The sequence below is a fragment of the Podarcis muralis genome, chromosome 18 (assembly GCF_964188315.1).
Source record: "Podarcis muralis chromosome 18, rPodMur119.hap1.1, whole genome shotgun sequence".
NCBI lineage: Eukaryota > Metazoa > Chordata > Lepidosauria > Squamata > Lacertidae > Podarcis > Podarcis muralis.
The window spans coordinates 13,328,586-13,460,378 of NC_135672.1; the positions used below are offsets into that span (position 1 = coordinate 13,328,586).

Here is a 131,793-nt window from a genome sequence, read left to right on the forward strand (position 1 = left end):
TCATACTTCCAGGAAAAGTTTTTGGGTTAATTTGAAGCCATTTGCTGATAGATATGAAACAATGAAAGACATTTACGTCCTTATTTAATTTTTATCTAATATAAAATTATATATAAAGTGACTATGATTGATACTTTGTATGCATAAAATAATGAATATATATGTCAATGAAGTTTTATATGCACAATGTTTCTATACAATTTGTTTTGCTATATATATAATAAATAAATCAAAAGCAATTCCTCTCTGTAAGAAATAATAGGTGTAAAAATAAATTAATTCCTCTAAGCAGATATGGATTAACAAATAAACAGGGGCGTGAATGTATTTGGAACTCGATCAGTTATTATTATTAATAATATTCTGTACTTCCTATATAACGTCCTGAAATCACCGATGTGTCTTTATTTAATTTTTATCTAATATAAAATTATATATAAAGTGACTATGATTGATACTTTGTATGTATAAAATAATGAATATACTGTATTCGTGAATGAAATGTTATGCATGTGTTTTAGATGTACAATGTTTCTATACAATTTGTTTTGCTTTATAATATATGTATAGTAAATAAATCAAAAGGAATTCCTCTCTATAAGAAATAATAGGTGTAAAAATAAATTAGTTCCTCTAAGCAGATATGAATTAACAAATAAACAGGGGTGTGAATATATTTGGAACTCGATCAATTATTATTAATACTTTTATATATATATATGGTGAAAATTTTCACCTATGATCTATTTCTTATACTTCTTTATTTTTTCTTTGTCCTTTTCCCCTTTTTTCTGATATCTTTCATTTCATTCCTTTATTGTGAACAGCATTTTATAGAGGTATAAATAACTGTAAATATGAAAAGAGAGAAAATATTCTCTATTTCCCCTCCCCCCTGGTTATATGTATTTTCTTCTTTTTTATATTTTCTTTTGTTGTAAATATGTATGTTTTCTAATTTGTACTTAATAAAAAAACAATTATTATTATTAATAATAATATTCTGTACTTCCTATTTTGAAATCGCCGATATTTTGGGGGTTTTTTGTTGTTAATTCTATTGCTTTGAACGCCTATTTTATATTTGCCATTTTCTGCAAGGTTGCATTGGAGGCTTGCAAACCAACTTTGGGAATATAACCCCCTTAAAATATAAAGGGGCACAGAAATAAAATGAAAATTAAGCGAATTGCCTCTTAATTGCATTTTTTTTCCAAACTCAGAAATTCCAAAATTTTTTTCCAAACTTCCAGGGGTCCGAAATATCATTTTGCATCATTTCTCCAAAATCTTCGCCGGGTGCCTCGGGTGCGAATCACCCCCTCCCCTTCCTCCCACCCCGCAAAAATTGCATTTTTTGGGGGGTGTTTTCACAACTCAGACCCCCATTTCATATCCTTCCCCCCAATCCATCTCGGAATAAAAAAAGACACCCATTTCTTCTGGTTCCATTCATAACTTACTTTATTTTCCTTCCCAAAAACGGGCTTCCAGAGACCGTTTTCCGTACAGCAAACCGAGGAGGGGGTTCCCCACCCCCAAATTCCCAAATCCGAAAAACCGTGTGCAAGAGCTGAGCAGCCCCCAAACTTTCTGCTGCCACCATAAAAAAAATTTGCTAAGTTCCTCAAGGGTTAAATTCAGGGGAGCCCATTTCGCAGATGGGAAAGTTGAGGACACCATAAGTAACCAGGGCAAAGTTAAACGGGGAAGCAGTTTGGGGAACCCGGATATATATCTATACCTTGGGGGGGCTTGTGGGGAAGGAGTCTGGGGTTCCCGGGAAAGGGGGGCAGCACCCCTCAAACGCAGCGTTGCCCCAGATCGGGAAAGCGAGCCAAGCTGCCTCTATTAAGGAGGCTCTTGCTTCCAGAAATCTCCCTGCATGTGCGAATCCGCGCAAGATCCAGGGTTTTCTCGCTTCCAGGCCCCCAATTAAATTGCTTTTTTGCAGGAAGCAAATCCGGCCGACGAGGACTAGAAACTTGACATTTTGGGATTAAACGGGCAGAGAAGGTCCCCCAAAAGACCCCTGCCTGCCAGGGTAGAGCTCAATGGGTTCCCTCTCCTCCAGGAGGTCTAGAAACTTTATTAGTAACAGAGGGGCTGCGGCGCAGGGGGGAAATATCAGTTCTTCCTGCAGAAGGTCCCGGGTTCAGTTCTTACCACTGGCATCTCCAGCTGGGAGATTGGTTGAGCGAAATCCTGCAGAGATGCTGCCGGCCAGGGTTAGGAATATTAGGGTAGAGCCAGATGCCAGCATGGCTTAACAGTCAGGAAAATTGGGGTCCAACATCAGGAAATGACCCTGTTTGGGGCTGCTGCCCCTCGCGACGGGCACAGCGGACCCCCTCTTCTTTGGGTAATGCTCCCGGGGTCCCCCTTCTAACCACAGAGTGAACCCCAATTGCTGGGAACTGACCCACACATCTCCCCATAGGCTCGTGACCCGATTCGGGGCATTCCTTGCGGACTCCTCCCTTTCTCCCCCCAAGTTCGCCACCTGCTCTCATGCTGGGGTTGACCCCCGGGGGGCTGAAAAACTCGGCTCTAGGTGTGGGGACCGGGTGCGAATCCTGGACCCCGACGGGACTCCCAGGGTCTCAATGCAGGAATCGCAGCAGCGTTCTGGCGCCAGGGGCCAGGCAACGAGGGTGGGGGTCCCCTGGCATCGGGGCGGGGTCTGGGGCCCGGACCGGAGGTGGCGGCGCAGGGGCGCACAGAAATCTTGGGGACCCGACTCCTGCGTTGGCGCGGGTTGGGCTGGATGACCTCCCGGTGTCCCAAAGCTGGGATTCTGTAACTGAAGGGCTGGCAATCTCAAGGACAGAGCCCCAGATGTTTCCCCACTCCGGGGAGAAAATGCTTCTTTTTAAATAGAGGAATGTGCCCATTTTTGTGCCCCTTCTGCATTGGGGGCTCTGCCCCCCCAGATGTTTCGGGCGCCAGCCCCCCTCTGGCCCCAGATGTTATCCCCCCAAATATCGCCACCCAAAACCCCCATTAAAATAGGCATGCCCTGTTATCTAGATGCCCATAACTGGCTCGCCGCTGCCCCCATGCCCAACTGCCCCCCAAAACACCCTGGGGGAATTTGAGGTCCCCCCCAGGCAGGATTCCTGGGTGCCATCGTGTGGGTCAAACAGCGGGCACCCTTCAGGGCAGGGAAAGGGGCACCTCCTTCCCTGCCCCCGGAAGTTCACTGGTCTTCCTCGACGCCCCTCTGCCCGGGCGCAGAGTCCTCTTCCTGGTCTACAGCGGGCAGCCAGGCTCCGGAGGGCCTCTCGGGGGTGCCCAGCGCCCCCCACAACTGCCTCCTGGGGGGACTGGGCGCTCTGCCACTTGTCCTGCGCCCGGGGGGCGAGACGCTGGCGAACTCCACCGCCGTGGTGCCGTCTTCCTGCTCGATGTAGACGCGGGCTTCCAGCCGGGCCGGGTAGGACCCCTGGCACTCCCACTCGGGGTCCCCCTGCACCGCGATGTGGGGCACCGGCGGGCGCCAGGGGGCACCCTCCGCATCGGGCTCGTCAAAGCTGACCTCCTGCACTGCCTCCTGCTTCTTGAACGAGTCCCGGCGTTCGGAGAGGTTCAGGTGGCGCATAACCACCACTTCGGAGTCGGTGCCAGGGCGGGCATGGGGGCGCCGGGCGCCGGGATCTCCAGCGCCCGGCTCGCCCGTCGCCGCCACCGCCTTCTGCCTGCCCTTCTCGGGGATTTTCTCGGCCGACTGGACCCTCTGGAGCAGGGGCGAGCGGGTGCCGTCGGGGGCACGGGTGCCCGCGGGCGGCGAGAGCGCCTTGCCCGCCTTGGAGGGTGGCAGCGGCGAGGGGGACCTCTGCGGGGAGGGCGGGGCGGCGCAGGCCAGGGGCGAAGGCGGGATGCTGCTGGTGGACTTGCGGCGCCCGACTTTGTAGCGCCCGGCGGTGCCCAGTTTGGGCGCCAGGCCGTGGAGGGAGCTGGGGCGGATGTGGCCGGCCGGGGAGGGTGGCGTGCTGGGCGAGGGGGAGGTGGTCTGCGGGGAGGCGGGATCTGGCGAGGGAGAGAGAGAGAGAGAGAGAGAGAGAGAGAGAGAGAGAAAGGGTGAGCAGGATTTAATCCATGGGGCTAATATAATATAATATAATATAATATAATATAATATAATATAAGGGTCATAATATAGATAGCAATAGGGATATGAAATTTACAGAGAAAATTCCAGCCGGAACCCTATCTCTATCATCTATTTATACAGCCATCTATCTATCTATCTATCTATCTATCTATCTATCTATCTATCTATCATCTATCTATCTATCTATCTATCTATCATCTATCTATCTATCTATCTATCTATCTAATCAAAATAAAAGCCACCTACGAAAATGCTATATGAATGATATAAGCAAGTAAACCCCTCAATAATATGTTGGGCCATCGATAATATATTCCATGTCATAATCTAGACACAGAAGCATGGGAATGATTGTGGAAGAGGGATCTGAAATTTACAGAGAAAATTCCAGCCGAAAGCTAGGAATCCAGGTAGACTGCCTCTGCAGCTGGAGGCTCCATTATTATTATTATTATTATTATTATTATTATTATTATTATACTGCCCTATGCCCAGAGGCCTCAGGGCGGTACGCAGAACAGATCAACGTTAAAAACCACCAGCTATCTATCTATCTATCTATCTATCTATCTATCTATCTATCTATCTATCATCTATCTATCTATCTATCTATCTATCTATCATCTATCTATATCTATCTATCTATCTATCTATCTATCTATCTATCTATCTATCTATCTATCTATCATTCATTTATTTATTCATTTATTATATTTATCTTATCTATCTATCTATCTATCTATCTATCTATCTATCTATCTATCATCTTCTATCATCTATCTATCTATCTATCTATCTATCTATCTATCTATCTATCTATCTATCTATCTATCGATATAGATATAAAATCAAAATAAAAACCACATATGAAAATGATATATTAATGGTATGAGCACGTAAAACGGGAAAAGAGCTCAAATTTAGTGCTTCCGGCTGCGGAACCCTCTTTCTGCATCTACCCTGTGGCGGTGAGTTCCACAGGCTAACCGGCCGCCGGATTCCCACCTCAGTCTGCCCCGAACCTCCCAGCCGGGATATAGAGCCCAGCTGTGTAGAGGGACCCCTCTCACCTGTTGGGGCGTCCGGGGCGGGGCTGCGGCAGGGGGTGGGGGGTCCCGGGGAGAGGCTGTGGGTGGGCGAGGCGGGCAGGCTGTCCCCGGAGGAGAGGGAGTGGTGGAGACCCGAAGAAAAGCTGCGGCTGGGATGGAGGGCTGAGGTCTGCTTGGAGATCTTCTTGAAGAGCGATTTCCGCCTGCGGGGAAAGAGACAGCGCGGCACAATGGTCAGGAAATTATTCAGGAAATGATCAGAATAGCCGTCACTCGAACTCGCTCCCAGGTAGACTCGGCCTGTCTGTGGAGGCTCAGTCTAGGACTTCTAAGAAACTAAGAAGGGACTGGCCCCACAGCAGGCTATGGGGTGCCCCATAGGCAAGAAAAACCCCCAGCAGGACCCGAGAGCAGTATAGAAATTCAGGAAATAATCGTAATAATAAATAGCCATCGCTCGAACTCGCTCCCAGGTAGACTGGGCCTGTCTGTGGAGGCTCAGTCTAGGACCCCTAAGAAGCTAAGAAGGGACTGGGCCCACAGCAGGCTATAGGGTGCCCCATAGGCAAGAAAAGCTCCCCAAGGGCGGGAGCCGGGTTCGAGTCTCGCCCACCTGTCCTGGCTCTCCCTCCGGCGGCTCTTCTTGCTCCTCCTGGCCATCCGGGTCCTGGAGCTGTTTTTCCGCGCGGGGCCCACCTTGATGCTCGTGTTTTCCAGCGCCGTGGTGCGCAGCGCCACCTTGTTCCCGCTCTGCAAGGATGGAGGAACAGAGAGGGTTTGGGTGGGTGAGCTGCTGCCGGCCCGGGTAGGCAGTATGTGGCCCCCCAGCCCACCTACCTTCAGCAGAAGCTCGACCACGTCCATGTGGACCAGACCCAGGACCGACTCTCCGTTGACATGCGTGATGAGGTCTCCGGCCCGCAAACCCGCCTCCTGAGCGGGGCTGCTGTCCTCAACGCTCTGCAACCCAAAGCAGGCAATGTTTAGAGCCGGGTGGGACCCCCAGTGGTCATCCATCCCAACCCCGCTCTTCGTCCGGAACCCGCTTCCGGGTTCTAAGCTCCTAAACCTCTGTTCCTTTGAAATCTCATTTATTAAACTTGTATTTGGGCATTGGAAAGATGGGATAAAACCGCATTTTCCTCCTGGGAAAGGAGCCTGCACCTCCCGATTCCTTTTTCTGAATCTCGGGTAGCCAATGCTGCCAGCCCGTGTCTGCACTAGTGGGTCAGATGGAGCGAATAAAAGGCAAGCCTTGAGGACTGGGAGCTTGGTTTGTTTGAAAGGCAATTAAAGGATACTCTCCCCCCGGATAGGGCTGGGAAAGAAAGACCCCAAGGCTGAAATCTTGGAGAGTTGCTGCTGCCAGCCCGTGTAGGCAGTATGGGGCCAAATAGAGCATCCTGGCAACTTGCGTTGATTTGCCCCTATTTCGATCCACTTGGAGGGAGGAGGACCAAAAAACAGGGGCTGGTGGAGGAAGCAGAGGTTCTGGCACGGATGCTGCCAGCCAGTGCAGGCAAAACCAGTCGGGCCAATGGCCTGACTCTGTACAAAGCCGGTTCCTGTTTAAAACAAGCCTTGAAAGAATTCTCAGTCTGAATGCCTTTATCTTTAAAGGAAGGGCTGCCGGCCAGTGCAGGCAACACTAAAAGATCCTAAATCTGGATGCCTTTCTTTCTAATGGAAAGGCTGTAATTTCCGCATCTTGAGGACTAGCGCCTTGGTGTTATTTTCAACCCTCTGTTTCTCACCCAGACCATGTGATGCACGGCGTAGACGTCGCTGTCGCCCATGTAGACCCGGATGGCGCGCAGGGTGAAGCCGTACTTCTTGCCCGAGCTGTGGATGACGATGGGGGGCCGCAGGCCAGAGCCCCCCAGCAGTGGGTCGCGGCTGGGGGACGAGTCCCGGGAGGAGGGGTTGGAGGAGAGGGAGCGGGGAGAGATGGGGCTCACCAGGGCAGTGCCCCCAAAGTCATCTGAAAAAGAGGAGAGGTAGTTAGGGGGTGCCCCACTTTTTGGGGGGGTTAAGGGCTGGGAAATGGCCCCATGAGAGCCCCATAAGTAAGGAGCCCCCTAAACAGGGGCCGAGAGCAGTATAGAAATTCAGGAAATGATCGGAATAGCCGTCGCTCGAACTCGCTCCCAGGTAGAGTGGGCCTGTCTGTGGAGGCTCAATCTAAGACTCCTAAGAAACTAAGAAGGGCCTGGCCCCACAGCAGGCTATAGGGTGCCCCATAGGCAAGAAAAAAACCCCTAAGCAGGACCCGAGAGCAGCAACCGTCGCCCGAACTCGCTCCCAGGTAGACTGCCCCTGTCCCTGGAGGCTCCGCCGAGGAGCCCTAAGAAACTGAGGAGGGCCAAAGAGGGGCCCCCATCTAAGCCCAGCTTCCCCAGGTCTCTGCCCCATAGGCAAGAAGCCCCCCATGCAAAACCCAGCCTTGCTCTCAGGTAGACTGGCTCCGTCTAGGGAGGCTTTGCTTGTGCATTGCAAAATTAATAATAATAATAATAATTAATAATAATAATAATAAAGTGGTCTGGGTCCAGCCCCCCACTGACCTGCCCCGATGATGAGCGAGAGGGCGGAGACGGAGGCCGACTTGGGCACCCTGCTGCCCCCCGAGGGGGTCCTCTGCTTCCCAGGCGTTTCCTTGTGGCTGCCAACCCGGCGCCCCCCACCGGCGTCCCCGTCCAGTGGCAGCGAGTTCTTGGTGCCCGTGCTGTTGCTCCGCAGGCGGATCCGGCTCAGGCTGGACAGGTCAGCTACAAGGAGAGGATTTATTTGGGGTGGAAGGAATACAGTTTGACCCCCCAAGAAACAAAAAAACCGCCCCATTGCAGAAACCCACGGCGGCCGCCTTTTTCCTCTGCCCTCCCATCAACCTTTCCTCTGCTGTGGCGACAGCAGGACTGGAAGCTACTTGGGGCAGAGACCTGTATCCCTGGAAAACGCTCTGTGGAAGCACATACTCTGTCACTGGTTATCTCTATGGCACAATCTCCCAAACTTGTACTTGATACAGTGTATGTGGAGAGATGATTTCCAGAGCCCATGGGTAAAAAATTTACAGCTGAAAATAACGGCAATGGGAATCTCCCCATCCAAATTACTAGAGCAGGACATAGTCCCAGCTAAAAGAACAGTAACCTGTAAGCTAGAGGAGATGGACTGGCAGCAGAAAATGGTCTTGGGCAATGGTACTTGCTCACCTCTAAACCTTGGTTTATTACCCCTCTTAAGGCTCCCAAACTATTTGAATTCCTTAACTTCTTCGGCTCATAGATATGCCTTTGTAAAGGCAAGATTCAACACCTTCCCATCGAACGTGCTGAGAAATAGATTCTCCAATGGACAGATATCGCTCTTATGTGCGTTGCATCACATAATTCTTGATTGTGCTTTTCACTTATCGGCCAGGAGCAAGTTCCTTGCTCAATATCTAAAGGGAATTGCCGATGATACGAATGAAGCCAAACTGAGATATCTATTAAATGATGATGACCCCCTAAGATCACTCACGGTTGCCAGATTCTTGATCAGCGTCCTATCCCTAAAGAAGAGAAACGGACTCCTGTGCGGCTCGGATAACCCTTTTAATCCATGATCTATGTTTTAGGATGTAACTAGGTGATATCACCACTGATGTCTTCTATTAATTTATGAGCAGAGGGTGATGTTTATGTTACAAATTTATTGTAATGTATGATGTTGGCCTTTTGTTTTTGTTCTGCTTTGGTTCTTGTCTGTTTTTTGTAAGTTTTGGCGGTTTTAAATTTGGAGGTTCAAGTACATTATGTTGGTTGGTATGGGAAACTGTCGTGTGACGGGCCAATGGCCGTAATAAAGATCCAAAGATAAAGATCAATCCAATCAGCCCCTGCTTTTATTTTATTTCCAAGCCATGAGGACTAGAACCTTGGCTGCTTTTTAAGCAGCCCAGTGCCAGGTTGTTTTCACCCACCTACCTGCCAGCCCAGAGGCTTTCGCGGGGGTCTTGGCCGGCCCCTCAGGGTCGCCCCCCACCACGAAGACGGGGCGCTCCCTCTTGGGGGGCGCCCGGCAGGGGCTCTCGTCCTCGGAGGAGAAGGCGAACCTGGGCATGGCCTCCAGGCTGCAGGTGGCGCTCAGGGCAGGGGGGCCCCCGCGGGCACCGCACTCCTGGCGGAAGGAGAGGGCCGTCGAGCCGCAGGAGGTCCAGGCGCGGAGTCTGGGGGGAGAGGAGGGAGAAGGGGGTCAATATGGGGCGGGTGAAGCGCCAACCCTGCAGGGAAGGGAGAAGCCCCCCCCCCAGGTGCCAACCTTGGTGCCCTGGGCGTTGCGTTTAGGTGGCACCCATCTGTCTTGAGGGACAATGGAGAATTCTCCCAAGGGTGCTGCCTTAGGGTGACCGTACTTTGAAAATCCGGTCATGGAAGTTGCAAATGACACAAAAAACCGGGCACCAAAGTTGCAAATAATACAAAAAACCGGGCATGGAAGTTGCAAATAACACAAAAAACCGGGCACCAAAGTTGCAAATAATATAAAAACCTGGGCACCAAAGTTGCAAATAAGTTTCGGAGCTGCTTTTAAGGAACGTATGGCAACCCGATTTTAGCGGCGCCAAAGTGCCCTCTCTCCCCAGGGCGCCCCCAGCCCCGTGCCTGGCTGTGCCCCCCCCCGGTGCCCACCTGGTCTCGGGGGCCGGCAGGTGGCCCTTCTCCTCGTCCCAGCGCTCCCCGCGGTCCTCTTTCTCGGTGCGGCTTTGCTCCTGAGACGGCGAGGCACCCAGGGAGGAAGAGGCGTTGGCCAGGTGTTCGGAGCTGCTGTACACCTGCGAGGGGCAGAGATGAAAATGGGCACCTGCGTGCAGTGGCGTAGCGTGGGTTGTCAGCACCCGGGGCAAGGCAAGTAATTTGTGCCCCCTAACCCGTGGATTTGCGCCCCCAACCCATGGATTTGCGCCCCCTAACCCTAACCCCCAGATGTTGCGGCCGGTGCGGCCGGCCCCCCCTGCACCCCTCACGCTACGCCACTGCCTGCGTGGGCACCGTCCGGGAAATAAAAAAACCCACAGCACCCTCTGGCGCTCTCAGGTAGACTGCCTTGGTCCATGGGGCCTCGAGAGGAAAGCCCCCCAAGCGGGGTGCTGAGCCAAAGTCTCCTCCTGCTCTGGGTTTTTTAAAAATATATAATTTTTATTACATTTATTTCATTTCATTTATTTTATTTTATTTTATTACATTTATTTTATTTTATTTTATTACATTTTTATTTTATTTTATTTTATTACATTTATTTTATTTTATTTTATTACATTTATTTTATTACATGTTCCATACTTAAGCCAGTGTCAGAAAGAGAGAGAGACCTCCGGCTTTTTGGCAAGACCCCAGTTCGAATCGCGCAGGGTTTCGGGCGACGGAACGGTTCTTTTCCTTTCTGTAATTTTTATTTTTCTGTTTAATCATTTATCCATCATTAAGCTATCAAACAGAGGGCTGCCAGAAAAAGAGAGACCCCCGACTTTTCGGCAGGACCCTGGTTCGAATTGCGCACGGTTTCAGGAGACGGAACAGTGCTTTTCCTTTCTATATTTCTTATTAGATTTTCTGCTTTACGTTGCAGAATATACATTTCAACCACCTTAAATTATCAAGGACTTCTCTTTCTGTGGTTCGTTTCGCGTCTCAAAAATCCCTGCATATTTTACAAAAATCTATTCCCTTCCTACATCCGCCGAAGATTATTTGCACTGCTGAATTGATCTTAATACTGCCAGCAATTATTTCCCATATATTCAATATATTCCAATTTTCTCTATTCTATATTTTAAGTCTGCAAGCTGCGCGCATTCTCCCAAGTTAAATTGCCATTTTCCGCTCCTTTTTTGCATTTGGGGGCAAAGAAACCCGCGCCGCGTATGTAAATCCTTCCAAGGTAGACCTGCTCTGCCTCTGGAGGCTCTACCAAGAAACCATAACTAAGATGGTGGATTTTTCGGAACTAGCCGACCTAACCGGAAGGAGGAGGAGTATGTGGAAGAGTGGAATAAATTTAATAGTTATCTAGTTAAACTTGTCCTGTTAAATTAAATGGAAACAGCTTGCAGATACTTGACGGGCTTAGGATTTTATTGATGTTAAATGATGAATTAATATGCTTAATTCCATAAGGTGAAGATTTAAGGATGTTCATGTCGAAGTTAAATTTCATAAGAATTGGGATTTGGAAAACCCTTCAAAGGGCATGCAATGAAATTCAACCGAGGGGAAGCGAGGAAGTCGCTGAACAACGTTAATAAGTGTAATTTGCAATAATTTATGTTTGTTTGGTGTGTTTGTTTGTTTATAATATTGTGAAAACCAATTAAAAATTTTTTTGGGGGGGAAAAAGAAACCGTAACCAAATCTGCGAAATTTGCAGACCTTGCTGAACCGGTGTGAGCAAGAGGAGAACTGCCGGATCTCCAGGGACGACTCCTCGTCGTTGGTCTCCTCGTCTTCCGACCCCAGGTGGCGATAGCGCTCCGAGCGAGCTGGGGGGGTGGGTGGGGAGAGCAGGAAATGACGTCAGGGTTGGGGGGGACAAGAGGCCGGGGGTCCCGTCCCCCCCCATGAAAAAGAAGGGTGCACCTGCCCTGCAAAACCAACACCCAGCCGGAGGCATATGGAGAAGCGTCAAATTGTGGGTCGGAAAGGGATCCGTGGGTCATCCAAACCAACCCGGAATCTCTCTCCACCCCCCCACCCGATAATTTGTATTAATTTTCCAAATTGAAGGCCATTTCTGACATTTGCGACGCGGCTTGCGCCTCAAAGCAGCCGCCTGGCTTTCTTGCTCCGCCCGCTAGGCCTTACTGTCGAAGTAGCTGGTGTCGTCCTCGGCTTCCAGCTGGGGGATGAACTCGGCCTTCTGCCGCAGGAGCCCGTTCCAGTCCAGGGTGCGGAAAAAGGGGTTCTGCTTCACCTCGTGCGCCCCTCCTGGCGGGGGGGAAGGAAGGAGGGCGTCAGGATCGGGGCCCCAAGTGGCCCCCTCTTAAGTCCAGGGGGCCACCAATGAGAAGCACCCAAGAGAAGCCCCCTCTCCCAGCGCTTTTCCAGACACTGGGCTAAGGTAGATTGCGCCTGTCCGTGGAGGTTCTCTTTTTGAGAAGCAGAAGAGTCCTGAAACGGTTGGATCAGGCCCTGTCTAGTCCCGCCTCCTCGCCTTCCGGTGACCAACCAGACGCTGAGCACGACAGCAGCGACGCTCAGCGGTTGGAGTTATTCACAGGCATTTCCTGCCTCCAGTGGAAGGCAGTTCCACAGGTTAACCGGGCGCTAATCAAAGGAGGAGGCCTTTTTTCGCCTGCCCCGAATCTCCCAACCTCCGCCCCCTCCATTGTTTTCCTGTAAGTAAATTTATGCCCCTCTCCCCATCTATCGAGAGGCGGCGTGGCCTAATGGTTAGAGCGCTGTCCCAGGACCCGGGTTCCAATCCTTGCTGGGGGGGGGCAGGAAGATAAAATCCTTTACCTGTGCCCAGGCGTTCCAGAGGGCAGTGCTTCAAGAGTTGGGTGATGAGGTCCTGGGCGTCGGGAGGGAGAGCCTCGTCCCCCTCCGGCCAAATAATTTCGTCTGGAACGAAGAAAGCGGAAGAAAAACTGCGTATGAGCGGTTTTTTTGCCCCCTGGGCACCACCCCAAATCAAAACAGGGTTGGGTTGCGAGTCAGTCGGGACCCCCAGGGGTCATCCATCCCAACCCAATCGCAGCTGAAACCCTCTTCTCCTCCGAACCATACACTCCTGAAAGCCGTGGGGCGCGAGACCTGGGTTCGAATCCTTTTCTACTGGGTTGCCCCAGTAAAACAGGCCTAGACAGCATCTTTAGAAGTAGAGACTTGCCAACAAAGGTCTGTATACTTCAAGCTCTGGTTTTCCCAGTAGTGATGTATGGAAGTGAGAGCTGGACCATCAAGAAGGCTGATCGCCGAAGAATTGATGCTTTTGAATTCTGGTGCTGGAGGAGACTCTTGAGAGTCCCATGGACTGCAAGAAGATCCAACCTCTCCATTCGGAAGGAAACCAGCCCTGAGTGCTCACTGGAAGGACAGATCCTGAAGCTGAGGCTCCAAGACTTTGGCCACCTCAGGAGAAGAGAAGACTCCCTGGAAAAGACCCTGATGTTGGGAAAGATGGAGGGCGCAAGGAGAAGGGGACGACAGAGGACGAGATGGTGGGACAGTGTTCTCGAAGCGACCAGCATGAGTCTGACCAAATTGAGGGGGGCAGTGGAAGACAGGAGGGCCTGGCGTGCTCTAGTCCAGGGGGTCACCAAGAGGCGGACACGACTAAATGACTAAACAACAACAAATATAAGAGAGAGAGATGGATGAGCTTTGGGTGTCCCTCCCTTCTAGGATCCTGCGGAAGTTCAGATGACGCAAAGCTTCCTCTCTCTCCCGGCAGTTTCCCGAAGCTTGGGGGGGCGAGAAAAAGTGGGCAGAGAACAGACCCCATAATTGAGCTTCTCCCCCCCTTGGTGGCGTCACACGCCGAGGGTCAGAAGGGGAGCTTTTGTCTCGCCCTGAAAGGACCTTTTGTTCGGGTGGCGCAGAAGAGGCAGCGCTCTGGCCGGCAGCTGCGGCGGCCGTTGACCCCGATTCCCCCAGAGATGGGGGGCTCCGCTCTGCGTTCGGATGCAGAAAAGCTCAGAGCTCATCCTAAACCCCCTCCGAAAATTAAAAAAGCACCGCTAGGTGAATGCAGATAGACTGTCACTGGAGCTGGAGGAGAAAAACTTCGCACAAACTGATGGAATAGGCCAAAATGGCAAATTTAACTGAAAGGCTTAAGAGACAAAGACATGAGAGATTTTTTTTTTAAAGACTGGGAACCATTTATGTTGTATTTAAGGAGCTAGTGAAAAGAAATGGACTTCACTTTTATTGTGAAATTAATGTTATTTTGTCTTTTCTTTTCCTCTTTTGATTTTTTGGCGGAGGACCAGAAGGATACGCTCAGCTTCTGAAAAGGCGGAGCGTGAGACTCGAACTCGAGCGAATTAGGAATCGGCCCGAAGGAAAATGTCAAAAGGAGTGGAACAAATTTATTTATTGCTTGAAAGAAAATTGTATTCATTTAAAAACGTTTGTAGCATTAAGGTGAAACGTTTGGTAATGTGAAGTTATGACGATGATTTATAAATAAGAATGTGATTTTTAAGGTGATTATAAGATAAAGAAGTGATTACAGGAATGCGAAAGACATGTTATGGGCTATAGGGATGTCAGAAAGAGAGGTAGAAGGAAGTCAAAGCTCACGTTGAGCAAATAAGTTGTTGTGAATATGTGCATTGAATTAAAATGAAATATGTAAAAACTCAATAAAAATTATGTTAAAAAAAAGAGAGACTCGAACTCAGTGCTGTGGCTTCGAGCCCCATTTGGGCCCCAAAAATGCCTGTCTTGCAGTGGGGCTGGTTGACCCTTGGGGTCCCAACTATATTTCAAACAGCTCACTTGGTAGAGCCTTTTGGGGGTTGGCGGAGGACCGGAGGGATATGCCCAGCTTCTGAATAAGCGGAGCATGAGACTCGAACTCAGGGCTGTGGCTTTGAGTCCCCCTTTTGGGCCGAAAAGATGGGGGTGGGCTGGATGACCTTTGGGGGTCCCCCTTCCCGAATTCTCCCCTTTGGGGCCAAAAAGACGCCTGCCTCGCAGGAGAGGGTTGGGATGGATGACCTTTGGGGTCCCACCTATATTACAAATAGCTCACTTGATAGAGTTTCATGGGCCCGGCGGAGGACCGGAGAGATATGCTCAGCTTCTCAACAGGCGGAGCGTGAGACTCGAACTCAGGGCCGCGACTTTGAGCCCCCCTTTGGGGCCGAAAAGGTGGGGTTGCATTAGATGACCTTTGGGGAGCTCCCTTCCCCGAATTCTCCGCCCCGGGGGGAGAAGCACCTACCGCTGATCACCTGTCCGAAGAGCTCTTCCGGGGTGTCTCCGAAAAAGGGGACGCAGCCCACCAGGAACTCGTAGAGGACGATGCCCATGGCCCACCAGTCGACCGGCTTCCCGTAGCCCTGGTTCAGGATCACCTCTGGGGCGATGTACTCGGGGGTCCCGCACACCTGGAAGGGGGAAATTCGGGGGGCGGTCAGGGTGCCCCCCATGGGGAGCTGACCCCTATCCTGCCGACAAGGGAAGGGGGCGCATCTCCCCTCGCGGGGCAGACCCGACTCTGCCTCTCCCCCCTCAGAGACCCGCCCCCCCAAATTTGGGTCCTGGCGCCCCCCTAAGCCCTCCCCGGAGACCCTACTCCTCCTGGCAAAGGACCCCCCCAAATTTGGGTCCTGGGACCCCCACAAGCCCTCCCCGGAGACCCTCCTCCTCCTGGCAAATGACCCCCAAATGTGGGTCCCGGCGCCCCCCAAGCCCTCCCCGGAGACCCTCCTCCTCCTGGCAAACAACCCCTAAATGTGGGTCCCAGCGCCCCCCTAAGCCCTCCCCGGAGACCCTCCTCCTCCTGGCAAACGACCCCAATATGTGGGTCCCGGCGCCCCCACATGCCCTCCCCGGAGACCCTCCTCCTCCTGGCAAATGACCCCCAAATGTGGGTCCCAGCGCCCCCACATGCCCTCCCCGGAGACCCTCCTCCTCCTGGCAAAGGACCCCCAAATGTGAGTCCCGGCGCCCCCCTAAGCCCTCACCTGCTTGTCGACGAATTCCCGGGTGTCCTTTTCTATGTGTCCCTCGTACAAGTTGGTGGCCATGTTCATCAACCCGATTTTGGAGAGTCCGAAATCCGTCAGCTTGATGTGCCCCATGGAGGTGATGAGGAGGCTATGGGGTGAGGTGGGGGGCAGAGGGGGGGAAGACAGGTCTCAGTTAGGGGGGGAGAGGGACCCCGGACAAAGGGGACCCTGGAAGGGCTGGGAAATAAAATCCATTTCGCGTCCCAAACCGTGATACACCGTATTTTTCTGTGGATAAGACGCCCCCTATTTTTTGAGCCCCAAATTAAGAAATAAATAATTGTGTGTATAAGACGACCCCCAGTTTTAAATTTAGGGGGGGAAATATAGTCTTACACACGGGAAAATACAGTATCAGTACGTTGTCCAAAACTGGTTGGAAGTCCGTATTGTGACAGATATTGGTTTCGTGATACCTGGCGATATATTGTGAATCGCGATTTGTGCAAGAAATTCACAACGTGGGGAAACCCGCCAATGTCTTCCCGTAGCTCCACCCTTATTTCAGATATTGTGATATAACAGTATATTGTGATAGTTAGCTGGGGATAGATCGCAATGTTGAAAAACAGCTCCATCCTTATTCCAGACATGATATATCAGTATACCGTGATGTTTAGCTGGTGATACATCATGAAGTTGAAAACTATTTCTGTCCTTATTCCAGACATCGTGATATATCAGCATATTGCAATATTTAAAGGTAAAGGGACCCCTGACCCTTAGGTCCAGTCATGGCCGACTCTGGGGTTGTGGCGCTCATCTCGCTTTACTGGCCGAGGGAGCCGGCGTACAGCTTCCGGGTCATGTGGCCAGCAGGACTAAGCCACTTCTGGCGAACCAGAGCAGCGCACGGAAACGCCGTTTACCTTCCCGTCAGAGCAGTACCTATTTATCTACTTGCACCTTGACGTGCTTTTGAACTGCTAGGTGGGCAGGAGCAGGGACCGAGCAACGGGAGCTCACCCCGTCATTGCGGGGATTCGAACCGCCGACCTTCTGATCGGCAAGTCCTAGGCTCTGTGGTTTAACCCACAGCGCCACCCGCATCCCTGGAAATATTTAGCTAGTGATATATTGCGATGTCGGAAAAACAGCTCCGTCCTTATTCCAGGCGCCGCGATATTTCGACATGTTGCGATATTTCAGCCTGGCGATATGTCAAAACCTTCGACCAGGCATGGCCAAACTCGGCCTTCCAGCTGTTTGGGGACTACATTTCCCATCATCCCTGGCCGCTGGCCCTGTTAGCTAGGGCTGATGGGAGTTGTAGTCCCAAACCATCAGGAGAGCTGAATTTGAAGGTTCTTGGCATAGGCAAATATGGCCCTCCAGCTGTTTTTGGACTACAGTTCCCATCATCCTGACCCCTGGTCCCATTAGCTAGGGCTAAGATGATGGGAGTTGCAGTCCCCAAACAGCCTTAGACAGACCCATGTGCAGAGGGGTGCCGGAAGCCCCCCTGTCGGCCGACCCTTACTTGTCCGGCTTGAGGTCGCGGTGGACGATGCCGTAGTTGTGCAGATACTCCAATGCCAGGACCGTCTCAGCAAAATACATTCTGGCCATGTCCACCGGAAGGGGACCCATGTTCTTCAAGAGGGTGGCGCAGTCCCCACCTAAGGGAGACAGAGGGGCGGTGAGAGACCCCCGGTCCGGGAACGGGGGGCAGATCCCTCCCCAATCCTGCCAGTCCCATCCCGGGTGCTTGAAGCCTCGCCGTCGGTCCCAGGATCCCAGGATCTCAAGCTAACAGGACCAGCGGTCAGGGATGATGGGAACTGTAGTCCCTAAACATCTAGAGGGCCAAGTCTGGCCGCCACTGCTCAAGATCAGGCAGAGCTAAACTCAGCCCTCCAGATGTTTTTGGACTACAACTCCCATCATGCCTAGCTAACAGGACCGGCGGCCAGGGATGATGGGAGTTGTAGTCCCAGAACATCTGGCCTAAACCTTGCAGAATAACCTCGGGAGAGGAGAAGGAGTTTAACCCCAAGGCGGCTGGACCGCACGCGGTATGACTCTTCTTCCGGCGGCCCAGCGGGTGCCGGACGTACTACGCCACCTTTTCCGGGCCGGCGCCTGGCGCTACGACTCCCTCACCTTCGACGTACTCCATGACCATGCAGAGGTGGCGCCGGGTCTCGAAGGAGCAGAACATGCTGACCACAAAGGGGTTTTCGGCAAAGGTGAGGATGTCCCGCTCCACGAAGACCTGCTGGATCTGGTTGCGGAGGACCAGGTTTTGCTTGTTGATCTTCTTGATGGCAAAGCGCTGGCGGGTCTCCTTGTGGCGCACGAGGTAGACGGCCCTAGTGGGCGGAGCAGAGAGAGAGAGAGAGAGATGGGAGGAGGAGGAAGAACGGACGGCGAAATCGGCATTTAAGGGGGTGGATTCACTGAATCAGTGCTTTTTTTCTTTAAAAAAAGGAAAAATATTTAGGGGTGCTCTCGTTTTGACGTCACGAAACCACCGTTTTATCGATCAAATCGGGGGAAATAAATACAGTAAGTGGACAAAAGGAGGAAGGTTCACATCAGGCGAGCAAAAAACAGATCGTAGAAATTTAATTTATATAAGATTATTAGTACACGATGGTTTTCATCTTGGTCTATTGTGTATGTTACTTCTGAATTTCAATAAAGTATTTAAACTGGACAGGGGGGTTGTTTAGGCAAGACAAAACAGGGGTGGGAAGCGAAAAACAACCCTATGAGGTAGGCCAGGTGGGGAGAGAAAGGGACTAGATCCGAAGGCGAGTGGGGAATTGGAGCCGTTCTACGACACCCCTGCAAGGCAGTCCAGCCCGAGGCAGAGCGAGTGGCCAGAGCCGAGATTCGAACCCGGACCACGGCTCTTGCTGCGGCTTCCCCACCCAGATGACCCAGAAAAATGTCTCCAGCAATATCCCATTATAGACACCCGATTGCAAAACGGAAAACATTAAGGGGAAATAATTAAAAAAAAAACCCTCACCCGTAGGCTCCGTTGCTGATCAGCTTGACGGTTTCGAAATCGCTCTCGCACGGGTTCCTTCGAGGAACGGAGGAAGGAGGGCGGCTCTGAGAGGAAGGAGAAGAGGAGGGCAAGACATTAGGATTCATTTGACTGCCTTTATACATTTAAAAATGTGTGTGTGCGTATATACAGTGGGGGCTGCGTGACGACAGCCTTACCTTTCCATGTATATAGTAGAGATACATATATCTCCCCTATATAAAGGGAAACGTAAGGTTGTCGTCACGCAGCCCCCATTGTAGTGACGCATCACCATTGTCTGAGTTTTCAGACAAATACACAGCCCTTTTTCTTTTCAACAAATATTCTTGTGTGTACGATAAAAAGATATTTATTTTATTCTTTTTATTCTTTTTATTTTATTCTTTCAGCCCTAAACCCACAAGTCTCGGTTCACAACATAACATTAATATCTCTCTTATTTCCTGTACCCAACTCTGGAACCGGGTCAAGGCTGCCCACCCACCTCCAAACCCGTTTAAGAGAGGCTCTTCATCTCAAGGTCTTGGGTTCGAGTTCCGCCTTGGGCAAAAGATCGCAGGGGGTTGGAATGGATGACCCTCGGGGTCCCTCCCGATATTGTAGAATCCTACGGTTCTACGATATCAGTAGGGGGAGAGGGCTGGTCTCACCTCGGAGAAGTCGCCCGGGTGCTCTGATCCCGACAGAGAGCCGCAATCTACTTGATCGAGCTGAACAATTTCTGGAGGGGAAGAGAGAAAGAAACAGGAATGAACCCTCTGTCCCCTCCCTTAAATAAATTTCAGGGACTCTGCGAAGCGGACAGTTCCTCGGGTAAAGCACGGGATCCTCAATCGCAGGGTGGCGGGTTCGAGTTCCGCCTTGGGCCTTGGCAGCGGGTTGGACTGGATGACCCCCAGTGCCCCTTACGAATGAGGAGAGAAATTAGAAAAGGAGGAGCGAAAAACTGCTCCAGCTAAGGAGAAGATACTAAGGCAAACAAGAGGGAAAGGAAGCAGCTGATCGGCAAGCGATCAGGAGAGAGATAAGGGAGGCTAGCGATAAAGGAGGCTGCCTGGAAGAAGGAGGTAAAAGCCCCTGGATCCTCAGGATTTTTGCACTGGGTCACCCCAAATTCACCATCAGATCACACAGCATGTCCATGGCTACAGCCTGCACCAAAAAAACCACACACCCACTGTTTCGTGGGGCCGCAATGGCGCAAAAACGTGGTTGCAAAGCATGGATCCACATGGATCCTTAGGATTTTTGCATCGGGCTATCCCAAACTCACATGTCTGTGGCCACAGCATGAACCACAAAAATCCTACATCCACTGTTTCATTCAGAATAATTATTTTCCTTGTTTTCTTCCTCTAAAAACTAGGTGCGTCTTATGGAGCAAAAAATACGGTACATATTTTGCTGTGTGCCAATGGCTTGAGATACCTATTCGGTCCATAAATGACTATATAGCATATATTCTAGTGATGTATGGAAGTGAGAGCTGGACCATCAAGAAGGCTGATGGCCGAAGAATGGATGCTTTTGAATTCTGGTGCTGGAGGAGACTCTGGAGAGTCCCACGGACTGCAAGAAGATCAAACCTATCCATCCTTAAGGAAATCAGCCCTGAGTGCTCCCTGGAAGGACAGATCCTGAAGCTGAGGCTCCAAGACTTTGGCCATGAGAAGAGAAGACTCCCTGGAAAAGACCCTGATGTTGGGAAAGATGGAGGGCACAAGGAGAAGGGGACGACAGAGGACGAGATGGTGGGACAGTGTTCTTGAAGCGACCAGCATGAGTTTGACCAAACTGTGGGAGGCAGTGGAAGACAGGAGGGCCTGGCGTGCTCTGGTCCAGGGGGTCACCAAGAGGCGGACACCACTAAACGACTAAACAAAAGCATATATTCAACACAAAAAACCCCAGCGGCAATTGGTTGCTGGCAAAGGGCCCCATTATCTTGAGGAGCTGAGGGCCGCATCAAAGTGAAATCCGGCCCTGGAGAGTTCCCACCTCACCCCCCGCCTTCCATTTGAAAATTGGGGTCCCCGTCCGCCCCAGTTGCTCACCCTCCAGGGGGTCTTTGGCGAGACCCAGCTGGCTGATGATGTATCTTGGAATATCGGTCTTGATCCCCTGCCCGACTTTGGCGTGTCCTTCGGCGGCTTCCAAGAGATGGTAGAACTCTTCTGGGTCGAATTCCTGTGAAAAAAGGAGGAAAAGAAGGGAACAAAGAAGGGAGAGAAAGAAGGAGAAGCAGGGTTTGCTTCCAGTTAAAGGTGCATTTTCGGCTGCAATTCCTTGCACACCCGAGAGTCAAGCATAGCTGTCAACGTTTCCCTTTTCTTGCGAGGAATCCTATTCGGAATAAGGGGATTTCCCTTAAAAACGGGAAATGTTGGCAGCTATGGAGTCGAGATCCTCCAAACGCGACGGGTTTGCAAAGATAATAATAATAATAATTATAATAATTTCTATACCACGCTTCATCCGAGGTTCACAGGGCGGTTTACAATATACATAAATACACCCTCAGTTGGGAGAGTCTGGTACTCATCATCTCAAGGTTGTGAGTTCGAGTCCTGCTTGGGGGGAATTGTTGGGGGCTGGGTTCCCACCCGACTCTGTGATTTCCCCATAATCCTTCGCATCATCATCAATAATAATAATAATAATAATAATAATAATAAATGTTATTTGTATCCCGCTCTCCCCAGCCAAAGCCAGGCTCAGAGCGGCTAACATCATATAAATAAGACAATATGCATAATACGATATACAATATGCAAATAAAATAACATTCAACATTCATTAAAGCAACATAGAACAATATTAAATATCAGCATTTCAAAATGAAACAGAAATCCACTCACAATAAGTAATTTCTAAACTCCAGTCAATCAAACCACAGCAAACCACAGCGCACAACATAATACAATACAAAATCCGACGCGTTTTCCCCTTTGACCTCCCCCATCTATGCAAAATGCGCGCCACACGCAAGGGAGAAGCGAGGAGGAGGGAGGAGGAAAAAAAGCGCCAGCCCTTCGATTAACGGCCGGCTGGCCGCGGGTTCGAGAGGCGACTCTCCTTACCAGGCATTCCAGGAGCCGAGCCGGACGGGAGATGATGATGAGGAATTTCCGGACCAGCTGTTCCACAAAGCGCAGCTCTTCGCTCTCGGAGCGCTCCTGGGCCTGGAGGAGGAGGACCAGAGGGAGAACCGGGCCTCAGCAGCCGCCATTTTTAAAATCACATTTACCCCCCCCCCAAAAAACACCCCACGGTTCCGTTTATTTTGGCCCCTCGCCGCTTCTAATTTCCCTGAGTCGATTTCCCAATAAACCTTGCCAAACTCTCGCTTTGTCCTGCTCCGTGACGAGTTATTCGTTTCATTTATTTATGCTGTTTCTACCCAAACTTTCCCCTCCAAGGACTGGGTCGTTATTATTATTAATAATAATATTAATAATAATAAATTTGCAGGCAGCCCTCTGTCAGTAGATCTCGGGGCGGCTTGCAGTGTAGAAACCCAAGATTTTGGGGGTCCCTTTCAACTCTTCTAGGTTTGTTTTAATAATAATAATAATAATAATAATAATAATAATAATAATAATAATACATTTTTATTTATACCGCGCCCTTCTCGGTTCAAAAACCAGGCTCACAACAAATTTAAAACAGTTAATTATAAAAGCAGTATAAAAACATGAATAACAATACAATTCAAAATTCAAAAATCAAATTAGGGGAAATAAGCATTAGAATTTTGAATTAACTTTGTAATGAATGACCTTAGAATTTTGTACTATTTTATTGTTGTTAGCCGCCCTGAGCCCGGCTTCGGCTGGGGAGGGCGAGATATAAATAATAATAATAATAATTATTATTATTAGAGAGGTTTGGGGAGGGGGTTCCCTCCGCCAGCGATTCCTGCCCTTCCAGCGGGTTGGGATGGATGACCTCTGAGGGTCCCACTCACGTCTCGCAGCATCTTCTCCAGCTTCTCCTGCAGCTCGGCGAAGTAGCGGGAGGTGACGAGGGCCCCCCGCGACTTGGAGAGGCAGTCGCGCGCCAGCTCAATGATCTGGTGGTGGATGAAGCCCAGGACGCCGTCGGCCAGCGGCAAAGTGTTGCTGGGCGATAAGTTGGCAATCGTCTCCGCCAGACGCTCCTCCATCTGCGCCGTGGCCTGGGGTGGGGCGGGAGAACAGGACAAGGTGGGTGGGACACCCTCCGAAACAGAGGGGGGCCAGGAAGAGAGAGACCTACCCCACTTTCCCAGCCGAGACCCGAGTTCGAATGGCGCCGGATTATGGGACGGCGCTTTTACTGACCTTCGGGAACCGCTCCTTGTAGACGTGGTTCATCATCACTATCTCGTTGTCGAACGTCCCGCTCGTCCGGCCGGGGCTGCGGAGAACGGGGGGAGAAAGGGGGCTGAAAAATTGGCCAAAAAAAACCCCCAACCGCACCAGAAATCTCGGGCGCAAACTCTCCAGCCTTCTCTTTCGCAAAATTCTTTTTTATTCCCTTTTCCAAATGAGTTCAATACAATTTATCGCAATTGGGTTTCCCGCCCCCTCGCGGAGAACGGAACGTCATGAATAAAAACCATCGTAATAAAATCATTAATAACTCAGAATGACTCAAAACTAATAAGAAAACACGGATTATTTGGAAAGTATTTGCGATGACCAGACGACGTTTGTAGGTTTGCAAGAAGCTCCGCCAGGAATAATGTTAGAAATATTGCAAAAATGAAGAAGGAGATGGGATAGGTTAAAAACATAAAGGCAGTATTAAGTTAGGAAATGCGTAAGAAGTGAATAAGACGGAGGATGATCAGAGGTGCTGATGGAAGTCCAATAAGAATGTATTTGTGATAAGTTGTGTGGTATGTTTTATAATTTTGTATTTTAAAACCTATATATATATATATATATATATATATATATATATATATATGTGAAAAACTAATAAGAAAACATGCAGATCAAATTGCTTCCCATTGTTTTCGCTGCTGGCGCTTTCGCCACGGAACGGCTTCGTGAGAAGCGGCTGGTAGACAGGAGCAAAGGAAGGAAGAAGCACAAAAGGAAAAGGGATGCGGCTGGAGGAGGAAAAGCAGCCGCCGCTCGTTTTTAGCTACAGATCTGGGATAATTTCAGGAAGAGAACAGCAATGATGATGATGATGATAAAAGACGATAAAGTAACAAAGGGCTCAGACTCTTGCACGGCCTCTGAACTTGCGTCTCCTCCCCTATAGCCCTTCACCGCTCACTCCATTCCTATATACACACACACACAATTTATTAATTTTATAATAACCCCCCCCAAAAAAATCAAAAAATCACCTTCAAAAATTTAAAGCATAAATCTTGATTGACTTCCCTCCCCTTCTATTATTTTACACTTAATTCACGCATGTCCTTAATCTCTTATATTCTCAACCTTGGCCCTCCAGATGTTTTTAGACTACAATTCCCATCCTCCCTGACTGCTGGCCCTGCTAGCAAGGGATCATGGAAGTCGTAGGCCAAAAGGGCCGAAGGTCGAGGAAGCCTGTTCTTAACAGCCAACGTTGCAAACCTTACACCGCTCACTCCATTCCGGCCGCCCCCCAAAAATCGGAGCCCGCGGTTCGGAAGCGTCTCCTACCTGAGGCTCCGGGATCGGGGCCGGAAGTAGGGCGATCGGCGCCCGTCCTCGGCCGCCACGCTCTCGGTGCTGCGGAAGTGTTTGGAGAGGAAATGGAGTTCGTCGGGAGTGGGCTGGTAAGGGAGTTGGTGGAGGCGCTCCTGCGAGGAGGAGGAGGAGGACTAGAGAGAGAGAGAGAGAGAGAGAGAGAAAGAGAAGGCCAAGCGTCAGGAGGAGGAGGCGGGCGATGAGATCAGGGGCACCCTTGGGTGCTCAGCCACCCAGCACCCACACGGAAAATCTGAATGGCCGTCCTCGGGACGGAGGAGCGAGCGGAAAGACTGAGAACGGGGAGGGCAGAGGAAAAAACAGAAGCCGGGATGCGATAGGAGTTACACAAAACAAGTGAAATACAGTATCTTTTTATATGCGACAGCAAGAGTTTTGATCGCAGCAAAATGGAAGAGTAATGAAATCCCCTCTATACAAGATTGGATCCAAAAGCTGACAGAATATGCCGAATTAGATGGTTTATCAGAAAGAATAGAGGATAAACCTAAACAGGAATTTGTTTCAAAATGGGAGGTTTTCAAAGAACATCTGAAAAATAAATACAGTAGTTTAAATTCTGTTGCAGCATTCGAGGAACTTCAGTAATAGTTGCAAGGTAGATATAAGAAATTAGATTTATGGAAAATAAGTTTAATTATGAAAAAGATGTGTATTGGCAATAAGTAATATGAATTTAAAATATGGAATAGACTTGGGTCTTTAGTGTTAAGACCAATAGATGTTTTATTGTTTGCTAAGAAAATTATGTGTCTATGGTTATTTGTGTAATTTGTGTGTAATTTGGTATTTGACGTTTTATTGATTTAATACGCTGTAAACCGCTTTGAGGTTTCTTCTTAAAAATATAAAGCGGTATAGAAATTAGAAAAGTAAATAAATAAACAGGGGTGCCTTCCAATTCTGCCGTTTTGGGTCTCGGCTGCGTGTCTAACCCCACCCAAAAAGCAAATGGGCACACGGATCCTGGCAGTGCTGTGGGCTGACACCTGCGGAACTCCCCGCTGCAGGAGGAAAAGACCCACTTACCGAGACGGTGGAGCTGGGGGTGTTGGTGCCATAGCCGGAGGAGGGCAAGGATGCCAGAGACCACCTTCGGCCGTCAGCCCTGGAAAGGGAAGAAGGAGAGCAGTCGAGCGAGTGGTTTCAGTAAATCTTTTTCATGCAACGAGAAGAGAAACCGATCCGAATAAAAGCAAAGGGGGGGGGGGACAAAACTGGGAAACGAAAAAAGCAGAAGAAGCAAACAGAGAAAAATAAAGGACTTTTCTGCCTTTCTGTTACATAAAAGAAACATTCGCTCAACAACAACAACAATAATTTTATGATTTCCCCAGCCACTCCGACCTGATCCTAACTGATCTACTTGGTTAGGAAATCCCGAAATAGACCAATTCGTTTTCCCTTCTATGCAAAAAGCGCAAGAGGGGTTCTCTTGTTTTCAGTTTTTCTCTAATCCAGAGTATCCTCTCCAGTAACTCCAGCCACCGTTCCTCCATGATTAAATGATAGGAACTCCTTCCACCTTTGAGGCGCGGGATCTATAAAGTTCCATTTCCGGAGTGGCTGGCGACGAAACCAAAGGGCGAATAAAGTGGTTTTGGAAGCGCCAATCACCTGTCGGTCCGAGGAGCATGGCTGGGCCAGGAATTGGTGGCGCGGCGTCCGGAAAAAGAGAAATTTGTGGAGAGGAAGACAGAGAGAAAGAGAGAGGGGCGGCCAAGAGGCAAAAGGTGAGACTTCAAAATGGAAGCAAGGTACCTTTCTTCCAAGATCCTCCCTCCCCAAATTCGGGATACGCCTTTGCATTTAGAAGCAGGGATTTGCCGAGTCACGAGGGACCCCCAAAGGCCATCCATCCCAACCCGGCGAAAGAACCGATGAAGGCGACGCCCGGAAAGTTTGGCATCTCCCCAAGTTTGGCATCTCCCAACGCGTGAAAAGAGTGGCAGAAAGGGGAAAGGGAGAGAGAGAGAGAGAGCAAAGGCGCTGCTCTGGGAAGGATGGTTCAGTGGTTAGAGCAGCTGAAAGACCCCCAGGCTCAGGCTCCGGATAGGACTGGGGAAAGGCTCCCCCCTCCCCGGTCGGGTTCCCCTCCTTCCCAAACCCACTTGTTCCGCAGCCTGCCGCCCTGCAGACTCGCTTCGGCCCACGCCACCCCTGGCGGGCGGGACTCCTACCTGCGGGCAAAGGGGAAGCTGGCCGACGTGCCGGAGGAGAAGTTGCGGGGGCTGTCGAGGGGGCTGCTGCTGCTGGCTGCAGAGAGGGGGGGAAACAAACTGTCCTTAGCTGCGCTTGCTCGGGGTTGGGATAGATGACCAGGGGGGTTCCCTTCCAGCTCTAAAACTCCTCATAAGGTGGTAGAGGCTCCTGGGTGTTTTAAACAGAGGCCTGCTCTCAGGAATCGATTTTTCTGCCATTTTTTAATTTATACTTTTAAAATTGGGACGTCCTATTCCACACCCTTAAACATTCCTCTCCGGTTTTCTTTGTAAGAGATGCATTGTGTTTCTTTTGCTCCGTTTTGTCTTGTTTAAAACTTTCGCTGCGTTTTGATTTTCAATCCAGAAAGATCAATTTTTTTAAAAATGATGTGTGAAGCATAAGGCGATTAAATTCGGTGCTCCTGCGACAGGGATAATGTTGCTGATGGATTGGATTAATAAACAGAATACTTTTTTGGGGGGTGGGCTAGAAGGAGACCTAGGGTGCCCCCGCTTTCTGCACCCAGCTTACCTGTCGTCACCGAAAGCGGGGAGAGGGGGCGGGAGAGGGTGGGCGATGGGGTCCCCACCACCAAACTTTTCCGGTTGCTCCGTCGGCAGCTGGAAGCAAAGACAGACATGCGAGGGTTAATTGCAAGGGTTATTTCAGGGGGGGAGACCCCACGCCCCAGAGAGGCAGCTGTCAGCACCCTTCACAGATATAATAATAATAATAATAATAATAATAATAATAATAATAATGGAACCTCCAGCTGCACAGGCAGTCTACTAGCTTTCGGCCGGAATTTGTACATTTCAAATACAAATTTCAAATACAAATTCCTAGCTTTCGGCCGGAATTTGTACATTTCAAATACAAATTTCAAATACAAATTCCTAGCTTTCGGCCGGAATTTGTACATTTCAAACCTCTATTCCATTGCCCGTAAGTCGCAGGGTGGTTCTCAGCAAACTTCCAATATAAAATCACAAGTTAACATTTTAGTCATTATTCAAAAGGGCGTTTTATTTGGAGCTGTCAAGGTATCCAAGCACATCTGTGTCCAAGCCACATGAAATAATTAAAGCAACTGGCAATTGATTAAATGTGTGAACCTCCCTATGCCTGTAAGTCCCGGGGTCTTTCACACCCGAGAACATCTGCGTCCGAGATAATGAAAATAATCCAAACAACGGGCAGTGCTAATGTCTGCAAACTCGTGGAAAAATACACTCCCCGACTAAAGACCCTGCCTGCAAATATAAAAATCAAAATTAACACCTAATGTTGAAAAGCAATTCGTGACGGCAGCTTTCAACAGTCCAACAGTGGAAGCCTGGAGCTACGACTGACATTAGAATTGATGTCTCCCTGCTGAGAATTACGTTGCCTGTAAATAATTCTGTGGGGGTTTCTTTATATACAGTGGTACCTTGGTTCTCAAATGCCTTGGTTCCCAAATGCCTTGGTTCTCAAACGCCAAAAACCGGGTTCCGGTTTCTGAACGTTTTTTGGAAGCTGAAAATCTGACACGGCTGTCGGCTATCATTTCCGGGGCACCTGCGGCAATCAGAAGCTGTGCCTTGGTTTCCGAACATTTCGGAAGTCAAACGGACTACAGTGGTACCTCGGGTTACATACGCTTCAGGGTACAGACTCCGCTAACCCAGAAATAGTGCTTCAGGTTAAGAACTTTGCTTCAGGATGAGAACAGAAATCGTGCTCCGGCGGCGCGGTGGCAGCAGGACGCCCCATTAGCTAAAGTGGTGCTTCAGGTTAAGAATAGTTTCAGGTTAAGAACGGACCTCCAGAACGAATTAAGTACTTAACCTGAGGTACAACTGTAAAAAGGTAAAGGGACCCCTGACCATTAGGTTCAGGCATGACTGACTCTGGGGTTGCGGCGCTCATCTCTCTTTACTGGCCGAGGGAGCCGGCGTCCAGCTTCCGGGTCATGTGGCCAGCAGGACTAAGCCGCTTCTGGCGAACCAGAGCAGCGCACGGAAACGCCGTTTACCTTCCCGCCGGAGCAGTACCTATTGATCTACTTGCACTTTGAGGTGCTTTCGAACTGCGAGGTTGGCAGGAGCAGGGACCGAGCAACGGGAGCTCACCCCGTCATTGCGGGGATTCGAACCGCCGACCTTCTGATTGGCAAGCCCTAGGCTCTGTGGTTTAACCCACAGCTAGACTAGAACAGAACAAACGGACTAGAACCCCGACACCCTAAGTTTCTGCAAGATGCCTGTCTCTGGCGCGATGCCCGGTTACATCACAGGGTGCTGAGGACACCCCAGGCAAGCAGAGCCGGCCGTTGTCCGGTTATGTAACCGCCGGTTGGGAGAAGGGAAGGGGGAAGTCGGGTGCACAGGAAACTGACGGGGCGCAGAAGCTCCCTACGGGTTCCGGCCCTCGCCAGAATTGGCACCCAAGCCCCATTTTGCACCCAAAGCGGTCGCTCCCCGGCCCCTTTTAATAGCAAAGAATTGGAAAGGCGATAACATTCCCACCGAAAGGCGAAAATGACAGGATATTTACAACTCGCAAGGATGACAGGGAGAAGATGAGCGACGTTCAGTCAATAAAGAATGGGCAGTATTTAAGGAACATATTAAAAAATATGTGCGATAGTATCCATCTCCTGGCAGACCTAGAATGAATCTTGAAAGACAGAGAAAGTATACAATAAAATCTTCTTCATAATAAACGGGAAAGGAAGATGATGACAAATTGTGTACAGATCAGCAAAATGTTAAACGACACAATGAGGAGAACCGGAAGTTGGAGTTTGTGGTGTAACTGTGCTGAATAATAATAATAATAGTAATAAAAATAATTTATTATTTATACCCAGCCCATCTGGCTGGGTTTCCAGTGTGTTGAAGTGTGTGTAGCGTGTATTGGTATGCTAAATGTTATATGTAAACTGAAGTTAATTGATGTGCAATAAATATTATTTTAATTTGCATAAACTCTAACCTGATGGTTGCCATTAATTTGATTCTGAATTGATTCTAGAATGGATTTTAATTACTTGACAGTGCGATTTTATGTACGCTGTGCTATTTTTACCCATTGTTAGCCGCTCTGAGCCCGGCTTTGGCCGGGGAGGGCGGGATACAAATAAAAATTTATTATTATTATAAAGAGAAACACACGCTCTAACCACTGAGCCACGCAGCCCCTTCCCGACATTTGGAGGAAGGCAAAAAGAGGGAAGATCAAATTGGCTGCGTTGCACAGAGCACAGCAGCTGCCAGGGCCGTTTTTCGTCAGCCGCACAAACAGGAAACGGAGGCTCTTCCTCTGCGGATCTTGGCCTCTCTCACACACAAGAGGATCCCAGTTGCTTCGGGGGCCAAAGCAGTAGTGGCGCCCTGCCGTTGCCAAACGCACAGGCCGCCCTGGCGCTTCTGCTCCCAAGGGTTGCCAACGTACCGAACCCAGGTTTCCAAACGCAAAGCACGGTTTTGCTATCTCGCACCCCAAGCCCTGCTCCTCGATTGCGTTCATCGGCCGAGGAAATTAAGGGTGTTGGTTCTGCGCCTCCTCGTTCTTAATCCGCACAACCGTCCTGCCAGGTAGGCCAGGCTGAGAAGAGGCAGCGGTTGGCTTCCGAGGGCCGTGTGGGATTCGAACTCGGCTCTTTCCCAGTTCCAAAAAGGATCACTGCCTCCGACCTTGGAGAGCTAGCAGCCCCCGAGAGCAGCCCCCTCCTCGCTCCCAACCGCGGGATTTGCCAATTAATCGATCGCCAATTTATTCCCTTTCGGTTCCATTTATGGACAGCCTCAATTTCACAACAGAGGAATAAAAAAACAGGCTTCGCTTGCTCAAAACGAGAATGGTGATTTACAAAACAAACACTTCCATATAGAACAAAAACCAACCTCACATCTCAAAGCCAACGTTGAGCTGCGCCTTTCAAGAAAAAGAACCCTGGGAATTGTAGTTTATCCCTCGCGCCGCTACAGTTCCCAGCACCCTGAAACTAAAGTTCCCAGGACTTTCTTTTTGGCGGAAGTCGAGTGCTTTAAAAGTATGCTGTGTATGAAGACTTGGCCCAAAAAAGAGGAGGGGAGGGGAGTTTGGCAGTTTAAATTTCTCACAGAGAGGAGTGTAAAAGAAAGAACGAATTAAGGGCAGAGAGGAACAGCCACCTCTTCCGCTCGTGGCGCGGAGACGCTTCGCTTGCGAAAGGATCCGCCGCCGATTCAAAACCAAAAAGGAAGTTCCCAGTCGCTGCAAAACAGAGCCAGACAAGGCTTCCGAGGCTCAGGCCCAAAAGCCTTTGGTTTAACTTATTTTAAAATAATACGACCCGGATCCTAGAACCTTTGACCCAGGTGTAAGTCCCAACAGAATGCCGCTGGGCTTACTTTGGAGGGGAGATGGGAGATGTTTGGGGCAGAGGCTGAACTCAAAGGTGGAAGCAGCGGCCCCAAAACCCCAAGGGGGACAGCAGCAAATTTTTAGGACGCAGCGAGTTTTCTATATGGCAGAGATGGGAAGAGAACAAGTCAAAGGGGTGGTGCTGACCTTGAAAGCCCTAAACGGCCCAGTAGACCTGAAGGAGCGTCTCCACCCCGGACATTTCCAGAAGGCCTTCTGGAGATTCGCTCCCTGCGAGAAGCGAGGTTACAGGGAACCAGGCAGAGGGCCTTCTCGGTGGTGGCACCCGCCCTGTGGAACTCCCTCCCACCAGATGTCAAGGAGATAAAGAACTATATGACTTTTAGAAGACATCTGAAGGCAGCACTCTTTAGGGAAGCTTTTTAATGACTGATGTTATACCGCGTTTTTAATATTCTGTTGGGAACCGCCCAGAGTGGCTGGGGAAACCCAGCCAGATGGGCGGAGTGTAAATAATAAACTTATTATTATTATTACTATTACCTTGATGAAGGTGGGAGTATCTTAAAAGCATTAGAGACTCAGGTAAATGGCTCCTTAAACCAGGGTTCCGGTTGCCAGAACGGAACGCCTCCTTGCCATTTGTGGGCCGGATTTGTGGGTCACTATTTTTCAATACGGTTCCTGAAATCCATTCCGACGGCGCGGATAAAATAGAAGGGATGGAATTCTATAGGACAGGGAGGTGCGAAAATGGTCCAGATCCAAGGACCCCCCCAAAATGGCAGAGATTTCAGGCCACCCGGGGATCTTCACTAAGTTGCAAAGGGCTGACAGCCAGCTGCAAAATGCGCCCGGCGGATTCCGAACACTGATCTACGTCCAAAAGGGTTGGTAGCTCCATGCGGCAAGTGTGACCCCTTTACAGTGGTGCCTCGCAAGACGAAATGAATTCGTTCCGCGAGTTTTGTCGTCTTGCGGTTTTTTTCGTCTTGCGAAGCACGGTTTCGGGAAAGTTTTGGAAAAGCTTCAAAAATCACCAAAGTCTTTAAAAACCTCAAAAAAGGCTACCACACCGCGTTCTATGAGTTGCTCCTCGAAGTCAAGTCGCAACTGTATTAACGGTGTTAAGAAAAAGGAAACAAACTTGCAAGACGTTTCCGTCTTGCGAAGCAAGCCCATAGGGAAAATCATCTTGCGAAGCAGCTCAAAATACAAAAAACCCTTTTGTCTAGCGAGTTTTTTGTCTTGCGAGGCATTCGTCTTGCAAGGTACCACTGTATTTTCCCTCTCCACAAAGGGAAGGTAAGGAGAGTCCCACAGGAGCTGGATCAGGGCATCTAGTCCCAACTCCTGTCCTCACAGTGTCCGCTAAGATGCCCCAAAACGGAAGCCCGAAACCTGGACCTTAGCGCATCATCGTTCAGAGGCATTTCCTGCCTTTAGCAGCGACAACAGAGCCATTGGCCAGTAGCCACAGATCCGCCCTGGATTTGTATAATCTCCTTTTTAGAGTCATCGAAGTTGATGCCCATCGCTAAATCTCGCCCCGTAGTGGAGCTGCTCACGGTGCGCATAGCCTCCTTTTTCCTCTTCTTCTTTTCGAAATGATTTTTACCGGTTTTACAAAACAAACCGCACACATTTAACACAATTAGATTTCAAAAGAGAACAAGGATTCTTCCGAATCTTCAGATTTCCCTCCTCTCCTCTGTGGGTGCTTTAAATATCTAAATCAATTATAGCTCATTCAAATAGTCCTCTCCAATATATCCGAAGTCTCTGTAACATTGCAAGAGTTATTCAAAGCCTGGCCAAGGAGTTTAAGTGTTTACACCTTTCTCTTGGATACAATCTATATTTGCCTCCTTTTTCTGTCGCAAAAGGAAAGCCCTGCAGCAGCTGGATGTGGCCCAAAGGGCCTCATCCGGACCTGTCCTCACAGCACAGGAGGATAGCTCCTAGAGGCCAAAGTCCCTTCGCCTTCCCTCCGATAAAATATTGGAGGGGGCCGAACTCATACCCAAAGTTGATGGACATTGCGCCGCATCTTGCGATCAGTTATGTGGGGCGGGTCTTACCTGCCCCCCCAATAATATTCCTGTTCATGCCCCTGCCTCACAGTGACCGATCAAACCCCCGATCAAACACCCGAAAGTCATTTGGGCCAAGCGCATTTCTGCATCTACTGCCTCGACATGAATGGAGAACACGTTTCTTTACAAGACAACTGTGGCCCGGTGAAAACATGAGCCGGGTTTTAACCACCCTTGTAAAGTAACAAAAGTTATAGACAATTCAGACCGACGGAAAAATCTGGATATGAACTGATATATGTAGTTTTAAACATTGTTATTGAGAGATGTGGGAGGAAGTCTTGAGATTCAGAGTAATCTCATATTATGGATTTTTTATTGATTTTGTTATATGTTTATACGTTTTAAAATCAAATAAAAACATATACTGCATATATATATATATATATATATATATATACACACACACACATACATACACAGTATGTATATATATATATATATATACACACACAGTGGTACTTCAGGTTAAGTACTTAATTCGTTCCGGAGGTCCGTACTTAACCTGAAACTGTTCTTAACCTGAAGCACCACTTTAGCTAATGGGGCCTCTTGCTGCTGCCACGCCGCCGGAGCACGATTTCTGTTCTCATCCTGAAGCAAAGTTCTTAACCCAAGGTACTATTTCTGGGTTAGCGGAGTCTGTAACCTGAAGTGTCTGTAACCCGAGGTACCACTGTATATGAGAATGCAGTCAACGCAGCCACTGAAAACCACTAAACTGATCCAATACCTTTTTTAACCTGCCGGTCAGGACCTATGGGGAACCCCCTGTGGCGGCAGGATCAGGCCCAAAGGTGCGCTTGCCTGGCCCAAAATCCTGTCCTCACCGTGGCCACCCAAAGGGAAACCAGCAAGCGAATGCAAGAGCAAAAAAAAGCCTTGCGTCTCCACCGTCCTAAGGTAGACTGCCTCTGCTCAAAGAGGCTCCACTGAGGAATCCTAAGCAACCGAGAAGAGCTTGGCTGCTGGATCAGGACCCAAGGGGGGGTCCCATCCAGTCAGGTTCCATGTCCTCAGAGTGGCTGACCAGTTCAACCAGCGAAAAGCAGCGACTGGACCTCATTCCTGCCTCCAGCAGCAGAGGGGCCATCCTTGAAAGCCGTCTCCCCCCCCCCCCACATTCCTGGAATTCTGCCCCCCCCCCTCCACATCCTTGGAGCTTGAGTCAGGAACCAGCCTTGCTAGTTCTCACCCGAGAAAAATCGCCCCCCCCCCAATGATCCAGAGTTCATTTTAGGGCACAAATTGGGAGTTTGGGGAAAGAATTTCCCCCTTAAACCTCACATTGCCTTTTTTTGTGGGGTTGGGAAGGGGGAAGGAAGTTGGAGCACCCAAGGAGATCGGTGACCTCGGATGCTCCGGGTCCAAACCAGCCCCCCCCCCTCACAATCTGGCCCAGGGGATTATGTCCTAATCTGTACAAGAGCACACAGATTAACGGGGGGGGGGGAGGAAGAAAGAGAAACAGCCAACCTGTTTCTCAGCGAGAAAGATAAAAACACAAAGGAAGGAGACGAAGAACTTTGGGTGGATAATATATTAATAAAAAAAGTCACAGCCCAGAAATTAGGGTACAAGATAATATATCGGGGGGGGGGCTTCCTGCACAAAAGCCCCCGCCACACACACACAGGCGAGAGAGGAGAGGCGCCTCTGGGTATGTGATTGTTAAACCCTTTTGCAAGCTTTGCGCGCCGGGGAACGTCCCCAAAAAAGCACCCGTGCGGATGGGGGGGGGGCTGTTTGTGCAATGCACACCACCCCCGGGGAGGATGAGAACAAACTCTCCGCAAGCAACACCTCCCCCCCCCCCCCGCATCCCTCCGGCGAGGCGCTTCTTTCCCCTCCCTCCCTCTCCAAAAGAGCAGCTCCGCTCGGTGCGTAATTGCGCCCGGAAGCGTTCCGTTGGCTCCTCGGCTGCGCGCCTCCGCCTTGGTTACCTCTTGGAGCGCTGGCTGAGGGCGCCCAGCGGAGCCCCCCAAGTGCCGGGGTCCGACATCGCCGGCCACCGACGGGTCCTTCTCCTCCTCCTCCTCCTCCCGCGGGGCGCCGTCACCGCCTTCCGAGGGCCGCCGGCCTCCCAGCCCAGGGCGCTCCGCAGCGCCCCCTCCCGAGATTTGCGCAGCGAAGAGAGACACACACACCAATCCCCGCCCGCCCCCGAATTCCTTTCCCACGTGCGCCGGGGAATCGGTTGGAAACGATTCAGATATGGGTCGCCGAAACGACCCCCGGGATGCGGCGACTCCGGGAAAACGCGTAACGTTTGGGGGTTGTTGTTTTTTCCAGTTTAAGAGGCGGCGAGGAAGAGGCGGCGTGAGAGAGGTTTGCAAAAGGATGGCACGACGTGGAGAGAAAAAGGGTTTTTTTCCTCCCTCTCTGCTAGCGCATCCCTGAAGCGAAAGGTTGGAAGATCAGAGAAAATGGTCTTTCGTGTATGCGCATAGTGAAAGCATGCAACGCGCTTCGGCCAACCTGCATGGCTTTCAAAGGGCAGAGGGCCTTCTCGGTGGTGGCGCCCGCCCTGTGGAACGCCCTCCCGTCAGATGTCAAGGAAATAAACAACTACAGTGGTACCTCGGGTTATATACGCTTCAGGTTACATACTCCACTAACCCAGAAATAGTGCTTCAGGTTAAGAACTTTGCTTCAGGGTGAGAACAGAAATCGTGCTCCGGTGGCGCAGCGGCAGCAGGAGGCCCCATTAACTAAAGTGGTGCTTCAGGTTAAGAACAGTTTCAGCTTATGTATGGACCTCCAGAACAAATTAAGTACTTAACCCAAGGTACCACTGTACAGTGGTAAACCTCGGTGTGCAAATTTAATTAGTTCCGGAAGTCCATTCTTAAACCGAAATTGTTCTTAAACCGAGGTGCACTTTCCCTAATGAGGCCTCCTGCCGCCGGTGCCCTGCCACCACTCAGATTCCATTCATAGACCGAGGTAAAGTTTGCAAACCGGGACACTACTTGCGGAGTTGGTAAACTGAATAGTTTGTAAACAGGGCTGTTCTTAAATCGAGGTACCGCTGTATCTGGCTTTTAGAATACATTTGAAGGCAACCCTATGCAGGGAAGGTTTTAATGTTTGATGTCTCGCTGTGTTTTAATTTGTTGGAAGCTGCCCAGAGTGGCTGGGGAAACCCAGTCAGATTGGAAGGTTGGCGGTTCGAATCCCCGCAATGACGGAGTGAGCTCCCGTTGCTCTGTCCTAGCTCCTGCCAACCTAGCAGTTTGAAAGCACGCCAGCGCAAGTAGATAAATAGGTACCACTGCAGCCGTATCTCTTATAAGGGGGTTAGTTTAACCTCTGGGTTTGCTATAGCAAAACTGAATTAATGTGTCGTGAAAGGATGCGTGTCTAAAAAAGCGTGTCAGCGACATGAAAAGTTTGGAAACCTCTGCAGGCCTAAGACTGTAGAGCCCAAGATGCCAGCATCGTTGCGAAAGGAAAACCCATTTGAAACCAAAGCCAAGTAAAATCACTACAGAGCCCATGGTGCAGTTTTGGAGCGATGGGAGAGCTGTGGCCTTAAGAAGCAAAGCGGGTTACTACAGAACCCATGAGCCAGTGCTACTGTGATGAGAAAAACGTGGGAGAGAGAGAGAAAGAGAGAGAGAAAGAAAAAAAGAGAAGGAAGGAAGGAAGGAAGGAAGGAAGGAAGGAAGGAAGGAAGGAAGGAAAGGGAAGGGAGGAAGGAAAGGGAAGGGAGGGAGGAAGGAAGGAAGGAAGGAAGGAAGGAAGGAAGGAAGGAAGGAAGGAAGGAAGGGAAGGGAAGGGAAGGAAGGGCAAGGAGGGAAGGAAGAAAAGATAAGGAAGGAAGGAAGGAAAGGAAGGAAGTAAAGGAGGGAAGGAAGGAGGCTTAAAGCCTTGGAGTTGCAGGGGAAAAGATTCCTGTGAGTTTGAACCCAGGTCTCCCTGACACACATCCATGCAACAATGCCCTCTCTCTCTCCCTGTCCTCTCTCTCTCTCTCTCTCTCTCTCTCTCTCTCTCTCTCTCTCTGTGCAACACATGACAACTGTGGGGGGGGGGGGAGCAGCCGCCAGGCAAGCCGGGTGGCAGAGGGCCAAGGCGACTGCCGACTCTGCCGCCAAGCCAGCAGCGGTTGAAGGCTGTCTCTCCATGGCAACGGTTGTCCAGCTGACCTGCGCGCGGGGGGGGGGGGGATGGCAGAGAGCCGGGCTGCGCATGCAGGCGCATATATATCCCTCCCTCCCTCGTGCGCAGGAAGTCCTGCGGCGCATGCCAGCCCCCCTCCCTGCCCCTGCCGCGCGGCGCATAAAGCTTGCAGATGTGAAACTCTCTTTCCAAAACCGCCATCGCTGTTTGTTCAAAGAGCTGGCGCTCTTGGCAGCAGGAAGTTGGGACTTTGGAGACATTGGCAGGTTGGGGAGGGAACCCCAGTGGTCATCCATCCCAACCCGCTTTGCAATGCAGGAATCTCAGCTAAAGGCCACCATTTTTCGGACAAACAGCTCTCACTGTCAGAAAGTTCTTCCTAATGTTGAGTTGATGCAAAAACTAGGGGAATTGTGTGTGTGTGTCTGTCTGTCTGTCTGTCTGTCTGTCTGTCTCACGCCTCCTTTGCCCCAAGCTCAAGCTTCTGTCCCTCATGAGGCCCAGAGAAGAGGGAAAAAATGAAGGCCAGGGAAGAGGAAAAAGCACTGCCACAATTTGGCCGGCCGTGAGGATTAGGCAGGGGAAAGGATCGATTCCTGAAATCGTTTCATAACCAAAGAGCAGCATTGACTGAGTTCTGGCGGGGGGGGGGGGGGGGAAGGACGCCTCTGGCCGGCTGGCCGCTTTGATTTTACAAAGGCAGAGCCAATTTTTGGAGCTGGGTGCGAATCCAGACCACCCGCTGAGCGGAGGGGGAAGTCTCAAAGCTCTCCAGAGCTACCAGTACAGTTTCCGAGCACAATTCAAAGGGTTGGTGCTGACCTTTAAAGCCCTAAACGGCCCAGTAGACCTGAAGGAGCATCTCCACCCCGGACACCGGGGTCCATCTCCCGAGGGCCTTCTGGCGGTTCCCTCACTGCGAGAAGAGAAGTTACAGGGAAGCAGGCAGAGGGCCTTCTCGGTGGTGGCACCCGCCCTGTGGAACGCCCTCCCACCAGATGTCAAAGAGAATAACAACTACCAGACTTTTAGAAGACATCTGAAGGCAGCCCTGTTGAGGGAAGCTTTTAATGTTTGGTGCATTACTGTATTTTAATATTTTGTCTGAACTGAACAGAAGCTGAGCCAGGCCACGGAGCGGACTATTCTTCCTACACTGGCTGGCAGCGGCTCTCTAGGTTTCAGGTGGGGGCCAAGCAAGGACTGAACCTGAGGCCCTTCTACATGCCAAGCAACTGCCCTAGCCCACTGAGCCATGGGCACGCCAATATTCAAATAAAACACGCAAATATTCAAATAAAAACAAGCAAATATGTTTCCTTTTACCTGCCCAGGGCTGCCAGCTGTTACAGCGCCTCTGTTGACATGAGCCAACAGTGTGACGCGGCAGCTAAAAAAGCCAATGCAATTCTGGGCTGCATCAAGAGGCGTATAGCATCTAGATCAAGGGAAGTAATAGTGCCACTGTATTCTGCTCTGGTCAGACCTCACCTGGAGTACTGTGTCCAGTTCTGGGCACCACAGTTCAAGAGGGACACTGACAAACTGGAACATGTCCAGAGGAGGGCAACCAAAATGGTCAAAGGCCTGGAAACGATGCCTTATGAGGAACGGCTAAGGGAGCTGGGCATGTTTAGCCTGGAGAAGAGGAGGTGAAGGGGTGATATGATAGCCATGTTCAAATATATAAAAGGATGTCACATAGAGGAGGGAGAAAGGTTGTTTTCTGCTGCTCCAGAGAAGCGGACACGGAGCAATGGATCCAAACTACAAGAAAGAAGATTCCACCTCAACATTAGGAAGAACTTCCTGACAGTAAGAGCTGTTTGACAGTGGAATTTGCTGCCAAGGAGTGTGGTGGAGTCTCCTTCTTTGGAGGTCTTTAAGCAGAGGCTTGACAACCATATGTCAGGAGTGCTCTGATGGTGTTTCCTGCTTGGCAGGGGGTTGGACTCGATGGCCCTTCGGGTCTATTCCAACTCTATGATTCTAGGATTCTTCCCTCTTCGCTGCGCCCATCAAAACACAAGCGCTTACGTTCCCTCTCTCTCTCTCTCTCAGACAGGGAGAAATTACCAGGCGCTCACGTTATTCATTAATCCGCCCTGCGAGGCCATCGGAGGAGGTAGCGGCCTTGGCCAAGGAGTCGGAGAGGGACGGGGAGATTGCCTGCCCCACGGCGACCGCTCCTCCCTCGGCCTTGGGAACCTTTGGACCGCCGGGTGCTGCTGAGCTACAACTCCCGCCAGTGCCGGATTCACGTCTAAGCTCAACAAGCTCTAGCTTAGGGCCCCACTCTCTAGGGGGCCCCCAGAAAAATTAAAGGGGAAAAAACCTGGACGTATATTTCCAAAATATAAGATAAAAAACAAACAAAACAGCAACAGTGTTTTGTGTTGTGTAGGCTCCTCTGATGTAAGTCATGGGCCCCGCATGCTCCCTAAAATATCCCTGGTTTGCTCCTTTCTATATATAGGGTGGCAAGACTGGCCCGTACGGGCAGGGGTACCTTTACCTTTACCTTATATATAGGGTGCCGACATTCTGCATGGACTGGTTGCAGGGCAAGATGTGCAAATGGCTTGAGATACCTAAAAGGTAAAGGGACCCCTGACCATTAGGCCCAGTCATGGCCGACTCTGGGGTTGTGGTGTTCGTCTCGCTTTATTGGCTGAGGGAGCCAGCGTACAGCTTCCGGGTCATGTGGCCAGCAGGACTAAGCCGCTTCTGGCAAACCAGAGCAGCGCACGGAAACGCCGTTTACCTTCCTGCCGGAGCGGTACCTCTATATCTACTTGCATTTTGACGTGCTTTCGAACTGCTAGGTTGGCAGGAGCAGGGACCGAGCAACAGGAGCTCACCCCGTCATTGCGGGGATTCGAACCGCCGACCTTCTGATCGGCAGGTCCTAGGCTCTGTGGTTTAACCCACAGCGCCACCCATGTCCCTCTTGAGATACCTATTAGGTCCATCAATGACCATCTAGCACAGGAATCCCCAAACTTGACTCTCCAGATGTTTTGGGACTACAACTCCCATCATCCCTAGCTAAGAGGACCAGTGGTCAGGGATGATGGGAGTTGCAGTCCCAAAACATCTGGAGGGCCAAGTTTATCTATGCCTGATATAGCATCTATTCAACACAAAAATTTGTTGTTGACAAAGGACAGCTGGACATAGAAAGGGCCCCGTTACCTTCAGGAGCGGAGGGCCGCATCAAACCTCAATCTGGCCCTGACTCCCGCTGGCCACAGCAAGAAGCCCCAGCGGCGCTAGCTTACGAGAACACCGCAAGAGCCTGCTGGATTGGGCCCAAAGGGGGGGGCTAAGGCCCCTGCAATCAAGGCCAGGGGAAGAACTGCCTATTTTTCGCCACCAGGTAGACCGGTCCTGTCCATGGAGGCTCTGTTTTTAGGAATCAGAAGCGGCGCAGAAGACGATGCGTTTTGCCTGGCCCCTCTCTGTTTCCTCTGCACAAACAACCCAGGCTGCGTTTGTGGTGTGAGAGAGTGTGCAGGGGATTGAACCGTGGTTCCAACCACTACACCACGCTGCCCTTTTTTGTCAAGAGCGACGGAGCAATCAGGAAAGCGCTTCCTCGGCACCCGCCTCGCAAGACGGACGTGCACCCCATAACAGCACATAATATTCCTCCCCCCCTCCCACTGCACGGAAAGGACACATCTCCCCACTCGTGGTTAGGGTCTCTTACCTCCAGGGGTGCAACGCCAGGGGGCTGAGAGGGCTGAGGGGACTGAGGAGGGTCGGACTCTGGCTCCCGGGCGAGAGGCTGCAGAAGGAAGAGAGCCAAGGAGAACGAGGCGGCGGTGTGAATAGGGGTCAGAGGCGCAACCCCACCCCACAGGAGATGAGTTGGGGGGCAGTGACAGGGACCCAGTCCGTTGCCACCCACCCCCCATCTAGAGACGACAGCTCCTTACACGTCCAGGGATATCCGATCGCAGAGCTACAGTTCCCAAAGCAGGGAACTGTAGCGCTGCCTGGGCACTGTGCCGTTGAAGCCCCAAGCGACACCGGTTGGGGGGCAATGGGGTATTAGGTGGAGAGGGGGAGAGATGAAACTCCTCGCAGGTGAGAAGATCTTGGAAAGCCCCCCCCCGGTTTGTAAGATCTGGGGAGACCGGGGCGGGGAGCACTCTGCCCATGCCCAGAGGGCCTCTTAATATCCCAAGCTCAAAAATGGCGAGGCTGGTTCTTCTCGCACAACAACCCTGAGAGGTAGGTCAGGCTCAGAGAGGCCACGCAGTGATTTTCAGGGGGGAGCGGACTCGAACCCCCGACTGCCAGGCCCCGGGCGCGCTCGCCCCTACCCCAAACGCCTTTTCCTTCCCCGTGGCAGGCGGAGGTTCAACAGGTGGTGTTCTCCCAGCCCCGCATCTGCTGCGTGCGTGTTTTTTAATCGGAATAAAATTACATCAGGGGAAAGCGGAGCCGCGGAGCTCCTCCCAGATAGCTCAGTGGCGCCGCCCGGGCAACCCTCTCGCCAGTGGGGGGTGGGGTGGGACGGGGACCCGCCTGGCAGGTTTGCGGAGGGCGGCACAGCCCCGGGGTGGGCTACATCAGCTCTGCGGGACCCTTCCCGGAGGCGGAGGTGCGCTTTGGAGTGGGAGAAGCCACGGAGAGCCCTTTTCTCATTCTCTCTCTTTGGGGAATCACCGCCGCCCCCTCCCTCCGCAGCCGGTTCCCTGGCAACCAAGCCGTGCGTCATTGGAGACCCCGGGATGGAAGGAGGGGAGAGGGGAGGGAGGAGAGGGATCCCCCGAAGGCAGAAAGAGGGGCCGCGAGAGAGAAAAAGACCCCCAACCCCACAGCCCTGCCCAGCTTTCGGTGCCAAGCCAGCGCTCCGCCGTGCGCGCCTCTCCAAGCGCCCCCGGGTCGCTGCCTGCCGGCGCTGGAACCTCTCCCCCAGTTTCCCCACCTTCTCCCCGAGCGGGGGCGCCCAGGAGCCCCCCCAAACTCACTCCACCAAGGTCAGCGAAGGGATCTTCAGCTTGGCACGGCGCGCCTGCATGGCGACGGCGGTGGCAACGCGCTGCCCCGACGGCGCGTCCGCCGCGCTCTGCTCGCCTGGCGCGGCTTTCCCCGGCGCTCGCTCGCTCGCTCGCCCGCCCACCCAGCCCTCCCCCCCCCCAACCTCGGAGGGAGGGAGGGAGAAGAGGGACTGGGAGGAACAGAAAAGCCCTGGGGTGGGGGTGCTTGGAGCGCGCGCCGCCGCCCCCTAGGAATTAAAAAAGCGCAAGCAACGAGGCGCCAGTTGGCCAGGTTTTTGGAGAAAGGCGCGCGGGGGGACCCGAGCTCTCCAATGGAAAAGGCTCGGGGCGCCGCCGCTCTCAAGAGGGGTGGGCGCATAGGTGCCAACGCCCGGGGGCGCTGTGTGCCTGAGCACCCACCAAATTCCCCACCAAGGGGCCGGGCACCCACAAATTTCAGTGCCAGGGCCGTGAATTGGTCGCGGCGGGGCCGTGGGCGGAGACAAGAGACTTGTACAGTACGGAGGTTCGTCTAGCTCTGTAGTGCGCACACGGGTTGGCAGCGGGTTCCCCCGCGCTCCAACTCTGCGGGGAATGTACGAGCGAGAAAATCACCACCAGAACCAATCTCAAAAGCAATTCCGACGCGGAAACAGGTTGGGAGAAACTATCGCTTAAAAAAGCGCCGCCGCAGGGAGCTGAACTCTGGAACTCCCTGCCACATGAGACGGCAAAGGGGCACCGATGCGCAGGCTCTCGAGGGCGAGGCACCGTCATGCCTCTCGAGTCCCCATTGGCTGGGAAAGGCTCTTCGGACATTCTCGAGGGTCCCCGAACTTTTCTCTGCGGGCCACACTTTCGGAACAGGAATTTGCTTGCACCGATTTATTTTTTATTGCATAGGAAAACAAAACGAAAACAACTGCCAGCAGGGCTTGGTTTGGAACACAGAACACAGCTGCTTTATAATATGATCCTGGGGCGTCCAGAAAATGTATAACAATCATAGAACGGCAGAGCCGAAAGGGCCCACCAGAGCCATCTAGTCCAGCCCTCTCTAATGCTCTTGAAAAGAGGCCTAGATACTGTTTCTGGTTGTATATCCCATTGATTGATTGATTGATTGATTGATTGATAGGGCTGCGCAGTATCTGGTTTTCAACTTTGTGATGTATCACCAGCCAAACTGCGATATATCGATATATCATGATGTCCGAATAAGGATGGAGTAGGTTTTCAACATCACGCTATATCGCCAGCTAAATATCACACTGTCTGGTATAAGGATGGAGCTATTGGGGCTTCACAGTTTCCCCCACATTGCGATTTTTTTCCAGAAAACACAGACACACATATCGTGATTTGCAAATATATCACCAGGTCAAAAAATCATGAAACCGATATCACGATACAGACTCCAGACCGTATCGTGGGGTATAATAAATTATTATTATTATTATTATTGGAATACTCTGGCACCAGGAAACCCCTAAAGTGAGCCAGGCTGGCCAGCTGCTTGTGGGCCCTCCAGAGGCATCTATCTGGGTGCCCGCAGAAGCCCGAGTGACGCGACGCAGAACCCGAAACGCGGGGCAGAGCCCCCCACTCACGTTTTCCCACGGCGAGGCAGGCTCAGCTCCTTCTGCGGAAAAGGAAAGGGGGAAAAGACAGTCAGGATGAGGCCGACGGGACTTTGCAGCCGCCCCTTCAGCCTCGCTCAGACCCCTCGAACCCCAGTGCATGAAAGGATGGGAGAGGCATGCCGTCTTTTGGGGGGCTGTGGCTCAGTGGTTAGAGAATTCGCTCGGCAAGTTCAACTTCATCTTTGGAACTGCCAGCCAGTGCATGCAACACTGGCTTGGAGGCAGCTCCTCGTTTGAACTGGCCTAAGCATGAGGACTGGTGCCTTGAGTTTCTTTCTCTTTCTCCGAATCGGTTTCCCAAATTTTACCCAATCAGCCACAGATTCAGACAGATTTAATACAATTTTCTTTCCAAAAACTGGTTTCCCGCACTCTGCTCTCAATGCCTCTAAGGTTTTTTATTATTATTATTGGTTTTACAAATACGAAGGACAAATAAACCCAAATTAGTATCTGAAGAAGTGTGCATGAACATGAAAGCTTATAGCCAGAACAAACTTAGTTGGTCTCTAAGGTGCTACTGGGGGACATGGGTGGCACCGTGGGTTAAACCACAGAGCCCAGGACTTGACGATCAGAAGGTCGGCGGTTCGAATCCCCGCAATGATGGGGTGAGCTCCCGTTGCTCAGTCCCTGCTCCTGCCAACCTAGCAGTTCGAAAGCACGTCAAAGTGCAAGTAGATCAATAGGTACCACTCCGGCGGGAAGGTAAACGGCGTTTCCGTGCGCTGCTCTGGTTCGCCAGAAGCGGCTTAGTCCTGCTGGCCACATGACCCTGTATGCCGGCCACATGAGCTGTATGCCGGCTCCCTTGGCCAATAAAGCGAGATGAGCACCGCAACCCCAGAGTCGGCCACGACTGGACCTAACGGTCAGGGGTCCCTTTACCTTTACCTTAGTATCTGAAGAAGTGTGCATGCACACGAAAGCTTAAACCCAGAACAAACCTAGTTGGCTTCTAAGGTGCTACTGGACAATTTTTTCACGCAGAATGTGAATTTATGGTGAAGTCTCCCTGCTTGCAAACCTGCAAAGGGCCAGTGCAAACACTGCTGAGCTGCGCGTCTCTCTCGCCCCACCCGGGACCAAAGGCCCTGCCTTCTGCCCCCCCAGCTGCCGCCTCCTGAGCACGTGCAGAGCGACTGTCCCAGGACACAGAGGGCAGGGCGCACTTTCCCTGCAATGCTGCCAGCAGGTGTGGGGCGAAGGTCGTCAAATCGATGATAAGAGCAGGAGGTGTGTTGTCACTTCCAAAGCAGGGTGGATAAAAATCAATGGTTTTAAATATATATATATATCCAAAAATTCAGAATATTATTATCTACTTAAATCGGATTTTTAAAATTTAGATCGGATTTTTTAAAAAAATTAAATCGATTCTTTTATTGCCGGTATAATCTTCATATTTACAACCAGACGAAGGTTTCGTTTTTGGAATGACAAATTTTCAGAGCAGTTTTTACAGTTATATCAAACATTACTGATTTGGTTATACTGCATAGAAATAAATGGTGAGGTTTAATCAGTTAACTGTTTATACTGGGGCAACTTTTCTGCTGTACTTGATTGGAAGGAGAAAAAGAATCATTTCCTTAATAACAATTTAAACAATTCCTTTAACTAAAACAATAGCACTATAGCATATGTATCCATGTTTGCTAACTGATGTGGTTAAACGGTTTTCTAAAAAAAAAAGCTTAGACTGAGTTTTAGCACACATGGAAAACTTAAGGCAAATCCTTATTTCCTGATGAATAGACTTTGGACTATAACATAACTTAAACAGAAAATCTTTAGAAAAATTATTCCTCCAAAAGCATTTTATTTTAAAAATATGATTTAAATTTTTAAAAATCCGATTTAAATTTTAAAAACCCATTTTTTAAAAAAATTAATAATAGAGTTTTATCCACCCTGATTCTATCACGTATTCTCTGTTTAAGAATTGCTACACTCGGAGCTTCTCTTATCGCACGATTACAGGATCAGGACCACTGAAAGGCTTGTTTTGCCTCTGTGATATTGACGGACTCTCTAATTTTGCTCCTACAAAACTGATTTATTTTACCACTTGCATCTCGATCATAGATTCTCTGTTGAAGAACGGTGAAACGATACAGGTTATATATATTTTGTTAGGCCTGTGTTATTGCTTGAAGTGCGACAGACAAAACCCCATCCTCTTCCTCCCTCCCCAAAGGAAGGAGCGAAATTGTCTGAAATGTCAGGAGTGATTTCCTCGCTTTGCCATGTTGGGGTTCGGACAGCTGAGCAGGCTCTGTTCGGCAGCCTGGGGGGGCTGCCAGGGACGATCAGGGTCAAAGGATGTCCTCAGCGTCACCCCCGATTCCTGGTACACACAGACACACAAGGCACCCTTGGGTGCTGGCGGGGGGGGGGCTCTCAAGGAATCGGGGACAAGGGGGTGACTTCGCCACAGCCCCCTCCCCAAATACCCAGACAGCTCAATGAACCGTAGAAGCAGCGCCGGATTTATGTATAAGCTAAACAAGAGGTAGCTTAGGGCCCCACTCTCTTGGGGGTCCCTAAAAAATTGAAAGGGGAAAAATAGCTAGAAGTACATTTCCAAAATATGATCTATCTATCTATCTATCTATCTATCTTTATATCTATTTATGCCAGTGCCAGATTTACGTATAAGCTAAACAGGCTATAGCTTAAGGCCCCACTTTCTTGCAGGCCCCCCAAAGAAATTTAAAGGGGGGGAAATAACTGGAAGTAAATTTCCAAAATATTATCTATCTATCATCTATCTATCTATCTAATTTATCTATCTTGGGAGAAAAGCAATGACAAACCTGGACAGCATCTTAAAAAGCAGAGACATCACCTTGCCAACAAAGGTCCGTATAGTTCAAGCCATGGTTTTCCCAGTAGTGATGTATGGAAGTGAGAGCTGGACCATAAAGAAGGCTGATCGCCCAAGAATGGATGCTTTTGAATTCTGGTGCTGGAGGAGACTCTGGAGAGTCCCATGGACTGCAAGAAGATCCAACCTCTCCATTCTGAAGGAAATCAGCCCTGAGTGCTCACTGGAAGGACAGATCCTGAAGCTGAGGCTCCAAGACTTTGGCCACCTCAGGAGAAGAGAAGACTCCCTGGAAAAGACCCTGATGTTGGGAAAGATGGAGGGTGCAAGGAGAAGGGGACGACGGAGGACGAGATGGTGGGACAGTGTTCTCTAAGCGACCAACATGAGGGAGGCAGTGGAAGACAGGAGGGCCTGGCGTGCTCTGGTCCAGGGGGTCACCAAGAGGCGGACACCACTAAACGACTAAACAACAACATATCTCTCTCTCTCTCTCTTTCTCTATCTATCTATCATCTATCTATCATCTATCTATCATCTATCTGTCTGTCTGTCTATCTATCTATCTATCTATCTATCATTTATTTATTTATGCCAGTGCCGGATTTACGTATAAGCTAAACAGGCTATAGCTTAGGCTCCAGGAGTCAGCAGACTTTTTCAGTAGGGGGCCGGTCCACTCTCCCTCAGACCTTGTGGGGGGCCGGACTGTATTTTGAAATAAATAAATAAATGAACCGATTCCTATGCCCCACAAATAACCCAGAGATGCATTTGAAATAAAAGGACACATTCTACTCATGTAAAAACACGCTGATTCCCGGACCGTCCGTGGGCCGGATTGAGAAGGCGATTGGGCCCCCGGACCTTACATTTGCCTCCCCATGGGCTAGATGACCCTGGCTTCCCTTCCAAGCCTGACAATTCTAGGACTTCGTGAAGTTGGAAAGGGCTCCCCCAGGGTCATCCAGCCCAACCCTCCGCCGTGCAGGAATCTCAACGCCACCCAGTCGGAAACCATACTTTGCCCTGATTAGCTAGTCCTAGTTGGAATCTCCTTTATTGTCGCTTGAAGCCACGGCTTCCATGATTAGTATAATTTTATTTTTTAAATCAGGGCTGGGGAGAATATGGAGAAGACCTTTGCCCAAGGCGGTTCAGTCGCTTGCAAGGTTGTCTGTGTAACACACACAAACAAACACAAACGCAAACACAGCCAAGGGGGGCGGACACAGAAGATGGGGAGGGCAATTGGTACAGCCTGTTTCCTCCGCCGTAGCTCACCAGTGGCCTCTGGTGGCCGGTTTGGGGGAAAGGCCCAGCAGGCTTCTTCTCCCTAACGCCAATTCCCCCACCTTTCCGGACTTGAGATAATATAAAACGGCTTGGAAAAAATGTTTTAAAAATCACATTTGTTACAAAGCCAGGTTTTTTTAAGGAATTGGAGGTGCAGAGACACCGAAGGAAAAGAAAAGACTGTTCCTGTTTTCGCTACAGCAGTTGCAAAGATGCTGGAAAGATGATAAGATACGAGGGCAGACAAAATTATTGGACTATGCAAGAGATGGCAAGGGGAAATCGGGAGGATCAAAACCTCAACAGAGAATGGGACAAATGGGGGCCGGATTGAGGTTCGACGCAGCCCTCAGCTCTTGAAGATAATGGGGCCTTTTATATATCCAGGTGTCCTTTGTCAACAACAAATTATCACTGTTGTGTTTTTTTTGTGTGTGTGTTGAATATATGCTATATGGTCACTGATGGACCGAATAGGTATCTCAAGCTATTTGCACATCACAAAATATGTAATGGTTGAACTGAAATACAATTAAGAAGAGGTATATTAGTAGTGAAATAATGATGAAGGTCTAACTTAAAATGGGTTTTTTATTCGCAACAAACTGAACAATGCAAACACGCTGGCGTTTGGCAAGAACAAAAGTTCCTTTAGAAGCACAATAGACAAAGGCTCGTCATCTAGTCTCTGGAAACTTGCTATAACATGAAATAATCAGAGGTGTAAATATATGATGCAAGCTACTAAGAATGATAAATAGCAGAATGTCGGCACCCTATATATAAAAAGGATCAAACCAGGGATATTTTAGGGAGCAGGCGGGGCCCAGGACTTACACCAGAGGAGCCGACACAACACAAAACACTGTTTTATTTCATTTGTTTTTTTATCTTATATTTTGGAAATGTACATCCAGTTGTTGTTTTTTCCCTTTAATTTTTTTTGGAGAGTGGGGCCCTAAACTAGAGCTTGTTCAGCTTATTCGTAAATCCGGCACTGGGACAAATAGAGATTGTATTTGAAAGAACACTTGAACTCTTTTAGAGGCTTCAAACAGCTCCTGCCACAATACATAAGACTTTGAATTTAACGGAGGACTGTAGACTAGATGGACTTATCATATGGAGTTGGAGAACTTTCTTAATGAATCCACGGAGGGGAGGAGGGATTCGGAAGAATCGAGCGCAAAATGTTAATATTTGCAGGAATATTATTCCTTGTGAAATCAAATAGAAAACTTTTTTTAAAAGGAGCGCTGCCTCTGGATCAGGCCAAAGGTGTGCCGTCCTCGCAATAGAACCTAGAAATCAAGGTAGACTGCCATTGCTCCTGGAGGCTCCATATGGACATAAGGAAGTCCAGGGTGCTGGATCAACCCTAACCCAAATGGAAAGAAGCCCCTCCTTCTAAGCAGGAGGCAAGAGTAGAGCCCTTTCCCACTTTCTAAGGTAGACTGGCTCCACCATGGAGGCTCCATTGAGGAATCCTAAGAACCTAAAAGCACCCAAAGGGTGGCCTATCTAAGTCTTGCCCGATAATGCCAAGGTTGTGGGTTCGATCCCCGTACGAGACAGCTGCATATTCCTGCCTTGCAGCAGGTTGGGCTGGATGACCCCTAGGGGTCCCTTGTGAGTCTATAGTTCTACAATTCCTGGCCAGCCAGACACCCCTTTTGGAAAGTCCGCAGGCAGGAACAGGGTGCGAGAGGCCTCTCTCTTTCTGGGGCTTCTCAGGACGGCATGTATGCAGTTGCAATTGAAATTATCTGAGCCCAGTTGCAAATCCGGTTTACTATCAAAACGTATAGGAGTGTGTGTGTAAAAATAAAAATAAAAATAAAAATAAAATATTTCTACGTCCACAGGGGTGAGCGGCAAGCCTCTGTCTGGAGAGGCTTATTCTGAGCCAGATATTTCCCCTGCCTAGTGATTTTGTCTCTCTCTTTCTGCAAAAATGCACCCTTCGTTCATAAGCGTGAAATTATTATTATTATTATTATTATTATTATTATTATTATTATTATTTATACCCCGCCCATCTGGCTGGGCTTCCTCAGCCACTCTGGGTGGCTTCCAAAAAAAAAAAAAAATTAAAATACTCTAATACATCAAACATTTTTATATGTAATTATTATATAGTTATTATTAAAATTTATTCTATATAAGCATGCACACACAGAGAGATGCTCCCTCAAGGTGGCTTTTTCCTCCGCAAGGCACACCACCCCGTTGCACAAACGCGCACGCACACACAATCCCCTCTCCACGCCTCTTGCCCAAGCGAGCATCCTCGACAATTCGAGGATGCACGCCAGCATTGCCGACCCTGGCCGGCAGCAGCAGCAGCAGCAAGAAGTGCCGCTCTCCAAGGTCTCAGGTCAGAAGCAGCCGCTTCCCAGCGCTGCCCGGGGCGGCTGGGTCGTTCTGCACGCCCAGCAGCTGCTCTGCCAGGGAGCAACGCCCCTTCCCCACGAAGAAAACGCGCCCACGCCCCAAGGAGGATCCTCAGCGGGGAAGCACCTTCTGCATGCCACGCAGCAGGTAGGTGGGCTCAGACGCGACCCCCAGGTGGCTGCGGGGCTGGGGAGGGTCTTGGATCTTTCCTTTCACCCCAGGAAAAGAGGTGGGGGGGGGGCTCCAGACCCTCCCCAGTCTTTTCTGCGCGCCCCGCTTCAGCATCCCGACTCACCTGGAGCCCGCGGCGTCGGAGGATGTTCGGCTCGTCCATTGCGCTCCTGGCTGTTGCGCGTCAAGGAGGGTGCAAAGAGGTTCCCGGCACTTGGAGGGGAGGGGAGAGGTTGGGGGGGGGAGAGAAGGAGGCGGAGGGTCCTCTTGGCTGGCATTGGTTGCCCGGGAATCAGCTGATCCCTCCTTGCAGAAAGGGGGGGGGGGCAGAGAGAGAGAGAGAGTTAGAGAGAGAGAGAGAGAGAGAGAGAGAGAGAGAGAGATTTCCCCAGATCCTGCAATAGCTGCAAGAGAGGGAAATGACAAGCGCTCTATTTTCACGCAGACACGGGATTTTTTGCAGGCACGCAAATGCCCGGACACGCCTTTTGCGCGCGTTCACACGGACACCTTGCAGAAAGGGCGGAGGGCAGAGAGAGAAATATTCCCAGATTGTACAATAGCTCCGAGGGGGGCGGGCGGGAATGACATGCGCTCTTTTTCCACGCAGACACGGGTGTGTTTTTTTTTTTTTTTTTTGCATGCACGCAAATGCCCGGACACGCATCCACACGCATTCACAACCAGAACCGAAACAGGCACGTGCAAAAAGGAGAGGCTGAGGACTCGAACCTTCTCCTGGGATTTGGCCGGCCTCTTAGGACGTGCCGTGGGAACCAAACGCCTAGGGGCAGAGGTCCCTTCGCCACCCCATAATAATAAAAATAAAAAAGAGGGAGCCCCCCCCCCCAAGTTGATGGACACTGACATTCAAATAGTGCTCTGTATCATGTGATTATGTGAGGCGGGGCTTTTCTGCCCACCCACGCACCCCCACCCACCCAATATTTCACAGAGTTGGAAGGGGGCAAAATCAGGGATCTTTTGCCCAACGCAGAACTCGAACCCAGCACCCTGTGAGTCCAATTAAAGAAGAATGAAGCGGCTACAGGAGGAGGAAGGAACAGGCGTATGTTTGTAACAAGAGTGGGGGAAATCTGATTTTTAAAAAAGAAAAGAAATTGTATTACATTTGGGCTGATGGAGTCTTTTGACTGACTGACATTTGGGCTGAATTGTAATACCAATAAAAAAACAGAGAGAGTCTTGAGTCCCTGCAAAAGGCTCCTATTTAAATTTGTTTTTAATTGTTATTATTTTAAAAATAAAAAGCTTCAAGGAAGCAGCTTCCCGGAACCGCAGGTGAGGGGTGAGGGCAAGGTGGGGAGGGGGCGACTAAAGGGGGACAGGCTGCCCCCCCCAGAAGGAGCAGAATGTGGCCCCCACCCCATAAATAGTAAATTAAGGACCCAAGCCAGCCTCAAAACAGGGGTCCTGGCCAAGGAAGGGCTCCTTCTTTCAGGGAGGGAGGCAAAGGGGACCCCCCCAGGCTTGAGGGGTGACATCAGGCCTGGCGAGAGGAGAAAAAAGGCCTCTTTGATCCTCCCGGGTGGGGGCCGGGGACAGGACAAACAGGCCCCCTCCTTGCCCTGCAGAGAGGAACAAAGAGCCCCAGTGATGCTCGAGGCCCCCCCTTCGCCGGGTGGGTGGGTGAGTCACCCGGGAGAGACATTGCCAGGCAGCACCCAGGGAAGAGGCCGGTGGCCGGGGGGGGGGACAGCCCCCGGAAGGAAGGAAGGAAGGGGACAGGGTGTCCCAGCAGAGAGTCGCCACCCCCCCCCGCCTACCAGCACTGGACTCCAACAAGGGGGGAGGGAGGCAGCGGGGGTCCCAGGAAGGGATGGGTGCTGCCAAGCGGGCGAGGGCATCTACAAGACTGGATTTTGCTTGCTTCTTCTCCTTCCTCTTCTTCTTCTTCTTCCTCTTCTCCTTCCTCTTCTTCTTCCTCTTCCTCCTCTTCTTCTCCTTCCTCTTCTTCTTCTTCTTCCTCTTCTCCTTCCTCTTCTTCTTCCTCTTCCTCCTCTTCTTCTTCTTCCTCTTCCTCTTCTTCTTCAATCCCTCATAGCCAAGTAAGATTGTCTTCCACAAACCCGGTTTTAACAGTGAGTCCATGACTGTGGAGGCCAATTCTGGATCCCCACGTCCTTCCACAGTGGGGGCATAGGTTTCTGGGCAGGAGTTGATCCCAGTGAGGGTTTGCCAAGTGTGCCTTCCTCTTAGCACGTTTCTCCCTTGCGTCCTGAGTTCGAGTGTCTTCAAAGCCCACGACATCTTTGGTAAAGGCTGTTCTCCAACTGGAGCCCTCGCAGGCCAGGGTTTCCCAGTCGTCGGTGTTTATACTACATTTTTAAAGACTTGCCTTGAGACAGTCTTTAAACCTCTTTTGTTGACCACCAGCATTACGCTTTCCATTTTGAAGTTTGGAATAGAGGAGTCGCTTTGGAAGACGATCATCAGGCATCCGCACAACATGACCAGTCCAAAGAAGTTGGTGTTGAAGAATCATCGCTTCGACACGGGTGATCTTTGCTTCTTCCAGTACACTGATATTAGTTCGCCTGTCTTCCCAGGTGATGTATAAAAATTTTCAGAGATACCGTTGATGGAATCTTTTGAGGAGTTGGAGGTGGCCTTTATAAGTGGTCCATGTTCCACAAACGTACAGTAATGTTGGTTTAAAGCAGGGGTGCCCAAACTTTTGATGAAGATTTGATGAAGTGAACATGCGTGAGGGCCGACCGAAGTTATTGAACTTTCTTTAGGATTTTACCCCAGGATGTATACATAGACTGCCACGGGGGCCGGATTAAATCGGCCAGTGGGCCGGATTAGGCCCCCCAAAAGGACTTGCCTGCTTTAAAGCAGGGGTAGGCAAACTAAGGCCTGGGGGCCGGATCCGGCCCAATCGCCTTCTCAATCCAGCCCACACACAGTCCGGGAATCAGCGTGTTTTTACATGAGTAGAATGTGCCCTTTTATTTCAAATGCATCTCTGGGTTATTTGTGGGGCATAGGAATTCGTTCATTATTATTTTTTCAAAATATAGTCCGGTCCCCCACAAGGTCTGAGGGACGGTGGACTGGCCCCCTGCTGAAAAAAATTGCTGACCCCTGGTTTAAAGACTCTCTCAAGGCAAATCTTTTAAAATGTAGTATAAACACCGACAACTGGGAAACACTGGCCTGCGAGCGCTCCAGTTGGAGAACAGCCTTGACCAAAGGTGTCCTGGGCTTTGAAGACACTCGAACTCAGGACAAGAGGGAGAAACGTGCTAAGAGGAAGGCATGCTTGGCAAATCCACACCATGATCAACTCCCACCCGGAAACCTATGTCCCCCCTGTGGAAGGAGGTGTGGATCCAGAATTGGCCTCCGCACTCACTTACGGACTCATTGTTAAAACTGTGTTTATGGAAGACAATCTTACTCAGCTATGAAGGATTGCCAAAGAAGATGATGATGGCGGGCGATTCGAACCCTGCTCTCCCAGATCCTCGTCCTGCGCTCTAACCACTGCACGGCACTGTCTCAGGGAGACAGGAGGAGCCGCCCGGAAGAAGCTGAGGCCTGGATGCGACGCAGATAACATTTCAAAGAGGGATGTGGTTTTTGCTCGGCGAGAGTTTGGGCGTCCGGCTTGGAGGAAGTCTCTCTCTTGCTTCGAACGAGAAGGTAGGAGTTGAGTCGATTCCTTTCCTGCGTTCTGTTCTTCGGCTTTCTCGAGAGGAGAGGCGCGCCGGGGGAGAACCCAGGTACCCTCCCCCCCCCAAAAAAAGGGACACAATCCCTTTGCTTTTGTGGAAATACGCTGCCTTTCCCCTTTTTAAAAAAATAAATACTTGGTATAAGTGGCTGTAAGCCCTAGTGGCTCATTCAAGCCTCAAGCTTCAAGCCTAGTCTATCCAGTCTATCCACACCTGGGCTGGAGGAATCACCCAGAGCCGATCTTCTGTTATTAGTATAATTTTATTTTTAAAATCAGGGCCAAGGGAAATACGGCCAGGTATCTGACACCCAAACCTGTATCTCTTCACCCACTATAAAAAGGCTTCTGGTTTTTCCACGAAAGTATTTTTAAACATTTTCTTAGCTCATTATATATACCATTTCCCAGAAAGCCTTTACATCTTTGCAAGCCCACTGCATGTGGTAGAATAAACCTTCCCTTTCTTTACATTTCTAACACTCTCTGCTTCTTGTCTTGTACATTTTGGCCAATTTAGCTGGTGCTCAATACTGTAAAATTTTAACCTGGAAAACCAAACAAATAAGTTGATATATACCGTATTTTTCCGTGTATAGCACACACCTGGTGTATAAGACGGCCCCTATTTCTGGGGACTCAAAATTAAGAAAACGGGGAGGAAATCCCCCAGAATTGTCGAGCTTTATTTGGGCAGGATTGCCTCCTGAAATCGCTCACATGCCACACCGACAACGCCACTTGCAAATGTTGCAAAAGCCTGCTCTCCTAACCCCCAATTTTTGACATGATGTTGTTGTTGTTGTTTAGTCGTTTAGTCGTGTCCGACTCTTCGTGACCCCCTGGACCAGAGCACGCCAGGCCCTCCTGTCTTCCACTGCCTCCCGCAGTTTGGTCAAACTCATGCTGGTAGCTTTGAGAACACTGTCCCACCACCTCGTCCTCTGTCGTCCCCTTCTCCTTGCGCCCTCCATCTTTCCCAACATCAGGGTCTTTTCCAGGGAGTCTTCTCTTCTCATGAGGTGGCCAAAGTCTTGGAGCCTCAGCTTCAGGATCTGTCCTTCCCGTGAGCACTCAGGGCTGATTTCCTTAAGAATGGATGTGTTTGATCTTCTTGCAGTCCATGGGACCCTCCAGAGTCTCCTCCAGCACCAGAACTCAAAAGCATCCATTCTTCGGCGATCAGCCTTCTTTATGGTCCAGCTCTCACTTCCATACATCACTACTGGGAAAACCAGAGCTTGAACTATATGGACCTTTATTGGCAAGGTGATGTCTCTACTTTGTGATGTACTCTACTTTGACATGATAGTTGAATACAAGCACCTAGTCATATACACAGAAAACTATGGTAGATATATATTTTTAAAGCCAGGTTCCCCTCTCCCCTTGAGCTCTAAAATGATCTGTGCTGCCTTCTCAAACGAAAACCACACCGCAGAGCTTTCTTTCATTTTTCGTTTTTATTTTCCCTTGCCCCGCTTGCGGGTTTCCCAGAAACACCTGGGCAGGGCCTTGCGGGAAGAGCTCATTTCTGCGCCGGTTTTGCAGCGTCGGCGCAATCTGGGTGCCAGGAGGGGAAGAGAGAGGGGTGAGATCTGGAAAGGAAAGCGAAACAGAGGAGGGGGGACTCAAAAAAGCAAGGCGTCTCCATCCCTAAAGTGACTTTGGGTTCCCCTTGCAGGAGCGGCTGCCGATCAGAGCCCTGCCTCCGTGTCGGCCCCCCTGGAGAGATGTCACACCCGAGGGCCCTTTGGAGAGGAAAGGGCCCCCCCAGGCAGCCGTGGCTGGTGGCCGTGGCCCTGTGGTTCGCCGTGGCGTGGGGGTCAGGCGGTAAGTTATCATCCCTGCCCAGGAAGACATGATAAGGTGCTTCCTGCCGCAGTTTCTAAATCAGCAATGGCAAGAGAGGAGATTGGGATCGACCGGTAAATCTGTGGCTGGTTTGCCGGAGAGACGGAAATCAGGGTTGCGTTGAACGCGACCGCAATATTTCATCTCTCTGGACCTCTGGAAACGTTGGAGGGGATGGAATAGGATGTCCCTCTTTTCAGGGGAGAAACGTTGGAGGGGAAGGAATAGGACGTCCCTATTTTCAGGGGAGAAACGTCGGAGGGGATGGAATAGGACGTCCCTCTTTTCAGGGGAGAAACGTTGGAGGGGATGGAATAGGACGTCCCTATTTTCAGGGGAGAAACGTTGGAGGGGATGGAAAAGGATGGCCCTATTTTCAGGGGAGAAACGTTGGAGGGGATGGAATAGGACGTCCCTATTTTCAGGGGAGAAACGTTGGAGGGGATGGAATAGGACGTCCCTCTTTTCAGGGGAGAAACGTTGGAGGGGAAGGAATAGGATGTCCCTATTTTCACAGGAGAAACGTTGGAGGGGATGGAATAGGACGTCCCTATTTTCAGGGGAGAAACGTTGGAGGGGAAGGAATAGGACGTCCCTATTTTCAGGGGAGAAACGTTGGAGGGGATGGAATAGGACGTCCCTCTTTTCAGGGGAGAAACGTTGGAGGGGAAGGAATAGGATGTCCCTATTTTCACAGGAGAAACGTTGGAGGGGATGGAATAGGACGTCCCTCTTTTCAGGGGAGAAACATTGGAGGGGATGGAATGGGACGTCCCTATTTTCACAGGAGAAACGTTGGAGGGGATGGAATAGGACGTCCCTATTTTCAGGGGAGAAATGTTGGAGGGGATGGAATAGGACGTCCCTATTTTCACAGGAGATGGTGGGACAGTGTTCTCGAAGGTACCAGCATGAGTTTGACTAAACTGCGGGAGGCAGTGGAGGACAGGAGTGCCTGGCGTGCTCTGGTCCAGGGGGGCACAAAGAGGTGGACACGACTAAAGGACTAAACAACAACGATACATAGGGGTCACGCAAACTCAACAACCTACAACAGCAGGCTGCACAGTCAAGAATCGAAGGGAAATATGGCCTTTGAAGGAAAAGGCTACCCTTAGTCATTAATTTCATCGTTGTAATTATATTTATGAATCACTTCCCATAAAAACATCTCAAATTACTCATTTCGCCCGTAGACACGCCCACGATTCCGCTCGTAAAAATCTGCCAAGACCAAGACCATTCTTGCAACCCATTCTGCTTTTTATTTACCGAGCAAGAATTTAAATGCCGGCGGGTTGTTTAAGAAAAGGGTTGCAACTAACCCCAAATATAAATTCCCTTCCATCTGCTTCATCCGGGGGCCATTATCGGGAGAGCCTAAGTTCTGTAATTTATGCTCTGGAAGCCTCCAGGTTAGACTACTGCAACGCATTATTTGTGGGGCTGCCCTGGGAGACAGTTCGGAAACTTCTTATTTCTTTCCGTCAGCATTTAATGCTTTATTGATTAGAATATGGTCAATCAACAGTATAACAAAACAATAATGCATGTTACGAACAGAATTTTTTTCCTACGCAATAAATTCCATTTTGCACCTCGGTTGTGCACATTTTTGCAAGTAAATAGGTCAGGAGAACAACAGAGAGTCGAGGAAGTGGTGCTTTCCCCCCTGAAGTCAGCGCAAAGGAAATTGCGCACAGAAACAGGGAGGCGGCAGGTTCTGCGCCGCACAAACTCTCTCGTGAACCGCACAGGATTATCTCGGAGGCGGGGGCAAGGTTGATATCCTCTGTCTTTTTAAAATGTGGTTTTTGTGGAGGGGCCTGTTGTCGTTATTTTCATTAGGTATTTTGTGGTTTCTATATCTTGGTTTTGTTCTGTGAGGGGATGGAATAGGACGTCCCTATTTTCAGGGGAGAAACGTTGGAGGGGATGGAATGGGACGTCCCCATTTTCAGGGGAGAAACGTTGGAGGGGATGGAAAAGGACGGCCCTATTTTCAGGGGAGAAACGTTGGAGGGGATGGAATAGGACGTCCCTCTTTTCAGGGGAGAAACGTTGGAGGGGATGGAATAGGACGTCCCTATTTTCAGGGGAGAAACGTTGGAGGGGATGGAATAGGACGTCCCTATTTTCAGGGGAGAAACGTTGGAGGGGATGGAATAGGACGTCCCTATTTTCAGGGGAGAAACGTTGGAGGGGATGGAATAGGACGTCCCTATTTTCAGGGGAGAAACGTTGGAGGGGATGGAAAAGGACGGCCCTATTTTCAGGGGAGAAACGTTGGAGGGGATGGAATAGGACGTCCCTCTTTTCAGGGGAGAAACGTTGGAGGGGATGGAATAGGACGTCCCTATTTTCAGGGGAGAAACGTTGGAGGGGATGGAATAGGACGTCCCTATTTTCAGGGGAGAAACGTCGGAGGGGATGGAATAGGACGTCCCTATTTTCAGGGGAGAAGCGTTGGAGGGGATGGAATAGGACGTCCCTATTTTCAGGGGAGAAACGTTGGAGGGGATGGAATAGGACGTCCCTCTTTTCACGGGAGAAATGTTGGAGGGGATGGAATAGGACGTCCCTCTTTTCACGGGAGAAACGTTGGAGGGGATGGAATAGGACGCTCCTATTTTCAGGGTAGAAACGTGGTTCTCTTTTGCGCTGCCCAGGTGACGATGGAGCCCCCCGAAATCTGAACTGCTTGAAGGCCTGCTGCTGCGGGACACCAGAGTGTCGCCCCAAGTGCAGCTGGGAGGCCGGGGGCCGCATGGGGGCCAGCTACGCCCTCCATCTTTGGTGAGCAAAGGGGGCACAAGGGACAAGATATCCAGGGGGAATTTGGACAGCGGAGCGTTGGAGCACTTTATTGGGAGGGTGGAAATAATCATTTCCTTAATAACAATTGCAACAATTTATTTAACTAAAACAATAAGGTTATAACATATGTATCCATGTTTGTTAACTGATGTGGTTAAACATTTTTTTTTAAAAAAACTGAGTTTTAGCACTCATGAAAAACTTAAAACAAATCCTCATTTTCTGATGAATAGCCTTTGGACTATAATGTAACTTAAACAGAAAATCTTTAGAAAGATTTTCCCTCCGAAAGCATTTTATTTTAAAAATCGATTTGAATTTAAAAAATCGATTTAAATTTTAAAAAAAACCGGATTTCAAATGTAAGACTCCAAATTAAATTTAACAAAAATTACTTTTAAACAATTCATTGATTTTTATCCACCCTGATTAGGAATTATAGCTTCACCAGTTGGATTTCTGCCTTTCTGCCGACACGCACTCTTTTCCCCTTCCTGTTTGCTGGCTGGTCAAAGATCCGCCCTCTTTCCCCGAAGGTACCCTGACCACCCGCCTGGCGAAAGGCACGCCGCTTTCGAGACCGGGAACGCAACCTCCCTGTTTCTGAAACGGGAGCACGTCTACATGGAGGTGAAGGTCACCGTCTGGGTGGAGAGCCGGGTTGGCGAAGGCCTTCCTCCTCTGCGGTCGAATAACCTCACCCTGGTGATCAACCAAGCCGGTAGGCTGGAAACAGCAAGTGGGATGGGATAGATGACTTTGGGGGTCCCTTCCCAATCAACATCCCTATGTTTCTATGAGCTGGGGATATACAGCATGCAAAAGAGGAGATATGAGCATAGCTGTCAAGGGTCCCTTTTTTGGCGGGACAGTCCCTTATCCCAGCGCTGTGCCCCGCTGCTGTCCCTTATTGATGATGACCCTTAAATTTCCCGGGTTTCAAAGGAAGCAGCTCCTCTCCCTCCTTCCCCGTCGGCCAGGGAGGAGGGAGGCTCCAACTGCGTTGCTTGGCTGCGTTGCTCATCCAATAAGGAGTCTAAGAATGACTGGGGGGTGGAGCTTGCATGCCTTGCGCCAATCAAATCGGCCGCGTTCCCTGGGGACTCGCCTTTGCTCAGCGCTTCCCAGCAGAGAGGTGACGGTGGTTTTCCTTGCTGCATCCCAATTGCTGGGTTGCTGCGCTGTGGGAACCACCGCTTGAGGCTTCGTTTGGCTGCTGGCTGGGCTTTCTGCCTTTGGCTCGGAGGGGCTCAGAAGTTGAACATACCTGTGCCCTGAAAATCCCTTATTTGGGCTCCTGATCCCTTATTTTCGAGGCTGCTGGTCCCTTATTTTCAAATCTGTAAGTTGACAGCTATGGATATGAGAGCCAAATATCTCACGGGAGAGGGAGCGAGCTTGTTTTCTGCAGCTCCTCCGGAGCGCACGACTCGAACCCGCGACTTTGACCGCCGGAATTTGGATGGGCGACCACGGGTTGAGATTTGGGCATGGCAGAGGGTTGGACTAGATGACTTTAGTGGTCCCTTTCAGCAATTCTGTGATTCTAGGAGCTTTTGCTCTCAGCCTCCACCATCTCATTGCAGTCAGGCTCGAAGCACCCACAAAAATCAAATTTTCAAGGTCAAGAGGCCACATGACCCTCAAGTGGAACGAAACCCACAACTGCTGCGCTTCCTCCCGGGAGAATCAAGTCAGGATGCGGACAGCAGCGCACGCCAACTGGACCGTGGTAAGTTGGCCATTGAGACCAGAAGCCAAGGAGAGGGTGTCTTTAAATTTGGGTTCCGGGATAGAAGAATAATAATATTATGATAATTATTTATACCCTGCCTATTTGGCTGGGCTTCCCCAGCCACTCTGGGCGGCTCGCAACAGAACCTTAAAAACACAATAAAACATCAAACATTAAAAGCTTCCCTAAGCAGGGCTGCCTCCAGATGTCTTCTAAAAGTCAGATAGTTGTTTATTTCCTTGACATCTGGTGGGAGGGAGTTCCACAGGGCGGGCGCCACCACCAAGAAGGCCCTCTGCCTGGTTTCCTGCAACCTCGCTTCTCGCAGGGAGGGAACCGCCAGAAGGCCCTCAGGAGATGGACCCCGGTGTCCGGGGTGGAGACACTCCTTCAGGGATACTGGGTCTTTGAGGCCATTTAGGGCTTTCAGGGTCAGCACCAACATTTTGAATTGCGCTCAGAAACGTCCTGGGAGCCAATGTAGGTCTTTCAAGACCGGTGTTATGTGGTCTCGGCAGCCGCTCCCAGTCACCAGTCTAGCTGCCGCATTCTGGATTAGTTGCAGTTTCGGGGTCACCTTCAAAGGCAGCCCCACGGAGAGTGCATGAAAGTAGTCCAAGCTGGAGATGACCAGAGCATGCACCACTCTGGCCAGACAGTCTGCGGGCAGGGAGGGTCTTAGCCTGCGTACCAGATGGAGCTGCTCTGGACACAGAACTGACCTGCGCCTCCATGGACAGCGGTGAGTCCAAATGACCCCCAGGCTGTGCACCTGGTCCTTCGGGGGCACAGTGACCCCATTCAGGACCAGGGACCCCCCCACACCACAGTCCTGTCCCCCAAAACAATATTGCCCAAGGTAAGGATGGAAGGGCCTCTCTCAGTCAGCAGAGCAGGAGGCTCCCAGTGCCGGATTTACGTATAAGCTCAACAAGCTCTAGCTTAGGGCCCCACTCTCTTGGGGGCCCCCCAAAATTAAAGGGGGAAAAACCTGGATGACATTTACAAAATGTAAGATAAAAAACAAATGAAACAAAACCTACATCCAGCAACCGTGTTTTGTGTTGTGGCGGCTCCTCTGGTGTAAGTCCTGGGCCCCGCCTGCTAGCCTGCTCCCTCAAATATCCCTGCTTTGCTCCTTTCTATATATAGGGTGCCGACATTCTGCATAGATTGATTGCAGGGCAATGTGCGCAAATGGCTTGAGATACTTCTGAGGTCCATAAATGACCATCTAGCACAGGAATCCCCAAACTTGGCTCTCCAGATGTTTTGGGACCACAACTCCCATCATCCCTAGCTAACAGGACCGGTGGTCAGGGATGATGGGAACTGTAGTCCCAAAACATCTGAGGTCCTGGTTTGCCTATGCCTGATATAGCATATATTCAACCCAAAAAAACAGCAACAATTTGTTGTGGACAAAGGACAGCTGGACATAAAAAGGGCCCCGTTACCTTCAGCAGCTGAGGGCCTCATCAAACCGAAACCTGGCCCTGCTCTCTGGTGGTGGGTTTCTGCCCCTTGTTGGGTGAAAGATTCCTGCCCTGCAGCGGGTTGGGATGGATGACCTGGGGGTGCCCCTCCTCGTCCAACAATTCTGCGATTCCAGAGCTCTGAGGAATCTGGAGTTGGCAGCCTCGCTGATGCCGCCCCCAGACAGCTGCTTGAAATCTCCCTGTTATGTAAAGGGCACAGTGCACAAAGGGTGATGCAACACCCCCCAGCCAGCTGTTCTGCAGCTGTTGCAAAATAAACAGGGGGGGGCAGGTTGAGAAATAAATAACCCGGACTTGCAAGCGTCCGATGGCAGCCGGGGCTTCCGCAGAGCTGGGATTACGGCGTCAAATCTAACGGGATCAAGGGGGTTCCTAGCGGGAGTTTAAACGCAGACGCCCACATAAGTCTTACGTAAGCTTCCTGCATATGATGCGGATAACAGAATCGTAGCATCGGGGACACCGGGGGGTTATCCAGCCCAACCCGCTGCCTTGCAGGAAACTCAGATCTGGGGGTGCCCCGGTCTTGGTGGGCGTTCAGGGTGGTGCTCGTCATGTCCTGTGACTCGGGGGCCACAGCTCAGGGATAGAGCCCACAGAGTCCTGAAAATAAGGAATTGGTGATGCTGGCATCATCATCATCATCATCATCATCATAATAATAATAATAATATTTTATTTATACACCGCCCTTCCCAGTTTAAAAACCGGGCTCAGGGCGGCTGACAGCAAATATAAAACATTGATTAAAATGCGACTTAAAAACAGCATAAAATACAACATAAATGCAGCACCAGTGTCAATAAAATTCAAAAATTCAGGGAAGAGTTACATGTGGGGTCCCAGAAGGGTTTCTTTATAGAATAAGAAAGGGAATAAGGAATAGAGGATCGGGCTAATTCAAATTGAAGGCCAGGCGGAATAGCTCTGTCTTACAGGCCCACCAGGTCGGAGCCATCACCAAAAAAGCCCTGCTGGAGGATAATCTGGCTTCTTTAGGGCCTGGGACCTTTAAACTATTATTATTATTCTTCATGGGCCTTAGCCCTTCCTATAATTTCAAAGGAAAAGGTCACCAATCCAGTTTAAATTCTTTCCTTGCCAGCCATTTCTTAGGAAACAGCAAGGAATGTCCATTCCTTGGTTGTGAAAGGAGCCTGACACTGTCTACTCGGAAGTCACTGTTTGGATGGGGGGCTTTTATCCGTTTCCGCAGTCGCACAATCGCACAGTCACAAAAACAAGTTAACCGAAAAAGCCTCCAAAACGCAAAATAAATAGCAATAACAAAAGTACCAAATTTTATCCGATCTGGAAGTCCGTTTGACTTCAGAAATGTTTGGAAACTGAGGCACTGCTTCTGACTGGTGCAAGTGCCCCAGAAATAATAGCCGACAACCGCATTGGACGTTCAGCTTGGGCATTTGGGAACCAAACTGTACTCAATTTATTCTACTCCTGCGAATGTTTTAATTCGCAGCCATGATTGTAAATTGAAGCAAACATCCACCGTCCTTTTCTAACTGTCTATCCGTAAGTCCCAAAGCAGAAAAAGCGTTCTGGTTTCGGTGGAAAATCCGTCACCTTGAAATTCAGGAGAAACCTCCTGATGGGGAGAATAGGACATCCGTATTTTCTTCGGAGAAATGTTGGAGGGGGTGGACTGGGGGGGGGGGCAGCAGAGACCCCACCATTCCTGAGCCTAGTCTTGTCTCGCTTTTAGGGGAACTGCAAAACTCAGAAGGAGCACAAAAACAGGGAAATCATCGCAGGTAAGATGTCGCCGGCGGGCAATTTGGACTCAAGGATGTTTCTTCGTTTTTATTTTTACAAAAACTGGTTCCCCGCACTCTGCTCTCAACGCGTCTAAGGTTTTTTTTTTTTATTGGTTGTACAACTATAAAGTACAAATAAACACAAACTAGTGAAAACATATGTGTCTCCCCCCTTCCCCTCTGTGGGGTCCCATTTTAAATATCTACAATAGCATGTTCCTCCGTATCAAACCATATTGTCCATAATAATTTTTACACTACCAGTGAGTCAAAATGCTGTCAATGTTTCCATCTGCTTACATTGGTCTCCTAGATAACTTAAAATTTTTTCCCATTCTTTTGCAAAGTTGTTATCCTATCAGTTTCCGATTTTTCTGGTCAGTTTTGCCATTTCGGCATTCGATTGCTGGGATTGAATAAACAGCAAGGTGGTTTCTGTTTGCGGTTTGACTCCTATCTCTGCTGCTTCCTCCAGTCAGGTGCCCCGTGGAAGGGAACGCTCCGTACGAAGTGCAAGTCCGATATCGGACCTCCAGCCCTTACAGCGACTGGAGCGACTGGAGCCCGTCTGTCTTCGTTCCGGCCGGTGAGTTTGCTGCTTCACCCAGCTGTTATAAGGAAAAAACTGCTCCTTTTCCCTTATGGGGTATCCAAGAGCCCCTATAGAGTCCATAAGTGGGTTCCCTATTGGTAGGAGGAAACCAAAGACAACATTAAAGGAAAGAGGGATGAGGAGGGAAGAGGGAAGCAAGCGAGCTCAGGCTCCAAGCCTTCCACTTGTCGTTTCTGCAATCTCCAGATGCACCATATTTTTCACTCTATAAGACGCACCAGACCACAAGACGCACCTAGTTTTTGGAGGAGGAAAACGAGAGAAAAAATATTCTGAATCTCAGAAGCCAGAACAGCAAGAGGGATCGCTGCGCAGTGAAAGCAGCAATCCCTCTTGCTGTTCTGGCTTCTGGGATAGCTGCGCAGCCTGCATTCGCTCCATAAGACGCACACACATTTCCCCTTACTTTTTAGGAGGGAAAAAGTGAGTCTTATAGAGCAAAAAATATGGTAATATCTGGTTATGCAATGTGAGAAATGTGAGGCTGGACTAGGCAGATCTTTCCGACGAGTTATTTAGGAAATAGAGGACACCTTTGCATGTTCTTGTTATAAGAAAAAAAACTGCTCCTTTCCCCTTATGGGGTATCCAAGAGCCCCTATAGCAGAGGTCAGCAAACTTTTTCAGTAGGGGGCCGGTCCACTGTCTCTTAGACCTTGTGGGGGGCCAGACTATATATTTTTGTGGGGGGATGAACAAATTCCTATGCCCCACAAATAACCCAGAGATGCATTTGAAAGAAAAGGACACATTCCACTCATGTAAAAACACGCTGATTCCTGACCGTCCGAGGGCCGGATTGAGAAGGTGATTGGGCCGGATCCGGCCCCCGGACCTTAGTTTGCCTACCCATGCCCTATAGAGTCCTTGAATCAAAAATCATTTTAAGTTAGAGCTTTGTAATTATTTCGCTGTTAATATACTTCTTAATTAAATTTAAGAGACTTCTCCTCTTCAACAATGACTTTGATGTGCAAATGGCTCGAGATATGTATTCGGTCCGTCAATGACCATCTAGCATCTATTCAACACCAAAAAAACAGTGGCAATTTGTTGCGGACAAAGGACAGCTGGACATAGAAAGGGCCCCGTTACCTTCAGGAGCCGAGGGCCGCATCAAACCGAAATCTGGCCCTGGGTAGCAAGGAGCCCAGAAGCTCAGAGGCGATGCCAATGAAATGTGTTTTGCCCCTTCCAGAACTCCTCAAGAGCCCAAAACTCAGTTGCAGCGCAGAGCCTCTTGGGGAAAACGGCCGGAGGAAGGTGACCCTGGAATGGGAGGTAGGTAAAGGGGGCCGGCCACTTCTGACCGCTGGTTCCCTGACCTCTTCCCCTTTTCTGGGCTAAACATCCCCAGCTCCTTCGACCGTTCCTCATCCGGCTTGGATTCCAGACCCTTGAATCTCACATTCGCCCTCCTCTGCCCACCTTCCAGCTTCTCAGCATCCTTCTTAAATTGTGGTACCCAGAACTGGACACAGGATTCCAGGTGGGGTCTGGCGGTTGGAGGATGGATGGCGGCTAACAGATGGAGGTTGAATCCTGACAAGACAGAAGTCCTGTTTTTGGGGGGGACAGGGTGGGACTCCCTGGTCCTGAATGGGGGCAACTGTACTCTTTGGGTTCAGTCAGTCAACCGGCTACAAATCCGTCGCTCAACGCACATTTTGCCAGCTTCTCTTCAAGAATTTAATGGGGGGATTTCAAGATAATCTATGCCCATGGCGTTCCCCTGATCTGCCAAGCTTGTAACTCCATCAGACTGCTGAGATTGTCTACACAGTCTGGCAGCAAGAGCCAATCTCATGACAGCAGCAAGAATGAAAACAAAAAAATATCCTTTATTAGGCATAGCAAATCACACATGATCAAATAGACACCGTATAGAAATGGTGCAAAATACGAACTCAGCATAACGAGGTTTGTCCCAGTCAGATCTTTAACTCCAGAGGGAATCAATTTGCATAAATAATACAATACAACACAACCACATCACCGATCAATTAAGAACCACTCAATCTCTTTATAATGGCCCAGTCTTTCTACACGGACAGCACTCAAAAATCCAGCCCCTATTAGAGTAATTTGATCGTTCCTGTCCGAAAGCAGCTCCTGAACTGTTGGTAGCGTAGAATTCAGCCTACTGAGTGGTAAGACCTCTAATAATTGTCTTCTGGCATAAGTGCAAAAATTGCAAGAAAATAAAATACGCTCAGGTTCCTGTTTACTACGTTTGCAGAGATGCTCTGGTTCTGGGAGAGCGAAATATCTTCCTCTCACTATCAGCGAGGGAAACATGTTAAATCTGGCTAACATAAACAGCTTGTTTTTCATCCTGCGTTTCCGGCCCGCCCCGCAGGGACGTTGCGGCAAAATATCTGGCCCATAACCCCGACTTTCCTCTGTTGCAGAAGCCCAGCCGGGAACAAGGGGAGGTGAGCTACGACTTGACGTTTGCCCTGCTTCCCTGCTTCTGCCTGGACGAACCGGAGACCATATTTGAGAAGATAAACGCGACTTCCTTCCAAACCTTTCTGTCGGGGGCCGAGTACAACATCTCCCTGCAAGCCGACAATGGGGCCAGCCGGCCCCCGGCCTCCTTTTGCAGGCTCCCAGCGGAGCAAGATGCAGGTTTGTCCCTGAAAACCAGAGGGCTGCTGTATGCAGCACGCGAGGAGAAAGGAACAGGGAGGGATGAGGAAGAAAGCAAACCCAGCTGCCCGTTCTTAAACCCCACAGGGTATCCCTAGAGGGAAACTGGAGGTGCCAATGGCTCTTTGGAAAGCTGGTGCCACCGATTCGAGTCCATCAGTTTTGAATAAATGTGCAATTAATTAATCGCCCCTTATCTACACCATTGTCTTGCTTTTATTATTATTAATTTTTATTAGTAATAATAATAATAATCGTTTATTATTTATACCCCACCCATCTGGCTGGGCTTCCCCAGCCACTCTGGGCGGCTTCCAACCCAATATTAAAATACAGTAATACATCAAACATTAAAAGCTTCCCTAAACAGGGCTGCCTTCAGATGTCTTCTAAAAGTTTCTATTAGGTTTTTAACAAGTTTACTTTACATGCAATATATCGTTCACTTATATTTTTTTGGATTTCCCACCTCTCTCGCACTGATGTTTTTTGTCATTTTCCTTAATTGCTGCGTTATCCTTGTTCCGTAACTCCATCCTAACATCATTTCTGTTTTTCCTCCGCTTCTCGTATCTCAGCTCGTCATTATCTTCATTGCAAACAATAATTCTGAATAATGTTTTTTTTAAATAGGGTAATTTGGGCTGGAGGTGGGTTTACTGAATAGGCAGCGACCCCGGAAAAATTGGGAACTTCTAATCCAGTCTCCTTTTTTGTGCGGGTCGTTGTTGTCGCTTAACGATTCGTAATATAATTCTTATCCGGAATAAAACCATTTCCCCCAGGGAACCTTTAAGGCAACGCCTGCTAAAATGAAGGGATCGCTGCTAGAACTTGCGCGGCGATTGAATCAGGCAGCTGTCAGTCTTCGCTTCACGGCGGACGGAATTGCAGAGGCAAAAGCTTCGCCCGGCAAAACGGGGATTGCGGGTGATTGGCAGCCGACTCCGCCCGTGTTCCCAAATGCCAGGGTTGCGGGAGGTCAGGATCTGACCCGTGGCCACCCACTGCCGTCATCCCTGACCATTGGCATGACTCAGGGGCATTCTGGCCAGCCGCAGCGAGAGCCGGTTCTTACTGAGCCTCCAGCTGCAGGAGCAGTCTACCGCGATTCCTAGGCTTCTATCGGTTATTCGGCCCCTGTGAGAGAGCAGGATGCTGGGCTGGGCTGATCCAGCTGCCGGCTCTTCTTAAGTTCTTACATCTTTGCTGTTTTGCTTTCCTGTTCCGGGAACCAGACCCAGAGGGGACAATCGCCTCCCGTCGCCTGGTTCCTCTGCCCGTTTCTGACCCCGTCTCAAGTCTCCATCCTCTCCCCCGTCTCTTTTAAATCAGAACCAGTGAAGGCAGTGAAGGTCCGGTGTGAGTGTCTGGAGGCGATTGGATGGCAATATAATGGATTGAGGTTGAATCCTGAAAAGACAGAAGGACTGTTTTTGGGGGACAGGGGGTGGGCGGATGTGGGGGACTCCCTGGTCCTGAATGGGGGTCACTGTTCCCCCGAAGGACCAGGTGCGCAGCCTGGCGGTCATTTTGGACTCACTGCTGTCCATGGAGGCGCAGGTCAGTTCTGTGTCCAGGGCAGCTCCATCTGGTACACAGGATGAGACCCTCCCTGCCCACAGACTGTCTGGCCAGAGTGGTGCATGCTCTAGTTATCTCCCATTTGGACTACTGCAATGCGCTCTCCATGGGGCTACCTTGGAAGGTGACCCGGAAACTGCAACTAATCCAGAATGTGGCAGCCAGACTGGGGACTGGGAGTGGAGACCACATAACACCGGTCCTGAAAGACCTACATTGGCTCCCAGGACATTTCCAGGCACAATTCAAAGTGTTGGTGCTGACCTTGAAAGCCCTAAATGTCCCAGTAGACCTAAAGGAGCGTCTCCATCCCGGACACCGGGGTCCCTCTCCCAAGGGCCTTCTGGCGGTTCCCTCCCTGCGAGATTACAGGGAAGCAGGCAGAGGGCCTTCTTGGTGGTGGCACCCACCCTGTGGAAAACCTTCTGTCAGATGCCAAAGAAATAAACAACTATCTGACTTTTAGAAGACATCTGAAGGCAGCCCAGTTTAGGGAAGCTTTTTAATGTTTGATGTGTTATCGTGTTTTTAAGGTTCTGTTGGGAGACGCCCAGAGTGGCTGGGGAAACCCAACCAGATGGGTGCGGTATAATTATTATTATTAATATTATTATTATTATTCTGTCCCCAGTAGGTCCCACCTTCCAGGAGGTCATCCAGTCTGGCAAGAACTTCTCAGTGACTTGGGGGACGAAGCACGAGGTCATCTGCTTCGAAAAGGACCCGGGAAGGTCCTGCGAGGACAGCGACAACGAAGAGGCCAACGAGACCAGCTGGTCAGGCAGGTTCTCTTCCACTGGCCTCTTATTTGTGTTTCTTTTGAAAAATAAGAACAGATAAACCACCAAACAAAGTCTCAAAACCACAAATGGCTTTCATCCGATGTAAAAATCGATCTGAATGATGCTAGATGATGGGGAAAGAGGCTAGGTACGGCTTCCTTTTTCTTTAATGGAGTTCCTGCTCCATGCTTAGCAGGCTGGTTGTTTAGCAGAATCAATATCCTTTTTCAATATCCTTTTCCAAAACCCTCTCAGCTGTTTATATAAAATATAAAAGCAAATGTTGAAATGATCGCTGAAAAGGCAGGAGTTTAGAACAAGCAGAAATCTGAACTGCTTCTTCTTTTTATTTTTTTAAAGAATATATACATGCAACAAAAAACAATTCAAAATGCAAATATTGAGATCACTCTGAACCTTCCGACTCTGCCCCCCTTCCTTTCCATGGGTCCTAAATGATAATATTTACAACTGCATATCAATACTTCATTCTGAATTATCCGTCACTTTACAAGTGTGGTTAAAATCCTGCTAACGTTTCAACCTGCGGTCTCGTAGATAAATTAATAAACTTTTCCCGTTCCTGCTTAATGTTCTCTTCTTCTTGATTTCTGAGCTTCCCGGTTAATTTTGACATGGAAAGCTGAACTTCTGAGCAAAGAGCATCCCATAATAGCCATTCTCAGATTAAAACGCATGTCCGTTTTCACATGTCTGGACTGCTGTGTCTAAATGAAAATTTTAAAAAAGGGGTTCAAGCCTAAAATAGGACAGTATAAAAGTAAAGCCAGCCCCGGTTTTCCTTTTGCAAAGCTGTTTTGCAAAGAGCCGGAATAAATGTGTTTCATAAGATGAGTCCGACTCCGTCAGAAGATGTCAGCGTCACAGAGAAATTGAGGGGAACTGATTCCCGGGAAGTTCTGCAAAGGGAGTGCAGTGACCCTGCTGAGTCTGCTAAATGGAGTATTATGGGATGCTGCTCATAGCTAGCTGTGGGGATTAACAGAGTGCCATCCTTGGGCTCTGATTCTGCAGGACTGACTCCCCTAAAATGGGAGCATTTAGGGATATTATTACTATTATTCTTACCGTGGTGCCTTGGTTCTCAAACTTAATCCATTCCAAAACCAAAGCGTTCCAGAACCAAGGCGCGCTGCTTTCCCATCGCAAGTCATGCAAAACGGATTAATCCCTTCCAGACTTTTAGAAACAGCCATCGAACGTGAATTTTACTATCCAGCGAGACCATCGATCCACAAAACGAAAGCAACCAAGTATAAAATAAATAAGGCAGTATTGTAGAGGATGAAAATTAAAATGAATGTTTTTTTCTTCGCTGCGCTGATGATGGTCGTTGTTTGGATGGGGGTGCTTTTATCCATTTCTGCAGTCGCACAAGGTTTTAGGCCCTTCAGATATTCTCCGAATCCCTGACTGTCCTCCTTTTTCAGGGGTCCTGGAGCCAGATGTTTGCACCCGCTTGGCGGTCCACGGATGGGACCCGGACGAAAACACCTGGTCGACGCTGGGCCTCGTGCGCCTCTTCCACAGAAGCGGTGCGTCTATCTGCTTTGCCTCAAGCTCTCATGGTCCAGTCTAGGGGCGATCAAAGTCTGCGTTTAAAGGCAATTTGTTCCTTCCTCTCACCCTACAAAATGCTTTAAGGGACCCCTGACCATTAGGTCCAGTCGGGGCCGACTCTGGGGTTGCGGCGCTCATCTCGCTTTACTGACCGAGAGAGCCGGTGTACAGCATCTGGGTCATGTGGCCAGCAGGACTAAGCCGCTTCTGGCGAACCAGAGCAGCGCACGGAAACGCCGTTTACCTTCCCACCGGAGCGGTACCTATTTATCTACTTGCACTTTGAGGTGCTTTCGAACTGCTAGGTTGGCAGGAGCAGGGACCGAGCAACAGGAGCTCACCCCGTCGTGGGGATTCGAACCGCTGACCTTCTGATCGGCAAGTCCTAGGCTCTGTGGTTTAACCCACAGCGCCACCCGCGTCCCTGACCAAAATGCTTTACTGATGTTAAAAAGATATGACAGACCAATGTATATACAATCAAAACAGAAATACAGAAAGAAAACCACGTTCTCCGTTCTTCTTAAATTCCCAGCGACTTCCCTCCACGCCATCCTGTATTTACTGTTTGTTTTATTTGGCGCATTCTCTTTGCAATCCCCGTTAATATCCCCTCTTATAATTCCCCGTCGTATCACAGCAATCATGCAAGTCCTGCCCGCCCACTTTATGTCGGTACAATAACCTTTTCAACATTTTCTTATACATATCCCATTTTTGAAGAAACGTTCGTTCGGTATTACCTCCCAATTTGCCTGTCGGGTTTTTTCCGCCAGCTTTGCGAACACCAACAATTTGTTCCTTTGTTTGCGAGTTTGTATAAGTCTTCGACGCAATCGTAGAAGGGGAGCCCCGTGATATTTTCCCCGATCCATCATTCATCTTTTGGCCGTGGTCAGGGCGCAAAGAGCCCACAGGGAATTATTGTATTTTAATATTTTGTTGGAAGCTGCCCAGGGTGGCTAGGGAAACCCAGCCAGATGGGTGGGGTATAAATAATAAATTATTATTATTATTATTATTATTATTATTATTATTATTATTATCCTTTTGTAAGAGGTTCCATGTGCTGGGATCCTGCCCTCTTTATCCCACCCTCCCCTGAGTCCCTCTTCCCTCTTCCCCTATCTTTTAGAGCCTTCCGAAGACCCCGTGCGCCCAGATGTGGCCATGCCAACGCCCACCTCCGCCGACATCCGCTGGCACCCCCCTGCCCTCCTCGCCGGCTGCCCCGGTGTGTTCCAGAAATACGTCCTCTGCTGGCACGACGAGCGAGGCGAGGAGATAGCCAGTGAGTTTGGTCATGGCGGGCGACCCGGGTGCGAAACGCGTCCGGTGCGCGTGGAGCGCCGCCGAGCCGCAAGATAGGGGGTGCCCAAAGGGGGTGGCAAAGGGGGCAGGTTAAGAGGCAAGGGGGCGCCATCTGTCATGGGTACTTCGATTCCTGCATTGCAGTGGGTTGGGCTGGATGACCCCATGGTGTCCCTTCCGACTCTCCAGTGTGTAAACCGGACTTTGGATCAAGTTCACCTGTTTGGTCGCACCGATTAAACCAAGCTGTTTAAACTGGGGTTGTTTTTCTTTTTGTTGTTAAGTGATTTTTATTACTTCCCAATTACAAATATCCAATATGTGCCATATTATATTAGCCAATTCAAATGCATAGCCAATTCTAAATTTTGTGCCGTGCTTCCTTTTAATGCAGCCTCCAGACTGTTGCAGAAAACCAAATACATTCTCGATAGAATCCCTTATGCCGCAGCTACAATAATTAACTTTAATTCGCATTAAGACATATAAACATTTGTAAATTCGCAAGTGAAGTTCTCCTATCTTCTCCCTGGGTGAGGCTTTGATTTCCGTCAATTGCTCCTTCAATTCTTTATCAAATACAGTGGTCCCTTGGTTCTCAAACGCCTTGGTATTCAAACAACTTGGAACCCAAACACTGCAAACCCGGAAGCAAGTGTTCCGGTTTGCAACCCATTTTCGGAAGCCGGACGTGCTCCGTTTTAAGTGTTACACTGAGGTCTGTTTTTGCTATTTATTTTGCTGTTTTTGCGGCTCCTTTTTTCAACCGATATTAGTATTTTTCGTACATTATAACCTTCATTTTGGGTTGAATCCCTTTTCAGTTTATTGTACTGTTGACTTCCTCTTCCCACTTTCTATATAAACCATTATTTTCATTTTTCCACCCGTAGCTTACGAGATCAGCGCCTCCGAGACCCGCTTCACCATCTCAGACCTGCAGCCCAACACCACTTACCGGGTCGGAGTCGAGGTTTTGACCGCTGGGAGCGATGGCCGCTGCCAAAACCTCGTCACCTTTCGAACCCGCTCTGCAGGTGCGTCGCGTCTCTGCAACCCCCCTGTGAAATGTCTCCTCTTTGGGTGCCGGTGATAGACTGTCCTCTTCTTCCTCCTCCTCCTCCTCCTTCCTGCTCTTCCTCCCCTAACTCTAATCTCAAGGCCAAGGGTTCAAGCAACAGAGGGTTGGGCTAGATGACCGCATGGGGTCCCTTCCTAGGATTCTGTGTTTTTTAATAATTCTTCCTCTGCCAGATTCCAAGAAGACGACTCTGACGCTCAGCTTCCTCCTTCTGGGTCTCGTCGGAGGGGTCCTGGTTGCCGCCAGCGCCGTCCACATTTGCAAAAAGAGGTGGGGTTGCAGGAAAAGCTTGAAAAATATATTGGGGGGGGGCTTTCCTGGCAAGATAGACGCCGCATGCATTTACCCCCAGTTTCCAAATCTCCCCAAATCAGGGGTGCTTAAAAGCTGCGCCGCGATTTCAAAAAATAGTATTTTAGTTCCGTGCATGAAATCTGGCTTTGTTTGGTAATCTGTAGTTCTTTTTTGCTGAGAAAAATAATGTTTGGGGGTCCTCTCATTTTGAAAAATCACCATTTTATAGTTCAAATTGGGGGGGGGGGGGATAAATACAGCAAATGGACAAAAAGGCAAAGATTCGCAAAATGTTTAGGGGTATGCGGACCCACCAGGAAAATAGGCACTGGTAAGATGTGAGCAAAATTGCTCCGAAATCAGGGGAAAAAACCAACATTGCAGTGATGTTAATATTTGCCGTTCTTATTATTCAGCCTTTGCAGAAATCAAAATCCTGGGGTTTTTCCCTACGGCGGTTTCTGTGCTTCTTTGCCTGGCAAGAGAAATAACAAGCCCCCGAAATAAAAGCAGATTTGAATCCCTTACACGCCCCAAAACATATTTCTAAGATGCCTCGCTGAAGGAATTTGCTAAAAAAACAATAATATCGCCCCCTAAAACGACACCCCCTGGCGCTGCTGTTCCTAAGCCCTGGGAGTGGCACCACCTCTGCATATAGGCAAACCGGCCTGTTTCAACTTTGCTGTTAACCTGCGGAACTCCCTGCCACAAGGGGCCGCCAACCTTGAATAGCTTCGAAAAAGGACCGGGCCAATTCATGGAGGAGGAAAGGGCTAAGCATGATTATTATAGCCAGGATGGCTGTGTGTTCTCCTCCTCCGTCGGAGGCAGTAAACACTTCCGGATCCTAGTCGCCGGAAAACAGAGAGCATCGGTCCTGTGTTCGAAACCTGAATGCCGGTTTCCCGAAACACTTTTTACTAAAAAAGGATCCCCTTTGGTTATTCTTACGTCCTGATGGAGCCTCCAGCTCCAGGCGCAGTCTATCTGGATGCAGAGCTCCGCTTTCCTGCAAAGGGCAAAGCTCCAGAAAAATCTCTTTCCTCCTTCTTCCCTCTCCTGCCACAGGGTGAAGGAAGTTCTGTGCCCGCCCTTGCCAGACCCGGCCGACACGGAAGCCGTCAAGATCCTCGCCGGATCGGAGCCAGGGCAGGTGAGTCTCTGTGAAATGGGTTCAAACTGAATGGGAATGGGCAGACGAGCTCTTGATGGCTGAGGCTCTCTCTCTCTGCCCTCTGGGATGAGACGCCCACCTGGGTCAGGAGAGCCTCGACGGCTCTGGAGAGGGGACACGGGTGTAGGAAACAGCTGTGGGCAGCGGCAGGGGGGTGCGATCGCCCCGCGTGTCATGCCTAGGAGGGGTGACAAAATCCCCCCGGGTGGATCGGCGTGGCAGCACTAGCAAACCTGGGTGGATTTTCACGATTGGCGTGATTGTCGTCGTGAAAATCTGCCCACTGCTTGGGCAAATCCGCCTGGCGATCAGCCTGGCACCCCCCACCGGCAGACAGCTTTTGCACCCCCTCGGTGGGCAATACTTGCATCCCTGGCGCACGGTTTTATGCGACTGGCGCGGGCGCCGTTGTGAAAAACTGCCTGCCGATTGCCCAATTTGCATGATCGCCAGCCAGATTTGCACGTATCTTTTTCGCAGGCAAAAAAGAAAAGCTCAGTAACTCTGGTCAACGTTCCTGAAAATTGCAATGTGTGTGGGGTGTGTGACAAAAATAAATTCGCACCCGGTACTTACTGACCTCACTACGCCTCTGGGCAAGGGTGCAATTTATGCCCGGCTCACCCCGAACCCCATTCTTCTTCTCCACAGGTGTACCCACAGCGGAGCTTTGTGCAGCCCCTGGAATCCAGCAGCCCCACGGAACGCCTCGTTCTCGAACCCAGGTCTCCGTCCAAAGAGGACCCGGCCGTTGGCACCGCAGCAGACTTCCCGGCCCTGGCCAACCCCGCCGAAGAGACCCTCTTGCCCAAGGAGGACCAGCCGGGCTCGGGGAGCCTCCTGCCCTCCGAGTACAAGAGCCAGGGGTTTCTGAGCCCCATGGAGGACGAGCGGCAAGGCAGGGGGGCTGGACGACTGCAATGAGGCGGGCACCGCCAGCACCCCCGAAATGGTGCGGTCAGTGCCGCCAGGGGGCAAGATGGCAATAGGGGGCCAGAGGGAAGGGGCTGTTCTTCGTCGCTTCTCATGCCCCCCATGTCCAGTGGGGCAGGAAACGAGGGAAGCGCTTTGGGGAAGGTTTGCGCCCAGCGGGAAAGGAAGAGGCTGAGGCAAAGTGGTCGGAATCGAGGATTTTGAGTCAGTAATAAACGCTGGAAATGTAAAGAGAAAGAGGGAACATTTTATCACATGTGGTGGGAATGTAAAAAGGTGAAATGCTTCTGGGAGATGATATAGAATGAGATGAAAAAAATGTTGAAATATACATTTATAAAGAAACCAGAAGCATTTTTACTGGGCATTGTGGGGAGTGATATAAATCGAAAGGAATGTCAGCTCTTTTTATATGCAATAACAGCAGCAAGAATATTATTGGCCCAAAAATGGAAGCAAGAAGAATTACCGACGATTGAAGAATGGAGGATGAAGTTAATTGACTATGCAGAACTAGATAAACTAACAGGAAGGATTCGAAATCGGCAGAACCAGAAATTCACGGAAGACTGGAGTAAATTTACGGACTATTTGAAAAGTATTTGTGAAGATCAGACGACGTTTGTAGGGTTGCAAGAAGTTCTGTGAGGAGTATTATTGAAAGTATTTCAAAAATGGAGAAGGGGAAGAATGATTTGTTAAGAGATGTAAAGGCAATATAAAGCTAAGAAATGCACAAAAAGTGGTTAAAGCGGTGGATCATCAGAGGTGCTGATGGAAGTCTAAAAAGATTGTATAAGTGATAAGTTTTGTGGTACATTTTATAATTTATATGTTAAAATCAATAAAAAAAATAAAAATCAATTAAAAATTATTAGGATTTTGACCCGGTTCTGCTGTCATGGGAAAATGCCCTCCGGTCCGTTGCCAGAGGCAGCGGTGGCATAGCGGTTAGAGCGCCGCGTCCTGGGTTCGAATCCTCGCTCTGGCACAGAACTCGGCCCTTTATCCAGAACCATGAGGACTGGCACCTTGTGTTCTTTTTCAGGGCGGCAAGAGGGTGCGTCGAAGCAGCGCGGCGGAGCGGTTAGCGCGTCAGGCTAGGGCCCGGGTTCAAATCTTGCAGTGTGAGCTCAGGGACCGGTCGGCGTCTCCCTCGGCTTAACTTCGCAGGGTTGTTTTTGGGGGGTCGAAGGAGGAAGGCGGGGAGAAGCCTACCTGCCAACTTTGGGAGGAAAAGGTAGAATTGAGACACAATAGGTTTTTACAGAATATATCTACCCTTTTCATAGCTCTGTGGCCTCTCTACCCCGTTCCTACCTCTGAGACCCCTCTACTCTCTTCATAGCTCTGTGGCCCCTCTATCCCTTTCCTAACTCTGAGACCCCTCCACCATCTTCATAGCTCTGTGCCCCCTCTATCCCTTTCCTGCCTCTGAGACCCCTCTACCCTCTTCATAGCTCTGTGGCCCCTCTACCCCTTTCCTGCCTCTGAGACCCCTCTACCCCTTTCCTACCTCTGAGACCCCTCTACCCTCTTCATAGCTCTGTGGCCACTCTGCCCCTTTCCTGCCTCTGAGACCCCTCTACCCCTTTTCCTAGCTCTGTGGCCCCTCTACCCCTATTCTAGACCCCTCTAGACTTTTCATAGCTCTGTGGCCCCTCTGCACTTTTCCTACCTCTGAGACCCCTCTACGCTCTTCATAGCTCTGTGGCCCCTCTAACCCTTTCGACCTCTAAGACCCCTCTACCCTTTTCATAGCTCTGTGGCTCCTCTACCCCTTTCCTGCCTCTGAGACCCCTCTAACCTCTTCATAGCTCTGTGGCCCCTCTAACCCTTTCGACCTCTAAGACCCCTCTACCCTTTTCATAGCTCTGTGGCTCCTCTACCCCTTTCCTGCCTCTGAGACCCCTCTAACCTCTTCATAGCTCTATGGCCCCTCTAACCCTTTCGACCTCTAAGACCCCTCTAGCCTTTTCATAGCTCTGTGGTCCCCTCTTCCCCCTATTCTGCCCCTGAGACCCCTCTACCCTTTTCATAGCAATGTGGCCCCTCTAACCCTTTCCCACCCCTGAGACCCCTCTATATTTCATAGCGCTGTGGCCCCTCTACCCCTATTCTACCCCCCCAGACCCCTCTACGCTTTTCATAGCTCTGTGGTCCCCTCTTCCCCCTATTCTGCCCCTGAGACTCCTCTAAATGTTCATAGCTCTGTGGTCCCCTCTTCCCCCTATTCTGCCCCCTGAGGCCCCTCTACTGTTTCCTAGCTCTGTGGTCCCCTCTTCCCCCTATTCCACCCCCTGAGGCCCCTCTACTGTTTCCTAGCTCTATAGCCACTCTGCCCCCCCCCCGAGGCCCCTCTTCCCTTCTCCTAGCTCTATGGCCACTCTGCCCCCCCCCAAGGCCCCTCTACCCTTCTCCTAGCTCTATGGCCACGCTGCCACCCCCCCCTCCGAGGCCCCTATACACGTCTCCTAGCTCTATGGCCACTCTGCCCCCCCCGAGGCCCCTCTACCCTTTCCCTAGCTCTATGGCCACTCTGCCCCCCCCCCGAGGCCCCTCTACGCTTCTCCTAGCTCTATGGCCAATCTGCCCCCCCCCGAGGCCCCTCTACACTTTCCCTAGCTCTATGGCCACTGTGCCCCCCCCCGAGGCCCCTCTATACTTCTAGCTCTATGGCCACTCTGCCCCCCCCCCCGATGCCCCTCTAACCTTTCCCTAGCTCTATGTCCACTCTGCCCCCCCCCCCGAGGCCCCTCTATGCTTCTAGCTCTATGGCCACTCTGCCCCCCCCCGAGGCCCCTCTATGCTTCTAGCTCTATGGCCACTCTGCCCCCCCCCCGAGGCCCCTCTACCCTTTCCCTAGCTCTATGGCCACTGTGCCCCCCCCCGAGGCCCCTCTACCCTTCTCCTAGCTCTATGGCCACTCTGCCCCCCCCGAGGCCCCTCTACACTTTCCCTAGCTCTATGGCCACTGTGCCCCCCCCCCCCGAGGCCCCTCTACACTTTCCCTAGCTCTATGGCCACTCTGCCCCCCCCCCCGAGGCCCCTCTACACTTTCCCTAGCTCTATGGCCACTGTGCCCCCCCCGAGACCCCTCTACGGTTCTCCTAGATCTATGGCCACTCTGCCCCCCCCCCCGAGGCCCCTCTACCCTTCTCCTAGCTCTATGGCCACTCTGCCCCCCCCCCGAGGCCCCTCTACCCTTTCCTACCTCTGAGACCCCTCTACACTTTTCATAGCTCTGTGGTCCCCTCTTCCCCCTATTCCACCCCCTGAGGCCCCTCTACAATTTCCTAGCTCTATGGCCACTCTGCCCCCCCCCCGAGGCCCCTCTACCCTTCTCCTAGCTCTATGGCCACGCTGCCCCCCCCAGGCCCCTCTACACGTCTCCTAGCTCTATGGCCACTCTGCCCCCCCCCCGAGGCCTCTCTACCCTTCTCCTAGCTCTATGGCCATCTGCCCCCCCCCCGAGGCCCCTCTACCCTTCTCCTAGCTCTATGGCCACTCTGCCCCCCCCCCCGAGGCCCCTCTACCCTTTCCCTAGCTCTATGGCCACTGTGCCCCCCCCCGAGGCCCCTCTACACTTCTCCTAGCTCTATGGCCACTCTGCCCCCCCCAGGCCCCTCTACCCTTTCCCTAGCTCTATGGCCACTGTGCCCCCCCCGAGGCCCCTCTACGCTTCTCCTAGCTCTATGGCCACGCTGCCCCCCCCCAGGCCCCTCTACACTTCTCCTAGCTCTATGGCCACTCTGCCCCCCCCCCCCGAGGCCCCTCTTCCCTTCTCCTAGCTCTATGGCCATTCTGCCCCCCCCCCCCCGAGGCTAGGAGAAGGGTAGAGGGGCCTCGGGGGGGGGGGGGCAGCGTGGCCATAGAGCTAGGAGAAGCGTAGAGAGGCCTCGGGGGGGGGGCAGCGTGGCCATAGAGCTAGGAGAAGCGTAGAGAGGCCTCGGGGGGGGGCAGCGTGGCCATAGAGCTCGGAGAAGGGTAGACGGGCCTCGGGGGGGGGCAGCGTGGCCATAGAGCAAGGAGAAGGGTAGAGGGGCCTCGGGGGGGGGGCGGAGAGACCATAGAGCTCGGAGAAGGGTAGAGGGGCCTCGGGGGGGGGGGGGCAAAGTGGCCATAGAGCTCGGAGAAGCGTAGAGGGGCCTCGGGGGGGGGGGCAGAATGGCCATAGAGCTCGGAGAAGCGTAGAGGGGCCTCGGGGGGGGGGGCAGAATGGCCATAGAGCTCGGAGAAGGGTAGACGGGCCTCGGAGGGGGGGCAGCGTGGCCATAGAGCTAGGAGAAGGGTAGAGGGGCCTCGGAGGGGGGGCAGCGTGGCCATAGAGCTAGGAGAAGGGTAGAGGGGCCTCGGAGGGGGGGCAGCGTGGCCATAGAGCTAGGAGAAGGGTAGAGGGGCCTCGGGGAGGGGGGGGGAGAGACCATAGAGCTCGGAGAAGGGTAGAGGGGCCTCGGGGGGGGGGGGCAGAATGGCCATAGAGCTCGGAGAAGGGTAGACGGGCCTCGGGGGGGGGGCAGCGTGGCCATAGAGCTAGGAGAAGCGTAGAGAGGCCTCGGGGGGGGCAGCGTGGCCATAGAGCTCGGAGAAGGGTAGACGGGCCTCGGGGGGGGGGCAGCGTGGCCATAGAGCAAGGAGAAGGGTAGAGGGGCCTCGGGGGGGGGGGCGGAGAGACCATAGAGCTCGGAGAAGGGTAGAGGGGCCTCGGGGGGGGGCAAAGTGGCCATAGAGCTCGGAGAAGCGTAGAGGGGCCTCGGGGGGGGGGCAGAATGGCCATAGAGCTCGGAGAAGCGTAGAGGGGCCTCGGGGGGGGGCAGAATGGCCATAGAGCTCGGAGAAGGGTAGACGGGCCTCGGGGGGGGGCAGCGTGGCCATAGAGCAAGGAGAAGGGTAGACGGGCCTCGGGGGGGGGGCGGAGAGGCCATAGAGCTAGGAGAAGGGTAGAGGGGCCTCGGGGAGGGGGGGGAGAGACCATAGAGCTCGGAGAAGGGTAGAGGGGCCTCGGGGGGGGGGGGCAGAATGGCCATAGAGCTCGGAGAAGGGTAGACGGGCCTCGGAGGGGGGGCAGCGTGGCCATAGAGCTAGGAGAAGGGTAGAGGGGCCTCGGAGGGGGGGCAGCGTGGCCATAGAGCTAGGAGAAGGGTAGAGGGGCCTCGGAGGGGGGGCAGCGTGGCCATAGAGCTAGGAGAAGGGTAGAGGGGCCTCGGGGGGGGGGGCAAAGTGGCCATAGAGCTCGAAGAAGCGTAGAGGGGCCTCGGGGGGGGCAGAATGGCCATAGAGCAAGGAGAAGGGTAGACGGGCCTCGGGGGGTGGGGCGGAGAGGCCATAGAGCTAGGAGAAGCGTAGAGAGGCCTCGGGGGGGGGGGGCAGCGTGGCCATAGAGCTAGGAGAAGGGTAGAGGGGCCTCGGGGGGGGGGGGCAGCGTGGCCATAGAGCTCGGAGAAGCGTAGAGGGGCCTCGGGGGGGGGGGCAGAATGGCCATAGAGCTCGGAGAAGGGTAGACGGGCCTCGGGAGGGGGCAGCGTGGCCATAGAGCTAGGAGAAGGGTAGACGGGCCTCGGGGGGGGGGGAGCAGCGTGGCCATAGAGCTAGGAGAACCGTAGAGGGGCCTCGGGGGGGGGGCAGCGTGGCCATAGAGCTCGGAGAAGGGTAGACGGGCCTCGGGAGGGGGCAGCGTGGCCATAGAGCTAGGAGAAGGGTAGACGGGCCTCGGGGGGGGGGGAGCAGCGTGGCCATAGAGCTCGGAGAAGCGTAGAGGGGCCTCGGGGGGGGGGCAGAATGGCCATAGAGCTCGGAGAAGGGTAGACGGGCCTCGGGAGGGGGCAGCGTGGCCATAGAGCTAGGAGAAGGGTAGACGGGCCTCGGGGGGGGGGGAGCAGCGTGGCCATAGAGCTAGGAGAACCGTAGAGGGGCCTCGGGGGGGGGCAGCGTGGCCATAGAGCTAGGAGAAGGGTAGAGGGGCCTCGGAGGGGGGGCAGCGTGGCCATAGAGCTAGGAGAAGGGTAGAGGGGCCTCGGGGGGGGGGGGCAGAATGGCCATAGAGCTCGGAGAAGGGTAGACGGGCCTCGGGGGGGCAGCGTGGCCATAGAGCTAGGAGAAGGGTAGAGGGGCCTCGGAGGGGGGGCAGCGTGGCCATAGAGCTAGGAGAAGGGTAGACGGGCCTCGGGGGGGGGGGCAGCGTGGCCATAGAGCTAGTAGAAGGGTAGACGGGGCTCGGGGGGGGCAGCGTGGCCATAGAGCTAGGAGAAGGGTAGACGGGCCTCGGGGGGGGGGCAGCGTGGCCATAGAGCTAGGAGAAGGGTAGACGGGCCTCGGGGGGGGTGGGGCGGAGAGGCCATAGAGCTAGGAGAAGGGTAGAGGGGCCTCGGGGGGGGCAGCGTGGCCATAGAGCTAGGAGAAGCGTAGAGAGGCCTCGGGGGGGGGGGCAGCGTGGCCATAGAGCTAGGAGAAGCGTAGACGGGCCTCGGGGGGGGGGGAGCAGCGTGGCCATAGAGCTAGGAGAACCGTAGAGGGGCCTCGGGGGGGGGCAGCGTGGCCATAGAGCTAGGAGAAGGGTAGAGGGGCCTCGGGGGGGGTGGGGCGGAGAGGCCATAGAGCTAGGAGAAGGGTAGAGGGGCCTCGGGGGGTGGGGCGGAGAGGCCATAGAGCTAGGAGAAGGGTAGACGGGGCTCGGGGGGGCAGCATGGCCATAGAGCTAGGAGAAGGGTAGAGGGGCCTCGGAGGGGGGGCAGCGTGGCCATAGAGCTAGGAGAAGGGTAGAGGGGCCTCGGAGGGGGGGGCAGCGTGGCCATAGAGCTAGGAGATGCGTAGACGGGCCTCGGGGGGGGGAGCAGCGTGGCCATAGAGCTAGGAGAACCGTAGAGGGGCCTCGGGGGGGGGCAGCGTGGCCATAGAGCTAGGAGAAGGGTAGAGGGGCCTCGGGGGGGGTGGGGCGGAGAGGCCATAGAGCTAGGAGAAGGGTAGAGGGGCCTCGGGGGGTGGGGCGGAGAGGCCATAGAGCTAGGAGAAGGGTAGACGGGGCTCGGGGGGGCAGCGTGGCCATAGAGCTAGGAGAAGGGTAGAGGGGCCTCGGAGGGGGGGCAGCGTGGCCATAGAGCTAGGAGAAGGGTAGAGGGGCCTCGGAGGGGGGGCAGCGTGGCCATAGAGCTAGGAGATGCGTAGACGGGCCTCGGGGGGGGGGAGCAGCGTGGCCATAGAGCTAGGAGAACCGTAGAGGGGCCTCGGGGGGGGGCAGCGTGGCCATAGAGCTAGGAGAAGGGTAGAGGGGCCTCGGGGGGGGTGGGGCGGAGAGGCCATAGAGCTAGGAGAAGGGTAGAGGGGCCTCGGGGGTGGGGCGGAGAGGCCATAGAGCTAGGAGAACCGTAGAGGGGCCTCGGGGGGGGGGGGCAGCGTGGCCATAGAGCTAGGAGAAGGGTAGACGGGCCTCGGGGGGGGGAGCGTGGCCATAGAGCTAGGAGAAGTGTAGACGGGCCTCGGAGGGGGGGGCAGCGTGGCCATAGAGCTAGGAGAAGGGTAGAGGGGCCTCGGGGGGGTGGGGCGGAGAGGCCATAGAGCTAGGAGAAGGGTAGAGGGGCCTAGGGGGTGGGGCGGAGAGGCCATAGAGCTAGGAGAACCGTAGAGGGGCCTCGGGGGGGGGCAGCGTGGCCATAGAGCTAGGAGAAGGGTAGAGGGGCCTCGGGGGGTGGGGCGGGGAGGCCATAGAGCTCGGAGAAGGGTAGACGGGCCTCGGAGGGGGGGCAGCGTGGCCATAGAGCTAGGAGAAGGGTAGACGGGCCTCGGGGGGGGCAGCGTGGCCATAGAGCTAGGAGAAGCGTAGACGGGCCTCGGGGGGGGGGGAGCAGCGTGGCCATAGAGCTAGGAGAAGGGTAGAGGCGCCTCGGGGGGTGGGGCGGGGAGGCCATAGAGCTCGGAGAAGGGTAGACGGGCCTCGGAGGGGGGGCAGCGTGGCCATAGAGCTAGGAGAAGCGTAGACGGGCCTCGGGGGGGGGGGAGCAGCGTGGCCATAGAGCTAGGAGAACCGTAGAGGGGCCTCGGGGGGGGGGCAGCGTGGCCATAGAGCTAGGAGAAGCGTAGACGGGCCTCGGGGGGGGGGAGCAGCGTGGCCATAGAGCTAGGAGAAGGGTAGAGGCGCCTCGGGGGGTGGGGCGGGGAGGCCATAGAGCTCGGAGAAGGGTAGACGGGCCTCGGAGGGGGGGCAGCGTGGCCATAGAGCTCGGAGAAGGGTAGACGGGCCTCGGGGGTGGGCAGCGTGGCCATAGAGCTAGGAGAAGTGTAGAGGGGCCTCGGGGGGGGGCAGAGTGGCCATAGAGCTCGGAGAAGGGTAGACGGGCCTCGGAGCAGAGGGGCCACAGAGCTAGGGAATTATAGAGGGGACTCAGGGGGTAGGAACGGGGTAGAGGGGCCACAGAGCTATGAAAAGAGTAGAGGGGTTTCAGAGGTATAATAGGGGTAGAGTGGCCACAGAGCTAGGAAAAGGGTAGAGGGGTCTCAGAGGTAGGAACGGGGCAGAGGGGCCACAGAGCTCTACCCCTTTCCTACCTCTGAGACCCCTCTACCCTTTTCATAGCTCTGTGGCCCCTCTGCCCCTTTGCTACCTCTGAGACCCCTTTAGTCCTTTCATAGCTCTTTCATAGATTAAATCAATAGATTTAAATCAATAGATTAAATCAATAGATTTAAATCAATAGATTAAATTAAATAAACAGATTAAATCAACCGATGGATTAAACCCTTCAATGGATTAAACCCTTCGCTCTTTCCACTCCGACAACCCCTAAAAGAAAGGCTGCGTCCGGGTGACCCCCCCCCCCGTTACTTCCCTATGACCTCACCATTTCCCCCTATGACCTCACCACCCTTCCTATGACCTCACAATCCAGGAAGCCATATTCCGCCCCGGGACGCCTTTGAGCCCTCGGAAAACCCTTGCAAAACAGCGCTTCTTGCGTGCCCCAAAGAGTGCTTTAAAAGGGGGTGCCGCACCCCACTTTTTTATAAAGCAATGCATATAGGGAATGTGGAAGATTTGGGGGCGCACCAGAGCTTGTGAACCCAAATCGACGGTGCCTGGACCCCGGGTTCCGATTTCCCGCAGACCCCTGGCACATTTACGCCCTCCGAGAAGATGGTGCCCCTCTGCTGGTGCCCGGGGGACCCCCGGACGGCGCCCCCCAACCCAGGCCGCGTCACGGAGGTCCGCAAGGTGCCCAGGACCCCCTCTCGCCTGGCCAGCACCCATTTCCTGCAAGCCTCGCACTTCCAGCTGGGCGGCGACCGTCGCCCAGAAGGTGCCACCCTGGTCTCGCCCTACCGCATCGACTACCCGCCGCGGTGGGGCAGCTTCCGCAGCCAGGCCATCCGGCCCCCCAAGTGCGCGGGGGTCCTGAACCAGGACATGGACCCCTCCGCCTGGGACACCCGCTCAGAGACGTACCTCTCGTACCCACCCCGGGGGCTGGAGGCGAAGGTGCCCGCCCGGCCGCCCTCGCCCCACCTGCAGATGCACCGAGACCTTCGCCAGGGCACCGGCACCTCCGTCACCCGGGACAGCTACCCCTACCCGCCCCCCCTGCCCCACGACGCCCCCCGGCGGGTGGACAAGTGGGACGACAGCGTGCCCAGCGGCGACAAGGACAAGCAGCCGCTGCCCGCCTCGCTCTACCAGGAATCGTACCCCAGCCACGGGAGGACGGAGCCGGCCCAAAAGGCGCCCAGTCAACACCTGGGTGCGTTGGCACGGGGGCACCCGGTGCTTTGGGGTGCCCGGGGGGGAGTGGGGCTGGGGAGGAGCGCCCACGGTGGGTGGGTGGCTGACTTTGGGGACGAGGCATTGGAAAGGCCTCCCTGTGGGGGACTCCCTGGTCCTGAATGGGGTGACTGTGCCCCTGAAGGACCAGGTGCACAGCCTGGGGGTCATTCTGGACTCCCAGCTGTCCATGGAGGCGCAGGTCAGTTCTGTGTCCAGGGCAGCTCCATCTGGTACGCAGGATGAGACCCTCCCTGCCAATGGACTGTCTGGCCAGAGTGGTGCATGCTCTGGTTATCTCCCGCTTGGACTACTGCCATGCGCTCTACGTGGGGCTCGGAAACTGCAACTAATCCAGAATGTGGCAGCCAGACTGGGGACTGGGAGTGGAGACCACATAACACCGGTCCTGAAAGACCTACATTGGCTCCCAGTACGTTTCTGAGCACATTTCAAAGTGTTGGTGCTGACCTTGAAAGCCCTAAATGGCCTTGGTCCAGTATACCTGAAGGAGTGTCTCCACCCCCATTGTTCAGTCTGGACACTGAGGTCCAGCGCCGAGGGCCTTCTGGCGGTTCCCTCACTGCGAGAAGTGAGGTTACAGGGAACCAGGCAGAGGGCCTTCTCGGTAGTGGCGCCCGCCCTGTGGAACTCCCTCCCACCAGATGCCAAGGAGATAAAGAACTACCTGACTTTTAGAAGACATCTGAATGGGGTCACTGTGCCCCCGAAGGACCAGGTGCGCAGCCTAGGGGTCATTTTGGACTCACAGCTGTCCATGGAGGCGCAGGTCAATTCTGTGTCCAGGGCAGCTGTTTACCAGCTCCATCTGAGACCCTCCCTGCCTGCAGACTGTCTCGCCAGAGTGGTGCATGCTCTGGTTATCTCCCGCTTGGACTGCTGCAATGCGCTCTATGTGGGGCTGCCTTTGAAGGTGACCCGGAAACTACAACTAATCCAGAACTGGTGACTGGGAGCGGCCGCCGAGACCATATAACACCGGTCTTGAAAGACCTACATTGGCTCCCAGGACATTTCCGAACACAATTCAAAGGGTTGGTGCTGACCTTGAAAGCCCTAAACGGCCCAGTAGACCTGAAGGAGCATCTCCACCCCGGACACCTGGGTCCATCTCCCAAGGGCCTTCTGGCGGTTCCCTCCCTGCGAGAAGCCAAGTTACAGGGAACCAGGCAGAGGGCCTTCTCAGTGGTGGCGCCCGCCCTGTGGAACACCCTCCCACCAGATGCCAAGGAGATAAAGAACTACCTGACTTTTAGAAGACATCTGAAGGCAGCCCTGTTTAGGGAAGCTTTTAATGTTTAATACGTTACTGTGTTTTAGTGTTTGCTGGAAGCCGCCCAGAGTTAGTATTGTTATTATTATATTCTTTCCGAGTTCACCCGTGGAACTTCCTGCCACTGGACGCCAACTTGGATGCCTTTAGAATCGGGGGGAATTCAGGGAGGAGATCGAATCCAAATCGACAGAAGCCGTCCCAGAGTCTGATCCCCGTTTGGGCTCCCCAAAGGCGCAGAGTGTGGAGCCCCCAAAATGGGCCTGTTCAGGACCAAAAAACAGAAGGAAAGGCTGAGGGCTCTTGGGTGCGAATCCTGATCACTCTCGCTGGACTGGATGAGCCACTGGGCTGGTCTTCTGGAGAGGCAGGGCAGCGTCACAGTTGGAGACGCAGGTTCGAATCCCACGGGGCGCAGGGATGGCCGCCAACTTGGATGCCTTTAGAATTGGGGGAAATTTGAGGAGAAGACAGACCTCCCTGTAGAACTGGGGGGAAACTGGGGAAGAGACAAACCCCCTTTAGAATGAGGACACGTTTGATGCTTCTCTCAGGAAGGGTGAGGGCTCTTGGGTGCGAATCTCGCTCACCCCTGGAAGGAAGACATGATCAATACAAAACCCTACGGTTCTTCCAACGGCGTTTTGAGAGTTCACTTCACATTAAACAGCTTTTAACTGAGATCAGTTGTCTATTTTAAAGCCATTTTTAATAAGAATTCTGGCTTCCGAAAGCCACCTAAGGTGGACTGCCTCCCTCCATGGAAGCTCTGCTTAGGAACCACAAGGCAATTTTTAATTTTTAAATTTGATATAATGACTTTGAACGTCTTTTAAAAGCTCCTGTCGTTTCCCCCAAACTCTCTCGCTTCCACGTATGAAGAAAACCGCCTCCTTCTTCCTTCCCAGGAGGAAAGTCTCCCCTGAGAGGCCACGGCTGCCACGATTTCGGGACCACGTACCAGACTTACTACACTGGGCAATGGGCGCCGCCTGCCGAAAAACACTTCGACGAGGTAAAGCCACCGGGACCCTGAAAAAATCGGCTGCCCCGGGCAGCGTGGGGTAGTGGTTAGGGTGCTGGGAGGCCTGGGTTCGAATTACCACTTGGTGGCGATCCGATTTGGCATCCCTTTGGTGGGAAAAAATGGGGCTATAACTCACAGAATCGCAGAGTTTGAAGGGCTCCCAAAGGTCCTGTAGTCCAGCCCCTGCAAGGCCAGAAGCGGATCCATGAATAGGGCAGAAAACGAGGCTTTTCGTCTTGGGGTTGCGGGTTCGAGTCCCACGCCGCCGGGCAAAAGATTCCTGCATTGCAGGGGGTTGGGATGGATGACCTCCCGGGGTCCCTTCCAACTCTGCGATTCTACAATTCAATTGCAGTTGTTAATGAACTGGCAACTAATTCTGATTTTTAAAATTATTATTATTCTATGATTCCTGCATTTCAGGTGCTTGGAGTTCAGTGACATTTTTTAAAAAAAGGTTTTCATAGGTTGCGCGTCCCTGTTCCTCAATTTGATCCTTTTACGCGGTTTTGGGGCCTTTTCTGTGCTGTCGTTTTGGCCGGTTGTAGTTTAGCGATTGTAAACTCTTCAATTACAGCGTGTTGATATTTAGCTTTGCTGTCTAACGGATTGAATATTGCTTTGTTTGGTACAAGTTTCTCCTTTTAAAGTCAGCGCGACATTTTTGTATTGCTGTTTTGCTGTGGTTTTTATATGTCTTCGAAGCCACCCAGAGCAGCAGGGACAACCCAGCCAGATGGGGAGGGTAAAAAGAAATATTAAAAATATTATTATGGATGACACTTGTGGTCCCTTCTGTGATGCTGTCTCCCAGCTCCATCTGGTACGCAGGATGAGACCCTCCCTGCCCACAGACTGTCTGGCCAGAGTGGTCCATGCTCTGGTTATCTCCCGCTTGGACTACTGCCATGCGCTCTACGTGGGGCTGTCTTTGAAGGTGACCCAGAAACTGCAATTAATCCAGAATGCGGCAGCTAGACTGGCGACTGGGAGCGGCCGCCGGGACCACATAACACCAGTTCTGAGAGATCTGCATTGGCTCCCAGGACGTTTCCGAGCACAATTCAAAGTGTTGGTGCTGACCTTGAAAGCCCTAAACGTCCCAGGAGACCTGAAGGAGCATCTCCACCCCGGACACCGGGGTCCAGCTCCTGAGGGCCTTCTGGCAGTTCCCTCCCTGCAAGAAGTGAGGTTACAGGGAACCAGGCAGAGGGCCTTCTTGGTGGTGGCACCCACCCTGTGGAACTCCCTCCCACCAGATGTGAAGGAAATAAGCAGCTATCTTCTCTTTAAAAGACATCTGAAGGCAGCCCTGTTTCAGGAAGGTTTTAATATCTAACGCTGTACTGTTTTTAACACTTGATTGGGAGCCGCCCAGAGTGGCTGGGGAAACTCAGCCAGATGGGCGGGGTATAAATAAATTATTATTATTATTATTATTATTATTATTATTATTATTATTATATGACAACACACTCTGAATGCACTCTGCACGCTCTCCGTTGCAGAATCTGGTGTCGGTCGTCTTCGGAGACCCCCGGTGCCACCAGATGCTGACAGAGCAAAAACGGGCGTACACCCCCAAGGAATTGGGCAGCCAGCGGTAAGGACGGGCCTCCCGACTGCAGATTCCCAGATTTCCGATTTGCCGCTGTGAAAACGGGCGGTGTAACCGTTGCCTTTGGAACCGTTCTGGTCGCCTCTCCTCAAAACGGAGTTGGAAAAGGAGCAACAGGGGGGGGAAACCAGAGTCCTTTCTGTTGGGGATAATTCAGATAGAAATTCCCAGGTGTCAAAAAAGTATGTATTTTTAATCTTTTGTTGGAAGCTGGCCAGAGTGGCTGGGGAAATTATTATTATTATTATTATTATTATTATTATTATTATTATTATTAACAGTATCAATATTGATAACTTACTAATACACCACCCATCTGGTCAGGCCTCCCCAGGCAATCTGGGCAGCTTCCAACAGGATAATAAAAGCACAATAAAACATAAAATGTTAGAAACCTCCCTAAAAAGGGCTGCCTTCTTATGTCTTCTAATGGCAAGGTTGCGGGTTCGATTTATGTATGAGACGGCTTCGTGTTCGGGGTTGGACTAGATGACCCTTAGGGTCCCTTTGAACTCTACAGTGGGCAGGATTTTAAAAATGTATTTATTCCCCCCTCCATTGGTTTTAATATATATCTGTGGGGGGTGGTTTTGGGTCTGTTTGTCTGGTTGTAAGTTGCATTGCGCTGCCCTGGGCGAGATAAAATAATTACCATTATTTTAATTTTTATTATTCTATTTAAAAACCAACGCAATTCAGGAAAACGATATTCTCTTTCCTCTCTGCCGATCTCTCGCCCACAGCTATGACCCGGAGAGCGCAGCCGCCCAGGTCCGCCTGACGAATATCCGGCCCGGAGACGGGAGGCAAGACTTTACCACCGTCATGTCTGAAGCGTATCCCTGGAGGGACCCAGGTCGGGAGAACCGGGTTCAAGTCCGGACACCCCCATCGCTATTCCCTCCGCACCTCCAAGCTGTTTCTTCTGGCCTTTTGCTTTTTAACATACGTCAAAGAGGGGTGGTGGAGCTCTGTGCATGCTCAGGAACCGCTTAGCCGCACTCCCCACGAAAACAGGATGGTTTGCTCCGCTCGCACTCAGACCCCTGAAATGAGATGCGCGACTTAACTCAGGTGCAGCAGGGTCTACTCTTGAGTAGAGTGTCATTGGGTGAGGTTGTCCGGAGGTCAGAGACCGGTTCGGATCATTTCTCCATTTATTTCTCGCCTCCCATAAAACTCCGGGAAGCGACCCCACAATCAAAATCGGGGGTTTTGGGGGGGCAATAATTTTTCCCAGAGCAGCTTAAAAATAAAACAGGCCCTGGCCATTGAAAAGCTGCCATAATAACAATAATAATAATAATAATAATAATAATAATAATATATTTATAACCCACCCATTTATACCCTGGCCATTGGAAAGCTATCATCATCATTTATTTATTTATACCCCACCTATCTGGCTGGGTTTCCCCAGCCACTATGGGCGGCTTCCAGCAAAATATTAAAACACAAGAATTCACCAAATATTAAAAGCTTCCCTAAACATGGCACGAAAGGAAAGGGGATCGGGGCGGGAGAAGGAAAAACAAAAAACCCACGCCTGATTTTTTTCTAATCATATCAAAATAGTTTAAACCCAGTCAGACGGCTTACTCTATATTTGTTATAATTCCTCATAGCCATCCCACCTGATCACTACAATTTAAAGCTTCCCTAAACACGGCACGAAAGGAAAGGAGATTGGGGCGGGAGGAGGAAAAACGAAAACCCCGTGCCTGATTGTTTCTTCCGTCCCTAGGACCGTTGCGCATCATCACGGCGAGGAAGAATGAGTCCTCCATTCTCCGAGGGGATCGGGACCCCGAGAGGAACAGGCAAAACGCCACCACCACCATCCACCGTCATTACTACAGAGAGGTAGCAAAATCCCTGGGGGTCCCTGGATTCGCTGCGCCCCTGGCCCCCCGTGACGCAGGGATCCTTTTGCCTGGCACGGGACTCGAACCCACGACTCGCGTGTCTTCTCTGCCCAGCCGAACCGGGAGGAGCCGGCGTCCCGGGCGGAGCCCAAACCCCGGAAAGACTTGACTTTGGGCGACAACCGCTATGCCTACTTCTGCACCACGCAACACGAGGACTATTGCCCGCCCCCCGAGACCCACAAATTGGACGTGAACAAGTGGAAGATCATGAAGAGCAACATCCCTTTCAACTATCCCGGTAATAATGGCGTTTTCGGGGGGCAGGAAAACGCGGTTTCCCAAACCCCGGGTGGGTGTCTCATTCAGATAGGCAGAGAGAAGCCTCAGCAATCAAGAGAGGGGTTTTCTTTTTATTAATTATTATCTTTGTTGTTGTTGAGTCGTTTAGTCATGTCCGCCTCTTGGTGACCCCCTGGACCAGAGCACGCCAGGCCCTCCTGTCTTCCACTGCCTCCCGCAGTTTGGTCAAACTCATGCTGGTAGCTTCGAGAACACTGTCCAGCCATCTCGTCCTCCATCATCCCCTTCTCCTTGTGCCCTCCATCTTTCCCAACATCAGGGTCTTTTCCAGGGAGTCTTCTCTTCTCATGAGGTGGCCAAAGTCTTGGAGCCTCGGCTTCAGGATCTGTCCTTCCAGTGAGCACTCAGGGCTGATTTCCTTCAGAATGGAGAGGTTGGATCTTCTTGCAGTCCATGGGACTCTCAAGGGTCTCCTCCTGCACCAGAATTCAAAAGCATCCGTTCTTCGGCCATCAGCCTTCTTGATGGTCCAGCTCTCACTTCCATACATCACTACTGGGAAAACTATAGCTTTAACTAGACGGACCTTTGTCAGCAAGGTGGTGTCTCTGCTTTTTAAGACAGTTGAGGGTCCTGAGTCAACGGTCAGATAATGGACCTTATTCCAGGGGTAGGCAAACTAAGGCCCAGGGGCCAGATCCGGCCCAATCTCCTTCTCAGTCCAGCCTGCAGATGGTCTGGGAATCAGTGTGTTTTTACATGAGTAGAATGTGTGCTTTTATTTAAAATGCATCTCTGGGTTATTTGTGGGGCATAGGGATTCGTTCACATATTTTTTTCCAAAATATAGCCCGGCCCTCCACAAGGTCTGAGGGACGGTGGACCGGCCCCCTGCTGAAAAAGCCTGCTGACCCCTGTATTATCTCCTCTTTTTCCTCCCTCTCTCTCAGCGCCCGAGGGCCTCACCACCAGCACCCAGGACATGCTGGTTCCTTACTGCCAGCCGAGGTGCCAGGTCCCTGAGGAGGAGCTACAGAAGGTCAGGAACCACCTTAGGCCAGGCCAGCCAGGGTGCTGTTACGGAAATTACGGGGGGGGGGCACATCTTTAAAGTTAAATATTACAAATATTATGCCTGAATATACCCTTCCAACTAGACAGCTCAGGGAAGTCACCTAGCTTTAAAAATAATATAAAATCACCTCCTTTCCCAGTCGCCCCCCCCCCCCCATTCCAAAGCTATTTTCGCCTTCCAAAAGGACTCCAGGAAGTTTCCAGAGGTGACAATTGCTGGGCTGATTGTTAGCCAAGGGAAGCCCAATCTCATCACCTGACTCGCCTCAGGCTCCAGACATGCAAAGGAACTTCTATTGTACTTTTGGGTACTTAAGACATCTTTGTCTATGCTCATCTTATACCTGAGTCTTGCCCTCCCATGTCCGCTTATGCTAATCTTGTACCAAGGACTTTTCTGGACATGTTTGCCAAGGTTAACCCCTCCCCTTCGAACTGTATTCTGGGATATGGTGGGAAAGTTTTAAAAGTCTTTGTCACCCCATCCTCAGGGTTCAAAATTTGCTTTTGAACCTATTGTGCAATAAACTTTGGTCTACAGCTATTTGCTCCGGTTGGCTGGACTCCTTCCTTTATTCCGCAAGGTCCCGCGGGCTCTGCCCGACCAGCTGGGGGACTGAGCAGCCTCACACCCAGATTTTTCCTTAACAGTTCCAACTCAAACCATGAGGACTAGCCCCCTAGACGGGCTGTTGGCCCGAGCAAGCAAGCTCTCTCCCTTCCTGCTTTAAGTTCCTGCTCTCTCTCTCTCTCTCTCTCTCTCTCTCTCTCTCTCTGCTTCCCAGATTAAGTATTCCCACCTGGTCCAGCCCTGGAAGGACCGGCGGTGGTTCAGCACGGAGCAGAAAGACGCCTTCACCAACAAATATGGAGGCCCCATCACCCTGGTGGTGGGGGACAACCAGAGAAGCAGTCTCCCCCTGGGCACCTTGCCGAACTATTCCCTCCGGAAGAAAATCGCCCCTGCAAACATCTGCCTGACCTAATAAACCCTATATCTCTATTTCGCCTTTTGGCTACCGCCCTCAGTTCATTTGTTTTCGGCCTCGCCGCTGCCGTTCAGAGCCAGCTCTACTGTTAGGCAAGGTGGGTGGGATATTTTGAGTGCTCACATCCAGGGCCGGATTGAGGTTTGATGCGGCCCTCAGCTCCTGAAGGGAACGGGGCCCTTTCTATGTCCAGCTGTCCTTTGTCAACGGCAAATTGTTGCTGTTTTTTGTGTTGAATATAAGCTATATGGTAATTTATGGACCTAATAGGTATCTAAAGCCATTTGCACATCTTGCCGTGCAACCAGTCCATGCAGAATATGTGTTGAATATATGCTGTATGGTCACTTATGGTTTTCCCAGTCATGATGTATGGAAGTGAGAGCTGGACCATAAAGAAGGCTGATCGCTGGAGAATGGATGCTTTTGAATTCTGGTGCTGGAGGAGACTCTTGAGAGTCCCATGGACTGCAAGAAGATCAAACCTCTCCATTCTGAAGGAAATCAGCCCTGGGTGCTCACTGGAAGGACAGATCCTGAAGCTGAGGCTCCAAGACTTTGGCCACCTCAGGAGAAGAGAAGACTCCCTGGAAAAGACCCTGATGTTGGGAAAGATGGAGGGCACAAGGAGAAGGGGACGACAGAGGACGAAATGGTGGGACAGTGTTCTCGTAGTGAACAGCATGAGTTTGACCAAACTGCGGGAGGCAGTGGAAGACAGGAGGGCCTGGCGTGCTCTGGTCCAGGGGGTCACCAAGAGGCGGACACCACTAAACAACAACAACAAATGACTTCCCCTGATCTGGACACTAGACTTCTGCGGATGCAGCCTAGAATAGCACTCGACTTTTTTTGCCGCTGCATCACATGGTGGGTTCACGTTCAGCTTGTGGTCCACCCAGACCCCTCAATCCTTTCCATGTGTCCTGCTAGTGAGCCAGGTGTCCCCATGCAACATTTGCACACCTGCTTCTTCCTGCCTAAGCGCGGAACCTGAGCTTTGTCCCTGCGGAAACTCGCTTGGTTAGCTTGCGCCCAGTTCTCCAATCTGTTAAGGTCATTTCAGAGAATAGGTGAAGGGACCCCTGACCATTAGGTCCAGTCGTGACCGACTCTGGGGTTGCAACGCTCATCCCGCTTTATTGGCTGAGGGAGCTGGCATACAGCTGGTCATGTGGCCAGCAGGACTAAGCCGCTTCTGGCGAACCAGAGCAGCGCATGGAAACGCCGTTCACCTTCCCGCCGGAGCGGTACCTATTTATCTACTTGCACTTTGACGTGCTTTCGAACTGCTGGGTTGGCAGGAGCAGGGACCGAGCAACGGGAGCTCACCCCGTCACTGCGGGGATTCGAACCGCTGACCTTCTGATCGGCAAGTCCTAGGCTCTGTGCTTTAACCCACAGCGCCACCCGCGTCCCAGAATAACGTTAGCCTATTTCGCTGCAGCGTCACACGGTGGTCCACCAAGAAGTCCTTTTAATCTGTTTAGGTGTTTGGCATCAATGAGACCCAGGGAAGTGTGTGAGACCCTGAGTGCCTAAGACCAAGACCCTGAGGTCCTGTTCCCACGTACTTCTAGGAAACTCCTTCTATTCCCGAGCCCCCGAAGCTCTCCGCCGCATCCCCAGGGCTGAAACCCGACCCCTGGCTTCTGTTCCCCGCCAGCAGGGAGGGGGGCGACCCCTTGTCGTTTCTCGCCTTCGCTTCCCCCCCTCCTTCGCACCCAAACCCCGGAGCCACAAATTCTCCTCTTGCGCAAAAACGCGCCTCCGTGGCAAGGGCGGGCATGGCAGGGAAGGAATGTGAAAAACCGATGTTCCCTCTGCCTGTGCGCCCCCCCCCCCCTTCCGCCTCCTTCCGCACGTCCCAGGGCTTATTTTCGCCCCGCCAGCCGCTCCTGCAGCTGGGAGATAAGGGCGCTGCCAATTTTTTGGAGAAAGTTTCCGAAGTCTCTTCCTCTAAACCGCCTCTCCTCTGCCGCTGCCAACGTCGCAGCAGCTGAGCTGGTGCCAGAGCGAGGGGCCCAGGGAAGAGTGCGTAAAGTTGAAGGAGACCCCGCGTGGTCATCCAACCCCTTGCCACGCAGGATTATTTTTTCCTGCCCAGCGCGGGACTCGAACCCACAACCCCGAGATTCAGAGTCTGGTGCTCTGCCGACTGAGGATGCCCCCCACCCACCCACAAGAGCGTTTTGCGGGAGGGATGTAAGAGGAAATTCAGCCCCGGATTCGAGTGGAAGAAGCGAGCTTTTTTTTTTTAATTTTAAAAAGCGCATTTTCTTGTTATATTTGCCGTCAACTGAGTTCCTTTCAATGCTTTGGCTCTGAGCGCCCGCCCCCTTTTGGAGACCCACAAAAAGCCCACGGCTGCGCCAAGGGAAACCCCACCCCAAAGGGACCAGGATTCGAACTCAGGGCCCCCTCCTGCCTTGCGCTTTGCGGCAGCTGGCACCCCGGAGCAGCCTCTCTGTCTCCTGTAGTTTGAAGACGCTCCCTTGGAGGAGGAGGAGGAGGAGGGCTTTGGAAAGGGAAGGGGGGCGGAGGGAGGGGTCTTGGCAAAGGTCTTTCCCTCTCCTTGCCTGTCGCTGTCAGTTCAGCCCTGGCGCTGTCCGAAGGCGCAGGAGTTGGAGCCCAATTTGCCCCAAAGCAGCAGCAGCAGCTGCCCCCAAATTTGCCCCTTTCTGAGGGTTTCTGCCAGCTTCCAGCAAGGGACCGTTGCCCCTGGGGTCCCTGGCAAGAGGGGCACCCCCTTTTTTGCCATGCACCCCTTCACCCGGGTGAGGGGCTTCGCGGTACAGCTGGATGGCCACCTCGGTGGTGGCACCGTCTACCGGGGCGGAGAGGTCCTCTCCGGGCAGGTAGTGCTGGACGTCGCCAAGAGGGTCAAGGTGAGAGAATGCTGGAAATTATTTTTATTTTAAAAACCCTGAAGTTCTGCTATTGGGATGTACAGGAGTTGATGGGTTTATAGAGCAAAAAAAGATTTTAAAAGGCTGGCAAAATAAATTATGGAACGATGCAGGAAAAATGAGATTATTTGAACCCAAGGGAAGAAAGAGGACTTTGTGTTGTGTTGTTGTGTTGTTTTAAAAGGGCAAATGTTTAATGCGTATTTCTTAAGCTTTGTGCATAAATTTCTACATCAGTGTAACTTTCAAAAGTCGCTTGTAAGAAGGTGAAGGAGGTTTTGAAACTGGACAAGGTTTTATAGACCTGCAGGAACAGGCATAAAACAGTGGAAAGGGAGAAGGGAGCGGTGCAAAAAAAAACATAGTTTAAAAATTGCTTTATGATGTGCGTTTTTTGGTTCTGAGATGATTTTGTGTTGTTTTTTCTTTTCATTTCTGTTATTTTCGGGAAATTCATAAAATGTCGACCACAACGAAACAACGAAAAGGTGAGAGCGCTGGCCGTCTGCGCCCGTGGTTTGGCCACTGCCCACTGGCTGGAGGGCAAGAGCGTGGGCATGAACACCATCTACAGCGACTACACAGCCTTCCAGACTTACCTGAGAAGGAAGACGCACCTGATCCCAGGTAAGAGGGCAGGAGAGCAGGCTTGGCACCGCCGTCGTAGGTGCCACGCAGGGTGCACGGCCCTGGCGCAGAAATTTGTGGGTGCCACACAAGGTGCGTGGCCCTGGCGCAGAAATTTGTGGGTGCCACGCAGGGTGCGTGGCCCTGGCGCAGAAATCTGTGGGTGCCATGCGAGGTGCGTGGCCCTGGCGCATAAATTTGTGGGTGCCATGCGAGGTGCATGGCCCTGGCGCATAAATTTGTGGGTGCCATGCGAGGTGCGTGGCCCTGGCGCAGAAATCTGTGGGTGCCACGTGAGGTGCACGGCCCTGGCACAGAAATTTGTGGGTGCCACACAAAATGCATGGCCCTGTCACAGAAATTTGTGGATGCCACGCAGGGTGCAGGGCCCTGGCGCAGAAATTTGCGGGTGCCCAGCCTCTTCGTGGGGAATTTGGCGAGGGCTCGGGCACCTAAATAATTTGAGAGGGGTTCCCGCACTCGCAACCCCGCAGATCTCCGTCTCCTTGCTGTTTTTGGGTGTATTATTATTATTATTCTTCGTTTTCAATTACAATCCAATCATCGCCTTGTTATAACAATTCACAGCGGTTCACAACACACTAAAACACCAAATAAAACAATCTGGACCCAAACATTCCCGAAGAAAGTCAAGTATAAAATGCACATTCAAAGCAACGAAGTTAACAGGAAACTAAAACATTCCAAATATAACATTGCAAAGGACGTCGGCTGCAGGATGTGTGTAAGATGCGGCGAAGGGAACAAACATCGTAAAGATTTCAAAAGAAAACATTGGAAGTGAAATATGCAATATATATTGGCAGTTTTATTTCCAGTTCCCTTGCTCAGGATCTCGCGAGGGTGGAATTTGGCCTTTTCGCATCTGCCAGGCCCAGTTCCAGGCAGCGAAACCCTTCTGGGGATCTCAGAGACGCTGTTTACTCAGCGACACTCGAACGCAGAGCCGGCTGGGTAAACAGCGAAGCTCCTGGCCGCTGCTTGGATCCTGCACGACTCCGCTGATAACTGCTTGGCGACGCTTCCTGGTGCGAAATCGCTCGGCATATTTGCCCATTTAGGCGGGCCCATATGGCCCACCCTGACCGGCAGCAGCTGCCCAAGCTCAGGGAGAGACATAGAATCATAGAATTGAGAGGGGCCTCGAAATCTCCTTTCTTGAGGCTTGAAGCCACGGGTTCGAGCAGTGCCAGATTTACGTATAAGCTAAACTAGCTCTAGCTTAGGGCCCCACTCTCTTGGGGGCCCCCCAAAAAATTGAAGGAAAAAAACCTGGATGTACATTTCCAAAATATTATCTATCTATCTATCTATCTATCATCTATCTACAGTATCTATTATCTATCTTTATACAGTATCTATTATCTATTATCTATCATCTATCTATCATCTATCTACCTATCTATCTATCTATCTATCTATCTATCTACCTACAGTATCTATTATCTACGTATATATCTGTCTATCTATATCTACAGTAGCTATTATCTATCCATCTATAGTATCTATTATCTATCTATCTACAGTATCTATTATCTATCTATCTATAGTATCTATTATCTATCTATCATCTATCTATAGTATCTATTATCTATCTACAGTATCTATTATCTATCTATATAGATATCTATCATCTATCTACAGTATCTATTATCTATCTATATATCTGTCTATCTATCTATCTGTATCTACAGTAGCTATTATCTGTCTGTCTGTCTGTCTGTCTGTCTATCTACAGTATCTATTATCTATCATCTATCTATCTATCTATCTATCTATCTATCTATCTATCTAGGCCAGTGCTGGATTTACGTATAAGCTAAACAAGCTATAGCTTAGGGCCCCACTCTCTTGAGGGCCCCCAAAAAAATTTAAAGGGGGAAAAAACTGGATGTACAGTTCCAAAATATAAGATGAAAAACAAATGGAATAAAACCCACATGCAGCAACTGTGTTTTGTGTTGTGTCGGCTCCTCGGATGTAAGTCATGGGCCCCGCCTGCTAGCCTGCTCCCTAAAATATCCCTGCTTTGTTCCTTTCTATATATAGGGTGTGTGTATATGTATGTGTGTGTGTGTGTGTGTATATATATACACACACACACACACACATATATGGTGGGGGGCGCGGGGGGCGCTCTAAACCACAGAGCCTAGGGCTTGCCGATCAGAAGGTTGGCAGTTCGAATCCCCACAATGACGGGGTGAGCTCCCGATGCTCGGTCCCTGCTCCTGCCAACCTAGCAGTTTGAAAGCACCTCAAAGTGCAAGTAGATAAATAGGTACCGCTCTGGTGGGAAGGTAAATGGCGTTTCCGTGCGCTGCTCTGGTTCGCCAGAAGCGGCTCAGTCCTGCTGGCCACTTGACCCAGAAGCTGTACGCCGGCTCCCTCGGCCAGTAAAGCGAGATGAGCGCCGCAACCCCAGAGTCGGCTACGACTGGACCTAATGGTCAGGGGTCCCTTTACCTTTATATACAGGGTGCTTAGATTCTGCTATTTATCATTCTTAGTAGTTTGCATCATATATTTACAGCTATTATTATTTCACGTTATAGCAAGTATCTAGAGACTAGATGAGGAGTCTTTGTCAATTGTGTTTCCAAAGGAACTTTTGTTCTTGCCAAACGCCAATGTGTTTGCATTATTCAGTTTGTTAGGAATCAAAAATCATTTTAAGTTAGAACTTCATCATTATTTCACTATTAATATACTTCTTCTTAACTGTATATCAGTTCAACAATCACTTTGATAAAATACATATTTTGTGATGTGCAAATGGCTTGAGATGCCTATGAGGTCCATAAATTACCATATAGCATTTATTCCACACAAAAAACAGTGACAATTTGTTGTGGACAAAGGACAGCTGGACATAGAAAGGGCCCCATTACCTTAAGTTGCTTAGGGTCTTATTTATTTTATTGCTTTCCTTTTACGGATCAACGGTCTCGAGAGTAAAATTCATGTTCAATTGCTGTTTTTAAAAGTCTGGAACGGATTAATCCGTTTTGCATGACTTCCTATGGGAAAGTGCGCCTTGGTTTGGGAATGCTTTGGTTTTGGAATGGGATTTCCGGAACGGATCAAGTCTGAGAACCAAGGGACCACTGTATTTGCTAAGCCCAATTTAGCAAAAACAACTTCTGGCTGGTTTTTTTGTAACTCTGTTGACCAACACTGTTCCTTTTTGAGCCACTAAGCGTCACCATTGTCCTTTCAAAGACAACATGCCGGGATTCGAACTTAGTTCTCAGCAGACGCCAGGAGGGGTCAGCAAAGTCGGTGGAAGACGGTGCCAGGGGACAGATGGCTCCAGCTCCCTTTCCTCTGGTGCCAAGGACTGCCCCTTCTGCTCCAAACAAAACGTTTTCTGTGTTGCTGTTGTTGTTTTCTACCCCTCTTGGTCCTGTTTTCCCCATGAAATACTTTTTCCCCTGGCAGTGCATGGAGCCTCCACAGATCGCCGCAGTCTACCTGATTTATTTATTCTGCCCTGGATGCTTTAGCTGAGTTTTCCGCGTGGAAAAAGCCTCAAGACCGCCCAGCGAAGCTTCAGTGGCGATTCGAACCCCGGTCTCACTCCCAGGTCCTAACGGGCCAGTGCTGTAACCACTGTGCAATGCTGCCTGTGGGGGTCGGAGGTGCATAAACGCCGCAGGGCGTGAGAGACCTTGCTTGGGATCTTCTCAGGCTGGGAGCAGGACACTGGGGTGATCCAAAAAGGGGATTTCGGGGACCCCTACCCCCTTGCTGTCTGCTTGCAGATTTTACATTTTCGCCCTGGGCCGGTTGGGCTCTGCAAGAAGCTGGAGAGAGAGGAATTAGACTAGGATGGCAGAGCTGTCGAGTTTGATGGGGTCCTCCAAAGGTCATCTAGCCCAACCCCGTGCAATGCAGGAATCCACCGAAAAACCTCCATGCGGTGAAGCCCATTCCGCCACCAAACAGCTCTTGCCATCAGGATCTCCTTTCTCGTGGGTTTTCCTGCCGGCGCGATTCAGCCCCATGAGGCCAGGAGTTCCCCTGTCTCCCACGGAGTTTGGCGTGGGCCCAGAGGCACGCCCCGCATGCCCCAGATTAGCTGCCCTGCCCGCCGACAGAGAAACACAGGCACGCCTTTCGTCTCTTTCCCAAGCCCGTTGGCCCGGGATCAAATGGCTGGGGGGGGGGGAAGAATCTAGGGCAGGCCCAGGTCAGGAGGTTGGGGGGCAGAAAGCGGGTTGGGGGGCGAATTCAAATGTGCAGGCCGCTTGGCACATGTTGGTGGCCCAGCTCAATCCTACAAAGGCGTCTGGGAATATCCCCTTGCCTGCTGCTGCCAGTCAGTGTAGGCACCTCTGAGGTCCCCCTTGTCCGACTCAGTAAGAGGCAAGCTTAGTTTTCCAGGAAAGAGTTAGAACACCTGCTTTGAATGCAGAAGGGTCCAGGCAGAGCTGGGAGAGATGCTTAAATCAGGACGCCGCTGCTGCCGGTCTGTGCATGCAACACCAGTCGGATGGGCCAGTTGTCCTATGTTCCAAGCGAGGGATCCAGCCGGGAATTACGCAAGAAGAGGAAATTCTTGAGACAGCCCTCTGGGGGAAAAATCAGATTTAATTGTCAGTTACGTCACAGCTGCAATTGAATGGTCGAATTGCAGAGTTGGAAGGGGCCCCGGGGGTCATCCAGCCCAACCCCCGTGATGCGGGAACAAGCAGCGGGGAGTTGCGACAGTTAACAACGCTCTGCCTTTCGCTTGCGTTTCTTCACAATGGAAACTACCCGTCGCAAACGCTTGTTTGTGGATTCAATCCTTGTGCCGTTTCTGTTGGCCGTAAACCATGAGGACTAGATTCTTCGTGCCTTTTGAAGGAGCAGAGCTTGGTGTGCGAAACCTCCCCCTTGGCGCCTCCGGGTAGGGCTTGGGGGGGGGGGGACACACCAAATCTGAAACCCTGGAGAACTTCTGCCAGCCAGTGTAGGCAAAACTGGCCCGACTGAGTAACTTAATCTCAGGGTCCTGGGTTCAAGTTTCACATCGCGCCAAATCTTCCTGCATTGCAGCGGGTTGGACTGGATGACCTCAGGGGGTCACTGTCCAAATCTGAAATTCTATTATTTCAGTTCATTAAACCCAAAATAAGGGGCCAACAGTAAATGATTCTCTCGAAGGTTTTAACCGGCACGGAAATAGTTCTTCCTGTATATGTTTCCTTACTGACTGCTGTTACGTTGTTTAATCCCGATTTAATCTTGACAAAGGGCGGTTTATAAATGGAAGGAATGAAAGAATAAATACATTGACAGGCGTGCGTCGGAGGGTGAATTATAGCTTCGCAACCGGCTTCGGCAATTGGCGCTTGCTTTTGGTAACTTTACGCGGCGCTACAAACCCCCCGCAAATTCAATGGAAACGTTTCTAGGTTGGGATACAAATAGAACCAACAAATTGGAAAATAAATAAGCGAGAGAGGGAGAGATGGATATCTGTCTGTTGGCTCAGGCTTTTCGGCTTTGTGTTTGCCTTCCCTTCCCTGCCCAACTGGAGGAAAGTTTATCTCTCCAAAAGTGACCAGCCCGGGCGCGCATGCTCGCTGCCTTGTTTTCGCCAAAGCCTGCAGCTGCCGGCCAGACCTGGGGGCATTGGGGGTGGGGAAAGGGGGGTGGATGGGGGGGTTCTGGGGGAGGGCTTTTTGCCGCGCCCCGCCCCCCCTGCGCCCATAGGGCGCTGGGATCCAGGGGGCGCGGTTTGGAGAGCCTTGAAAAAGCTTTACGCGCGGCGCAGTGCGCACAGAAGAGTTGGAGAAGCTCACTGACACGCAAAGATGCTTTTCGACCGTGTGAAACGCCTTTCGGTGGAGCTGGATTGCCCCGAGGTGGCCTCGCCGCCGGTCTTCAGCTCCGGGGAGAGCGTGGCCGGCCGCGTGGTGCTGGAGCTGTCCGGCACGGCGCGCCTGGGCGCGCTCCACCTGCATGCGCAAGGCGCGGCCAAAGTCCACTGGACCGAGTCTCGCAGCGCCGGATCCAGCACCGCTTACACGCAGAGCTACAGCGACCAAGTGGAATTCCTCAGCCACCGGCAGACCCTCCTGGCCCCGCCAGGTAAGGCGTCCTCTGAGCGCGGGCAGAGCGCGCAATCTCCTCCCTGCGCTCCGCGGGAGCCCGGCGCGCCTGCCTGCTTGCCCGGCGCGATCCGTCTCTCTCTCGCAAAGCCTCTCCGCCTCGGCGGAGTTTTTCATGCAACGTTAAAAAGTCCTTTTTTCCAAAGGGAAGCTGCTTGTCCAGCCAGCTCTGTAGGGCCGACACGGGCCGGCAGCGCTCTCCTCTCCCCTGCCACCCTGCCCTCCTCGGGAGCGCCGCTCAAGCGCCCAGTCTGTCTCTCTCCATGTTGCTTGCGAAGCCTCTCTACCTCAGCAGGGCCGACACGGGCGGGCAGCGACTCTCCTCCTTTTTTCCAAAGGGAAACTGCTTGTCCAGCCAGCTCTGTAGGGCCGGCACGGGCTGGCAGCGCTCTCCTCTCCCCTCCACGGGAGCGCCGCTCAAGCGCCCGGTCTGCCTCTCTCCACGTTGCTTGCGAAGCCTCTCTACCTCAGCAGGGCCGACTCAGCAGGGCAGCGGCTCTGCTACTTCCTAAAGAGGAGCTTTCGACAGGGAAGCTGCTTTTGGACCCGGCTCTGTAGTGCCAGCACTGGCTGTCAGCAGCCCTCCGACAGGGCTGCCGCTGCTTGGAGAACCCCAGAGCCTCACAAGTCAGGCTCTCGTGGTCCAGGCACCTCAACATATCTCCTGCTTCCTGAGAGCAGGAGACTCTCTGGGTGGTGGGTTCAAGCTTATATGAAGCCCACCTTTATTGCCCACACAGGCTGGCAGTTGCAGCTCTCTGAGATTTCCAGGCAAAGAGTTCCCCCACACACACACCTGGAAATTGAATCTGGGTCGTTCTGCATGCAGGGCAGTTGCCCTACCAGCAGAAGACGAACTGTTTCGCCATCCTTCCCCGTTGCATGGCGGGGGGTTGGGATGGATGACCTTTGAGGGTCCCCTCCCAACAATTCTATGATTCTTTCGCATGCTCTGGCCCAGTTTTCCCTTAAGAAAGGCCAGCTGCCATTGGAAAACAGGATTTTCAGGTTTCTGGCATCGGGGTGGGATGTTTGTTTGTAACTTTCCAAGGGGCTAAATTAGCGGCTGCCGGCTTTTGGGACCCCCCCCCCCCCCGGCCTTGCTGACCTCGGCTCAACTTCCTAAGATTTTGCCCCAGCTGATTCTATTCCTGGGAGCCGGGCGCTTACATAATGCCAAGCTCTTGCAAGACCCCCTGGGATATCTTGGGGCATATTTGCAATTCTGGAGGGGGGCACCTTCTGTTAAAAACTCCCCTTTGCAGGGCACCTGGGCTGTAGGAACTGAGTATATTTTGGGGGAGAGAGAAATATTGTTGTGCAATCCCTTCCTTTTGTGTCTTTTCGCTGTGTGTGCCTGAACTTTCCCCGGTTGTTTATGGGGAGCCAAAAAAAGTCACATGCTTTTTGGCTGAGTGTGGATGTTGTGTTGAATTTCCCCCGTTTGACCGCTGCAGGAAAACAGCTCCAGAAAAACATCTTCTTTTTTAAAAAGCTCTGTTATTCATTTCAACTTCCTTTATTTCTTGTTTTCCCAACAGACAACGGAGACGTCACCGTCCTTCAGGCCGGACGACACGAATTCCCTTTTACTTTCCAGCTGCCAGAGTAAGTCAAACACTTCTTCAAAATACTATTATTATTCTTATTTGATTTGTGGGCGATTGCACCTGGTGGCAAAAACCTATACGCCATTGCATGTCCCCATTGCATTTATTTTACGTGGTTTTGTGATCCTTTTACGTGGTTTTGTGTGTTATTTTATGCCTTGTGACTTTTGTGGGTTGTAGTTTAGTAATTTATTTATTGTCAGGAGCGAATTTCTGTCCAGCTATTATATTGTTTTGAGAGCTAATTTTATTGGGTCCTATTACAGATTATGGAATGTTCCTTTATTATTTGAGACGAGTCGTTTCATTTTAAAGTTCACGTTTTATTGAGGCCAAACATCTGCCGATGTTTTGAGAGTCAGTTTTACTGGGTGCTATTGTCTCCCAATAGATAATGGAATATTCCTTTATTTGATAGGAACCGTTCCATCTTAAAGTTAGCCTTTTATTAAACATCTGCTGATGTTTGGAGAGTCAATTTTACTGGCTGCTATTCTAATCGATTGCGGAATATCCCTTTATTCGGTGGGAACCGTTCTATCTTAAAGCGACGTCTTATTACGGCGTCTGTCTTTTCTGGTACATATGGTTGCCTCAAACCGCCTTGTGTGTCATCACATAAAAAGGCACAAATTAAAAGTGAAACAGAATGAAATGCAAGATATTTTGGGTTGGGCTCCAGACTCGCAGGAGGGAAATGTTTAGGGAAGCTTTTAATAGTGGGTGAATTACTGTATTTTCACATTTTGTTGGAAGCCGCCCAGAGTGGCTGGGGAGACCCAGCCAGATGGGCGGGGTATAAATAATAAAATATTATTATTATTATTATTATTAGGCCTCATTTTTCATACTTCCCTTCCCTTGACAGATCCTTGGCCACTTCCTTCGAGGGAAAACATGGGAGCGTTCGCTATTGGGTGAAGGCCAAGCTCCACCGTCCCTGGGCTTCAGTCAAGAAAGCCAAGAAGGATTTCACCATTATTGAGCCCATCGATATCAACACGCCGGCATTACTGGTGAGTCGGAGAGGCAAAGCGGTTTGGGGAGGGATTTGGGTCGAATTAGGAACCAGGGGAAGCACCCGGCCTTAAACCGAACCCCTTTAGCTCATTGCTACCCCTGCAATATTCGGGTCAGGCTGGATGACCCCCAGGGGTCCCTTGCGAGTCTCCAATTCTGCGACCGGTTCCCTGATTTTGGGATAGCTCAGCCGGTAGGGTGTGAGGACCCTCCGGGTCGTGGGTTTGAGCCCCGCGCCGGGCAAATTATGGGGTCAGGCTAGATGAACCTTGGGGTTCCTTCAAGTTTTGAGATTCATTATATATACACACACACACATCTCTATATATATACACACACACTTTCTTGCATTTTCGGAATTCACAAAAAAGGAATAAAGAAAACAATGGACCACATATTCAAAGGTGAAAATGAAAATTACAAAATGCAGGATAGAAATGTTTGAAGGTCTAAAATAATCAAAATAACATTGAAAAAAGGGGGGGAAATGCCAGTTTTGCAATTCTATGGCTGCCTGGCAACGTTGGGTCTCCCTGGTTTCCAGCTCAGAAGGGCTATTCCCAGCCCTTTTTGAACCCAGGACGTTTTGCCTTTAATAATAATAATAATAATAATAATAATAATATCTTCTGGAATAACACTTGTAGTGTAACAATGACTATGGACATAATGGAGATATTAAAATTTGGATGCAGAAGGAAAGGATTAACAGTAAAAGGAGGAGGGAAAGTCCAGGAGATTCTTGGCAATCTTGCTTTTATATATGATGTTGTGATGCGAATTTTAATCTGGAAAATCGATTTAATAATAATAATAATAATAATTTCTCTTCCTTCTCTGCTTGTGCCCATCAGGCTCCCCAAGCCGGTGCCAAGGAGAAGCTGGCACGCGCCTGGTATTGCAACCGAGGGCTGGTCTCCGTCTCGGCCAAGATCGACCGGAAAGGCTACACCCCAGGTGAGTCGTGGGGGGCAGCGGAAATCGGGGTGCGTGGGGCTCATGGCAAAGCTCAGCCCATCGGCCAGAGGACCCCAGGCACTTGACTCTGTGGCCTCCAGGGTTGGCATGCGGGGAATCTGCCGGTGGCCCTGCGGAAACACAGTGGCTTCAAACCATCGGGGGTCCCCCAGTGGTCATCCAGCCTGACCCCTGAAAATGCAGGCAAATCCCCAGCCAGAAGCTGCTCAGCCCCTGTTAAAAAACCTCTGAGGGTGGAGAGCTGGCTGCCAGCCCTTTGCTCCCCAAAAGTCCAGCTAAAACATTTGCCCTGCCAATTGCAATAATAATAATAATAATAATAATAATAATAATAATAATAATAATAATGTTATTTATACCCCGCCCATCTGGTTGGGTTTCCCCAGCCATTCAGGGCGGCTTTCAACAGAGCATTAAAAACAGAATAAAAGTTCAAACATTGAAAACTTCCCTGATTTTTTCGGATGTCTTATTATTATTATTATTATTATTATTATTATTATTATTATTTACTGCCCTTTATCAGAAGATACCAGGGCTCCGTATGCAACCTTAAAAACACATTGCGGAACGGTGATAAAAATGTCAAATCGCAGAGTTGCAAAGGGACCCTGTGGGTCATCTAGTCCAACCCGCTGTGATGCAGCGGGTCTCGAACCCACAATCTTTGCGTTACCGGCACTCACAATGTAATAAAAAGCTGGCTGGCCAGCAGGAAAACTGTCAAGGGAGCCCGGCTAAGTTTTCCTGGCTTTAGGAACAGGGTGGCCCCCCCAAAAAGGGGTGTGTTTTCCTGCTCCCACCAACGCAGCATTGCGCCCATTTCCTTGACAGGCGAGGTGATCCCCATCTTTGCCGAGATCGACAACTGCAGCACCCGCACGGTGGTGCCCAAGGCGGCCATCATCCAGACGCAGACCTTTGTGGCGCGCGGCACCAAGAAGCAGAAGAAGTCGGTGGTGGCCTCCATGGTGGGCGACGCCATCGCGGCCGGCAAGAGGGAGGTGTGGCACGGCCGGGCCCTCAAGATCCCCCCCGTGGGACCCTCCATCCTACAGTGCCACATCATCCACGTCGAGTACGCCCTCAAGGTGAGCCGAAGGGGCAGTATGGCCTAGCGGGCGGAGCGGGCCAGGGAGGGGAACCTCCGGAAACCCCAGTGTCACTGACACGGGCCGGCAGCAAGGCCTAGTGGTCGGAGCCAGCTTGGCGTGGGGAGGGAGGTCTGGAAAACCCCCGAAACCTCTTTTGGGGGACCCTCTGTGGTTCCAGGGGGGACGCAGAGAGCCAGTGTCGCCAGCACGGGCCGGCAGCAAAGCTCGCTGGGGTTTTGATTCGGGGCTTTTTGAGAGTTCGGACTTGGGGTATTCAGAGAGTCGGACGGGATTCCGAGGGTATAAGGCGGTATTTAAATTCTAATAATAATAATAATAATAATACAGTGGAACCTTGGTTTGTGAATGTGATCCATGCGGGTTGCAATTGGTGCTCCTGCGCATGCGCAAAGTGCCATTTAGCGTTTCTGCACATGCGCAAGCGCCGAAACCCAGAAGTAACCCGTTCCGGTACTATTATTATTGGGGGGAAATATAGTCTCAGACACGGAAAAATAGAGTATTTTCTGAATTTAGATACTGCCCTATGCCCAGGGTTTTTGGGTCCCTTTCCAACTCTCTGATTTTATGATTTCAGCATCAATTCTCTGCAATTCTCAGAGCGGGGAACTCGTTTTCCGCAGCGGATCCGCTGCGTGAGACGAGGGAGGCCATGATTTCATTTTTATATTTAAAATTTCCCTGTTTTTCGCCCGCCCGGCAGGTCTGCATCGAAATCCCAGGGACGTCGAAGCTGTTCCTGGAGCTGCCTCTGGTCATCGGCACGATCCCCCTGCACCCCTTTGGCAGCCGCACCTCCAGCGTCAGCAGCCAGTACAGCGTCAGTCTGGATTGGGTCCGGATGGGAATTCCCGAAGAGCCCGAAGGTAAGAACCCCGTAAAAAAACCTCGCAAGGCGATTTTATATATTGTGCATGTGTTGCAGAGGGTTTTCGCCAGCTAAGTCCTACTCAAGAGTAGACCCATCGGCACCAATCGAGAAAAGATACAAATTTGGAGTCTTTTAGAAAAGACCGGAAACCTGTGTGTGTGTGTGTGTGTGTGTGTGTGTGTGTGTGTGTGTGTGTATATGAATAAATTTTCTTACAAAATAGCTTTATATAAAGAACTTTTTTAAAAAAACGAATTTATATAAAGAACTTTTTAAAAAAATGATTTTTTATAAAGAACTTTTAAAAAAAATGATTTTATATAAAGAACTTTTGAAAAAACGATTTTTATAAAGGGAACTTTATAAAGCAACTTTACGAAATAGCTGCATATATAAAGAACCTGTGTAAAGTTGCTGGAAACCTATCTATCTATCTATCTATCTTTTCTTATAAAATAGCTTTATATAAATAACTTTTTTTAAAAAAACGATTTTATATAAATAACTTTTTAAAAAAGCGACTACAACTCCCATTATCCATAGCCGGCGGGACCATGGACAATGGGAATTGTAGTCCGACAGCATCCTGCTTGCTTTAGGCTTTAGGCTTATCCCACCTGGCAGGGTTGTTGGGAGGAGGAGGAACAACCAGGAGCGCCAATGCCGCCTTGGGGAGGTGAAAAAGTTGGGGTCCCTAAATAATAAAATAATAAAATAAAATAAAATAAAATAAAATAAAATAAAATAACCTGCTCCAAGCAACCCCATAACTCTTCCCCTTGCGCTCTCTCTGCAGCTCCTCCCGAATACTCGTCCGTCGTCTCCAGCGAGGGACCCCTGGAGACCCTCTCGCCGCCCAGCCAGGACTGCGCCCCCCCTGGCGTCCTCGAAGGGCCCTTTTTCGCCTACATCCAGGAATTCCGCTTCCGGCCGCCTCCGCTCTATTCCGAGGTGAGCTCACTGAGGACTAGAAACCCTGGTGTTTGAAAGGCGGTTGGCCGTGCTTGGCCGTCTCGCTGGTGGGGAGAAGGAGCAAGGCTGTTTGGGTGTGGGACCCCCGGCGGTCATCCATCCCAACCCGCATATCATGCAGGGACCTTGATTCGAACCCACGGCCCTGAGTTTTGGGGCTCTTTGCACAGGCTGGGTCCCTTCAATGGGGACACCCCTTAAAGCGAGTGCTGGCCTGCCCTTCCTCCATAGCTGACCGCCAGGGTCCCATCCAGGATTCGACGAATCTTCGCTAACACCTCTTTCTCCTCCTCTCCTTCCTAGGTGGATCCCAATCCCCAATCGGACGCTGCCATCCGCCCCCGTTGCATGACCTGTTGAGAGGCGCCTGCCATTGGATCTCTTTGAATGGATCTCTTTTGCTTTCCCGGGAACGGGATCTGGCAAGGAAGGAGGAAACCCCGCGATCTGGGTGCGAACGAGGAGAGGGGCTCCGGCGGGGAGGCGGCTCCTTGACCCCCCAGAGGGGGCAGAGGCGAGGTTTGGGGTGTCCCAGACCGACGGCACCGATCCTGCGGGGTTTACAGAGGAGGAAATGGGGACGTTCGAACCCCCCAAGGGGAAATGCCTGCCTTGTGACTCACTTTCTGGCGTTCCCGGTTTCTCTTTCGACGACACCTACGGGCGAGAAAACTGGGCGTGGAGATTCCCCAGGCAGCGGGACAAGTTGCGGGGTTGAGCGGAAGTTTAGGGATGACCCCCCCTGATTTTATCTCCCACTAAGCTTTGCGGAGACGGGATTCAAACTCGCCGCTCTGGCTTTCAGGGCGCGAAGATCCACCCCGTGGGTTTTTAAGGTGGGGAAAAGAAGGTCGGAACAGCTTGGCAGGAGAGGGAAAGGAACCTTTGCGCTGTTGAAGGCAGAGAAAATGAGTTTTTTGGGGGGGTCGTGTGGGGTTTTTGTGCCTTTCGGGGCGCAGATCAGACCCCAAATTCTGGGCATTTCGAAGACGTTGTGGGGGGATGGAAGAAAATCGTTTTCTTCTTCTTCTCTCTGACATTGCATTCCACTTTCCAAAGCTTGCTGGTCTCCAGGGGAGGGGCGTATTTTGATTCCCCCCCCACGTTGGGACAGTGGCCTTACGTTGTAAATATGTGTAAATATGATTTTCCTGATATGCTGTGGATTCAGAACTTAGCAAAAGAACCGGTTTCCAGGTTCATATTTTTATAGAATACCTGCGGCCTTTTCAGAAACAACCCCCCCCCCCAAAAGAAACCCCTGTGTTTGAAAACAAAGCTTTGTGACTTTTTTGTACAAGTGTTGAAATTAAAATTGTGAAATTTACTCTGTGTCCTGAGTTTCTTGCCCAAAATTTCAAGGAGGGGGGAGAGGGCGGGGGTCTTTAACCTGACTTGGGACTCCTGTGGTTTCCGGGGAAACTTTGTGTGCAGTTAAAATCTTCAAAAACCGCCCTAAATGTCAATAACAGAAAGTGATAAGAAGCTGCTGTTTTTCCCAATGAGTCCAAACATCCATCTAACTCAATACTGCGTACACTGGCTGGCAGCAGCGCTCTGGGATTTCAGGCCCGGATCGTAGGACTAATGTCAATAATGGAAATTGATAAGAAGCTGCTGTTTTCCCACTGAGTCCAAACATCCATCTAACTTAATATCGCCTGCACTGGCTGGCAGAAGCTCTTTTTTGGGAAAGGATCGTAGAATTGTAGAGCCATAAGGGACCCGAGGGTCATCTAGTCCAACCCCACGTAATGCAGCAATCTCTGCTTTCTTTTGGCCCCCGCCGGCAAGACCGAGGGGGGGGTCTGTGCTGCCCAGGACCCCCAGACCTCCTGTCCAGGCTTGCACCCTAAGCAGACGTCCCTCTGCTTTTCCCCTTCACCCCCGGAAGCACACTCCATTGTCTCTCAAGGTGCTGACAGCAATGGGTCCCGTCTCGGAACGGACTGGCGGAAATGGCCCTCTGGGCAGGCGGGCTCTCGAATCCGGCACCTTCCGCATGCAAACACCTGCCAGATTTAAGTATAAGCTCAACAAGCTGTAGCTTAGGGCCCCCCAAAAAAATTTAAAGGGGAAGAAAAACCTGGATGTACGTTTCCAAAATATAAGATAAGGTAAAGGGACCCCTGACCATTAGGTCCAGTCGTGGCCGACTCTGGGGTTGCGGCGCTCATCTCGCTTTACTGGCCAAGGGAGCCGGCGTCCAGCTTCTGGGTCATGTGGCCAGCAGGACTAAGCCGCTTCTGGCGAACCAGAGCAGCGCACGGAAACGCCATTTACCTTCCCACCGGAGCAGTACCTATTTATCTACTTGCACTTTGATGTGCTTTCGAACTGCTAGGTTGGCAGGAGCAGGGACCGAGCAACGGGAGCTCACCCCGTCATTGCGGGGATTCGAACCGCCGACCTTCTGATCAGCAAGCCCTAGGCTCTGGGGTTTAACCCACAGCGCCACCCGCGTCCCTTAAAATATAAGATAAAAACCAAATAAAATAAAACCTACACCCAGGAACCGTGTTTTGTGTTGTGTCGGCTCCTCGGATGTGAGTCCTGGGCCCCGCCTGCTCCCTAAAATATCCCTGCTTTGCTCCTTTCTATATATAGGGTGCCGACATTCTGCTATTTATAATTACTAGTAGTTTGCATCATATATTTACACCTCTGATTATTTCATGTTCTAGCAAGTGGCTACATTCTGCATGGACTGGTTGCGCAACCATGTGCAAATGGCTTGAGATCAGTGACCCTATAGCATCTATTCAACACACAAAAAACCACACTGTTAAGTTAGAGCTTAATCATTATTCCACTATTAATATACTTCTTCATTGTATTTTTATTGTTTTTAACATTTGATTGGAAGCCGCCCAGAGTGGCTGGGGAAACTCAGCCAGATGGGCGGGGTATAAAGAATAATTATTATTATTATTATTATTTCACTATTCCTATGCTTCCTCTTAACTGTATTTGATTACTTGGATAAAATACATAATTTTGTTCTGTGCAAATGGCTTGAGATGCTTATTAGGTCCATCAATGACCATATATAGCATATATTCAACGCAAAAAACAGCAACAATTTGCTGTTGACTGAAAGGACAGCTGGACATAGAAAGGGCCCCATTCCCTTCAGGAGCTGAGGGCCGCATCAAACCTGAATCTGGCCCTGAACTCATGCCAGCCCCTATATTTCGAACCGGCATCACTCTGGAGGGGTCCCCATCCCTGGGGTGGGGTGCGATAACAATAATAATAATTTATTATTTATACCCCGCCCATCTGGCTGGGTTTCCTCAGCCACTCTGGGCGGCTTCCAACAGAATATTAAAATACAGTATTAAACATTAAAAGCTTCCCTAAGCAGGGCTGCCTTCAGGTGTCTTCTAAAAGTCAGGCAGTTGTTTATTTCCTTGACATCCGATGGGAGGGCGTTCCACAGGGTGGGTGCCACCACCGAGAAAGCCCTCTGCCTGGTTCACTGTAACTTGGCTTCTCTCAGGGAGGGAACCGCCAGAAGGCCCTTGGGAGGAGGACCCTGGTGTCCTGGGGTGGAGACGCTCCTTCAGGGATACTGGGCCATTTAGGGTTTTCAAGGTCAGCACCAACACTTTGAATTGTGCTCGGAAACGTCCTGGGAGCCAATGTAGGTCTTTCAGGATCGGAGTTATGTGGTCTCCACTCCCAGTCCCCAGTCTGGCTGCCACGTTCTGGATTAGTTGCAGTTTCCGGGTCACCTTCAAAGGTTGCCCCACGTAGAGTGCATGGCAGTAGTCCAAGCGGGAGATAACCAGAGCATGCACCACTCTGGCCAGACAGTCTGTGGGCAGGGAGGGTCTCATCCTGCATCCCAGATGGAGCTGCCCTGGACACAGAACTGACCTGCGCCTCCATGGACAGCTGTGAGTCCAGAATGAGTCCCAGGCTGCGCACCTGGTCCTTCGGGGGCACAGTCACCCCATTCAGATCAAAGTCCCTGCGGATTCAAGTGCGTCTGGGACGGGGACACCTGCCTGGGTGTCCAGCTTTCCAAGGATTAAAAGCACTCAGTGTCCCCTTTTCCGCTGCCCCCTCCCCCCTCCCCCAGAACATCTTGTATCCTGCCGGTCACTTGGTCAGACGTCCAGCAGACACCTGGCTGTGTGCCTGGCCTGGATAGCTGGACGTGCGTCGAGACAGGCTGGGTGTCCCAAGCCAAAACAAGCCAAAACGTAGGGCCCCACTCTCTTGGGGGCCCCAAAAATGTTTAGGGGTATGGGTACCCCAGGGGGGAAAGCACTGGGTATAATAATAATAATAATAATTATTATTATTATTATTATTATTATTATTATTATTAACCTAAGGTTACCAGACATCCCCATTTCCCGGGGACAGTCCCTGGATTTACAAACCAGTCCCCTGACAAAATCCATCTATTTAGTAGGAAATTGTCCCTGGATTCATTGGAAAAAATCTGGTCCCCTTATATTAACCATTTTTTAAACAAGGCATAAAGCGAGGAGCTCAAATCCTAATAATGAACAAGGGGCTTTGTTTCCGTTCCGGCGAACGCAGGAATGCAGCAAATTGCAACATAAATCATACGGAAGAATCGACCAAGGCGTGCAAATTGAACGTGCGTCAGAAGAGCCGCTTCGCCGGTGGGATTTCTGGCTGAGCAACCCCAAAAAACCCGGACTGTGCCGGACTTGGAACAAAAAAACCCCAACATCTGATCAGCTTTGCCAAATTTCCTTGGCCAATCCCGAAACCTGGGAGTGCCTCTAAACCTCCCTGCAGAAAGTAATTGTCCCCCGCTTGGCACATTTCCCCAGGGACACACGCCCAGTTGCGATCGACACTTTGCCCTTTGCAAGGATGGCGGGACACACCCTGCAAATTCACCCAATATTGGCACACCCTGTCCCTTGCGTTTCCGAAACGCCTGCAAGAACTCGGATTTTGCAATGGGGCAGCATCTGGGGAACTCCCTGCCAATGGATGAAGCAAAGAGGCAGGTGCCATCGTTGCACCTGTTTAAAAAAAACACATTTTTGTTTAAGCCAAGTCAACCCGGATTATCACCATTTTAACTTTTCCAAAGCCTTAAATTTGTTGTTGTTGTTGTTGTTTACTACAGTGGTACCTAAGTACTTAATTCGTTCCGGAGGTCCGTTCTTAACCTGAAACTGTTCTTAACCTGAAGCACCACTTTAGCTAATGGGGCCTCCTGCTGCCGCTGCGCTGCCGGAGCATGATTTCTGTTCTCATTCTGAAGCAAAGTTCTTAACCTAAAGCACTATTTCTGGGTTAGCGGAGTCTGTAACCTGAAGCGTCAGTAACCCAAGGTACCACTGTATTCTTATTCTGGTTTTATCTTTTCCCGTTTGGCAGCCAGGCAGTGTGCACATTTTGTGAAACAAATAAAAGATACAAATCACACAGAAATAATATACCGTATTTTTTTGCTCTATAAGACTCCCTTTTCCCCTCCTAAAAAGTAAGGGGAAATGTGTGTGCATCTTATGGAGCGAATGCAGGCTGCGCAGCTATCCCAGAAGCCAGAACAGCAAGAGGGATTCCTGCTTTCACTGCGCAGCGATCCCTCTTGCTGTTCTGGCTTCTGGGATTCAGAATATTTTTTTTCTTGTTTTCCTCCTCCAAAAACTAGGTGCGTTTTGTGGTCTGGTGCGTCTTATAGAGCGAAAAATGTGGTATGCTGTATTTTCCCGTGTATAAGACTATCTTTCCCCACCAATTTTTTAAATTTTAAAGTTGGGGGGGTACATGGGGGCGACTTATACACGGGAAAAACACGGCACATTTATTCTGGCTGGCAGTAACTCTGCCTGTCGCCCGCTAGGCTTCTACTTGGGAGTAAGTTGTCCGAGGAGAAGAAGCCCCTCTGAAGATTTCTAAGCCCTTTTTATAAGAGGAGGGAGGTAGCCAGCCTTTCCTGGCCCGTTCTCTTTTTATATATATATAATATTTTTTAGGTTTCCATTTTATCACATTTCACCAAATCCTTATTATACTCTTACATATTTGCTCCGTCGAGCTTCGACGTCCCTCCCTCCCGTCACACGGTTTCCATAATTCATTATTACTTCATCGCGTTCATACGTTTCCCTGTTGTTTCCCTCCTTTCCATTAATCCCAATTTTTTAAAAAGGCACAAATCCTCAGCATTGCAAGTTTCCTTAGAACGACGCTGCTTAGTTTTGCTAATCGTTTGTGATCATCCTTCGGATATTGCACAAATTTGCTCCAGTCTTTTGGGAAAAACTGGTTTCGAATTTTCCCAGTCGGCTTCGCCAATTCTGCATATTCCATCATCTTTTCCCTGTTGCTTCCATTTTCGGATTAAAAGAGTCCTTGCTGCCGTTGTTGCATGCATAAACAAATTTTGGGTATTTTTTGGAGAATGTTCTCACCTACTATACCTAACGGAAAAGGTTCCTGGCCCCTCTTCTCTCTCTCTCTCTGAGTGCTGGACGAGGCCTGAGTTCAAATCCTGTTCAGCCAGGACACCCTTGCTGGGGGGGGGGCAGTCCCTGGGTCTCCGCCTGACCTCCCTCGCAGGGTCATAATGGGAATTAAACCGATGGCTGGGGGGGACCAGGTACCCCCTGGCAAAGGAAAAAAGGCAACAGGTCGAAGACTCGGTTACAGTAATACAGCGCTGCTTGGGGGATGGAAAAACACTGGACTCTCTCGGCCCCGGCAGCGTCTGAAACCGGAGACCCCTGTCTGGGGGGCGTCCGAGGCATCTGAGAAGTCCTGCCTTTGGCCATCACGACAGGGGTATCCTTGGCCCCCGTCCCGTTGGCTATTTCTGGGCTCGCGGGGCGAGGACGGGACCGGGCCGGCGGAACATATTTGGGATTTCCTGGGAAAGTGGGTCAGGCTGGCCGGGAGGCAGAAGAAAAGCAGGAAAGAGAGGAAAAAGATGGAAGCGTCTCCGTCCGGCTGGGGCAAGGTCCGGCTGGGGTTCTGAGTGCGAATCTCTCCGTACAGGATGAAAAGAGGGAGGTCCATGCCAGGCCTAGGCAAACTCAGCCCTCCAGATGTTTTGGGACTACAACTCCCATCATCCCTAGCTAAGAGGACCAGTGGGCAGGGATGATGGGAGTTGTAGTCCCAAAACATCTGGAGGGCCGAGTTTGCCTCTGCCTGGTCCATGCCGTAATATTCATAATAACAATGGTTCTATGGTGTTCCCACTTGCCTGGGCGGCCCCAGCCGCTGTGAGTGGCTTCTAACATATATAAATATCTATAAGGGGGGGCAATGTGGGTCAGCTTGTGGAACGGAGGCACAAAAACTCTGCGCATGGCCAGAGGTCCGTTGCTCATTCATAGGGAAACCGGCTAGAAGGAACGTCCCTAAATTCTGGACCTTGCAGAGGAGCCCTGGTCTGCCGTACGCCATGTCTTTCGTTTCGTGTTTTGTGCGCCTGCTGGACTGAGCCTCAGATATCGATCCATTGGCAGGTTTCGATTGACTTCTGTGTGCAAACAGGATAATTTTACAAAATTTAAATAAAGCTAAGGGCTTAATCAAGGAAACCAATCTGGGAAGGCAATGGGAAGGTCGGAGGTCGTGTTAAATTTCATCACAAAATAATATACAAAACAAGCATCAATTAAGAAATGAATAATGATTTATTTTTATCTTGTCTTTAACTGATTATTTCTGTTATACCATTTTCAACCAATGAAGCATTTTAAAGAGTCCTGCCAATGTTTTCTTTTGTCTGTTTGCAATTGTTCTGCAAATATTCAATATTCAAGGCGGCTTTTCTGACATATTTGTGGACAGAGAGGAAGAGAGGGGATACCGCTTTACAGGGGGAATTCTCCCCCGTCTCGCGTCACATCGAACCCTGAACTTTTCAGCTAAAGTCCATCATTTGCAGTCAGTTGCCTCTGAGTCAACTTTGCCGGTCGGCAGAGATTTGTGGTTTTTTCCCCGGTTTGCCAAGCGGAGATCATCCCTTGACTGCCTGAGCTTTCGGACATGCGAGGTGTCTCTGGTCCGGATACAGAGAGCAGGCTGGGGTCAGGGGTCAGTTGCCCCAAACCGTTGGAGGGCCAGTGATCAACTTCGGAGGCCGTTAAAAAAACACACAACAAAAGCATATTGGGAAACAATTTATAACGAGTTGAAAAAAAGAAAGCTAAAAATAACTTTCGTAAAATGAAGCTTTTTTATTAGGAATTTTAGGTCCAGAAATACCTATTTAAGTACAGTGGGAATTGGTTCCCAAACGCCGAAAACCCAGGAGTGTTCTGGTTTTTGAATGTTTTTCGGAAGCCGGACGTCCGACGCGGCTGTCGGCTATTGTTTCCGGGGCGCCTGCGCCATTCAGAAGCCGCGCCTTGGTTTCTGAACATTTCGGAAGTCAAACGGACTCCCAGAAAGTTTGGCGCTTTTGTTTTTGCTCTTTATTTTGTGGGTTTTTGAGGCTTTTTCACTTGTTTCTGTGTCTGTGTGGAACTCAGTTCAGCTACTGACTAGCAGATTGTGTGACTGCGTTAAAGTGGCAGAGGGAATAGGAATAAGGAAAATCTATATACATAGAGGTTTACATATATAGCATTGGAAGCGATAAGCGTTGGGAACGGAGTGCTGAGAATGTTAAAATGTGTAACTGAATGTCATAATGTAAAGTAAGAATATCAGAGGCACCCTGGCCACTTCCGATGGCCCCGATCCCGGATCCCAGAGCCAGCTCAGCACATCGAGTCCGGGCAGAGACATCTCTGGATCGGGTTTCGTCAACAACAGGGCGTTTTTCCGGGTATTTATAGCACCAGGGGAAATATTTCTGAGACCACCCGGTTAAAAATAAAACGGCGCTTGCTATCTATATGCCTCCGAATTCTCGCCCTCCTTGCTCTTCCAGAGCGGATCAGGCCCTCCAAATGTCCCTATTTCCCAGGAATCCCAGAAACCGCCCTGGTTTCTGGTTTGATCCTGGAAAGTCCCCCTTTTCCTTAGGGTTTTCTTTGGGGGAAATGTATTTTTCCCATTATTATTATTTTTAAAAAGTTTTTGTCCTCTCGATTCCTGAGTTTCCTGGACAGCCTTTGCCATTTCGGAGCAGTCCATCCGCTTAGTTTGCCGTTTCTCTCTGGCGGGGATTTTTTCAGGGCAGGGTTAACAACAACAACAACAAATAAACAACAAACAACTTAGATTCACAACATGTTTAGGGGCTTGCGTATCCCTGCATCCCAACCCCAGAAAAAAAGCACTGGGTATAAATAATAAAATTATTATTATTATTATCAACCATTTTTGAAACCAAGGCATAAGGCGAGGAGCTCGAATCCTAATAATTAATAGGGGGCTTTATTTTCGCTCATGGCAGAGGGAAGCTCTTTTGCCGGGGCGACGGGAGAAGGGATTTTTGGGGAGGCTCGGGGTGAATGAATGAATGAATCTTTATTTGCGTCAGCCGCCGGCCATAGCAATAAATTAACAATACTATATACAAAGAATAGAAATAAAAAGTCAATGATATAAAAATACATTTTTGGGTTTTGAATCAATAGTCAAATAGTGGATCTTATTCCGATTGCCCCAGCTAAAAACCTTGCCACCTTTGCTGTCACCTGCTCCTCTTGATCTGCCAAGAGAAAGGACCCTGGGGCAGTGGCTGGGCGACCCGGAATGGACAATAAAAGAGGAGTGATAATCTCATTCCTCAAGTCTTTATAAAGAAGGCAAGCCAGAAGGGCATGTGCCACCGATTCAGGACGGCCGTGTCCACAGGGACGTTTTTCGTGTGGCACCTTTGGCATCGTCCCTCAAGTCCAGCCGAGGGCAAGACATTCAATCTTGCGAGAGTCAAAGCGCATCTATATTTTAGAATTGCTCGGTCATGCAAATCGGGTGCCAGAGAGTCAAAATGGGAAGGTGGAAAATACGTCATGCCAGGGGCAAAAGTTCCTTATTGTGGCTAAGTTGTTCCGACGCTCAATATCATTTAAAAGGTAAAGGGACCCCTGACCATTAGGTCCAGTCGTGGCCGACTCTGGGGTTGCGGTGCTCATCTCGCTTTACTGGCCGAGGGAGCCGGCGTACAGCTTCCGGGTCATGTGGCCAGCAGGACTAAGCCGTTTCTGGCGAACCAGAGCAGCGCACAGAAATGCCGTTTACCTTCCCGCCGGAGCGGTACCTATTTATCCACTTGCACTTTGACGTGCTTTCGAACTGCTAGGTGGGCAGGAGCAGGGACCCAGCAAGGGGAGCTCACCCCGTCATTGCGGGGATTCGAACTGCCGACCTTCTGATCGGCACGTCCTAGGCTCTGTGGTTTAATCCACAGCAGCGCCAGCAAATTGGACTGTTTACTTTACTAAAACCCAAAGCGAGTAGCTGTTGCAGTGATAAACCACAAGAGTTTTTGATAGACAATTTTAGTTCAGGCGCGTCTATATTTTAGAATTGCTAGCTTGTACAGTTAGGGAGCCAGAGAGTTGAGATGGGAAGGTGGAAAATACCCACGCCATGGGCCAAATTTCCTGATTGTGGCCAAGTTGTTCATGAGGCTGAGGGTGCCCACCTGGCAAGCGGCGACTTGGCACTGCCGGGCGCTTTTGGGAACGGAATGTGCCTCTTGGCCAAGGCGCTGAGCTGAGTCAGGCTCCGCTTCCCGGGGCGAATTTGTGGACCGACGTCTTCTGCTGCCCGGCAGATTCCTGAACAGCCGGCCTGGACGCCCTCCAGGTTCTTCCGTCCAGGGGGAAAAACAAGGTGCCCCACCCAGGGACCCGGCTTGTCAACACGCCTGGAGCCAGCTGCCCTCGGAGACCTTGTTTTGACACTCCGAAGTACAGTGGCAGGTGAAATTGTGAGAATACCTGGAGGACAAAAAGAAAAAATGTTTATGAAACAGGAAGATTTAGGTCTGAGATAGAATTACTGGCACTGTGGGTTAAACCACTGAGCCTAGGACTTGCTGATCAGAAGGTCGGCGGTTTGAATCCTCGCAATGACGGGGTGAGCTCCCGTTGTTCGGTCCCTGCTCCTGCCAACCTAGCAGTTTGAAAGCACCTCAAAGCGCAAGTAGATAAATAGGTACCGCTCTGGTGGGAAGGTAAACGGCGTTTCCGTGCGCTGCTCTGGTTCGCCAGAAGCGGCTTAGTCCTGCTGGCTACATGACCCGGAAGCTGTACGCCGGCTCCCTCGGCCAATAAAGCGAGATGAGCGCCGCAACCCCAGAGTTGGCCACGACTGTATCTAATGGTCAGGGGTCCCTTTACCTTTTTAAGAGGAAGATATTGTCAAAAATGTATAAATTATTGTTGGAATGGCCTACTCGAGACAAGGAGGTTAAAGGGGTGACGATACAATGGATGTGATATTCAGTTAGAAATCTGGGAAAGGTTGTTGGAGGAAGCCATCGGTTTTACTGTAAGCAGTGCACTTAAAGAAAATGTGATGAAAATGATGTACAGGTGGTATTTAACACCAGCGAAACTTGCTAAAATGTATAAGACAAGAAACCAGAATTATTTTTGCTGGGGAAGAAATTGCAAAGGTAGATCAAAGACGATTTATGTATGCCACGAAACTCCTGTCAACTTAGCAAAAATGTACAAAACTAAGACAAGCAAGTGTTGGAAATGTAAAATCACCAAAGGGAGATTTTTTTCATATGTGGCGGGATTGTAAAACCATAAAGAAATACTGGGAAATGATTTACGTATAAGGAAACGAAGAAGATGTTTAAAATAACCTTTGTTTAAAAAAACCCTGAAGCTTTTCTATTAGGAATTCTAGGAGTGGACGTACCAAAATCACAAAAGAATTTATTTATGTATGCAACTACGGCCGCACGGACTTTATTAGTACAATATTGGAAAGAAGAAGGTATCTCAGCTAAAGAAGATTGGCAAATTAAACTAACGGAATATGCTGAAATGGCAAAATCGACAATGAAATTAAGAGGAAGAGACGATAACGAATTTAAGGAAGATTGGAAGGACTTTATTGCATGTATACAGAAGCATTTTACACAGGTCAATACAGGGTTTTAAAATTACGGTACTTGTAATTTTGTTATGAATGGATAATTCAAATGGGTTTCAAGCTGAACAATGGACATTTGGAATATTGATAAATAACGGAACCAAGGAAGGGACTAGAGTCAATTTGTTTTGGTATTGTTATTGATTTTTGTTTTGTTACTTTGGGAAAATCAATAAATTGTTATAAAGGAAAAAATAGAACCATGGGTTTGCAGAGCTGGAATTGCACTTTGCTTTTAGGAAGGGGGCTGCAGCTTGAAGCAGAACGCCTGCCTGGAGTGCAGAATGCCCAGGTAGGACGGGGAAAAGGTTCCCTGCCCAAAACCCTGGCGAGCTGCTGCTGCTGCTGCCAGTCCGTGTAGACAGCACTGCGCTCAATGGAACCAGGGTCCGGCTAGGGTCAAGGCCCATTCCACCCCCAAAATGACCTGGACAAGAGGAGAGACTCTAAATCTCCACCTTAAAGGGTGCAGGTGATCTGGAAAAAATGGGTTTTTCTTTCTGTCCCGCACCCCTCTGGAGAGCGGCTGCCAGTCAGAGCACGACAACACTTATTGGATCCCCTTATTTTGGAGTTTCAGAGCAGCACATGAAGGAAGCTGTCCATAAAATGCAGCTCCGGGCCACACACTTTTTATTTATTTTCAAAGGCAAACATGGCGAAACCACCGCCCGGTAAACACGGGTTTTAAAATCGATAAAAGTTTTAGGACAAACAGAGGCGGCTCTATATTTAGAGTTTCTTAATCGGCTTCTAGTCTTTTGCTCCTTTGACTTATTGAATCCCTTGAATTAGGGTTGCCAATTCTTATTTGTCGTTTAATTGTTTGGAGGTATTCTAGGCAATCGATTGGTGTCTAAATTATAGGAAACAAATAGGATAAATGAATATATCAGATTCCATTTCTTCTCGCAGAAAACCGGCCGAGACGCAGAGAAAAACACTTTTCCTGTGAATTTCCTCTGCTGCCAAAACCCCACCTGTGTGACTAATACCTGCCTTATTTGCCCCCACCAGCAAGTTGTGCAACCGACAGGCTGGTGAAACAGGCAGCCGTCACAACTTCCGTGTGAAATACAATACAAATATTTTTGGAGAAAACAGGAACAAGGCAGGTGGAAAAGTGCTTTTTCTTGTTGTCGTTGGAGAGAGGTATTTTCCTGTGAGCTGCCAGTTGAGTCTAGGCACACCTAGGCCATAACGGGAGGCCTCTCAACCTAGAATCACAGATCTCAGCCTCAAACCTTTAATGGCATACAGACAAAATTCCTAAAAGGTTCAGTACAATAAAATCACTAGGACGTCCCTCTTTTCAGGGGAGAAATGTTGGAGGGGATGGAATAGGACGTCCCTCTTTTCAGGGGAGAAACGTTGGAGGGGATGGAATAGGACGTCCCTATTTCCAGGGGAGAAACGTTGGAGGGGATGGAATAGGAAGTCCCTATTTCCAGGGGAGAAACGTTGGAGGGGATGGAATAGGAAGTCCCTATTTTCAGGGGAGAAACGTTGGAGGGGATGGAATAGGACGCCCCTCTTTTCAGGGGAGAAACGTTGGAGGGGATGGAATAGGACGTCCCTCTTTTCAGGGGAGAAACGTTGGAGGGGATGGAATAGGACGCCCCTCTTTTCAGGGGAGAAACGTTGGAGGGGATGGAATTGGACGTCCCTCTTTTCAGGGGAGAAACGTTGGAGGGGTTGGAATAGGACGTCCCTCTTTTCAGGGGAGAAACGTTGGAGGGGATGGAATAGGATGTCCCTATTTTCAGGGGAGAAACGTTGATTTTGCCCCAAAGAGCCTTCCTGGCGGCTGTAATGCAAAGTCTGATTTTAACAGAATAATCTGGAGAGAAAGCAAACGTCAGGGTTAAAAGATGGTCCCCTTTTCCAAGAAAGCAGAGCTCAGATATGGTACAGAGAAAACAAGTTATGCTTTTGTTTTTAGTTTTAAAAATGATATGATGATCTCCTGAAGGTCGCAGCCCTGGGAAATTTCGCTTTCCTTTCTGGGAAAAGAAACCTTTTTCCCCATTATGGGCTTGTTTACTGCCCTGAGTTCCCTCTCAGCCCCAGTCTCCAGTTTCCGTGTGGCCTATGGACAGAGGCTGGGATTTTTTTATCTCTATTGAATCTGTCAACAGCCTCTGTTTTGTCCAAAGTCAGATGCTCTGAACTTTTGAGATGTGTTTTTTTTCTCGAGAGCGAGACACGGGGGGGGGGGAAATATCCCCGAGGCAGCCAGAAGTTCTGGACAATTATGGGATTTTTGTTGTTGTTATCGCTGGGTTTTAAAGGTGTTATCTTTCTTGGCGGGGTCGGAGGAAGGTCTGTTTGCCTTTTCGCCGTATCATAATATCTGGCAAGGCTTGGCATGTGAGTGTTTTGCAGAGGTCACGGCGAAGTCGCATTTTTGGGGACGATTCAGGCTTTCTAGGGAAAAGGAACCGAAAGGGTCCTCTTCTGCTTTCGCATGAGAACGTGAGAGATGTTCTTACGTTTGGGTCTGGCATCATCTTCTCCAGGGGACCAAGGAGATATTGCAAGAAGTCGTGGACATGGGGCGAAGATGTACATTGGGAGATTCAACAAGTACTGTTTTGGGGGGACAGGAGGTGGGCAGGTGTGCTCCCTGGTCCTGAATGGGGTGACTGTGTCCCTGAAGGACCAGGTGCGCAGCCTGGGGGTCATTGTGGACTCACAGCTGTCCATGGAGGTGCAGGTCAGTTCTGTGTCCAGGACAGCTCCATCTGGTACGCAGGATGAGACCCTCCCTGCCTGCAGACTGTCTGGCCAGAGTGGTGCAAGCTCTGGTTATCTCCCGCTTGGACTACTGCAATGCGCTCTCTGTGGGGCTACCTTTGAAGGTGACCCGGAAACTACAACTAATCCAGAACTGGTGACTGGGAGCGGCCGCCGAGACCACATAACACCGGTCTTGAATGACCTACATTGGCTCCTCGGCCAATAAAGCGAGATGAGCTCCACAACCCCAGAGTCGTCCACGACTGGACCTCATGGTCAGGGGTCCCTTTACCTTTACCTTAGGATTTCCCTAAATCTGGAATTAATGATCATCTGCCAGGGATTCCGGACTGGATGAGCCTTAGGGTCCCAATTCTACAATTCCACAATTTCTTTGTTGGCTTTCTATCTCACCCAACCACTAGGCCGCATTGCCTCCACCAAGAAGAGACCCCCATCCTGATTTGGGGGACAGATCTTTCTGCCCTTTTGCAACTCAATCGGCGGCCCCATATTCCCCGAATCAGGCCGGCCTGTTTTTACGGCCATAGCAAATCTTTATCCGTTTACACGAGGAATGCAAAACACGGCGCGTGTTTTGCCAGCAGACACGAGAGGAGCGAAAACACTTCTCCCTCGTCACCCGAGACTCTAGGAAATAGAGATAACGAAACAGCATCCGCCTCCTTCGGGCGAGTCTTGCCGCCCGGGGCTGTTTTTCTGTTTATCCAAAATCACGCTGTTTTTCAGTCCCGGGAGAAAAACTCCTCTTGCTTTGCTCCACTTTGAGAAAAACCTTTGCGCAAGATCCGGAAAATTTCCACCCTGGGAGGAAATAAGAGGCCTGGAGTTGAATGTCCTAATATGGCCGCCCCATCGCCAAGGGGGAAAACAGACCCTGCAAAGTCCCTGTTTTGCAGGGGAGAAATGTTGGAGGGGATGGAATAGGACGTCCCTATTTTCAGGGGAGAAACGTCGGAGGGGATGGAATAGGACGTCCCTATTTTCAGGGGAGAAACGTTGGAGGGGATGGAATAGGACGTCCCTATTTTCATGTGAGAAACGTTGGAGGGGATGGAATAGGACGTCCCTATTTTCAGGGGAGAAACGTTGGAGGGGACGGAATAGGACGTCCCTATTTCCAGGGGAGAAATGTTGGAGGGGATGGAATAGGACGTCCCTATTTTCATGTGAGAAACGTTGGAGGGGATGGAATAGGACGTCCCTATTTTCAGGGGAGAAACGTTGGAGGGGACGGAATAGGACGTCCCTCTTTTCAGGGGAGAAACGTTGGAGGGGATGGAATAGGACGTCCCTATTTCCAGGGGAGAAATGTTGGAGGGGATGGGGGAAAACACGCAGTGTTGTTTTCCAGAAACCAGAGCCGCTCCTGGAGGCAAGTGGGAGAAAGGGGAGATTCCCGCAGGAGACCCCTCAGGGGACGCACAGACTTCGCAAACACCAGGACCAAGTGAAAGGAGATCCTCTGGAGACCTGTCTGTCCAGCAGCCGGGTGTGTTTTTCCATCCAAACATGGCCTCCTTCTTCTTCCCGCCTCTGGGAATGCCTGGGGGGCCTTTGCCTGACAACATGGGACTGGTGACGAAGGCAGGCGGTCTCAGGGTGGGACTGGCCCCAGGGAAGAAAGAGTTTGAATGAATAAATGAATGAATGCACCTTCCAGGAAGCCAGAGACAGGGCAAAGGTTGCAGAAGGGTGAATTTCCTCCCATTCCATATTCTGGGCCAACCTAGCGCTCTGTCTCCGATGGAGGACAGCGCAGGTACGTGGGGCAAAAGGCCACAGGCATTCCTTTGTGACATCCCTTCCCTCATCTCACAAACCTTGCAAACGCATATTTTCAACTGCCCTGATCTGCTTCCCTTGGATTTCATTATAGCTGTGCAATTGTGCCTCATTCATTCATTTTTAATGTGTTGCTCCCTCTGCTTAAATAGGGACGCGGGTGGCCCTGTGGGTTAAACCACAGAGCCTAGGGCTTGCCGATCAGAAGGTCGGTGGTTCGAATCCCCGCGACGGGGTGAGCTCCCGTTGCTCAGTCCCTGCTCCTGCCAACCTAGCAGTTTGAAAGCACGTCAAAGTGCAAGTAGATAAATAGGTACCGCTCTGGCGGGAAGGTAAACGGCGTTTCCGTGCGCTGCTCTGGTTCGCCAGAAGCGGCTTAGTCATGCTGGCCACATGACACGGAAGCTGTACGCCGGCTTCTTCAGCCAATAAAGTGAGATGAGTGCCGCAACCCCAGAGTCGGCCACGACTGGACCTAATGGTCAGGGGTCCCTTTGCCTTTTTACCCTCTGCTTAATACACGCCAGGCATGTCCAGCTTCCAAGAGACTGCGATCTGCTCCCACTATAAAATAACTAGTTACAGGTAGGTAGCCGCGTTGGTCTGCCGTAGTCGAAACAAAACAAAATAAATAAAACGAAATGAAAAAATTCCTTCCAGTAGCACCTTAGAGACCAACTAAGTTAGTTCTTGGTATGAGCTTTCGTGTGCATGCACACGTCTTCAGATAACTGGCCGTGATCCACCCATGAAAGTTGTTCAGCTTTTTGGCGGGGAGGAAGACCCAAAGTTGTTGAGGTTTTCTTAATTTTTTTATTTGGGGGGGAGCGACCAGTCAGGATCACACAATCGACGACGATGGGACGCCCCTGAATCGACCAGTACATCGCGATGAACTGGTTGGACATTCCTGATATATATTATAAACACAGAATCCTTGAGTTGGAAGGGAACACCACAGACATCTAATGCACTTTAAAAAACACACAAAAACCCCTTTTTATTTATTTATTATTATTTTAAAACAACCTTTATTATACAACAATTTACATATGACATATACAATACATAGACAATACATATAACAACATAAAGAACATGGACACTAACTAACTAACTAACTAACTAACTATACACACACACACACACACACACACACACACTTTTAAATTCCAATTCGTCTCGTTATGCTTTTTACAATTTGTAGGTCTCTTACTTTGTTATTGTTTTACTTTCCCGTTATTCATCAGCACAAATTTTATTTTATAATTTCTTCATACTTCAGGATTCAGCCTGTCAGGAGATTTGCGTTATCACAATAATTTTTTGAGATATTCTCTAAATATTATCCAAACTTTAATTAACTTTCTGATTTGTGCGTCCTCTTGTTCTCCCGGTCATTTTCGCGAGCTGTAAATACTCTTATCATTTTTGCTTGCCAATCTAAAAAATAAATAAAAATTAAAAATAATTTAAAAAGGCATGAAAAACACTTTTGGAAATTTGCAGTTACGGAAAACAAAATCCACATTGCGCACTCGATTCTCCCTGCGTTTGCCTCTGGGTCCCCTTCTGTATCTTTCCATTCTCCTGGATTCCCTGAAATTGAGCCAAACAGCTTTTCTCTTCTGTCATTCCTCCTCCAAAAGCATTTACAAGGGGCTTAATTTAAGAGACAATAGCGTCTCCTTGGCCAGACAGCACCAAAACAATATCACGACGTAAAACCGGTAAAACAGGAGCATCCGTGCGCATTGATTTCTTTAAAAAATGGGCTTGCAGCATTTCAAAGCTCAGTAGGATGCAAGAAACACGAAATCCCTGCCACAAAAAACTGAGGTTCTTCCCCTGGCGAAAAGTCAAGTCCAAAGCTCTTCCTTTCACATAAAAGTCGCCGGAAGGGAGTGGACGGGAAAGGGTTGCCTTGAGGAGGAGGCCAAAATAAGTTTCCTCCATGAGGTCCGGCGACATGTTTGGCCTTTGGACGGTGTGGCAGGCAAGGCTTGCCAAAAGGGGACCTGGGACAAGAGGAAAACAGGAAGACGGACAGCCACCAATGTCATTTTACTGGAAGAAATAAGTGCAGGCTGGGGAGAATTCCAGAGGCCAAGCAGCTTCTGAAATATATAAGCACAAAATTAAATATCCGATTCCATCCCCTCCAACGTTTCTCCCCTGAAAAGAGGGACGTCCTATTCCATCCCCTCCAACATTTCTCCCCTGAAAAGAGGGACGTCCTATTCCATCCCCTCCAACGTTTCTCCCCTGAAAATAGGGACGTCCTATTCCATCCCCTCCAACGTTTCTCCCCTGAAAAGAGGGACGTCCTATTCCGTCCCCTCCGACGTTTCTCCCCTGAAAAGAGGGACGTCCTATTCCATCCCCTCCAACGTTTCTCTCTTGAAAATAGGGACGTCCTATTCCATCCCCTCCAACATTTCTCCTGTGAAAAGAGGGACATCCTATTCCATCCCCTCCTGCATTCCATGCCCCCCGCCTCTCGCTATCACATGCCTAGTCACACAAACAGTGCCACCAACATGTTCAAATTTGCCCTCTCCTTCCAAGAACAGGATTAGTCCCAGCAGCTGGGAATCTGCTGGTCAGGAAACGGAACCGCTTGCCAAGCTGCAGCCTGATTTCAGTGGGCAGTGGGGCGACGGGCATATTTGGTAATTCCCCGACATCCCCCTCTCTGCAGAGCCAGGCAAGCGATTTCTCGTTTCCCCCAACCGAAATTGGAATTTGTCAGAAAGGGCCCCTCAGAGGTCCTCTATCCCAACCCGCAGCCATACAGGAATCACAGCTAATCACTGTAACACTGCTAACTACAACGATTTTATTATTTGCACCCAGAGGGTGGATTCCAGCAGATATAAAAACAGAATAAAACATCACACCATAAAAGCCTTGCCCATACAGACTCTGAGTAGGCTTGCTAAAATGTATAAGTGTGAATCAAATAACTGCTGGAGATGCGATGAGCTGCAGGGAATGTTCTTTTGTATGTGTTGGGGCTGTAAAAGGGTATCGGGAAATAATTTATAACGGGTTGGAAAATATGTTTTAAAAGCACCTTTCCAGAAAAAACCAGAGTCCTTTCTGTTGGGGATAATTCAGATGGAAATTCAAAAAAGGTTATTTTATGTCTGCCACTACCGCGGCCTGTGTTTCGTTAGCCCCAAAATGGAAAACGAGCGAAGAAGAATGGCAACTTAAGCTGATGGAATATGCACATCTTGCAGAGTTAATATGTAGAATAAAAGAACAAGCAGAACATCCATTTATAGAGGAGGCCGGAAAACGTATATTGAATATATGGGAAATAATTGTGCACAGACGAAAACGCTGGCAGAATTAAGATAAATTCAGGGGGGTAAATAAGCGTTGATGGGTGCAATAACGGAATACTGAATGGTTTGGGTTTTTTTGTAAAATATGCAGGGATTTGTGATATGCAAAATGAACCATGGAAAGAGAAGAAATTGATGTTTTAAGGTTGTTTAAATGAATACTCTAAATTGTGAAATTACACACACACACACACACACACACACACACACTCTCTTCCCTATACTGGGCTGCCTTCAGGTGTCTTAAAAAATAATTACAGCTACAGAATCATTATATGGTCAGTTGCCACAGCTGGTCAGTAAGGCAGTTTCACCAGACTCTCGGACGCCAGCACCCATCTCTCCCCAAGGCACCCATGGGTGCTTCGCCTTCTCCTCCCGCTTTCTACAAGCGCCACCTGGTGGCAAGGAGCTCAACACAAGGTTTCTTTTTTTAAAATAATATTATTTTTAAAACCAGTTTTTAAGATGCTGTCTAGGTTTGTCATTGCTTTTCTCCCAAGAAGCAGGCGTCTTTTAATTGGACCAGAGCACGCCAGGCCCTCCTGTCTCCCACTGCCTCCTGCAGTTTGGTCACTGTCCCACCATCTCGTCCTCTGTCGTCCCCTTCTCCTTGCGCCCTCCATCTTTCCCAGCATCAGGGTCTTTTCCAGGGAGTCTTCTCTTCTCCTGAGGTGGCCAAAGTCTTGGAGCCTCAGCTTCAGGATCTGTCCTTCCAGTGAGCACTCAGGGCTGATTTCCTTCCGAATGGAGAGGTTGGATCTTCTTGCAGTCCATGGGACTCTCCAGAGTCTCCTCCAGCACCAGAATTCAAAAGCATCCATTCTTCGGCCATCAGCCTTCTTGATGGTCCAGCTCTCACTTCCATACATCACTACTGGGAAAACCAGAGCTTGAACTAGACGGACCTTTGTTGGCAAGGTGATGTCTGGGCAGTTTCAAAAGTCTATATAAGAGCCTGCACACCATTGTTCTGGGTCCCTCCTCCCTCCTGCGTGTGGGGAGTGAGGACCCTGTTGCAACAGTTTAATAAAGATTATGCTTACTAGCCACTTTGCTTCTCAATATTCTCTGTTTGGCCTCTTATTTTCTCCTACTGATAGGGAACCCCTATCTTAGATACCCCATAAAGGAGCAGTTTTTTCTTATAACAGTTTCATCACACAAAGTTTCTCAGCTATTGCCACCGACTCCAGAAAGACAGAGGGCCTTCTTTCTTTTTATTCCAGAGGACCAGAGGAAATTGTTCATGTACGCGACTACGGCCGCTGGGATACCACTAGCCCAGAGATGGAAGGAAGAAATAACCTCGACTAGAGAGGAATGGCAAACCAAGTTGATGGAATACAGTGGTACCTTGGTTTTTTGCTATTTATTATTATTATTTTTTGCATTTTTGTGGCTTTTACTTTTTTTTACTTGTTCTTTGCTTTATGGGACTGACTTGTGACTGTGGCTTGCGACTCCATTTTTGCGACAGTAGCTTGTGACTTCGTTTTTGTGGCTTGTTTCTGTGACTGTGTGGAACCCAGTTCAGCTACTGATTGATTGATTGATTGATTGATTGATTGTGTGACTGCAGAAATGGATAAAAGCCCCCCATCCAAACAATGACTGTCATCAGCGCAGGGAAGAAACAGTACTAATTTTT

The 131,793-nt window shown here is 50.6% G+C and overlaps 4 protein-coding genes across 13 annotated transcripts; 3 read left to right on the forward strand and 1 right to left on the reverse strand.

Annotated features, from left to right (window-relative positions):
* Positions 1–1,446: 1,446 nt before the first annotated feature.
* MAST3 (microtubule associated serine/threonine kinase 3) lies at positions 1,447–50,912 on the reverse strand. Of its 9 annotated transcripts, XM_028713255.2 has the most exons (29): positions 50,815–50,881; positions 43,967–43,998; positions 41,078–41,155; positions 27,323–27,411; positions 26,767–26,842; positions 26,204–26,224; positions 25,616–25,694; positions 24,539–24,699; positions 23,213–23,288; positions 22,858–23,067; positions 21,971–22,072; positions 20,945–21,077; positions 19,541–19,611; positions 18,867–18,952; positions 17,993–18,201; positions 17,370–17,508; positions 15,845–15,977; positions 15,100–15,265; positions 12,666–12,767; positions 12,009–12,131; positions 11,577–11,686; positions 9,840–9,982; positions 9,135–9,376; positions 7,728–7,931; positions 6,918–7,144; positions 6,001–6,123; positions 5,777–5,913; positions 5,185–5,366; positions 1,447–4,029 (listed from the first exon to the last, which is right to left on the reverse strand). In XM_028713255.2, exons 1-29 carry the CDS (start codon positions 50,851–50,853, stop codon positions 3,200–3,202), a joined length of 4,323 nt encoding a protein of 1,440 aa, XP_028569088.2. In that variant the 5' UTR covers positions 50,854–50,881; the 3' UTR covers positions 1,447–3,199. The 9 variants fall into 9 exon arrangements, with proteins under 9 accessions (XP_028569088.2, XP_028569091.2, XP_028569089.2 ...); XM_028713258.2 differs by lacking the exon at positions 41,078–41,155 and having other exon boundaries at positions 50,815–50,912; XM_028713256.2 differs by lacking the exon at positions 26,204–26,224 and having other exon boundaries at positions 50,815–50,879.
* Positions 50,352–76,955, forward strand: IL12RB1 (interleukin 12 receptor subunit beta 1). The gene is made up of 17 exons (XM_077922052.1): positions 50,352–50,666; positions 54,223–54,362; positions 56,078–56,226; positions 58,917–59,043; positions 59,601–59,785; positions 60,651–60,796; positions 64,022–64,070; positions 64,549–64,659; positions 65,885–65,967; positions 67,098–67,317; positions 69,557–69,703; positions 71,156–71,260; positions 72,421–72,576; positions 73,490–73,633; positions 73,851–73,947; positions 75,043–75,127; positions 75,800–76,955. The coding sequence occupies exons 3-17, from the start codon at positions 56,127–56,129 to the stop codon at positions 76,070–76,072; spliced, it is 2,028 nt and encodes a 675-aa protein (XP_077778178.1). The 5' UTR covers positions 50,352–50,666; positions 54,223–54,362; positions 56,078–56,126; the 3' UTR covers positions 76,073–76,955.
* A 7,760-nt stretch (positions 76,956–84,715) lies between these two features.
* On the forward strand, positions 84,716–94,010 carry SAXO5 (stabilizer of axonemal microtubules 5). The gene is made up of 8 exons (XM_028714106.2): positions 84,716–85,806; positions 88,029–88,135; positions 89,656–89,750; positions 90,509–90,621; positions 91,510–91,628; positions 91,745–91,931; positions 92,884–92,972; positions 93,793–94,010. The coding sequence occupies exons 1-8, from the start codon at positions 85,206–85,208 to the stop codon at positions 93,991–93,993; spliced, it is 1,512 nt and encodes a 503-aa protein (XP_028569939.2). The 5' UTR covers positions 84,716–85,205; the 3' UTR covers positions 93,994–94,010.
* Positions 94,011–96,655: 2,645 nt separating this feature from the next.
* On the forward strand, positions 96,656–111,547 carry ARRDC2 (arrestin domain containing 2). Of its 2 annotated transcripts, XM_028713777.2 has the most exons (9): positions 96,656–96,884; positions 97,394–97,532; positions 105,196–105,262; positions 106,133–106,280; positions 107,139–107,241; positions 108,097–108,353; positions 109,081–109,243; positions 110,045–110,199; positions 110,524–111,547. In XM_028713777.2, the coding sequence occupies exons 1-9, from the start codon at positions 96,756–96,758 to the stop codon at positions 110,578–110,580; spliced, it is 1,218 nt and encodes a 405-aa protein (XP_028569610.2). In that variant the 5' UTR covers positions 96,656–96,755; the 3' UTR covers positions 110,581–111,547. The 2 variants fall into 2 exon arrangements, with proteins under 2 accessions (XP_028569610.2, XP_028569609.2); XM_028713776.2 differs by lacking the exons at positions 96,656–96,884; positions 97,394–97,532 and adding an exon at positions 103,308–103,634.
* Positions 111,548–131,793: the final 20,246 nt, after the last annotated feature.

What these genes read in the sequence shown, in the direction of transcription:
- MAST3 (XM_028713255.2), bottom strand. Translation starts at nt 50,853, where the DNA reads ATGGACGAGCCGAACATCCTCCGACGCCGCGGGCTCCAG. An exon ending in ACCCGGGCGACTTCTCCGAG is followed by an intron (nt 18,953 to 19,540) that starts GTGAGACCAGCC and finishes CCTTCCTCTCAG; the next exon opens with AGCCGCCCTCCTTCCTCCGT. An exon ending in CGCGACCTCAAGCCGGACAA is followed by an intron (nt 15,978 to 17,369) that starts GTAAGGGTCGGC and finishes CTCACCCCATAG; the next exon opens with CCTCCTCATCACCTCCATGG.
- IL12RB1 (XM_077922052.1), top strand. Translation starts at nt 56,127, where the DNA reads ATGTCACACCCGAGGGCCCTTTGGAGAGGAAAGGGCCCCCCCAGGCAG. An exon ending in AGCTACGCCCTCCATCTTTG is followed by an intron (nt 59,044 to 59,600) that starts GTGAGCAAAGGG and finishes CTTTCCCCGAAG; the next exon opens with GTACCCTGACCACCCGCCTG. An exon ending in GCGAGGCGAGGAGATAGCCA is followed by an intron (nt 72,577 to 73,489) that starts GTGAGTTTGGTC and finishes TTCCACCCGTAG; the next exon opens with CTTACGAGATCAGCGCCTCC.
- SAXO5 (XM_028714106.2), top strand. Translation starts at nt 85,206, where the DNA reads ATGGTGCCCCTCTGCTGGTGCCCGGGGGACCCCCGGACGGCGCCCCCC. An exon ending in GGCGCCCAGTCAACACCTGG is followed by an intron (nt 85,807 to 88,028) that starts GTGCGTTGGCAC and finishes CTTCCTTCCCAG; the next exon opens with GAGGAAAGTCTCCCCTGAGA. An exon ending in CATCCCTTTCAACTATCCCG is followed by an intron (nt 91,932 to 92,883) that starts GTAATAATGGCG and finishes CCTCTCTCTCAG; the next exon opens with CGCCCGAGGGCCTCACCACC.
- ARRDC2 (XM_028713776.2), top strand. Translation starts at nt 103,358, where the DNA reads ATGCTTTTCGACCGTGTGAAACGCCTTTCGGTGGAGCTGGATTGCCCC. An exon ending in GACCCTCCTGGCCCCGCCAG is followed by an intron (nt 103,635 to 105,195) that starts GTAAGGCGTCCT and finishes TTTTCCCAACAG; the next exon opens with ACAACGGAGACGTCACCGTC. An exon ending in TTTACTTTCCAGCTGCCAGA is followed by an intron (nt 105,263 to 106,132) that starts GTAAGTCAAACA and finishes TTCCCTTGACAG; the next exon opens with ATCCTTGGCCACTTCCTTCG.